This window comes from Rhineura floridana, chromosome 2 (genome assembly GCF_030035675.1).
Source record: "Rhineura floridana isolate rRhiFlo1 chromosome 2, rRhiFlo1.hap2, whole genome shotgun sequence".
Lineage (NCBI taxonomy): Eukaryota > Metazoa > Chordata > Lepidosauria > Squamata > Rhineuridae > Rhineura > Rhineura floridana.
Window position 1 is genome coordinate 193,238,738 of NC_084481.1, and position 144,179 is coordinate 193,382,916.

Genomic DNA, 144,179 nt, shown 5'->3' on the forward strand with positions numbered 1-144,179 from the left:
TGCATTGGTTGCTTTGTCAGTGATCCCCTTGCTTAATTATTGAGTAATATTAGTCATTATTATTTTTAACCTATTCTATTATTCTATATGCATTCAGTATTTTAATTTTATGTTACTTTGCATTCATTTTATGTTGGATCTTGTGGCAAAATAAACCATTTCATTAATTTCAGTTTTGATACTAAGTCTGCAGCTCCAAAGCTTGCCAGTCAAGCTTTGCCTACTGGAGTGTGATATACAGTGGAGGCTGGTGGCTCCGATGTCAGTGGGGCAGTGAATCCACTCTGGGTTTTAGTCCAAACTTTCTTGGACAGCTGCTTGAAAGTTTGGATTAAAACCCAGAGTGGATTCACTGCCCCACTGACATGAGAGCCACCAGCCTCCACTGGTGATATGGAACCCAAACGAACAGGTAGCACACCGCAGTTTGTTGCCACATAATGTATGATACTGTCTGGAGACTTTCAAATTCAAAGGGCTGATTATACCCAGAATCGACAGCTATGTGTTTGTGGATTACTTGATTTTGCTCAGGTTAAACAACCGCTTGGTGTTTGAGCCACTAGGTGTCATTGAAGTTCCAAAATTAGAATGAAGTCTAGTCTCTGTCTCCATGCTGCCTTACTTTTCCAAGGAAAGACTCACCCATGATGCCTGCTAAGCAAATCCATGGAAACAGTTTCCAATTTTTTCATTTTGTAGGCCTTAGTATGTTATTCCGCTATCCTTAAATTATCCTGCAGGTTGATATTGTTGTTCTTGTGATAGCTTTATTTATCTGTTGCCTTATACCCAAAGGTCTAATGTGACTTGTATAGTAAAGAAATAAATATCAAAAGCACACAACAATAAATAAAAGTGATCCGGCCACAAATCTTCCCCAAGTATGCATTTCCCAGTATAAAATTATCACTACTGATAAAACAGAAGGCTGCAAAAACTATCCACAGAATGAAGAAGACAGATATCAACATTCAAATGCTTGAGGGTATTAAAAACATGTTAGTCTGGTGCCAAAAAGCATTTAAGTTCTTAATATTTCAAAAACAACAACAATCTATCATTAAAACAAAACCACAGCCAGACAGTAATGGATCTAGGAGGACCCCATTTGTCCTTCCATTTGTTCTCCACCCTCCATCAACTTTAACTAGATAGCAACAACAAATTAGGTAGCAAATCAAGGGAGAAAAGCAATCGTCTATAATTTACATAATCTGTTTTTGGATTTGTTTTCACACTGGGTTAAGGTGGCCATGATGTGCCTTATTTTAAAGGGGACACAGTCCTCTATTTGAAGAGTTATCGGGACGGTTCTCTGTTTGAAGAATGTCTGGTATAAGACCAGTTTAAAGCTGAAGAACCTTAACAAGGAAGAGCAAGCAGAGGCCTTGAAGTTCCTCATTAACAGTTAGCACCTGGCGCAGGCACACAGGCCACCTGGTCACAACTTCCCCACTATGGTAAGATGTAGCTCTATTTATACTACAGTAATTCTTTCTAAATTTGCATCTGTTTCCATCCGGTTCATTAAACTGCGCTGCGATATTTCATAAAGAAGTACTATACAGATTGCTACTTTCCAAGGAGGGATTGGAAATTTGGATGGAAAGAACAAGAAACAAAAGTTCCCAGTGCTTCAGGCAATTTCTGGTTTGTAGGAATTGTGACTTGCCTGATTTGTGCGTGCATGCACACACGTGTTTGCAGTTGTGTGTGCATGTGGAAAGCAAAAGTCAGTTTATCCCTGCTCTGTTTATTGCTTTATTCCTCCATCCTCTCCAATACTATCAGGTACAGGGCTGGAGGGGTCATCATAAGTCTGTTCTGGTACAGTAACTCTTCGATTCCAATGCCTTATGTTCTTGTGAAATATGGAAAGGCACTCCATGAATGTGTATGCCATATGGAAACTGTCACCATTGAAGTGAGAGCCTTGTAACTTCAATGAGGCCAGCTACATTGGCCAGAGCTTCAAATAATGTGCAATATGGAAGAGGCCTGGGTGTCATATTGCAGAAAGAAGCTTCTAATTACAGGAATAAACAGGGCAGCTATAAATAAAACAGCCTGTTTTTAATATCACAATGCATTGTTATGATTGCATAACAACACATTTCAATGGTCTCTGCTCATTACTGGAGATTAAACTTGCCATTTTGTATACTGGGGAAGTCCCCAGTTTTAAAGCCCCCTAAATGTTTTGTAGGGATTTTTGTAGGAGCATCATTATCAGATTCCTTGCTAACCAAGAGCCCAGTATCCCAGCCACATCTTTTGTTAGGAATCCAAATTAAAGCATACCCGACAGGTGGCTGTCCAGCTGCTTCTTGAAGGCCTCCAGTGTTGGAGAGCCCACCACCTCCCTAGGTAATTGGTTCCATTATCATACCGCTCCAACAGTTAGGAGGTTTTTCCTAATGTTCAGCTGAAATCTGACCTCCTGTAACTTTAACCTATTATTCCATGTTCTGCACTCTGGGATGATTGAGAAGAGATCCTGGCCTTCCCCTGTGTGGCAACCTTTCAAGTACTTGAAGAATGCTATCATATCTCCCCTCAGTCTTCTCTTCTCAAGGATAGGGCTTTGTTTCCAATCCCCTGATCATCCTCGTGGACTCAGTACTCAAGATGGCTAACCAGTGCCAAATGGAGGGGGACCAATACTTCACGCAATTTGGAAACCACTTAAGAAGAACTGAAGCTGTGAGTCTCCATCTGCACTCACCTTGTATATTGTGAATAATCACAAATGTTACAAAACATCGTCTTTGATGATTGTCCCTTACAAAGGGAGCCAAACCCAAGCAAGTGCTGCCGCTGGAAACTCTCAGGAATGCAGTGCTCAAGTGCTGCTAATTTTCGTACAAACATCCCAGCTCCAAAAACCCAACCCTTAATTCCTGGACAAAACCCATTTTTCTGAGAGCTCCCAGTCCTTCTCATAGCATCCACACAAAGGAAACAAAATGTGGATTTCCTTCCTTTCTCCGTTGCCTGTGGACCTCCTTGGCTTGTACTAGGAGAAAAAGATGAAAGGTATGGTGTCATACAATGCTGACAGGGTTGCCAAGCCTTCAAGTAACTGTGTAACAGTGGTTTTACTGAATGACATTCTTTTGCTTTTTCATTCATTTTCATAACCAATTTGGAACTAGTTCATTTATTTCATGATTCCCATTTTTGTTTTCCAATTGATTTCAATGGAAGGCCCAGCTGCTCTTCTCTTGTTTGTAAAGTTGGTGTTTTCCATCAAAATGGCATGACATTTTCAGGCATTTTACTACTGTCCAGAGCATCAGACCTACCAAATTTCATACATATTGGACAAAGGCTTCCCATTTTATAGAACCAGTAGTGTAGTGGCAAATTCAGAAGTGCAAGGTCACTCCATGATAGTCACAGCCACACCCTCCCTCCCCCCCCTTTTGCTGCTGGATTGAGAATGAGATCCTACTGGGAGGAAGGACAGGATATAAATCTAATAAATGAATAAATAAAATCCTTGTTAAGGCTTTCTCCCACCGCAACAAATGTCCCTGGAGAGTGGAGCATGTTAGTTACTGGAAAGAGCCTTCTCAGTGGCTGACTTACCTCCTTTCATTCTGATTGGCTCCAATCAGCAGCAAAGGACAAGGAAGTGTGTTAGAATACTCTTCTCAGGGCTGATTGTGTAGGATGCTGGAGACATAGGGATCCTGCTCCCAGAAAAGTAAGGGGTTTAAGACCCCCTGAGTCCTTGAACAACTGCACCCCTGTATAGAACCAATTTTGTACAATATCCATTAATTTCACTGTTCTGTCTTCCCCCTCTCCCTGTAACCTCTCCAGGTTGTACAGGTTGTTCCAGAGTGTTTCATTTTCTAATCCCAATATAAAGTGATGAAAAAGAAATCCAGCAAATCAGACTAACAATTAATTAATGGAAGGCACATGAGATTTTATTAATAGCCCTTTAAAAAAATCAGATTACATTGGCACCAGCCTTGTTCCAGGAGTCTATATTCCACTGCAGGTTAACTGATGTCAACATTCAATGGAGGTTGCTGTGGCCTCCAATACGTCAGTTGGCACTAGGATACAGCAAACTCTTTTGAAGACTCATTTTCAATGCCAGTCAGCTGATTGGCACTGGGAATGCAGCTTCAAAGAGGTTCCCCTGTAACCATCAATTAGCTGATTGTCAGTTACAAGAAGTCCCTCTGAAATCTCTGCAGAGCTTTTTCTCTCTGGGCTATTTCTCTCTCTGCAGATAAAGTGGTTTGAATTCAAAGTGCTTCCCCTAGTGCTTCGAATACAAACTGCTTTCTCCGGAAAGAAAAAAAGGGCTCCATTATTAAACTGAGCATTTTTTTCCTTCCTGAAAAAGTAGCTTGGATTTAAAGCACTGGAGGAAGTGCTTTGAATTCCAGCCAGTTCCTCCAGCTGATCCCAGCCGATTGTCAGGGTTTAGGCTTCAAGTACCAACAATCAGCTGATCAATGGTGCTTGCAAATCATTTGATAGTTGGGACTTCAAAGTGCCTTGCAAACCCCTTTTTGGCTCAGCCATGACTTTTGCTGCCCCCTCACCTGATGTCATATATGACATCAGGTGTAGACAGAAGTTGGAAGTAATTAGTCACAATAAAAGAATTACTTGTAATTTATTACATTTTTGAGGAATGAGTAGGTAATTCCTTTACATTTTGATTGTAATAGAACAAGGAATAATTTTATTACTTTTGAATAGTAATTGTAATGTTTCCAGCATTACCTTTGGGCGTTACTGGGGGGAGGGGAAGCAGGGGAAGTCTCCTGCTCCTCTGATTTGTGAATGAAAATTGTGTGCCTGAAACTGGGCTTCTGCGCAGCATCACTCTTCCTCATGCTCTGTGGGTGTTTGGGAGGTGACGAGGGAGGAGGTGGGATGGGGGTGGAGTAGAGAAAACAATTGTTTAAAAAATGGATGGGAGTGGAGGGAGAAAGGAGCCGGAGGGCAAAGACATGGAAGGAGGAAGAGAAGGAGGCAGCAATGGAATGGAGATAAAGAACTGTGGAGGTGAGAGACGATGTGTGTGTGAATACTGTGTTTGCATTTCCGCCATCCTCCCTGGCTACTTTGCTGAATTTGCAGTGTTTTAACTTATTTGCACCCTAGGAGAAAATGTTTGCTTGGGTCGGTGTGCCTTAGTTGGTGGCAGGGCAGAGTCTGGGAGGCGATTCAGTGAGAGAGAGTGGCTGAGTGTATGTGTGTGTGCGGGGTTGCACTTGGTTTGACACTCAAAGATTTGAGTAGTGGCCTCTGCCTCCCTCTCCATCTTCCTTACCAGTGAAGAGGCCACCACTGCTATCTTATGGATAAAAATAATTATTGTACTATGTGTCTTTATTTTTAATGTTGTTTTAGGTTACTTAGGTGTGCAGCAGCCAGGGCTGGTTCCAAGGGGCGGCCAGGTGGGGCACTGGCCCGAGGGCCCCTAAGGCTACAGGAGCCACTGAGGGGTGTGACAGCTCTTCCCTGGCTCTCCCTGTCAGGTTCCTACCTGCTCATGGTTACTGTCTGTCTCTAGGCACCACCAGGGACTCCACCAGTACGGACCGCTCTCTCTTATGGTTTCTCTCCTCGCTCTAGCACAGATCTCAACAGATCCCCCTGCTAGGCAACCACCAGTAACGTTCCAATACTAGTATTCCCAGAGACTCTGAATACTGGTATTGTTATCCTCTTCACCGCTGCCACCATTTGTTACAGTTCCCCTTCAGCCTTGGTCATTACCTTACCCTCCCTTCTGGTCTGTGAAACCCCAGCCAAGGATCAGGCCTTTGGTAAACCAAATTAAGTATTTATTACAGATAACAAAGCTAACAAGATTAACAAGATTTCTTCTTAAGGCACATAAGCATATGGTTTTACTCAATACTAATCCGAACTCCACCTCCCTCCTTCTTCACGCTCTCCTGGCAAACAACTCTCTCAAATTCACACCACATCCACCTATCAACATCCACCTATCAACATCCACCTCTTTCTCTTCTTCCCCCCCAGATTCCACTCTCACTCTTCCTTTTATACATTCAGCCATTTTAAACACTCAGCCAATCATCTCGCATTCTACTGCCCATTCACTCCCCCTCTTTCACTCCACTTACCATGTATCTTCTAAAACAACAACACTTACCATATATACATTAATATAGGAACATCACATTCCCCCCCCTTAAACAACAGCAGAGTATTATTCCTGTTCCAGGATTTATACGTCGCGTTAACAAATAAAAGTCTCTATGGGGAAAATGTCTTTCTTTGTTCCTCTGTCTGGTCACGTCACTGCAGTCCCAGCCACTTGCCTGGAAAGTCCATCGGCCAGTACATTGTCCTTGCCTTTTATGAACTGGAAGTCCACTTGATAGTCCTGTAGGGCCCAGGACCACCTCTGCAGCATAGTGTTATGGTTTTTCATAGCCTGCAACCATAACAAGGCCCGATGATCCGTAGTCACTGTGAATCTTCGTCCCCACACCAATGGGCGCAACTTGTTCAGTCCCCACACGACCGCTAGGCACTCCTTCTGGACTGACGAATAGTTTTTCTCCCTCAGCGTCAGCTTGCGACTCAGGTACGCCACTGGATGTCTAGTGCCTTCTCTCTCCTGTAGCAAGACGACTCCCAGCGCCAGGTCCGATGCATCTGTAGCCACGATGAATGGTTTCTCATAGTCTGGTGCTATTAATATGGGTCCTTGGCACAAGGCTTGCTTCAGTAGATCAAAAGCCTTCTGACATTCATCCGTCCATACCACACGCTCAGAACACTTCTTCTTTGTTAATTCATGCAAGGGGGTTGCTATTTCCCCAAAATTTCTCACAAACTTCCTATAAAATCCAGCCACACCCAGAAATGCCCTTACTTGTTTTTTGGTTAAGGGGATCGGCCACGCTTGTATTGCCTCCACCTTGCTCCATAAGGGGGTGATTTTCCCACTCCCCACCTTATGTCCTAAATAGATTACTTCCTTTAGTCCAAACTGGCATTTCTTAGCTTTTATTGTGAGGCCTGCTTTTCTTAAGGCCCCCAATACTGTTGTCAGGTGTTGGACATGCTCAGGCACCGACTTGCTAAAAATGGCCACGTCATCGATATAGGCCACTGCAAAATCTGACATGCCTCGCAACACAGTATTGATTAGCCTCTGAAATGAACTTGGTGAGTTCCTTAGTCCCATGGGTAAGGTCACAAACTCATATAACCCATCTGGTGTACTGAAGGCAGTTTTGGCTCTGGATTGCTCGTCTAGTTCCATTTGCCAAAATCCTTTACAGAGATCTAGTGTAGAGATAATGGTTGCTGCCCCCAATAACTCTAACATTGCGTCTACCCTAGGCATAGGATACGCATCTGGGACAGTAATTTTATTGATTAGCCGATAATCAATGCAAAACCTTGTCGTTCCATCTTTTTTCGGAACCAGGACAACACTTGAGGCCCAGGGACTGATGGATTCCCTGATCACTCCTAATTCCAGCATATCTTCCACCTCCTTTTTGATCTCATTCAAAACTTTCCCATTCACACGGTACGGAACAGATCTGATTGGGGCATGATCTCCAGTATCAATGGAATGTATAACTATACTGGTTCGGCCAGGTTTGTTGCTAAAGAGATTCCTATAGGTTTTCAAAACTCTCAGAATCTCTTCTTTTACTTCCTCCTTCACCTCCTCTGACCATTCCACTTGATCTACCCCTCCTTTGTCTTTGCTTTCCTGTACCAAATCTGGAAGTTCAGGCCCACTTCCCTCAGGGAATAAGGTAACTTGCAACACCTGTGCATCCCTGGTATGGTAAGGCTTCAACATATTTACATGAACCACTTTGCTTTTGTTTAATTGGTCTGTGGTAATTACATACGTCACTGTGTCAAGCCTTTCTCTGATGGTATATGGTCCTTCCCAGTTAGCCTGTAATTTGTCATGTTTCCTGGGTATGAACGCCATAACCATATCTCCCACATCATACACACGTTCTCTGGCTGTTCTGTCATACCAGTAACTTTGCTTCTCCTGTGCATGACTCAAATTCTCTTTCACTACTTCCATCATTGATGTTAATTTATTGCGGAATTCCAATACAAAATCTACTACAGAAGTTTTGTACTCTCCCAGAGTTCCTTCCCATGAATTTTTTAGCAGTTCCAAAGGTCCCCTCACTTTTCTAGTAAACAGTTCAAAGGGTGAGAAGCCTGTTGACTCCTGAGGGACTTCTCTGTATGCAAATAAGAAGCATCCCAAATGTTCATCCCAGTCTTGCGGGTGATCTTGAACATAGCTTCTTATCATGCCCTTCAAAACTCCATTGAATCTCTCAGTTAGCCCATTAGTGGCGGGATGGTAAGTAGTGGTCTTTAGATGTTTTAGACCACAACATTTCCACATACATTGCATCACTTCTCCCATGAATACACTACCTTGATCTGTCAGCACTTCATGAGGGAAACCCAGCCTCATAAAGATTTTTAATAAAGCCTCTGCCACTACAGGGGCTTCTACAGATCTCAGTGCTTCTGCGTCTGGGTACCTGGTGGCAAAATCCACCACCACCACTAGATATTTCTTGCCATGCCTTGTGGGTTTGGAAAAAGGGCCCACCAAATCTATACCCACTCTATAAAAGGGTTGTCCAATTATAGGAAGGGGCTTTAAGGGTGCCTTGGTCTTTACTCCACTCTTTCCCGTCTTTTGGCATATTCCACAAGATAGACAATGTTGTTTTACATCCTTGGAGATATTTGGCCAATAATAATGTGCAGCCAATCTCCTCTTGGTCTTTTTTATTCCCAGATGTCCTGCACATGGGACATCGTGGGCTACCTCTAGCAATCTGGTTCTGTATTTGCTAGGTACTATCAATTGCTTCACTGGTTCACATTCATCCTTTCTCTCAGCAGGCAACCACAGTCTATATAAAATCCCATTCTCACACACAACTTGATTCCTCAGTTTGTCAGTGAAAGGAATCTGTTGGGTCAGGGCTTGTTCCTTTATCTGCTTCAAACTTATATCTTTATGCAACTCTTCCCTGAATTGATCTGCTTCTTCCCCAGAGACCACTTGATACAGTTTGTCTTCTTCAGCAGGCCTGCTAGTGGTTGCTATGGTGACCTGAGGCTGGTTAACAGATTCTACCCTGTTTGTTTCAGCCCCCCTTAATATGGCTTCTTTTTCTCTGCCAATTTGCTGTCTGGTCACTACATAGATCTTTCCTTGGGCGCCCATTACATCCCTTCCCAGTATTACTGGTTCTTGTTGCTGGGCATTAATGCCTACTTTATATCGGCCCTCTCGGCCTCTCCAAGTCATATCCACCAGGGCCACAGGCAAACTTTCTGGTTGACCTCTCACTCCTTGGATAGTCACAGTTTCCTGAGGTTATATTTCTTCAGATTTTATTAAATCTGGCCTCAGTAACGTCTGAGCGGCACCAGTGTCAAGCAATGCCCAATAATTTGCCCCTTGTACACTCACTTCCTCTCTCAGACTTGAATCAAGGTCTGTTACTTCTGTCCAGTTTATCTGGCAAAACTGAACCTTTTTAGCTGTTTCTAAAGCCTTGGGCTCTGTTTTCACTGCCCTTGTCTGAGCAGGATTACTACTGGGGTTGGCAACCTCACATTGAAAACGTAGGTGCCCCGGTCTACCACATTTGTAGCATAATTTCTCCTCACTTTTAGGGTACACAGATCCACTCTGGGGTGTCCTGTGCCCTTCAGATTTTAATGGAGGACTCACTCGCTGTGGTACCACATCCCTTCTGCCAGCACTATATGGTCTGGGTTTAAACTCTCTTGATGTTTTCCCCACCCAGCCAGTTCTATTGGAGGCGAAGTGATCCGCCATCTCTGCGGCCTCCTGCACAGATGTAGGGGAACGGTCTTTGACCAGGAGCCTTATTTCTGGTGGTAACTGATGGTATAATTGATCCAGTATCATGAGGCTTTTCACCTCTTCCACTGACTGAGCTTTGGCACTACTCATCCACTTTCCAAATATATCCATCAACTTTGCTCCCAGTTCCACAAAAGACCTCCCTGTCTGTATCTGGCAGTTTCTGAAAAGCTTTCTAAAATAATCAGGCCCCAGTCTGAATCTTTTAAACACTGCTTCTTTGAATTCAGCATAGGTGACGGGCCTGTCTGAGGGGAAATATTGGTATACCTCAGCCAATTCCCCTTTAATCAGGTTTGATAAATACTGCATGTATTTATCTTCAGGTAGCCCACACAACTGAGCTGCTTTTTCAAAGGTGCTGAGGTAAATTTGAGGATCTTGACCAGGCTCATAGACAGCAAAGTCCTTTGGAGTAATTTTTATTTTTGCTCCATCTCTGTCTTTCCTTGTCTTCTCAGAGTGAAATTTCTCTCTATCAAATTTTAACTTTTCTACTTGTAATTCAGCATCCACTGCTCGTTGCTTCTCCCTCTCCTCAAACCCCAATCTCATTCTCTCAGTTTCCATCTTCAACTTCTCAGCTTCCATCCTCAATCTCTCAGCTTCCAACTCTCGCTGTTTATCTTTTTCCTCAGCCTCAAAGACCCGCTGCTTATCTTTCTCATCAGCCTCCCTCCTCAACTTCTCTCTCAGGTACTCTATATAAGCGGGATTGCTTAAGTATCCTTCTGGGGTCTCTTCTCTGACAGGTTGTTTTTGCTGGGCAGTAGCAAATCCTATAAGTGCTACCCTCAATTCATCTACCCCTTTACCCTCGTGAGGTAAATTGAATGTTATGCACTTCTCCACCAGCTCCTCTCTTTTCATTTTTATGTATTCAGCCATGGTGTTTGAGTTCACTCACTCTTTGCCACACACTCTTTGCCAGTCACTCTCACAAGTAATCTTGTTTTGTTATTTCTGTTTGCCACAAAACTATTAGGGATTGTCTAGTATTCGTATCTCACTGCTACAGTCAACACCTGTGACGTAGTCTCCTTTGTCACCACGTGTCTTTGGGACTCTCTTTGGTTCGTATCTGGATTCTCTGTTGTTCATATCCCACCGCTACCACCACATGTGACAGCCCTTCCCTGGCTCTCCCTGTCAGGTTCCTACCTGCTCGTGGTTACTGCCTGTCTCTAGGCACCACCAGGGACTCCACCAGTCCAGACCGCTCTCTCTTATGGTTTCTCTCCCCGCTCTAGCACAGATCTCAACAGATCCCCCTGCTAGGCAACCACCAGTAACATCCCAATACTAGTATTCCCAGAGACTCTGAATACTGGTATTGTTATTCTCTTCACCGCTGCCACCATTTGTTACAGTTCCCCTTCAGCCTTGGTCATTACCTTACCCTCCCTTCTGGTCTGTGAAACCCCAGCCAAGGATCAGGCCTTTGGTAAACCAAATTAAGTATTTATTACAGATAACAAAGCTAACAAGATTAACAAGATTTCTTCTTAAGGCACATAAGCATATGGTTTTACTCAATACTAATCCGAACTCCACCTCCCTCCTTCTTCACGCTCTCCTGGCAAACAACTCTCTCAAATTCACACCACATCCACCTATCAACATCCACCTCTTTCTCTTCTTCCCCCCTAGATTCCACTCTCACTCTTCCTTTTATACATTCAGCCATTTTAAACACTCAGCCAACCATCTCGCATTCTACTGCCCATTCACTCCCCCTCTTTCACTCCACTTACCATGTATCTTCTAAAACAACAACACTTACCATATATACATTAATATAGGAACATCACAAGGGGCCCCTCTGCTCCCCTTCCACGATTCGCAGCAGGATCGCTGCCATGGATCGCACGACGAGAGCTTCGGGGCTCTGCCATTCCCTTGTTTAACTTACCTTGTTCTGCGGTTGCGCACGCAGCAGTGCCCTTAAGAAAGATGGTGGCTGAGGTTTCCCTAAGGGGCTGAAGCCTCTGCCACCATCTTGGCTGATGGTACGCATGCGTGCTGTGCGCTCGCATCCCTGCCATGAACTAAGATGGCGGCAGAGGCTTCAGCCCCTTAGGGAAACCTTAGCCGCCATCTTTCTTAAGGGCACCGCCGCATGCGCAACTGCAGAACAAGGTAAGTTAAGCAAGGGAATGGCGGAGTTCCGAAGCTCTCGCCACACAAATCGCGGAAGGGGAGCACTGGGGCCTGGGGCAGGCTTTTGCCCAAGGGTTCCAGCATATCTGGGGCTGGCCCTGGTCACACGCATGCATGTATGTGTGCATGCGCACATGTGTGCCAGGGCCCAGGGCAAGCTGGTGTCCAAGGGCCCCGGCATGTCTGGCGCTGGCCCTGGCAGCAGCCAAGGCCAGCACTGTGTAGGCACTCTAGTTTTCTTTTCTTTTAAGTAACTTAACTGTAACTGTAGTGATTACTTTTGAGTAATGGTAATCAATTTCTTTCAGAATAATTGTAATGGTAATTTATTCCTTTTTGAGGCCATGTAACAGTACTTGTAATTTATTCATTTTTAAATGTAATCTTCCAAGCTCTTGGTGTAGGGCAGGTAGATGCGCCTTGGCCAAAATGTCCTGGTGGGTCAATTTCTTTCTTTGATTTCTATTCAGCCCTTCCTCTTGAAGGAGCAATGAGGATTAGGCCCCAGGTCAGAAGTTCCCCACCCCACCTCACAAAGTCTGAAGAACTAAGAGAAAGAAAGTTTGCAAGGACAAATGTGAATGTTCCCAGCACTGCAGATTATTTAGGTTGTGATATTAACGCCAATGTTCTTCACAAGGCAGCAGAAAGGTCAAAACCATAAAGAATATCTCTGATAGTGTATAAATCAGATGTGTTTGTCTATTAAAGATGACTCATTCCTTTTCTGGCTATAGTCCTAAAGCTTCTCCACAGTTTTGTAAATCAAGGAAAATCCTGAACAAGGAAAAGCTTTCTGAAAGATATGTACCTGGTACGAATGTCCTGGAAAATTCTCAGCTGGTAGTTTTTCATTGCATATTTGCTCTTCAAGTTGTGGGGAGTATGAAATAGAAAACAGCCACTGTGTACTCATTTCTGATAGCAGGCGTTGGCAGATGTTAGCTTTGTTCCATTTGTCCTGCAATGCTGCCCCTCTTCCAAAAGCTTACAGTTCCAGTATATTGCAACCCCTGCTGCTGAGAGCTGATAAGACATGCCATTGGACTGTGGTTTCTGTTACGGCTACCTTTATTTGTATCTTGGCCTATGCACCCCACTACGATGTCTCAGGAACTATGGAATTTAACGTTTAATGCATCATTTTTAATAGTAAAACACAAATATTGGAATATATTGTGCAGACTACATACATTTGCAAAAAAAAAAAGGCTAGTTATTTCATAGGCTGCTTATGCATTTTTCTCTGACCTGCATACTTTATTCTACCTCTTTTCAGAGGCAGGAGAGGGAGTACTTCAGTTCAGAACGTTGATGGGCACAGCTATATAGAGACCAAAAGGAAGGGACTGAGAAAGATGGAGCAGAAAGAGGCACTTACTGTTCTACTTTCCAGCAGCACCTAGAGTCTTCCCTGCCCACAAACAGGTTTTCTTCACAACCATGAGGGCTAGAAACATTCTCTTTTAATATAAAAACTAAAACTGAGGAGTTTGCTACAGCTACTAAAGACTGCAAAAAAGGCCATATTCCAGGATATATAACTGGTGCAATACATGTTTCTAGATCCCTGAATTGATTCCAGATGTATGTCTGCATGTTGCATGGGTCAGTTTGTTATGTGGCTTGTCTCCTCTCTGTGCTTTTCTTTATCTTCCAGGGTATGCAAAGGGTATAATTTTCATTCTCCAGATGCCTCTTTTCTATTACAGAGCGGAGCTGACAAAACAACTCAAAGCTGCAGCTAGCCAATGGAAACATATTAGAGACGACAGGGTTTTTTCCCCACTAACTTGCATGCAAATTCAGCAAATACAAGAGTGGTGGATGGAGGAACACTTTCAGAAAAGGGCAGACACTGATGTTTTATCAGGTACATCTAGATCTCCTAGGAGATTTTTTTTTTAATGTGCAAGAAATGTCAGGGAGGCCTTTAGCCGTGGCCCCCTGACTCTGCGACTCCATCTGCACAGTTCCTCCTGGACAACAGTTAAAGCCAGATGGAACACTCCTTATTCAGCTGCAACTTTATTAAAGAGACATCTGATGAAATCAACTGCTCTAAATGCACTTATAGGATTTTTGTGTGGTGGGAATAGCAAAAACAATCTGAGATTTTCCTGAACATAACAAAGAACTTTTTATTTATTACAAAACTCTCTGGATGATCTACAGCAAAAATTCAAAATTCTCTTAATGGTATGCTGTTTAAGTGCCACAGGACAATCTAAAGAGAATTCCACGATGTGCAGAGAGATTTACAGTTTGGGTGGTTGACTTTTGACACACAGTGCCAGCTCCACGTCGTCATCATTCCTGCCATCTGCTTGCTTGCCAGGCAGAGAGCCAATGAGCAAACAGGCAACAGCATCTACTGCTCCTCCTCCTCACCAACACCAAAGTGTGAGGCAGGTGAAGAGGCAGGTTGTAATGGTGCAGGGAAGGATCAGGTCCAGGGGGCTCTTGTCAGTGGACCCCATGCCAGGGTGTGGGCCCTCAGCAGATGCCCAACCATGCCAGCCTTTGACTCTTGATAATGGAGAGTCATATAGCTATATGCTATCAGGGAATAATCAGGGATGAATTGCTCATTGGTGAGTGGTCTGGTACATATCTGATACCGGCTGGTCAAGTGGACTGTGGTGCTGGTGGGAGGGACAGAGGAGCCTCAAAACCCATACTATCATGCAGTAATTTTTTAAAATCTCAAGACAGTGTAAGCCTAGACCACAGGTAGCCAATGTGGTTATTCCCAGATGTTGTTGAGCTAGTGGTGGCTGGTGGTCCATTTTAGTGAAGCACTTTAGATAGCTCCTTGAAAGTTCTGACTAAAACCTGGAGTAGATTCCACGGCCCCACTGACATGGAGCCACCAGGTGCTAATGCGTTGAACTATAGCTTCCATGACTATTGGCCATGCTGGCTGGGGCTGATGGGAATTGAAACCCAATAACATCTAGAGGGCACCACATTGGCTACCCCTGGCCTAGGTCACTAAAAGCCATCCAAATGGCTCTAATCCAACCTGCAATACCAGAAAGTGCCAAGTTTCCCTATCTGCCTGCCCACCCCTCTCTCACACACCCCTATGGTGGCAGAGACACAGAATCTGAGACAAGTTCTGTTGGTTGACTAAAATCTTAGTTGAGTTAATAATTCCAGCATTTACTAAGTGGACTCTTGGCCTTTCTCTGAAGGACTAGAAAGCCTAAGTGCCTAGTTAGATGGAAATGGTAAAATGTTTATGGTAAGAGTTGTCTCCCAGTTAGAGAAATCTCAATTTATTCATCAAATGTAGTGATACACAAATATTCTGACATTTGACCTGAAAATTGACTTAAACATTCACAAAGCTAGAGCCTTTCATGAGCACGTGGTTTGAGGGCTTGCAAAAGAATGAAGAGGACTTGAAGCATCTGCCACTGCCTGTGCTGTCACCCCCTTCCCTTGCCCCAGAACAATTTGCTGTGGAGTGCTGGAAAGCAGTGGTGAAGTAGAGCAGGAACAAAGTGCCACTACTTATTTCACGGACGGCAACATCTCCCAGGGCAGGCGCTATTTTCCAACCTTCTGCATGCCAAATAAATATGCTTTTCTCAGTGTGAAACCCATCAGATAAGCAAAGCAGAGAAAGAGGCAGGTTCGGATGCATGGCTGAGGATTACACTGCCACTTTTCTTCTGAAAATGCCAGGCATCTGGTCGGCCGCCATGAAAACAGGAAGCTGGACTAGATGGGCTGTTAGCCTGATCCAGCAGGCTCTTATGTTTTTATATTCTTATCTGGCTGGGTATTACGCAAAGAGGAAGGTAAAGGGGGGGGCTTAATATTGAAGCCGTAATGTCTGCACTGGGTTTTTAAAAAACATTTTTTGTTGTATCGTCTAAGGGTAGAGATACACGTGCAGTGTTGCTGGCTTCAGTGCATCTCCACCTCCCTTTTCTGAACACGGGGACACACAATGCTAAAACTCCACCCCTTTTTACGCCAACACCTTGGACGTTGCAGCTCGAGCGCGTTTTACCTTGAAGTCAGCTTCACACAGACTTCAAAACTGATTGGCAATCAACCCAGTTGCCACTCCAAGTGTGTCCAATGAAAACACTTTTCTGTAGGCTCAGGCAGACACAGTGATTGGCCCAATTCCTTTGCTGTGGAATGTCCTAATCAGCAGTGGGGAAGTGAGATGTGTCCAGCCGTGGGCAGAGTCATTTCAAAATGCAACCAGAGAAAGCAGTCTGGCTGCTTTTGAAGCAACTAGTGTGTCTGCAAGCTAAGAAGGGTCGTGGCTTTTGGAGTTGTCCTGAAAGGTGGTCTATACTTCACATGGAAATCCAGCTCACCCTTGGACAAATGGCAAGCAACGCTCTGTAATTCCATAGCCAGTGTTTGTTCAGCGCCATGTCTCTTTGCAGCCACCAGAGAGCAGTCTGTTCTCACACACATTGCAGCATGAAGCCAGGAGCAGAGCTGGGTGGCCAAAAAAACAAGACACGGGAAGTGTGCGTCTGTGTGCCTCTCTCTCCAAGGACATACACGCACCTCAGTCGAACTTTGCTCTCAGAAACAGTTTTTTCAAGCCTCTGGAAGTCTAGGCAGACCGACAGCTTGTGAGCTAAAGGAGGAGCCTGACCTCTTCTCCCCACATCTCTAGCCTGCCAGCAATGTGGAAAGCTAAGTTGGAACTCAATGCATCTTTTCCTTTTATACTCACTCTCACCACCCCACCCCACCACCCCCTAGGGGATCACAGGGTACAATGGGCAGATCCACACCATTCATTTAAAGCACATTCAACACCCATTTGAAGCACATGAATCCCACCACAGAATCTTAGGAACTGCAGTTTGCTAAGAGTGGTGAGAACTATAACTGTGAGGGGGAAATGACACTTCCCAGAATTCTTTAGGGGAAGTCGTGTGCTTTAAATGCGAGTTGGATGTGCTTTAAACGTATTATGTGAATCCACTTAATGTCCCGAATGCATAAGTTGCATTGTTTTCCACTGTGCTCGACAGAAGCAAACGTCTGCCCCGGGAGGGCTGGAGACAAGACATAAACAGAGCCACGGCGCAGACCCTTGAACCTTCCATGTCCTTTTCCACTGAGAGGAACATACGTGTGTCTCTTCCAGCCTGTCTTTTCATCCTTTCCTGTAGGCTGCTGCCGCCTGCAGGGAACTGTTTCTCTCTTCTCAAAAAGCCTGCTGCTTGTCGCAGGCTCCAAGAAGAGGAGTCTGCCCCTTAGCTGCCCCTTAGCACAACTGCTTGAGGGATCAGTTATTCAGACTGGCTAGCCGTGGCTGTGGCAGTCATGGCTTTGCAACACAGGGTGGTAATCAACTAACCTATTCGTGTTGTTGTTATTGTTATTATTCATTTATATCCAGCCTTTTCCCCAGAAATGGGACTCAAGGCAGCTTACAAAAATTAAAACAAATACAGTTAAAACATATAAATAAAACATAGAGGTTAATTAAAATGTAATTAAACTAACTATAAGATTAAAATCATTAAAAACAATTAAATAACACAAAATATAGTTAAGTAAAAACAGCACCCTATGTAATAGCCCTTGCAATCAGTTCCCAAAAGCCTGACAGAACAGAAGTCTTCACCTGCCGACAAAAGGACAGCAGGGAGGGAGCCAGTCTAATCTCCCTGGGAAGGAGTTGCAGAGCCTGGGAGCAGCCACCAAGAAGGCTCTTTCCCATGTTCCCACCAGACTTGCCTGTGAGGGTAGCAGGAGTGAGAGAGGGGCCTCTCCCGATGATCTCGGGGCTCAGACAGGCTCTTATGGGAAGACAATGCAAGGATTAGCACAAGCATAATGGGATTCCCCCCCCTCTCCTCCCCCTGCCTGTGCCCTGCACTGTCCCCAGTTCTGCTCCTGAGGGGTGGGAAAAACCCCAAAACAGATTGAAGGGGTGTGGGGGGGGAGAGAGATTGTTCCATTGCACAAGGAGAATTCCTTGCACTAATGGAACATTTACCTTTATGCTACGATGCTGGGGAGTGAACTTGGGATCTTCTGCACGCAAGGCAGGTGCTCTGTCACTGAGCTACACAGTCCTTTGTGGCTCATTGACCATCCAAAACCCTGCAACTGACCATCCCTGCTGTGTTACTCATGAGGAGACCAGACGCCTGCTCGTAAGAACCTGGTTCAGGATAAGATAGACTTGATCGAGACAGTTCCTTTCATTGTCCATGTTCTGCTTTCTTCCCTTGTTCTCTTCCTTGCTGTCTTTACTCCTAAGAAACATTCTGTAAGGCAGCTCTTGAGTGCATTGTTGTCAGCCTCACAGGGTTACTGTCACCACCACCCCAATAGCTTCAGTCATTTGGTTCAGGTTACAGAGGTACAGGATTGGGGTTGAAGAGAAAAGCAGCCTGCTCTGATCTCTGGGAAAGACAAGGAGATGGGCGCTGACTGTGTGCCCCTTGTAAGCTGAGTGGGACGTTAGCAGAGAAAAGCAAGATTCTTTTGCCCCACAGAGGGACAAGTAAACTAGATGCAATCTCAAAGCCTCTCCTGAAGTGTTAACCTAAGAGGCCCAGAATCCCCTCCTATCTGGGAGCTGTAGGTACTAAAAGGGGAGGGTGGTGGCAACAATTTCCAGATAGTGTAGGACACAACTGGCCTTCCTTATAAGGCAGTTGTACAAGGAAGGGCATAAGCAGCATCTCCTAGCCTCCTTCTTCTGTTACAGTTGCATCAATGACATGTTGCAGAATACACCCCCCAAAAGACACCAGTCTGAGGAGACCCTTAGACCAAATCGGGCCATTGGTCCATCTAGCTCAGTATCATAGTGATAGCAATGACCACCAGCTTGAATAAATTTAAAAGGGGATTAGATAGCTTCATGGAAGATAAGCCCATTAATAGCTACTAGTCATGATGCCTATTAGGGCTGTGCAAAGACCCTTCTATCCACCCCATGGCTCCAATCCAGAGGGGGGCATCAGGCCAATCCACCCTGGCTTGAAGCCACTCCAGAATAGGTTCAGGGGGCAGGGCTCATGTTTAACATATGTAAAAACCCCTAATTAAACATTGTGGGGAGGGGGTGGGGGATCAAGAGCATCCTTTGCAATGCTGTTTTGCAAAGAGAAACAGGAAACAGCATCATGTAGGAGGGAGCAACCCTGGGCGATGCTGTTTTGCAAAGATCCTTCCTGCAAGAAAGCCCTTTACAAAACAGCACCCACCCCCCAGAAGGTCACTGCCTCTGCTTATCAGGAAGGAATGAGAGCCGCAGCTGCCCTTCTTCTTGCCTGATGCCCAACCCGACACCCCCAGATTGCTCTGGATCATTGAATCCAACCCATGGTGAACTGTGGTTGTCAGAACCCAACTCAGCCAAGGCCCAAAAACATCCAAATGGGCCCAATTTGACTTGGATCCTCTTGAAATTGCATAAGACACACACAACCATCAAACCACAGATCGCAGGGCTGGTATTCAGTGAAGTAATTCTGCTAGCACAAGGGCTTCTAGCTGCACAATGAAACTTCTCCCTCTCCTTTCTCTGCATGCCTCCCATGTGCCCCTCACTCTGTTCTGGGGGTTCTCCTCACCCTCTGGAACAGATTTGGGTGTGGGGAGAGAAGAGAGGGAGGGAAGTTCCATTGCATAGAAATTGCACAGAGTAATGGAATTACTCCATTACTAATGGATACCGTCCTCTCTGGGCTGGTTCACATGGAGATTTAATGTGAGATGGGTGCCACCTGGACCCCTGTTTAATTTGCACAGTTTACATGACATTGCAGACAAAGGGGAGGTGTGTCGCTGCTTTTCCCTTTAAATCCAAATCAAAGCAACCAGCTGAAAATGCGATAAGTGAAGGAAAAACCGCTCTGCTTCGCTGCGCTCCTCCCATGTAGACTCTTTCCTCCGATGTTTTTTGCTGGGGGGTGGATCATCACTTTCAGACACTCCCCTTTCTCTGCCCACTAAACTCTCCATGAATTCCTATTTTACTTCTGGTGGCTCAAGAAGCAACTTCCGACTGACTGCTCCCAAACTGCTGCAGCCCTCCATTCTTTCGCCCCTTACTCGCTCAACAAACTGCCTTCCTTCACTCCTTTTGAACTCTTTCCACCTAAACTCCCTAAGGTTTTCCAAAAACGAAGCTAGACTACCCCTGTGACTTTCCCACACAGTGGGGGTGTCGTCATCATCTAGTTTTCATTGCAGCATCATTTTAGTCTCTCTCACACACAAAACCTGTCTCCAACTACTAATTTAAAAAAAGAAAAAGGAAGAAAGGGTCTTACTAGGAATAGGAGGGGGGTCTAGTCAGTGTCATGTCAATTTCACAGTGAGGTACTCTCTTGGCTTCAGCCTTTAAGCTGGAACAGTCATGGGAATTGAACCCCCCTCTCCATTCTGAGTTCCATAAGCCAAATGTAAATTTGGGGGTGGGGCCACAAGGAAATAGCAATATTAAATGTGAATGGAAAACAGCAGATTGGAAGGTAGTGGGAAACAGCGGAACAGTGTGTGAACATTGAAAATCTATCGTTTAGCTCCCATGTGAATCAGCCCTCTGCCTCCATTGATTGAACCATACAAATCATGAATCTGAGCATTTCCAGTACTACTAGGCGCAAATATATTAATCGATTGCATGGATCCTTATAATATTTTCAAAAGATCCCCTTAAACCACTATCAAATTTTAGGTAATCTCATCCACAAATATTTCTGTGATTTGTTGGTGGTTTTGTTGTTGTTCTATATAAAAAAAAGTAAGATTCATGAAGATTTGTGCCTTGGATCAATGTTTTTGTGCTGACAAGATTCCCGCCTCTGAAAATAATTACATGGATCTGATGCAGTCCACATAACTAGAGATAGTTAGAACATAAAATCTGACCAGCAGTCCTTTGGCATCCTATTTACCAGCATGGTCAGTCAGATGCGTCAGGAAGGGCACAAGCAAGGACGGAAGAATATGTTAATTTTGGTTCTCTCAGGTTCTCATTTTTCCACATTTTTCTAATTTTTAAAAAATTCAGTTCTCCAAATTTCTGCAATTTTTTAAAAATTCTCATAAAATTTCTTCAGCATTGTCATGTGCATTTCTCTTAATAAACACATTTTATATGCAGTTTCAACAATTTTTCAAGCACTTTCTCCTAGTATAATGCATTTTTATGTTATTTTCACTAATATATTCGTTTTTATAAACACTTTCCCTTAACATATGCATTTTTGTATACATTGGTTGATTGGAGAACTGCTTTGCAAAATGTGGATGTGAATTTTGATGCATGGCTGTGTTTCGGTTCCATGTTATTTTGGAAAGTGCAAATGTAATAGATTTGGCTTCAAATTCAGACTGAATCAAATTTCTCCCTCCTCCATACAAGTGAGGCATGAGGACAGCAGCCTTCTCACTCTCCTGCTTCACAGCAACCGGTATTGTGTCTTGCAGCCTCTGAACCTGGAGGTTCCATAAGGCCATTGTGGCTAGTAACCACTAAAAGACTTCACCATCTTTGAATTTGTCCCAGTCCCTTTTAAAGCCATCTAAACTAGTGGTCCTGTGTAACAATGAGAGCAATAAATCAATGATACATTGTGTGAAAGACGTACTTCCTTTTGTCGATTCTGATTTTTCTAGACTTCATGGATGGCTCCAGAATGGTTGCACCATTTTATGTACCTTGTCTCCCTCACCTTTTTCACTTTTTTCTAAATTGAATCACCCCAAATGTTGTAAGGAAAGATGATATAGCCCCCTAGTCATTTTGGTAAACAGAAAGAAACATCCTTACACATAGGACATGGGTAGTGTCATATTACATCATCAGATAAGTGGACTGGCACATCAGAGGCCAGTCCATCGGGCCATAAATCTCATGAGTTCGGAAAGCAAGGGGCATCAGCCTTTACACGAGCATGTCATCGCATAATTACCTACATATATTATATTACAGTGTCAGCTGCACTGTTCCAAACACAGACAAACATTTCAGATTTACATCTAAATGAATCTCCAAAATGGTGTTCTATTCTTAGCAATGTCAAACATGAATGTGAACATTTGTTGGCTATGTTTAGCTCAGCTCTATTTAAAAGGCATTTCCTGGAAACATGAATTTTTTGCTTAGAATCTGTCCTGCTAAACATGGACTAAAGAGAAAATATTTACATTCCTCATTAACTTCCACATTTGAAGGACTTGTGTTTTGCATTATTTGTCTTTTGGCGCAGCACATGTACAGCAGAAATCTTACTCTCCAGAGCCAAGCAGCTCTGCTGGAGAGCAGAAAATGGAACCCTCGCAAGAGACTTGTGTACCATGATTAAGTTTAGAAAGGTGAGTTTTCAAAGTTTTCTTCCTTTATGGAACCCTTTCTGCATGAGCATCTGCCTCACAGCATCTGCTGTCACAGTTTGTGGCAGCAAAATGCTATGTATGGATGTATAAGGCAGACATTCATCAGGTACATCTGTAGCAAGTAACTGGGAAATTTACTCTACCTGTATAACATCTGCCTGGACAGTCACAATACTTGTAGTAAGGAATAGGGATATTGGAGAATTCTGTTGGAAACTGAAATTGCCGCTGTTCGAGTTTTTGCCCTAGATCCAGAATGGAAATCCATCCAACCAACCATCCATCTCTTTATTTATTTATTATTTATTAAATTTATATCCCACCCTTCCTCCCAGTAGGAGCTCACAACATTCTTGGGTTGTTTTTTAAAGCCTACAAGCAATGCATAACTTTTTTTTACATTGTTTTGGCATTTCCTTTGAATTGAAATGAATGGTGGAAACAATTATGTCATTAATTGAATACAATTCATAACTTACATAAATAATTGTGTAAATTACATTAAATAGCGGACAGAAAGATGAATAATGGAGTATTTGGTGGAAACTGAATGCTCAGTAAGACAGCTGATCCGAAAGAGTCTTTGGCTGGTCTAATTTACTATGTACCTTGAGGGAGAGGTGTCATTTGATGTCCTGCCCCAGGCCGGAAGATGTTTTGGGGCTGGCCCTGCACAGGTTGAAAACTACTCCTTGAGTAAAGAGATGGAGAAACAGGGAGACGTATTACAGACTAAGGAAGGATCCAGATCAGACAAGTCCTTAAAAGGAAGGCTGCACTGCTGTACTTTTTAAGAACTCTTTTGCCTGTGCAAGTGGAAGTGGCTCGGTGACGAGGAATCAGACCAGCTCAAATGGCCTTACTCTACCCAAAGTGTCAGGCATGGAGCCAGAAAGAAAAGAAGTCAAGTCCATCATTCACTTTGCTCTGGTGGGTCTCTGAGCCTCGCATGAATTACCAGAACACCTCCTGAGTCAGCAGCTCACGCCTACTCTTGGAATAGTCGAGATTCCTGGATGGATGCAGTAACTTGACTCCACTCCTGGCTCAGGGCAGCTGCCAGCTGAAAGGCAAAATAAAATCCCTGCCTGGCCTATTAATAAGGACTATTCTGGGTTCAGAGGAAACCAACCTGACTGATGGATTCCCGTGGCTCAGAGGCTCCAAACAAGGGTTGCTGGGTTGTTCTTTCTTTATTCAGCAGAAGCTAGAATGATGCTAATGGAGTATATATGAGAGAGCAGTGGCTGCTGGTGGCTCCATGTCATTGGGGCGGTGGAATCTGCTCTGGATTTTAGTTTGAACTTTCAAGGAGCTGCCCAAGGTGCTGAAGGCCAAACAATGGCTGCTGTGTTATTCTTTCTTTATTCAGCAGAAGCTAGAATGATGCTAATAGGGTACATATGAGAGATGAAAGCACTGTGGACAGCTCATTGAAAGCTTGGACTAAAACCCAGAGCAGATTCCACTGCCCCACTGACATGGAGCCACCAGCCGCCACTGTGAGAGAATGAGAGAGAGAGTGTGTGTGTGCAGGGTCTGCTGTGGAGATGGTTGGAGTGCAGCAGAGCTAAGACACAGCCCCACAAAAATCTACTCTACCCTCTTCCATCCAGGCAAGCTGGCTCACTGAAGACATTTTGCTGGCCCAAATTATTGCACTAGACAATGTTCCCTAGCACCAGCTTGGGAAACTCAGCTCCTTTCAGCCTTGTTTATTTCAGTCCTGTTGTGCTAAGATTTTGTTGCATTTATAACAGTAAGGTTTTGTAGAAAGAGAATAACAGCAACAGGCATTACCAAGGACATGAAGCAGATTTCCTTATATGCGATGGCATTGCTACAGAACAACTCTACACTGGACTATGGTCCTTAAAATGATTAATGAAATGTTTAAACCTATGAGGATAAGGATATCATCAGTGAGCATGGCACTTTGCAGAGAACATTAAGGCAGGTATCTGCCCGGAGGACCTCACCATGTTGCCACATACTGCTGCTGGTATAAACACTTAAATGGGCATATCACTATCAAAGGAAGACTATTTGACCTGTGCTGATAACAAAACTAAATAACCATAATAACTGCTCTTAGGGTGCACTTCTTGCTTTTTAATAATTTCATCTTAAATTTATCCAAGCATGGGCATCTGAACCTTGGTTGCTGTAAATGTAAATCCCCCCCACCATCTGAAATATAGCACTTGAACTTATATTGAATATTGCTATTTCAATTTATGAAAACTCTCCAATAACACAACTGACAATTCATAAAGGCTCTTGTGCCTTTAACATCTTTTGGGCAGGCAGAAATTCAACAGGCTAAGCCTTTTCTAGTATGTAAATACAATTACAGGGGAAGCTTCATTCATTGACATTCTTTCTGCCAGACAATGTATTACTTGTTTTGTGGCCCCTGATTTATTTGGGAGCTCTTCCCTCCACCCTCAATAGAGGACACAGATTTGCATATATTTGCATGTATATGCATAGTTTGTGCAAATTTGTGCCCTCAGTTGTGAGGGAGGCAAAGGGCCCAATCTACATACAGTATACTCAGTAGTATAGTGGCAAATTTAGAAGTGCAGGCTCCTTTCATGATACTCATAGCCATGCCCCTCCCTCCTTTTTTGTTGCTGGGTTGAGAATGAGATCCTTGTTAATGCCTTCTTTCACAACTACAGACGTCCCTAGGAGCCAATAAGCGCAAAACAGGAGTGTTAGCTACTGAAAAGAGTCTTCTCAGTAGCTGACTCTCCTCCTTTTGCTCTGATTGGCTCCAGGAGGAAAGGACAAGGAAGCATGTTAGAAGACTCTTCTCAATGGCTAACACACTCTCCTTTCATATTAATTTGCTCATAGGATGCTGGAGACATAGGGACCCTGTTGGGACCCTGCTCCCAAAAAAGTAAGGGGTCTAAGAACCCTTGAGATCCTGAACAACTACACCACTGAGTATACTTGGCCCAGAAAATCCTGTTGCCACCCATCACCACTAATATGTGGAGTAGCACAAAAACCCATAGCTCAGTAATTCTAGGACATAATAATCAAATAGCCATACAAGCAACAACAAAAGGTTCAATATGAATTAATGTCCATATTATATTGTCTTCTTATAGCATTCCTAAATGAATTCCAAAGCTGTTCAAATGTTTCTTTCTTTTGTCTCCCTTTGTGCCACCAAATTTTTTTAGTAGGCTTAGCTATTATTTTGAGGATCTCTCTCTTTTCTTGTTCTTATTTGAGTGGGGGCAGACTCTGTTGTGCCTGAGATATTGCTTGTTACACAAGTGCTTTAATTTAGAAAGAAGTGGAAGCCAGCATGCTGGTAGGCACCAGTTACAAACATTAGGTGTGACCTCTGGACTCCTGCCAATTTTCCATTGCAGCCTTGTGTGAGGCCTCATTTGAAGGGCCCTTGAAGTAAGCATGACTGGAAGAACAAATGGCCTTTTCTTCCCCCTTCTTTTCAACAAGTGGGAGTTTATTATAGCCCCTCAGCTTTGGATGTAAAGAATGTGTACTATAAAACAAGAATTTCCAACAGTTTCTGATGGGTGGAGGTGTCTTGATTTGTTCTTTCATAAGAAAAACCCTTCGTTTCATCCACATCCACAATAAATAACAAAGAGATACAGGGCTGTTTGTCACAAGGCTCAAACTACATGTTATACTTAAAGCATTTTAAAGGGTTTAATAAGAAAAAAGAATGTTAAGGTTACAGTGAACAAGATGTTAACTCCTCCTTGAGGGTCCCTCCTTGCAATATTGTTCCTGCCTATTACATATTCCTTCCTGTTAGACAATCAAGGATAAAGGACTAACTAAATTATTAGAAACTAATTGTGAAAAGCAATTTTACTGATTGCTAGGTTGATTTTTCTGCCCAGAAACCCTGAAAAGGCCTCATGCTGAGCTGAACTCAATGGGAAAATTGGAAATTAGGCCTGAGTTGCCACGTAGGTGGCCAGCCAGCTAACTGTGGTGTGTACAGCAGTCATCTAGGGCTGTTTTCATCTTTTGCCATCAAGTACTCAAGAAAAATAAGAAAAAATAACCACTATGATTGTAAGTATAGTGTGTGCTTTAAAAGAGTAAAAGATAACTTAGGCCATATATTTTTTAGATCACTTTTAAGTTATCTCTTTATTTCACTCTTTAGCAATAAACACCCAATTCTGCTCTATGCGTCAAACAAACTCTTACTTCTTACTGGAGACAAACAAACATGCTTTTTTATCGCTGGCTGGATAGAGAACACAATTGAAACTGAAAAGCAGATCAAAGGAATGTCCAAGGGAGAGAGTCTAACTCTAGCCCATAATACAAAGTTCCAATATTTAACTCTTCGAAGGTCATGTTATTATACAGGCTGTGTTTTTTTCAAGATCACTTAAGTAATCATAGGGTAATTGCGATCATGAAAAATCCACCCTCAGTCAGGGAAAATTTTGAGTGAGCAGACTTTGGTGGGGGGGATTCTTCCAGATGAAGCTTTTGTTGTGCACCCATCTGACCTTATTCACCAAATTTTTCAGGGGGTCCTATTCTCAAACTGCTTCCATTCTTAAAACAAGCTGACATTCTTTAAAGACAAGCTGTCATTGTCTGATATGTCACAAATTAAAAAGACAATTTTCCAAAAAAATCCAGGGGGGGGGGAAGCATAGCTCGGGAGGGCAGTGCACCCATTTGCCTCACTCTGGCTATAGGGTTGGCTTTAAAAGGGAAGACATTGACACCAATCAGAAATTTATTCATAAGCATTATAGTCACATGAAGGGGGCAATTTTGGCTCTGATTGTGTTGGGGAGGGAAAATACTCCCTTCCCCATACACTGCCTCCCCTAAGGATCACACACGCACACACACATACACAGACATGTGTCTGCTGTTGTTCGTATAAGAGAAGAGATGGAGATGCAGGGCACTTCCAAACAACCTGTTTATTTAGCATTCATCCTGATTTCTGGGGAGATTAGACCATGTTTGCAGGGAGATTAGACAATGCAGCCTCAAAGCAAGTATTGCCCCACACATTTTCCAATGCATTTCCCTGCCCCTTTCCATATCGCAAAAAGTCTGGAGGTTTTGAGCAGGGCCTCCCAATCAACGGTCTGAATTTGCCAATATATCATTGAATCCCACCAGAAAATAGTGATAGTCTGGAAGTGCCCTAGTCCAAAAACCATGAATGGATTATGCTCGAAAGCTCTGGCAATCTCTGAGGTACCTTAATTATTTGGGTCCCTGGATAACCCTACCATATAGAAAAGTGAAGCAAACTGCTTCAGGTGACAGAATTTAGGGGGACAGATGATGACTCTTGGAACCACTGTCTATTATCTTTGTGAAATTGTGGAGGATGGGTGAAGTGCCGGATGACTGGAGAAGGGCTAATGTCCCAATTTTCAAAAAGGGCAAAAAGGAGGAACCTGGGAACTACAGACCAGTCAGCCTCACATTGATACCTGGGAAAATTCTGGAGCAGATTATAAAGCTGTCAATCTGTAAGCACCTTGAAAACAATGCAGTGGTTACTAGAAGCCAACATGGATTTATCAAGAACACATCCTGCCAAACTAATCTTATCTCATGTTTTGATTGGGTAACCTCCCTGGAAGAGAATTCCCTGTGGGAATGCTGCGGATATAATATATCTCGACTTCAGCAAAGGTTTTGACAAAGTGACCCATGATATTCTGATTAGCAAGATAGCTAAATGTGGGCTGGATGGAGCAACTATCAGGTGGATCCATAGTTTGCTACAGAATTGTACTCAAAGAGTACTTATCAATGGTTCCTTCTCAAACTGAGGGGAGGTAATATGTGGGGTACTGCAGGGCTCAGTCCTGGGTCCAGTGCTCTTCAACTTTTTTATTAATGACTTGGATGAGGAGGTGCAAGGAATGTTATCAAATTTGCAGATGATACAAAATTGGGAGGGGTAGCTAATACTTTGGAAGACAGAAACAAAATTCAAAGGGATCTTGATAGGCTGGCATTGGGCTGAAAACAGAATGAAATTTAACAGAGATAAGTGCAAAGTTCTACACCTAGGAAAAAGAAACCAAATGCACAGTTATAAGATGGGGAATACTTCTTAGCAATACTACCTGCGAGAAGGATCTTGGGATTGTTGTTGATCACAAGCTGAATATGAGCCAACAATGTGATGTGGCTGAAAAAAAGGCAAATGCTATTTAGGCTGCATTAACAGAAGTATAGTTTCCAAATCGCGTGAAGTATTGGTTCTAGGGTTGCCAGGCTCAGAGTCTGAGAATGATTCTGTATCTTTAAGAGAAGAGAAAATTCAGCCAAGTGCAGGTTTTCGTGCAACACTGTAATGGGAAAAACCACAAGGTGGAATTCTCCCTTCCCTCTGCACAACTTTTAAAGATACAGAAGACCTCTTGGTTGCCAGGCCCAGCCTCCAAGAGGTCTTCTGTATCTTTAAAAGTTGTGCAGGGGGAAGGGAAAATTCCACCTTGTTGCAAGAAAACCTGCACTTGGCTGAATTTTCTCTTCTCTTAAAGATACAGAATCATTCTCAGGCCCTGAGCCTAGCAACCCTAATTGGTTCCCCTCTATTTGGCATTGGTTAGGCCTTATCTTGAGAACTGCGTCCAGTTCTGGTCTCCGTACTTCAAGAAGGATGCAGACAAACTGGAACGGGTTCAGAGGAAGGCAATGAGGATGATCAGGGGCTGGAAACAAAGCCCTATGAAGAGAGACTGAAAGCATGTTTAGCCTGGAGAAGAGAAGACTGAGGGGAGATATGATAGCACTCTTCGAGTAGTTGAAAGGTTGCCACACGGGAAGGCCAGGATCTCATCTCAATCATCCCAGAGTGCAGTTCACAAAATAATGGGCTCAAGTTACAGGAAGCCGGATTTCACCTGAACATTAGGAAAAACTTCCTAACTGTTGGAGTGGCATGACAATGAAACCAATTACCTAGGGAGGTGGTGGGCTCTCAAACAATGGAGACATTCAAGAGGCAGCTAGAGAGCCACCTGTCCAGTATGCTTTAAGTTGGATTCCTGCACCAAGAGGGGACCTTTTAAGCGTTAATAGCCTTATAGGCCCCTTCTAACTTTTGATTTTAAAAAAAATGGAAATAGATATTTCCATCCATAAAAAAGCACAACCCTCCATTTTGCCCATTCACAATGTCATGTTATGTTTCACAGGCAGAACAATCCTAATCTGCTGCTGCAGTGGCTCTGCAGAGCAGCGGAGTTACCTCCGCATCCACAGCCCAGCCACTCACAGTGGCAGCAGGAGGAGGTAAGCCAATCCCTGCACCAGCTCCCTCTGCAACTTGGGCTAGAGGATCAGGCTGTCCATCAGCCAGCACTAGCTGAGACCAGCTCAGGACTCAGCAGATTCCTGGACAGCTCAGCCATGCCTCACCCTCAGAGCACTTCATTTTGGGGCCTTCCACTGGTTGGAATACAGCTGGTGAGCCTCCTGCCCACCCAAACATGTGGCGGATAGAAGGGGAGATCTGCACCGGTGGAGTGACACAAGTGCCACTCCAGTGGTGGTGGACAGCAGGAGGCCAACTGAGCCACCAGAAAAGAGCAGAGGGATGCCTCCTCTCAATCCAAACCCCTCACAGCTAGGGATGGGATCCCTTAACTGGTGCCACTTCAAAAGCATTCTGTTGATCTAACAGGCAATATCAATTTGAGTTCGTTCTTTCTCCATTTTGTGCTGCTTTCCCGGTCTGATTTTTCCCCTCTTCAAAAATATAGATGTTAATATTATGTATTCTGGCTAAGGAGGAAATCAGCTTTCAGTGTCCTCCCACTCCTAGAGTCAATGTGGTTGAGATTTGGCTCTTTCCCTCCCATTTGGAGTTGGGATTACTAGAGTGGTGTGGGATGGCAGACAGAGAGTGCGCTCTATAATGCTGTGCTGTGCGTAAAAATTGTACAGTACAAGAACAATATATCTGAGGGAATATTCAAGGGGGGAAATCCCACTGAAGTTTGGAGCAAACAGGATCACTCCACAAAAAAATCTGGTGCTAAATCCGAATTCAGCAGAATTCTCACCCAGCCCTACTCACAGCCCAGTGTAAGGGGGGACTTGGACATTTACTCTAGCGCTTTTGCACAGTTCTTGAGATTAACTTTTAAGGCTGTGTGCAGTGCACACAGGTACAAAAATATTTGCACACATGCCTAGATTGGAAAAAGGTAGTGGAGGGCAAGGGAGGAGTGACTGAAAGAGAGGGACAGAAAAACACAGCCCAGAAATATTCCATCAAGCCCTGCCCACTGGTGTGGCTGGCAAGCAGCAGCAAATCTCCATGACTTTAAAAAGGGAAACCTGCCAAACTTGCCCACAGATAAAATCGGTCTTTATGACCCATCTGTGATACGACCCCCATCAAGAAGCATTCTTGATCCTCCTTTTAAGTGTGTAGCAGCAGTTTACTAACTTTATATTAATTCCAACATCTTTACCATAAGGTTTCAATCATACATTTTAAAATCAACTAATAGGAGTGGCGAAAGTATCTGTTGACAAGTTGGGAAACTCATGCAATGAGCACAAGAATCACAATTTTCTCTAAAAATAGAGAAATCGAGCAATGATGAGGGAAATAAAAATATACAAATGAAGAACTGTAATTGAAAACCAGTTGTTACAGTAATTTTCAGCAGAATCTGGCTGGCTCTGGCCAGTGTTTAATCCAAAAGCTCCTCAGGAATGAAAGTCTTTTGCAGGCCAATTTAACTTGGCTGGGAAAGGCTGGAATGTTCATTTCCCTGCATCCCTCTTGCTTAAGCAAGTGGTCTGCGGCATGGAGCCTGATCCCTTTGTCTCTTTCTATCGTTGCCATGGGCTGTCAGCTTCTCTGTTAGTGTGTTTGCTATATGCTTGCTTGAAATGGAAGTGGAAGGTAAGGAGTGAAATAGCAAAAGCTTCTCTCTTTTGGAAATACATTTTCCTTAAGAAGGAATCTATGCAAGAATTGGGCTGGAGGAGCTGAGCAGATTAGGGATGGGGAGAAATTCGATTCAGTTCACATTTCAAGCCAAATCTATCAAATTTGCATGTTGACAACCGAAATACAGCCATCCTTTGAAATTTGCATGTATCCGAATTTTGCAATGCAGTTCCCCAACCAAAGATTGTTTACAAAAATGCATGTATTAGGGGATAGTGTGCATAAAAATGAATATATTAGTGAAAAAATACAAAAATGAATTATATTGGGAGACGTTGCCTGCAAAAATGTGTATGTTAGTCAAAACTACATACAAAAGTATTATGCTTATTAGGTGAAATTCATACTAAAATGCTGAAGAAGATTTTCATGAAGATTTTTTTTAAAAAAAATCTCCAGTTCTTACAGGAAAGTGAAGAGCTGAATTTAATATCGGAAAAATTAGAAATGGAGAGAACCAAAATTGACAGATCCTTCCATCTCTAGTGCACATCACAGCAATGTCCTGTGTTCAGGTCAAATGTCAAAACTGGACATCCTGAGATTCTTGGCTTTTGTTTTTGAATGTCTCTGTTTTTATGGATACAGAGAAAAGCTTGCCAATTATGGGTGAATGTATCTTTTAATGTTTAAGAAACCAAGGCTGCTTTTTTGCAGTCCAGATAAGGAGCTTCAGGCCCTCCCCACCTTCTTGTCCTTGGAATCATGCACGCCATGCACCAAGGAGGAGGAAGGGCTAACGTCACAAGGGAGAAATGGAGAACTGCTTCAAATGTCACATTTCTTTCTTTGCTCCTGCACTGCAGCCATTTTATTCATCATTACTTGGTGCTTATAAGGACATTCTCCTTGTTTTCGCTGGACTCTTCCTCTGTTCGTATGACTTCCCATGTGTGAAAGGCAGAAATGTAGCTTTAAATGTATCTAATATTTAAACCTTATCAATGACCATACAGGTAAATGGGTTTGCAAACAAAAATTTCACCTGTGAGCAGAAGTGTTCTTTCCGAAACATATTTTGGAAGCTGCCGTGGGTTCTGTGTGACAAAGTGGCTAAGAATAAGTTGAAACCAAACAGTCATATTTAGAGTACACCCAGTGAAATAAATGGGAAATTAGTCCCATTGATTTCAGTGAGTCTTCTCTTCCACTATATGACAAAGTCTGATTCCCATCCTTTTTTCTCTTCTTCTTTTTTTAGTTCTCTGCTCACTCCCCCCCCCGTAGGGTTCTAAACACTGGAAATGGCTTCTTATTTTTTTTACATTCCAACCTCTCCTCCATGAACAGAAAAGTCTCTTAGGTTATTATGCACAGCCAATGACAGAGCACCTGCTTTGCATGCAAAAGATCTCCGGCTCAATATGTGGCATCTCCTGGTGGGGCTCAGAAAGATCCCTGTCTGAAACCCTGGAAATCCAGTGCCAGTCACCAATAGTCACCTATTTTGGGTATCTGGCAGCTTCCTATTGTCCTAAAAGTAGAAACTGGCACCACCGAGTTTTTGCAGCCCTAAAATGCAACACTTCAGATTTGCAGAGCTCTGGGAGTGCTGGGCTTCTTTGCCTCAAAATCAATGCATCTATCAAAAGCACACCACACGCAGTCAAGAGATAAGAGAGGCAGAAAATGCAAAAACAACGGCCCTGTTGGCAACTTCTCAAGAGCTCTCAACAAATGAGAGAGAGAGAGAGAGAAGGAAGAAGTGGAGAAGGAAAAGACATGGCAATGACTGAGAAGGAGCCCTGATTTTAAAACAGACTCTCTTCTGCCTCAGGTGAAAGTGAGAGTAAGAGGAAGGGAAGGTGGAAAGAGGCGAGAGAAGGCTGCAAGTTCAGCAAAGTAAAAGAGAACGCAGCAGCAGCTGTTACCGGGCTCCCCTAGTACTGGCTTTGTCTTTCCAAACATCCCACAGACACATACCTTCTAACGTAAATCTATATATACAAGAAAGACAAATGGTTGCCTCATTTTCTTTCTATGCCTGCAATCATGTAGGTGAAAATCTACTTGTTAGGTTGTGAGTGTATGTGTATGCACATCAGTACGCTGATGATACCCTGCTCTGTTTCTCAGTAATGTCTGAATTGGGAGATGCTGTGTAAGCTCTGGACCGCTGCCTGGACTCAGTGGTGGGCTGGATGAGGGCCAATAAACTGAGTCTGAATCCTAGCAAGATGGAGGTGCTGTGGGTAGGTGGTTCTCAAGTCCAGAAAATTGGTCAATTGCCTGCTTTGGATGGGGTCGTAGTCCCTCTGAAAGAGCAGGTTTATAGTCTGGGGGTGCTCCTGGATCCATCTTTGTTGCTAGAAGCCTAGATGTCCTCAGCGGCTAGGAGTGCCTTTTACCAACTTTGGCTGATAACAACGCTGTGGCCATTTCTGGACTGGGATAGCTTGGGCACTGTTGTCCATGGGCTGGTAGCTTCCAGGCTCAATTACTGTAATGTGCTCTATGTGGGGCTGCCCTTGAGGTTGGTCTGGAAGCTGGGGCAGGATATTGCCAACATGTTACCCCACTGCTGACATAATTGCACTGATTGCCCATTTGCTGTCAGGCCAAGCAAGGTGCTGGTTTTGGTGTATAAAGCCCTATACAGCATGGGACCAAGTTACCTGAAAGATTGTCTTACTCCTTATATACCCAGTTGATCATTGCATTCTGGAGATGAGGGCCTCCTGCAAATACCATCTCATCAGGAGGTCTATTCCACACAACATAGGAAATGGGCCTTTAGTACTGTGGCACCAACCCTTTGGAATTCCCTCTCCTTTAGTATTAGACAGGCACCATCTCTGTTATGTTTTCAGCACGTACTGAAGACTTTCCTCTTTCAACAAGACTTTTAAGTAGAGACCTTATCCCAGTCTGTGTTGGAACTGTTTGAAAAAAAACAAACAAAAAAATGTTTTAAGAATTTATTTTTCAAGATGTTTTCAAGATGTTTTTAAAGGTGTTTTGTTTTTAGTGTTTTTGTTTGCCATCCTGGGCTCTTTCTGGGAGGAAGGGTGGGATATAAATGTAATTAATTAATTAATAATATTCTCTTCCCTCTGGTGTGGGCAGGTGGAGGGGACATCACACATGGATAAGATATGGCATTGCATCCAAGCCTAGTTACAGGGCAACATGGACCCACCTCCAGGGCAGGCAAGTGGGAGAAGGTTTTCTCTGGCACTCACAGGAGGAGTGAATGGTTCTGGCAACACTTTAACCTAGGAAAGTATAATGTGTAAACTGTAGAAAGGCTCATAAACTGAAGCAAGAGAAGATTCACAAGTGATAATTAACACATTTTAAAATGCATGTGTGATTTCTGCCTTCGTCTTCTGCTTTGGTAGGATTTAAGTGACACAGTTGTGCTCAGGAGTGCAAACTAGGAAACCCAGGATCTGATATTTATCTGACTGTAGTGAAGATTTCCAGTTTTCCAAAAATGCCATAAATCAAAGGTTGGCTGAAAGGGATCTGCAACTCTGTTCTAAAATCCTGATTACGGAAAGGGATTTTGAGGCACAATGGGGAGGGAGTGGTGGGTGTTTAAAATAAAACATTATTTTCCTCTAATGCCTGCACAAAAAATGAATTTATGGGATTTGTTTAATACGCCTTGGCAATTGGAGATTACCCAAAGTTCCTCCATCCATATACAATATTTTAAAATTGTGATTTATGAAGGATACACACTAACTGAACAGAAGAAGGTCAGTTTCCACTAGCAATTCACTCTGTGACAGAGCTGTGAGGGTGATCCAAAACAGTACAAATAAAAAAAATCTGTATTGCATGGTGCTTTTTGCTCTCCACCTTTTGGTACATTTCATTCAAAGCTCGCAAGAGCAATGATAATTGCATCTGGTTCGCTTTTTCAGTCTGAGGAAGGAGTTAGGGGAATAGTACTGCAACTCCAGATGTGGTATTGCTTTTATTCTAACCATTCAGCAGAGAGAGCGAGGACCTGAAAAAGCCTTCTGTTGTTATGGCAACAGCATCTCTGGAACTGATCTGTGTAGTAGGCGGTGGCAACTTCCTAGCTGAGAAGATGAACTGAGGCCTAGTTGGCATTGTTAGCTGCTGGTATCAAAAATCCATAGGCAAAGAAGATCAGTGCCTGGAATGAATTAGTTTGGTTTAACTAAGTTCACTGAATTAATTCAAAAATCTCTGAATTAGATGGGAAAGTAGTTCCCATAACTGCCAAGTGAATTGAAAGTGAATTAAATTCATTTTGGGGTAGATTTTGAATGATTTCTGGGTCATCTTCAAGTTCATTCCCTTACTTCTTTTTTCTTTTACTCTTTAGACTCTTTCGGCTTTTAAACTTAAAGCCCATAATTGCTGGTGGAAACAAATTCACATTCCACTATGTGTAAGTCTTAGTCTTCTTAATTATATTTTTCTGCTTCAGCACAGTAGCTTCTAACATTCTGAATGCTGAAAAAAGACTGAGGATCATTTAGATGAACTTTGAATTGAACTGTGAACATGAACCGAACTAGTTCAGTTTGCAAATCATGAACATGAACTGGAATAAGTTCCTTTTTGGATATGCTGAACCTGAACAAGAACAAGTTTCTTTTTAAAATAAACTTTCCAAGCTCTGAAGAACATGAAAAACATTTGTTCTGTCAAGGGAAGCAGAAGATGCTGGATGGAAGAATTAGTTGACTAGATCTTGGTGGGGGAAAGAATATATCAAGATGAGATTACTGTGTTGAGCGGCACGGGATGGGGGATGGGGTACGCATAAGATACCACTCCTAAACCAAGATAATTCTCTGAATGTGTATGCAGGGCAAGTCTCTATACTTGCTTATTCATTTCCTAAAGTGTAGGTAAAACAAGGAAGGATACAGAGTAATTAGAAAAAGATGCGCCTGAAGCTCAACAAATCAACAATCAATTTTATTAAGGCTATTTGGAGAAGTGCATTGGGAAGAAGTTTGGAAAACAGAACACTGACTCTACTAATCAAACTCTAGAAAAGGAACTAGAAGGAAGTTAAATAAACCATAGAGCAGAGGCCTCAGCAACAGCCTCCCCAAACAGGGCCAGACAGTGGAGGAGGAACAGGAAGAGGTGTCATACTGCAGGGCAAGAAACAGACTGCAGACTAGGACAGGCAAAAAAATATGCTTAATTCTGACCATGGTGTGCTAGTGGCACCTCCTCTTCCTTCTTCACGATCTGGCCCTTCTGGGAGGCTGTTGCAGAGGCCTCCCTCTGTTGTTTGGCCTGGCGTGGCCTTCCTGTCCTGCACCCTTCTTCTCCATGGCGGTGGGGGGATGGTGGATCCACAATGGATCTGCGGCAGCTGTGGATCCCATCACTAGAATTCCCTTGCATGCTGATTGGCTCCCACCATCTGTTTTTGTGGGGAGAAGAAAGCCATGACAAAGAGAGTAATGAGGAGTTGAGAGAGAGTGACGTTTACAGAGAGCTAAGGAGGGTAGACAGCCAAGCCCAGGTATTTACTTACTTCAATTCTTTAGGCAGAGGTTCCCAAACGGTGGTCCATGCCCCTTGGCCCATGGCTTGGGCTTACTTTTTTAAAAAACAAACTGTGCTGGGGTCTGGGCCTAGCTGGGAGGGCGGGGAGAGATATCACTGCAAGCTCAGGCTGCCAGCCCAGGCTGCCAGCCGGCAGCAATCATTTGGAGAGATTGGGGCTTGCTTGCTTAAAAAAAAAAGGATGGATGCAGTGGTGGGTCCCTGCATGCTCAGGTGGTTCCTTGCCCCAGGGAGGATCTTTTTCTGAAGGAAGGTGTTGCTCATGTAGTGTGTGGGGGGAGAGAAAGGCTGTGAGAGGGTGTGGCTGTGAGGGGGTGTGGCATGACTCATGAAGGGACCCTGTACGTTGAAATTTGCCACTACACTACTGCCTAATGCACACATTTTTGTATGCAATTTTGTATCATACAAATATTTTTGCAAGCAATTTTCCCTAATATAATGCATTTGTTTATGTTCTTTTCACTAAGATAGCATTTACGCACACTTTCCCCTAATAATATATGCATTGTTGAACACATTATTTGGCTGGAGAACTGCTTTGCAAAATTTGGAGAAGTATGAATTTTGAAGGATGCCTGTGTTTCAGTTCGCATATTGTTTGAGGTAGTGTGAATTAGATAGATTTGCCTTTAAATGCAAACTTTTTTTCTCCCCCATCCTATGGTACGTTTTTCCCCATAATTAACAATCGTTCTTCAAGCATAAGGTTATTTGTCACCTATGCCATCACAATGCGGTGCACAGTGCCACCCCACCACTGGAACATGATGTTCTCATTAATATTGTGCTACCTGAGCGCCTAGAGAGGACTGTAATTTGTTGCCCTTCCCCGGCAAATGATAAGAGCAGCAACCTTCTACACCTTTTACATCTGGTCCAACACTTGGCCCAGATATATTCTCAGTGAAACATGGTACAGTGTTGTTGTCGTTTTGAAATCCCTGGAACTGATGGCATTACACTTAGCCACTTTTTGATGCAAACAGGTATAAATAGGTGTCCGCAAGAAAAGTAGAAAACGATACTAAAACAGACTTAATGTTGGGGTCTCTGTGTTTCATGCTTATTATGAGATTCTCTTGGCTTCGTGCAGTTGAGATGTCTTTTGTCACCAAGAGATTATTTTGCAGGATAGGCCCTTTGCTTAGTGCTGACCATTCTTTTCTATGTTTTCTTTCCCACCCCAAAGCAATTTTGCTTCTTGTCTTTTTGAGAAACTGAGAAGGACTGTTGACAAGAAGGAGCCCTATTAGCCAAGACACTCTCCTAGAGCTGTTTGGGAAGAGACGTTAGGCTGCTGTCGAAACCAAGCACTGATCCTGCCAGCCAGGGCTTATTCTGCCTGACATCTGCTTTTTGGGGTAATGCCATGCATATTAGAAGCCATCAAAAGCCATTTGCCACCAAGTCGCGCTGTTCCCAGGGACACACGTCGCTGGAGGGTGTCTCTAGGGTCTGTCCAGTGGAGATGGCACCAATCATGACCTCAGAGGTTCTGGGGAGAGCAAACAGTCATAGCACAGAGCACAAGAGAATCTCCTTTTTCTCTGTCGATATTTTATTTATTTTATTTATTTATTATTTGATTTATATCCCGCCCTTCCTCCCAGCAGGAGCCCAGAGTGACAAACAAAAGCACTAAAAACACTTTAAAACATAATAAAAACAGACATTAAAATACATTAAAACAAAATTTTAAAAACTTTTTTAAAAGCTTTGAAGTCTTTTTTTTTTTAAAAAAACCCTTTTTAAAAAAAACTTTAAAAGCATATTAAAAAGCAATTTCAACACAGAAGCAGACTGGGATAAGGTCTCAACTTAAAAGGCTTGTTGAAAGAGGAAGGTCTTCAATAGGTGCCGAAAAGGTAACAGAGATGGCGCCTGTCTAATATTTAAGGGGAGGGAATTCCACAGGGTAGGTGCTGCCACACTAAAGGTCTGTTTCCTATGTTGTGCAGAATGGACCTCCTGATAAGATAGTATCTGCAGGAGGCTCTCACCTGCAGAGCGCAGTGATCGACTGGGTATGTAAGGGATAAGACAGTATTTCCAAGCTATATAGGGCTTTGTACACCAAAACTAGAACCTTGAACTTGGCTCAGTAGCAAATGGGCAGCCTCTGCAATTCTTTCAGCAGCGGGTTGACATGTTGGCGTTACCCTGCCCCAGTGAGCAGTCTTGCTGCCACATTTTGCACCAGCGGCAGCTTCCAGACCAACCTCAACTCTGCCTTCTTCTCTTTCCCCCCCTCTTTGTAACCCATCATTCCTTTCATTGTTCGTTCTTTGGAACTGACTGTCCAACAACTAGGGATATAAGAAAGCCCCATTTTCCATTCTGCCCTATATTTGTTGCATGCAGCACTATTTCCGTTCTGCTGCAGGTCATTTTCTGCCAAAACCTACATTATTTGTCTCACTGTCCACTGTGGTGAGATTTTGTAACTTTTGTAATTTATGTAATTAATTACGTAAATCACGCAAATTACATTGTCATTGTATTTTCAGTGCAAAGGAAAAACAATGCAAATGGGGAGGCATAATCAATTATGTACAGTATTGTTTGCAGACTTAAAGCAACAGCAACAGTGATTACCAATCACATTCGCTGGATTGATTTTCTTTCTGGACACGGGATGAACAAGGAAACATACGCAATTTCTATTCTAATTTTGTTTTCATCAGAATTCTCCATCACCCACCCACCTCACAATTGAAACTATGGTAAAGATAAGTGGTGAGAAAGAAATAGTCGCAGTTAATTAGCCCCTAATATCACAATGGCTTAAGTAAAATGTTGACAAAATTCAAATATTAGATTCAGAATATAGGCTACAATCTAAACTACTGAGCGATTCATTCCATACACCTGTAGGTGCCTTTGACCTATCTTTTCTTTTAAATAGCAGCGTACTCATTCTGTTTTCACGCTGCTTTTGAAATAATGTATGGGCAAAGTTCAAAAGTGGCTTATGGTGTGGCATGAATTTTGGTGTAGCCATTCAAAGCGGGAAAACCTTGGAAGATCCAATGGGCACATTCAAGCTTTTAGATGTGCCTAAATCAGCCCTCTGGATTGTGGCCATGGTGTTCTAACTAGGGATGTGCTAGAATTCTGCCCTATTTGAATTTGGTACCAACTTTTCCATGTATTAGCTAATTATTGTTGCAGCAATTTTCCACTGCTATTTTCAAAAATAGATTTTTTAAAAAAAATCCACCTCTAAAATATTGATATTAATAATGATAGTTTTATCAATATATCTTTTATTGATTGATACAGTAATACCACAGTTAAATCCTCCATGAACAAAGCTCCTTTTTAAAGGTGAACCTGACCAGTTTTGCTTTGCTATGGATAAACTTTGGGCCTGTGCCTTTGCTTTAAGGTGAAACTGACCAGCCTGTGCCTTTGCTTTGCTATCAATAAACTGACAAGCCTGTGCCTTAGCTTTGCTAGGGTGAAACTGGCATGCCTGTGTGTTGCTTTGCATTAAAGAGCTCTCTTGTTTTCTCCCAGGGCTGGAGAGGGAAAGATCCAATAAGATTCAGAGGTGGAGAAGGAAGGGATGGGGAAGGCAGGGGAGTGGGTGGGTGTGGGTGCTGGGTAGGCACCCTTTAAAGCCCCTGTTTCAGCTGCCCCCATCATCTATGAGTGGGTGTAGGAACCTATCACTATTCTTTCCATGTTATTCCTACCTCTCGTGCCAAAGTTTCTGTTATGTCCAAGAACGCATCTACTTTGTTAACTGAGCTATTACTGTATTTCCTTTCAAAATATCATTATTTCCTTTCAAAATATTGATATCAATATTTGGTGGGAGGAAAAAATGGACTGGTAAAAGCAGCGGATAGCAGATACTGTAGGTTGATGAAATGTTTTCGAAGTGGCATCAGCTGATGGATCCCATCCCAATTCCAACATACACTGAGCTTTCAGGATACTAACTTCAAACTTTGAGGTACTTCAACAGTTCTGTAGAGGGAATTCAGATCTGTTTTTTGGGCAGGGGTGAAGCACACCCTATGAAAGTCATGGGTGCAAGCAGGCATGAATATGTAGGCCAGAGCTGCTGGATAAGATTTCAAAAGTAAAGGATATTTTGAAAATGGAAATTTCTATGGATTTTATATGGATGTGTGAAGTAGGAAAAAAGTGGCAGCCATTGTGTTCTGTGTTACTGTGATGGTCAATCATCGTGATGGGAGCTGTAAGCCAACAGCATCTGGAGGGCGACAGTTTCCCCATCCCTGTCCTAGTCACATAGAACATAATAGTTGCCACTTTTGGCTGTGCTGGCTGGGGCTGATGGGGTTCCTGAAGAGACCCTCCCTGGACCCAGAAAATCTTAATAACTATAGGCCGGTAGCAAATGTTCCATTCCTGGGCAAGGTCCTTGAACGAGTGGTGGCAGGCCAGCTCCAGACGCTCTTGGATGAGACCGAATATCTGGATCCATTTCAGTCGGGCTTTAGGCCTGGTTTTGGCATGGAAACAGCCTTGGTCACCCTGTATGATGACCTCTGTCGGGAGAGAGACAGGGGGAGTGTGACTCTGTTGATTCTCCTTGATCTCTCAGCGGCTTTCGATATCCTCGACCATGGTATCCTTCTGGGAAGACTGGCTGAGTTGGGAGTGGGAGGGACTGCATGGTGGTGGTTCCGCTCCTACTTGGCAGGTCAGCTCCAGAAGGTGGTGCTTGGGGAACATTGCTCGGCACCCTGGACTCTCCAGTATGGGGTTCCGCAGGGGTCAGTTCTGTCCCCCATGCTGTTCAACATCTACATGAAACCGTTGGGTGCGGTCATCCAGAGCTTTGGAGTGCGTTGCCATCAGTATGCTGATGACACGCAGCTCTATTTCTCCTTTTCATCTTCTTCAGGTGAGGCTGTCAATGTGCTGAACCAGTGCCTGGCTGCGACAATGGACTGGATGAGGGCTAATAAACTGAGGCTCAATCCAGACAAGACTGAGATACTGCTAGTGGGGGATTCTTCTGACCAGATGGTGGATGTCCAACCTGTTCTGGATGGGGTTGCACACCCCCTGAAAGAGTAGGTTCATAGCTTGGGGTTTTTCCTAGAACCATCTCTGTCACTTGAGGCTCAGGTAGCCTCGGTGGCATGGAGTGCCTTCTACCAACTCCGGTTGGTGGCCCAGCTATGCCCCTATCTGGACAGGGATAACCTGGCTTCATTTGTTCATGCTCTGGTAACCTCCAAGCTAGATTACTGCAATGCGCTCTACGTGGGGCTGCCTTTGAAGATGATTCAGAAGCTGCAGCTTGTGCAAAATGCAGCGGCCAGACTGGTAACAGGGACCAGATGGTTCAAACACATAAAACCGATTCTGGCCCACTTGCATTGGCTGCCTGTATGTTTCCAAGCTCAATTCAAGGTGCTGGTTTTAACCTATAAAGCCTTACATGGCTTGGGACCCCAAAAGCTGATGGAACGCCTCTCCCGACATGAGCCCACCTGTACACTACGCTCAACATCTAAGGCCCTCTTCCGGGTGCCTACTCCGAGGGAAGCTCGGAGGATGGCAACAAGGGAGAGGGCCTTCTCAGCGGCGGCCCCCAAATTATGGAATGATTGTGTTGATGAGGTGCGCCTGGCACCAACACTGTTATCTTTCCGGCGCCAGGTCAAGACTTTCCTCTTCTCCCAGGCATTTTAGCATGTGTTTTTAAATTGTTTTTATTTATTTTTTAAATTGTGTTTTTAAATTGTTTTTTGTGTTTTAAAATGTGTATACTTGTTTTTATTGTTTTTAATTGCTGTGAACCGCCCAGAGAGCTTCGGCTATGGGGCAGTATATAAATGTAATAAATAAATAAATAAGATGGAGTCCAACTATACCTGGAGGACGTCTTTTCAAATAAGCGGTGCCCTTTTAGCGATCCAACAATATTGTACAGCTAACCAATGTGTACAATTAAACAAATGGTATTTAGTTTCTAGTGTTATTGCCTCTAGATAGCACTAACAGCTATCAGGGAATTCAGAAAATCGACTAACACCATGTCTGCATGATTTCATAGATGGACGACATAAGAAACCAATGGGAGGAAATTGGGGATTTACAACTCTTCGCAATCCTTTTTTGTTTTAACAACCCTGACCGATTTAGTATCATTAGCAAACTTGGCCACCTCACTGCTCACCCCTAACGCTGTGTTGTTTATGAAGAAGTTAAAAAGCACAGGTCCCAATACCAATCCTTGGGGGACTCCACTTTCTCTGTCCCTCCATTGGGAGAACTGTCCATTTACTCCTATTGTCCTGCTTCCTGCAACTTAACCAATTCGTGATCCACACAAGGACTTTTCCTCTTATTCCATGACTACTAAGCTTACTCAAGAGTCTTTGGTGAGGTACCTTGTCGAAAGCATTTTGAAAGTCTAAGTATGTCCACTGGATCATCTTCTTAGTTCTAATAGGTTAGTGAGACAGGACTTTCCTTTAAACTGTTGAGCCTTGTACAATAAATACGATGATGTTTTCAATTCAATTTGTATTCCATGTTTCCACCTGATGTTCAGATGTAGGCTGTGACAATGGAGCAGAAGTTTGAGAAGTGGTTCATGTTATTTGGGGGCGGGGGGTTGCTTGTCCAGGGATGCTTTGCTGAGTTCTGGTCCCCAACTTGGGAGTGGCTGGAGACCCGGTGTGCTTTGCAAATGCAAGAGTCCTAAAAATTCATGCGTCATTGAACGTATTTTACCTCCCAAGCCAATTCTACACCGCTTAGAGATTTCTGAAATATTAAGCAGTATATAAATGTTTTAATAATAATCATAATAATCATAATGAAAATAAAAATAAACATGGTCAGAATGGCTCACAGCAAAACAGCAGCAAAAATCCATATCAATACATCATTTCAATTAACAGTCTAGTACCAACTGATTTCAAAACATATGAGAATCCAAATAAATTATTATTGTTGTTGTTGTTGTTGTTACTGATTGGCCACATATAGCAGTCCATTGATGTACGGCTCAGAAATAAAACAAAAACAAACACCAATAAAAATATTATAGAGAAAGTTTAAAAAAAGTGACTAGGGAGGAAGAGGAAGATTATCTTGTCCAATTCTGCATACAAGGTTCAGGGCAATAATAACTTGTTTACTCTGCTCCAGATCACATCACTGACATTTCAGGCTAATCAGTCCCATCTGCAAGAAGCATACACACCACCCATGTGATGGTATTTTACCCTGTGGATTACTGCATTCCTCAGAATCTTTCCCACTGCTGTTAAAAATATGCATCTGTGATCATCCTCAAAGCAAGCATGCAATGGCTTTTTGCTTTGATCCTCTTCTGAATCTACAAGGTCTTGCTTGCCTCCTTACTGTGTGCTGTCCTGCCTAAGAGAGTCTCCAAACTATTTATACTAAGTAAAATATTGCATGTGCATGTGGAGAGATTGTGGCCTTATATAAGCCAAGCCGACTGAGCACACCGGCTTAATTTAGTCTCAGTTCTAGGTATAGGTTCTGATTTATGGGGGACAGGATTTGGCAAGGATTCTGTTGACTAGGATGAAAGGGCACTAACAAAAAAAAATTGCTCCTGGGGATGCAGGACTGGAACATCTCAGGGAAGGGATACAGAAATGGGTGGAGTATTGTTGTTGCCAATTTGGCATAGTGAACTAAGGAGTCTTGAGCTGGAATTCAATGGGTTTAAAAAAAAAGAAACAGGGAAAATCTAATACTGATTTTAGATTATTCTCCAAACACAAAACTAGACTTCAGCTCTAGTATGGATGACAATTAGAATCCCTATCTGTCTTCACCTTAGCTGGGGATTGGAGGTGGTTTTGATATACATTTGATCCATTCCTAGGTATTTTTTTCCTGGATAATGAGTATTTAAACTATTTACTACACTCTGTCTGTCTTCACCATTTGATCACCAACAACTTATTGGAGTTGGTGGTGTTCAGTAAACAGGGCCAGACATAGAGAAGACTTTGGATTGTGGCTTGGAAAGCCACAGATTTATGAAGCAATTTGGAAAAGCGACTACACTCTCAGTTCTCCATTTGCCAAATGGGAATAATAATGATCCACATCACCATGATTATTCATAACACTTATATCCTGTTTTTTGTTTTGCTTTTATTTTATTTAGGTCATGTCTACCTGGCATTGCTCGGGAAACCAAAACATCAATGCAGTTGTGAAATCAGTGATTAAAATCAGTGCAGTTTTGAAAGCTTTGGTCCACCATATTGATTCAAAATGGCACCCACTTACATCCAAACGGAGACAGAAACCTCCTCCTTGATCTCAGGAACCATCATGCAGAATTGGGCATGATATCTTAAGAGAGATCCAAATGCATAACACACAAACAACTTTCCAAAATACATAGTAGACACCACTATTATGAATAGTTCAGTGTGGCTTACATGGCGCTCCAGGCAAACAACCAGGCTACTTAGCTTTCACATGCTCCCAGATTAGATAATAACCACACACCTCTTCTTACAGGGATTAATTATTCACAGCGCTTGGAGAGCTAATGATACAAAACGCTGAATGAAAATTCAGCATTAAATGTGTTTGTTTATATCCTGCACTTTCAACCAGTAGGTTCCCAGGCCAGCAAGCAATACAAAACAGAATATAACAATAAATCTAAACACACACACAATAAAAAATACAACTATGAGGCACAATAGAAAGAAAAAAATAGTAATAAATGAAGGCACCCAGGGCACTCTTTGTGGTGGCTGGGACTGTGACTTGCCTTTTCAGGCATGTGCCAACATGTTTGCTCCCTCATAGAAGCATTGGAAGCTGCCTTATATTGAGTCAGACCATTGCTCCATCTCCTCGACATTGGTTACTCTGACTGGCAGCAGCTTTCCAGGGTTTCAGGCATGGAATCTCCCACACCCTACCTGGAGATTGATCCTGGGACCTTCAGAAATGCAAGGAAGCAGAAGTTCTCTACCATCGACTTGCAGCCCTTCCCTTGTATCACTGAGCACAGCCCTCACAGCTTGCCAGATGCACTTCCTTTCCCTTTTTAAAGAAAAGGCAGGATGCAGGTCCATGTTTGTCCCATTTTGGATCACAGAACCATCCCCAGGAACACCCATTGCTTCTTATTGGGGGTCCATAAGCAGCCGAACCTACCTCACAGGGTTGTTGTGAGAATAAATTAGGAGAGAGAGAACCACGTCTATACACCACCTTGGAAATTATTATTATTATTATTCTGCAGATTCCTTCAAAACAACAGCATAATGCTGAAGAACAGAGTCCCTTCTCTCCGAACCTTGCAACTCCAAAAAAAGCCCAGCAGACTAAAACAGACTCAACATGATCTCTCTCTACTTTATTACTTTTTTTTTCTTTTGATCCAGCAGTCATAGCCTGGACAAGCTCTGGATGGGGAAGCTGAAAGTAGTAGCCAGAGGAATGAGGCCTCCATATCAACTAATGTCACATTTTTGGAAACCAACAGACCTACCGGGAAGAAGAGAGAGTCTGAGAATTCAAACCACATCAAGCTTGTGGGCATGCAGAGCCCTCAAAGCGCCAGCCTGAAACCCAAAGCTTCTGATAAGTTAAAGCTAATTTACAATGTGAAAAAGTGTCCAAGTGGATCCAAAGCAGGTGCTAAGGGGCTCTACTATAAGCCCCTCATCTGTCTCCACACCCCGCCACACAGACTGGGCCAGCCCCTCCTGGTTTCTCCATCTCATTCCTTCTCTGCATTACGAAATAAATTGTCTGCATCTGTCAAGACTGATCCTCTCAGCACTTTAATAAGAGGCAGCAGAGGGTTGAGACGGGGATTGAAATGGATCTCCAAGTCATGATGAGGCGCTGATATTCCTCGCTGCACCCTGCACAGGTTGCCCTGTCATAAATCATTGTTTGTCAAATCCAATAAGCATCTTTGCATGCGTGCGCACACACACATGGGCTCTGGAACGTCTGGAATGCTACACAGATGAGGGGCTTCCAAAGCGATGGAGGAGATGGGAAGAAATATTGTGCAGGGGAAAACCAGGAGAGAAAGGAGCTTTTCATTAATGCTTCCATCACTTCTGCACCTTCCAAATCTATCACATTCTAATGTGCACCCTTCTGTGGTGCAGGAGAGACAAGGGGGCAGAACAACTGCCTCTGTGGGCTTGAGTGAATGCAGGCAAAAGAGGAAGCACAGCATAAGGAGCAGAGAAGTGGAATGCCAGTGATGGTGGATTCTTCCTCCCTTTGGAAAAGAGGAGTCGCTCTATGAAGAGCTATAGGCACTTGCCCGGCAGTGCAGCCACATCTGAAGCCTAACAAGTCCTGCTCAGTTGAACAGAGCCACACAGAAAAAGGGGTGATCCTGTTGCATCACTATAGTGGGCATGGCCTGCTTTATAAGCCCCCTCAGCTGGAAACAAGGCTGTTGGAGAGATCAAGGGGAAAGAGTTGATAGCCAGAAGAAGGCCACAAACAGTGGCTCCCAGTGTTCCTTATATATTTATGTGAAGTTTGGGAAAGCTGAGTTGACCCAACCCAAAGCAAGGCCTGAGCAAGTTGGGGAGTAAAAAGTGACCCACGTTCCTTCCTGACTTGGAATGGGGTGACCATCTCCCGGGTAGGCAAGCATCCCAGTCCCTAAGTTCCAGTTGGGGGTGTCTTAAAGAGTATGGCTGCCATGTTGCCACCTTCCTAGGGAACAGCCCTAAAAGCAAGCCCTTCCCCATTTACTTGCCATCTGCCTGCCAGGGGGGCAAAAATATCCCAGATGAAGAACATATCCCAAATGGGACCCAGAATGTAGATTAGATTTAAGCAGCCTTCCCCAAACGCCACCCAGTTCAAAAAGCGATTGGTGTGCATGCAGACTGCCTATAATTCACATAGACCAATGCACTGTGCCAGTTTAAAAATTCAAGACTGAAGGAAGGGTGTGGCAGAACCCTTGTTTGAATGTTCTACACAGCCTTGCACTTCTTACATTACGGGTATTCTTTTAAAAAGAATGAAAGCAAAACAAACAAACAAAACCCTGACATTTATAATGCCACAGTCCTCCTTTATTTGCCTTGTATTTGAGAGATAGCATGTGGGAAATGACATTTTGTCAGCTTTCAAAATGCTCTTGTGTGTTTATCACCTCATTCATAAACACTGAGGGGAAAGAGTTGTAAAGCCACTCAGATTAATGTAGCAACATCTTCACTTTCGTTTCTCGAGGAAGAGAGAGATGGGTGTATATGATGTGCACAAATATTCACAATACAAAACTCTATGGGATTATATTCACTCATAGGCAGAAAAACTTTGCGGTTTAAGAACGTACCTATAGCCCACAAATATTTCTATCAAACTTTAAAAAGCAGGGAAATTGAGCAGCTATAGTGAATGCACCAGGGGAGCAGGAGACCTGACCTCCTCTCTGAGATATTGGACTGCCCTACAAATTGGTCAAAATGCAAACACAATTTAGGTTGGTCTTTCACAGTCCAATCCACTTCCTGTGTAGCTTGGAAGAATTTGGTAACATGCCTCTGAGCATATGGTGAGTGGTGGCAATACCTGCCATCTCCAAAGATCGAGAATTACATTTTTGTATGTTGGTTGGTGTTCTTACTTTGCTTCTTTCCGGTGTTACTAATCCCTCATTATTCATACTAAAAATCTGTGTCAATTTTATTTTTATTAATTTCAAAGTCTTCTTATTGGTCAATGTCTTATGATGGTGAAGACAGCCTTTTGTTTCAAACTGGAGGTTATGTTCTATTTCTATTTTGGGTGCATTAACAGTTATGAATCTGAAATTGCAGTCTGATGTAAAATCAGACTGATTACAATATGTTGCTACTTCAGCAATGACTCCAGCTGTTGGAAAAAAGAAGATGCATGTTTTCAGCCTGCTATGTTTAAACCACTTCATTTAAGGCAAGGTGGGCATGGTCAATTAAAAACATAGAGCACACCTAGAATTTTGCTAGAATATATTTCACCTCCCACTGTTTTATCTTGTGCAAACTGAGACACCCCAATGTCCACTGGAGACTATTCTGCTGAATAGTCAGTACCATTATCCCACAATTATTTTTGGAGGTTTTTTTAGTGTAAATTTTGCAAAGTGTTGCTGTACTTCACATATTCACAGAAATAAAAACAAAATTTGAATCCTCACACAGCCATGAAGCTCACTGGATGACCTTCGGCCAGTCACTGCCTTTCAGCCTCAGAGAAAGGCAATGGTAAAATTGCAAAGTAAATCAGACATATTTAAAGTGACCATCCGAACTATATCAATTATCTTAATAATGTTGCTTCCTCCCTGCTAAAACAAGATCAGCACAGCACATATCTTCTTTCAATTATTTGGGCTGATTGCAGGTGTTGCCACCACTCACCATATGCTCAGAGGCACGTTACCAAATTCTTCCAAACTACACAGCAAGTGGATTGGACTGTGAAAGACCAACCTAAATTGTGTTTGCATTTTGACCAATTTGTAGGGCAGTCCAATATCTCAGAGACGAGGGCAGGTCTTCTGCTCCCCTGGTGCATTCACTATAGCTGCCCAATTTCCCTGCTTTTTAAAGTTTGATAGAAATATCTGTGGGCTATAGGTACGTTCTTAAACCACAAGGTCTTTTTGCCTATGAGTGAATTTCTCTGCTTTTTAATCCGGAAGGTAAGAAATGGGATCCTGTGCAAGTTTGCTGAGAATGGATTGATCATTTGCATGCTTAGTGAGTTCAGTGGGATTTACTCCCCTGCAATCATGGTTAGGATAGGTGAAACTGACCACAGGGGATGGAGAGAGGAGGAGGAGGAGGAGGAGGAGGAGGAGGAGGAGGAGGAGGAGGAGGGAGGGGAGGAAAGGCAGAGGGGAGGAGAGGGATGGGACAGGCAAGAAGGGAAGCGGAGGAGAAGGACAGGTTTAATCATTTGCATGTTTATTGAGTTCAGTGGGATTTACTCCCGTGCAATCATGCGTAGGTTAGGTAAAACTGACTGGGGGGAGGGAGGGAGAGTTGGAGTGGACAGGGGAAGGAGGAAGGGAAAAGAGAGGGAAAGGAGGGGAAAGGTAGGTCTGATCATTTGCATGTTTATTGAGTTCAATGGGATTTACTCCTATGCAATCATGGTTAGGATAGGTAAAACTGACCATGGGAGGGGAGGGGGGAGGGAAAGGAGCGGATTGGAGAGGGGCAAATGAAGGGGAGGGGAGGGCAGGTTTGATCATTTGCATGATTATAGTATGGAATTTACTCCTGTGCAATCATGCTTAAGCTAGGTAAAACTGACCATGCGGAGGAGGAAGGGGAGGGGGAGGAGAGGGAAGGGGAAGGAGGGGATTGGAAGGGGATGGGGATGGGGAGGGAGGGGCAAAGGAAGGGGGAGGGAAGCAGCAAGAGGGAGAGGATAGGAAGGAGGAAAGGGAGGGTGGGTTTGATCATTTGCATACTTTTTTAGTTCAATGAGATTTATTTCTGTGCAATCATGTTTGAAAATGGAAATGGACTGCCTTCAAGTTGATCCCGACTTATGGTGAGCCTATGAATAGGGTTTTCCTGGTAAATGGTATTCAGAGGGGTTTTACCATTGCCTTTCTCTGAGGCTGAAAGGCAGTGACTGGCCGAAGGTCATCCAGTGAGCTTCATGGCTGTGTGAGGATTCAAACCCTGGTCTCCCAGGTCCTAGTCCAACACTGACCCGAGGGAGGGGCAGGGAGGGTAGGAGGAGGGGGAGGGGAGGAGATTGGGTGGGTGAGTGGGCAATGGGCAAAGGGGAAGCTCCTTTCCTTTCCAAAAAGAAGACATTGTGAACAGTATCATTGCTTTTCAGGGTTTCCCCCACCTTTTTATTCTACAGCAGGCACATGTAACCTCCTACCCAAATTTAAACCAAAGCTGTCCCTGGCCACATCCACACCAGGCCTTTATTTCACTTTGGACAGTCATGGCTTCTCTCAAAGACTCCTGGGAAGTGTAGTTAGTGAAGGGTGCTGAGAGTTGCTAGGAGACACCCTTTCCCCCCTCACAGACCTTCAAGCAGAGTGGATGACTGTTAAACCTGTCTGGCCACTGGAGTTCTGTCAGTGGAATAGGAGTCTCCTCCCAGCACCCTTCACAAACTACACTTCCCAGGATTCTCTGGGGGAAGCCTGACTGTCTCAAGTGAAATAAAGGTCTGGCGTGGGTGTGGCCCCCTGATTAGCCAAGCCAAACAGCTGTGAGTCTGGCTTTTAGAACACTGACAGTTGGTTCTTACTGAGCATGCCCGACACCATCATTCAGTTCAAGACAAAATTTCTTACATTAATTAAAAATCAGCCAGGCGCTTTTTGAACTTTTAAACTGCAGACGATGAAGGTCAGAGTATGGGGCAAGGTCAGTAATAGGATTACAGGTACTCTATGAACATGGCTGATTTTTAATGAATTTCAACAGATTATGAGAACTCTGACAGAAAAAAGTCCAAAAGAGCTCTGGGTTTTTTCCCTCTTTTTAGACTTTGAACTCTCTATTCTCTCTGACTGTTTTGTGTGTTGCCATGAAAATTTGGAGGGTTGTTAAGCAAGCATTTCTGACTTCAGGACTATAAGTTTTGTAAGGTTTTGTTTTGAAATGCGCTTATGGGAAGCATCAGAATGGCATGGGGGTATTTTAAATTTAACATTGCGGAATATGAAAAATCCACATTGGCTATTGGGAAGGAAACTATGTAAATGGTTAGAAAAGGATGGTAAGTTTTTTGTTGATTTGTGTAAGTAAATTTTAATGTTTTGTGGAAAAAAGGTTTTTATAAGCATTGAATAGTTGTAAAGCGGTAGAGGCAACAGCAACGGGCGATGGCTTTTATAGGGTAATAATCTTCCCTTGGTTGATGCTTACAAAGCATGGGAATGCACAGAAAACACAGGGGAACCCCCCTCCCTTTTATTATGCTGCCTCCCTTGTTATTTGACTGGGACTTGGATGCCAGTTATCGATGTGACCCAGGGACCTACATACATCAGGCCGCCGCCGCCACCGCCTCTTGTGGTGGAAAGCGCCGGGCCAGCTGGAGCCGGGGAGGAACTGCGGCCTCTCGGCAGGCCCATTGTTGTGGCCTATCCTGGAGGACGTCAGTTCCTGTGATGATCTTTTGGCATTTTCGGAGGCGGTTTGGAGGCCCAGGAAGCGCCCCTGCAGCGGCCGCCACCCTTCCATACAACCTTCATCCACTTGCCTGATATCGGTGGCGTTTACACTCTGGCCCCTTCGCCAAAGGCTTCTCTAAGAAGAACTGCTGTTAGTTTCATTTTTGAGAGGCTGGTTGTTCCGCCCCTCTCCTCGCTGGAACTGCTGGATGCTGGGGTTGGGGGAGATGCCTGGTTTTGATCTTGTAAATGGACTATCTCCCACACTGGTTTTATGCCAGGGTGGGAAGACTTACACTAGGAACTCCTATCTCTAGTTACACCTCGGACCATACAGGCGAGAAGCCTATTAGTGAAACTGAGAGTTGCCTCTACCTTGTTGTTTAGTTATCATGTATTGTTACAGTTCTTATTGTTTGCTTTCTTATATTCTGTTGTTTTATATGTTTTGTTATGTACATCGCTCAGAGTGGATGGTAAATCCAGGCAGATGGGCGATTAATAAATCGAATAAAATAAATAAAATAAATAAATTGAATGTGTTATGACATTATGAGTGCCATTGTGAGGTATGTGTCTATGTCACTTGCCAGCCTTTATATCCTCATAATATTCACAGTCACCTCAGTGGTTAGAAGCAAGGCAAGCCTTTATTTCTCCAGAGTGCTAGGGGATTTTTTTATTTTTTATTTTTTTGCTTTATGCAGTATTAATGAATACTGGTGAAGTAATTATCAGAACCCTCCAGGGACCTGACTGTGAAAACAAGGTTTCACATGCCAGTTTTGGATGAATCTCTGCAGACTTTTCCAGGAAAGGAACTGGTTATGAGTGCAAAGAAAGCACCGAAAAGGCAGAGATGTCTGACTTTTTAGCCTGCAGAAACAGACATTCCAGGTTGTGGAAAGCACAAGAGCAGACAGAAGACACCAGAGACCCAGATCCAGAATGTTAGCAGAAAGGGCCCTTTCTTCATCAGGCTTTTTACTCCCTCAGCTGTCTTCAGGATGGGCTACACCAGTTCTCAAAATGTGGTCTGGGGACCATTGGTCATCTGTGAACTCCATTCAGATGGTCCACAGAAAAATCCCAAAATAGTCAAAAACTGTGCTTGGCCCTGAACTCGACACCCTCCCCCTGGACAATGGAGACCAAGGCCATTTCTACTAAATCCAGATTTATCAAACAGGCTAGCACAGCCCTGACCCAGGACTCATGATTTCCTAATAAAGCACTAGGTTTGACTATGATGCGGGCACAGAAGGGAGAAAAAGTATACTAAGTAGTTCACTGAGACCTCTAGTAATTTTCATCTTCCAAAAAAAGATGACAAAGAAGAAGTCTGAGAACCACTGGGCTACACAACTGGAGGAGGGCCAAAGTATTCTCCATCACCAAATGCACCAGGGCTGGTGTACACATCATGTCCACAGTCTAGGTATGGGAAAACTGTGATCCTCCAGATGTTCTCCAGATCCTCTCATCATCCCTGATCATTATCTATAGTGGCTGGAGCTGATAGGAGTTGGAGTCTGAGGAGCTACAAGTCTTTCATCTCTGGTCATCTCTGGTCTAGCCACTGCAGCCAACAGCAAGGAGGTGGAGACAAGCTCCAATAGCTAGCACCTGACTGTCCTCCTGACTCCAACCCCTCACACCATGGTTGGTGTGATTAACTATGTAACTGCAGGGTATGAAGAAGAAGGTAAAGATGGAAAACAAGATCTGGTGGGAAAATAACCAGCAGATATTCATCACATTCAACCAAAGGAATGGTGGAGAGGCATGACTGCACTGGGATGAGGAGTCAAATGAAAGGCCAGGGGTGTAGTCGTCCAGGGTCTCAGTAGTCCCCTTACTATTTTGGGAGCCAGGTTGCAGCAGGGTCCCTATGTCTCCAGTGTCCTATGAGCCAATCATCATGAAAGGGGAGTGTGTGTGCCACTGAGAAGACTCTTCTAACTTGCTTCCTTGTTGTTTTGATTGGAGCCAATAAGAGTGAAAGGAGTTCCTATTAGTTCCTACTTTAAAAAGCCAAGTTGTGGAGAGGGACAATTCTGTAATTGCAGAAGAAGAGACAGTGAATCCTGATGATAGCATCCCATCTACATCATCAAGTTGTTTAGTAGCAGCAGGAGATTAACATGCAGACACTGAATTCAGTAATTCAAGCAATCTCTCACAGTGAAAAAGGACAGTCAAATGGTGACAGTGATAGCAAAGCAGAAAGCAGTATTCAAGCCTGGGCAGATTATTCTATAAGAAGGTTGTATAATCTTAGAAGGGGGCATGGCTATGCTATGACTATTATGAAGCGACCCTGTTCTTCTGAATTCACTACACTACTGTGAAAAGCATCCTGAGACCAAGGGGCCTTTCAGCTCTCACTCTGCTTGGCTATATCAGCAGGCTGGCTCAGGTATATGTGTGACTCTTCCCAGCGCTTTCTCCCAGGAAAGCTGGGGATCAAACCAGGGTCCCCTTGTTGGATGTACCTGTGCTTTCCTATTGCACTACAGACAAACTCTCTGTTACGCCGCTGTACAGCTTGGAGCTGACCAAGTGGTAAGGGGACAAAGAACAGATCAGTGCCCAAGTGGCTTCGTGCCATCTCTTATTTCCCTCGCACAGACACCAACGCATGTGTCATTTGTGTGCAGTGGTGCCAGCATTGCCCTGTATGGCATCACTGATCCTGCAGGAAGTCCTGAATTCTCCAGGGGAGGGCTGTCACATATGGCTTCTACCTGCAGGATTCTTCTTACCTCTAGGTTATGAAAATGCCTTGTGGTTAGGATTGGAGTAGCAGTCCTTGCTTCTTTGTGTGGCCCGGGCATTTGCTCTGGAAAAAGGATGGTTTACTTGCAGGCTGCCAGGAGATACACCCTCTCTTGCAGAAATGTGCTGGTTCTTGTGGCTACAGACATCAGTAGCTGCTCTCCTAACCACAGGACTATGGCTTCATCAGAGTGCAGAGGGTTCTTTCTGGTAGGATGCATGTGCCTTGTATATAGGAGAAGGTATAGAAGAAATTGTGATGTCACATGAGCCCTGATCAGCCATTACTCGTGCAAAGGAGCATCAGGGCCATCCCTTTAGCCCCTCCTTCATTGTTGTGCAGTGCAGTTCCTCCCAGCTTCCATCTGTTCAGGGCAAACAGCTGCAGCAGGGACCATGCTGTACTCATGCAGGTTTTCCACATGATTTAGGCCCCAATCATGCAGGGAGCCTGCAGGAGTACAGTATCTCCACAGTACAGACATTTGTCTCAGGAACTGCTGACAAATGTGCCATGTGGTGAGCTGCATTACTGCAGACTCTCAGGAAAGGGCCTTCCAGATCTGACTACCTGGCTCCACCTGCCCATTGGTAGGCCATTGGCAGGAAGGGAGTAGAAAGGACTTCCTTTTCCAACTGAGCCTTGTTTGAGCAACAAGGTCTGCCTCAGCTTTGGTGTGTCCAGTTTTTCTGTTCATGTGCTTTGATCAAGGCTTGTTTTATGGTTTGGCTTCTGATCCTGATTTTTTTTTTGGACCTGACTCCTGGCTTGTTCTCTGCCTCTTGGTTTTCCTTGGATCCTCATTGCCCTTTGGTCACAGCTTCCTGTTCCAGCTCATGTCCATCCCCATGGCCCAGCCCTGAACATTTACCCTGGAGAGCTGTGTGATAATGGCCCCAGCCACCTGGTACTTGTGTTGCCCCTTCATGTGAGTAACAACTGAACAGGGTGCAGCGTTCCTACCATCTTGATTGATATTTCCATGTTAAGTATGCATGCCTCCTATGAATGCATTGAGTGATGCTGTGAATATTGGGTGGTAATGGAGTTTCTAGGACTCCGTGGGACTGATTAAGTCATTATTGCTATGTTCCCTCCTGCTTCTCTACTGATATTCATTGTGTTTTTAATACTGCAGCTGGGAGGGTATTTGATTGGGACTAGTTACATTTGTGTGAGTTTTGGCATTGTGGTAGCTATTTTAACTGGATCTTAGGAGCCTTGTAAATCATTCTCACATAGCCTATGAAGTGAACATTATTTTGAAATATTGCTTTTTATTGTTTTTAGCAGATATAGTTTGGTCACAACTTGATCATAGATACCAAAGGATCTGCCAGAGACCAGTTAGCATCATGTGTAATCTTTGTGGCTATAGTTCTGCAATGCCAAGTGCTGCAGCCTTATGAACAAATACAATAGAACTGGTCTGCCAAGGAATCTTCAAAGTGACTAATGCTTTGGATTCCATTCAGGGTGAATAAATTCCATAGCAGACTTCCATAGTGGCAGTATTTGGCCCACGGCTATGTGAAATTTGGAGCGTCATGTTGTACACTGCATGCCATAGAGCATGAGTGGGTAATCTTGGGCTCTCCAGATGTTGCTGAATTACATTGCCCATCTTCCCTAACAAGAGGGGAATTGTATTTCAGCAACCTCTGGAGGGCCAAAGGTTCCCCATATCTGCAATAGAGGCTCTTCATAGAATCTGGAGAATAAGAGCATTTAGTTGAAAAGAAACCTTTCCAACATTTCTGACTGCAGATATACATACTGTTGCACACACCCCAATATCCAAGTAGGTTCCACTTACCCAGGGTTCAGCTTCCTTGGAATGAAGGTCACTGGAGGCTTAGGTGGCTTTAGAATATATGGTGTTACAGATGTACAACCTGATGGAAGGGCTCTCAGCATTAATACTCCACAGACCTTGCTTTCCCATTAGATTTCTAAGGGAATCCCCAATGCCAATGCTTGGGATTCAGCACAGAGAGCAAGTCAAGCCCAACACCGGATAATCCATAGTGCAACTGGAGCAACTGTACTGAGGTCCTGCTGCAAGAGGGCCCAGACTATCAGAGCTTGGAAAAGTTACTTTTTTAAACTACAACTCCAATCAGCCCCAGCCAGCATGGCCACTGGAGTGGGCTGATGGGAGTTGTAGTCCAAAAAAGTAACTTTTCTAGAATTTTTAAACAAGTAAGTAAATCAGCTTTATATTAAGGAAGCCAAATGTGCAGACAGATGAGCCAGCCTTGCCTTTCCTGCCTTTTCAGTGTTTTTAGCCAATGAGTGAAGTCAGAGCTGTGATTGACAATTGTTTCAACTGCGGGATACAGAAATCCCTGGATCCTAAAGAGCAGCAACTTCTCTTTAGTTTCTGCTCAGGCCCAGCTGCAGTCAGGTCAGTGAACACAGTTTTCATTGGTAATTAATATAGTACAGCCTCATATATATCTGAAATGTTTTGGTTATCTCCACCCCCACCACCAAAATAAGAGAGTAGTCTAGCAAATGAGAAAGTGTGGAGGTTTGGGGATAGGATGAGATTTACACTATTCTGTTCTGTGTGAATAAAGTAGGGCTGTGTGCCCGTAGTCAGCCAAGGTCCGAGCCGAATCAGAGTCTTCGGAGGCATTTGGGCCTCAGCTGAGTCAGGTTCAGATAGCTCCAGGTCCTAGAGGTTTGGTACGGAGGTCCAGAGTGATCCGGGGCTATTGGAGGGTGGGAAGAAGAGGCAGGTGTGGACAGGAAGGAGACAGTTGAGCAGGAAAGGCACCTCTTCGCAGGAGAAGGTCAGTACCTAACTTTTCCATCCAATCTCTCCTCCTCCCTGCCAGGCCTCCCCAAGTCCTGTGCACCAAATCCCCTTTACAAGCAGCTTCCCTGAACACAGGGAAACCACTTGCAAGGAAGCAGCACCCTGCTGATAAGCAGGCAGATTGATTCTGTGTGGTTGCACCCACCTGCTTTCAAGGGGGGAGGAGATGTAGCACCTTCTTCCCCCCGATCATATTTTTAATTTTAAAAAACCTTTAGCCCCACACTCAAATAACTTTGGGGATGGATCGGGGCAGAGTGGGTGGTCCCATCTTTGGGACAGGGCAGATTGGCCCTCCTTGGAGCCCACAGATCAAGGCCGCAGGATGGATAGGGAGGGCTGTGCACATCCCTAGAATAAAGGTAAGAGTTTGGCTAAATTTAATTTGAACAGGGTTAGACTTTGCATGTTGACATTTCTGTTTGTCGTCTGTGCAGAGTGACAATGGTGAGAAGCATCTGGAAGAGAGAGGGCTGATTTTAAAACATTTAAGGTTTTATTATTGATTATTATTTGTCTTGTTTGTAAGGCTCTGTGGAAGCCTTTTGGTAAAAAAACACTGTTTTTTAATGTCAGTAATATAGTATGCAAAATAAAAAATATTGCTGCTTCAGAACTTCAGTGGAGCTTGCTTGTGTTCTTGAAGCAATGAGGTGTGTTCACGTTTGTAAAAAAAGGGGGGGCAGCTCAACAAACCAGAAACAATATTTTTTAAAAAAAAAAAACTGGTGGGTGGGGAAGTCCCTCTAATTATAAGAGCAATCAGACTAGTTGAAACCAAAAGTACACCTAGTCTTGCATCCTGCTTCCCACAATGTCAGCCAGCTTTTGAGGCCAATAAGCTTTTTCTGATGTCTGTCTGTTCTCCCTGAGCATAATAAGGGACAGACTGCCCCTGAACCTGGAAAAGGAAAAGTGTCCATCGATGGATATTTAGACCGGATTGCTCTGTGGAACCTCCAGGTTCAGAGCCAGTCTACCTGTGAATACGCTAAAGTTGTGGAAGCTAATAGGAAAGGGCTCTTGGTCTCACATGCTGCTTTGTCTAATCACCTTTAGGTAAGCCAGTGACCCACAATACATCGTGTGCTGGGTGAAGATGCTGAGGATGTAATCAATGACTTTGCAGCAGCAAAGGCAAGAAAAGGTCAGTTGTAAGGAAAGGCTCCTGCTTTGTAGAACTCATTGTCATTTCATCTGATATTAGACATCTACCCACAGTTTTAATTTGTAGGCACCTACTTACAACATTTCTTTTTGTTCTGGCCACTGTTCTGTTATTGCTGTTTTATTAGTGGTTTTTCAGGATTGTACACCATTCAGATATAAGTAGGCACGTGTTGCAGTATACAAATACATCTAATAAATAAATTAATTAATAAGGGTGTTTTTTAAAAAAACAACAACAGATATTCCTTTCAGGAGGGGGGTACTTTTGCGGAACTGCACCAGGGGCCCCAGCCACCCTAATCCAGCCTTGGTCAAGCCTCTATTTCTTCCCAGCTCCAGAGCAGACTAGCCAAGGCTAGCTCCTGGGCTATTGTTCTCCCTCCTACAAGAAGGAGGGGGAGGCCTACCTGAAAGAGCCTCACCAGCCAGTTGTTCTTGCAGCAACATGGCCAACTCTTCAGTCATGCAGGCAGGATGCTTGGTCAGAGCCAATACCTTAACAAAGAGACTGGACAGTTCAGCAGGTTCTTTCTGCTACAGATTCCAACCTTCCATATACAGAATCACAGGCTTGGAGGGATCCAAAGACATCATCCAAACCAACCCCCCAATCCTATATCAAAACATACAGGATCCCTTATTTATTTGGGTTTTTTTATATCCTGTGATTTCCAAGTCCAGTTTATGACTTTTCAGGACCTTAAAGAAAGGCCTTGTTAACAGCTGCATGGATGCTATTGGCCCAATACTGGAAAGTAACCGTACTTCCTCATTGGAAAGAATGGCTTAATAAAGTATGGGATTTTGCTATAATGGCAAAAATAATATCTTGCATCCTCCTGGTGCACAACATAAAAATAGCATGATTTTGGAGATAGTCTCACTTTTGTTGCATCAAAGCAACTTTGTTTTGTCCTCTTGGATCCTTGACATGCTTTAAGATCTGCTATGTGAGTTGTTATATGGATGTTAGGTTTCTGCTAAGTGCTAGGTAGCCAGTGTTAATGTTTTGTTTTTTATAATTGCAGTTTTCCATATCTCTTTTGTCTCAGCTTGTCTTGACTCCTTAATACATCTACTTGAATTGGACCCTTGGAATTAAGTCTCTGCCTAATCACAGGATTTTGGCCTCATCTACATTCCCTGAGCCACAAGGACGCTGTTGAGAGAGTGCTTAAAGCAGAGATGGGGAACCTGTCCAGATGTTGCTAGATTTCAACTGGTTGATTTCAACTATCAGCAAAGGAAGCCTTTAAAAATGTCTGTCCTTCTCCATAAATCCATATTATGGGTCTGACTTGCTCACATGTTCAGGCTAAAGGTACTGCAGCATGGATAGTGGCAGCTACCCAGGAACAAGGATGTCAGAGGAATCTGTCAGAAATGGAAATGGGGGCAGAAATTGCTGCAATTTGCATGTTCGTCCAAGGTGAGGAACGGAAATCATGCAAGTGAATATGTGCACTTTTGCTATTTTTTTTTAGCCCGCAAACATCATGTAAATAATTATGTCATTTTCTGTGTTGTTGTTTTTGACATTTCCTTTCCATTGAAATGCATTGAAATTGATTACAGAAATGGATTGCAGTTAGTTTTGGCCATAGCAAATAGCAAGACAAACAAGATAGGTTTCATTGGAAGCCAAACTGTAGTGGAATGAAAACAGTGCTGACTGCGACAAACACAGGATGGGACAGAAATCACTGCCTCCATGCATCCCTATGACCAGGAAGTAGTAACTTGTAAGCACCTCTCAGTTCTGTGCAAGGAATAGGTGACAGTGTGCACTTGATCTGTCACAGCTATACTGAACAATTGTGTCTTGCCTGCTCATTTTTATGGATTTTGGCTGACATAATTGCCGCCCTGGGCTCCTGCTGGGAGGAAGAGTGGGATATAAATTAATTAATTAATTAATTAATAAAATAATATTGTCTGATTTGCTTGGAAAGTGGACCCATAGTGTCTGGAGAGCAGAAGGTGCTGTGAAAAGTAAAAGTATACAGCTTTCTTAATATCTAGATGACAAAAGTGCCCTGTGGAATGCAGGAGAATGCTGAGAGCAGGCACCACTTCTTTTTCACACAGGATGGAATCCTTCTATAAGGGTCTCCCTCATGTGACATCCATCTACCATCTAAAAACAAACCCTGTTATTTTTCTTCACAACTATTGTTTACGTCATTAATTTACGAATTAATGCAGACTGAATTAATTGCAACTAATTTGGTTCATTGGCAGAGTTTTCAGTGATTGGGTGATAGCCCTAAACACAACACATCCTATACTCACTTATGTGGGAGTAAGTCCTATGGAACTCAATGGTGCTTCCTTCTGAATAAGCATGCATAGGAATGTGCTGCACAAAAATCACAGGTATACGTAGTGGATGTTCTTGCTCTTTCAGACTCCTTGCTTAGGCTCGGTGGTACCAGCCCTACCATTCAGTAGAATGAGGCAGTCACCTTAAGCAACAGAGGTAGATGAGAGTAGATGGGAAGGAGCAGCCACAGCCAGATGCTGGAAGGCAGAGTTGTGTGTGCTATGCAAGCTGCTGCCCTTAGGTGTGCAGTCCCACTGCCAGTGTTTAAGTAAGGTTCAACTGCAGACAGTCCCATCAGCTTCTGTATATGGAAAGGGTGGAGAACCTTTTTCAGCTTGAGGGCCACATTCTCTTCTGGACAATCGTCTGAGGGCCACATGTCAGTGGTGGGCAGGGTCACAGGCAAAAGTGGGCAGAGCAACAAAAGTATATTTCACCTTTGTACCACAGGCTCATCTCCATGAACACTAACACATCTCTCTCTGTATGCAGCAGTCATGATCAGAGTTCAAGGCCACATTCCAGTCAGACAAAAACACTCAGGAATGTGATGCGGTGCCAGTGAAGGGTGTGGCCTGGAGTTCTGAGGGCCAGAGGGGCACATTCGGTTCCCAGGCCTGAGATTCCCCATCCCTGGTAAGTGGACCAGGAAGGTGTGCCGTATTATCCTTTGCCTCAGACGGAAAAATGTCTTGGGCTAGCTTTGTACTCAGAGCAGGATTTGGAGGGCACAAGTTCAGCAGGATGAGCAGGAGGGCCCCCATATGCAACAGGCATGGCTTACCACATTTTGAAATAGGTGAAAGGCACATTACCACCCGAAAAGGTTGGCCCTGCAAGATCACAAAGTACATTATCTAAAATTACCTAAGTGCCCCCATTGCTTGGACATCCCACATATTTTTGCCTCAACTGTTCTACGATCTCCATTATGCTCATGGTAGTTGCATCAGACCACAAAGAGTGGGAAATGGGAGAAATACCCAACTTTGAATCAATCACTGAGGAGCTGCTGCTTCATCTTGAAATGATTCTATCACCCAAACCTTACAGGTAATTTCACAATACTTCGGGATGCTTACCAGGCTTGCCATCCTGTTCTCGCACCTACTGTCCATTGGGTGGCACTGTGGCTCCAACTGGGTAGTTCTATGAGTCTGCAGGCCAGTTTTAGTACCAGATGCAGGGAAATTTCGCTTGATGCACAAAAATAACAGTTATAGTAGGGAAAATGTAATAAACATATAGTGAAGGGAAATTTTGAATATTTCTGTACTTGGAAAGTAAATTTATTCTATATTGGTCCTGACTTTCAAATACCAGAACAATCTCCTGTGAAAAATTAGTTGTGCATCAGATATTACAAGAGATATTACATCATTTCTGAAGTCTGTAATCCAGGAGAGCTATGATATGGGTGGTGCTTTTGAGAAGGAGTGACTCCATTTACAAGTGAGCACAGCTAGATTGTGGAAGCACCTCGAAGTGACTTGCGGGTCGTCCTAATACCAAAGTCATATGTGAAGAACTCTCACCTGATGAGAGAAAATGTGGGTTCGTATGAAAACATTTGGAGAAAAATGGCACAAAGATGTCTGCCTTAGGCTTGGTCTCCAACCTTTCAAACATCTTTGCAACCTTTCAAAGACGTTTGCTCTAAATTAAGTTGTATGCATACTGGAACACATTTTTAAAATGCTACCTCAACAATGCTTCAAGAGCAGTCTTATTATTTACTATTATTATTACCACCCCGCCCTTCGCCAGTAGGTGCCAGGGCGGATCACAACACTATAAAATTCATTACTAAAAACAGTTTATAACAAATTTACAGTTTACGTAACAATAAAACAGAATGGAGATCCTGCACATGTAGGCTTCTTTCATTTCACAGGAAGTGGGAAGCGGCATACATGCATCCTTTGTACATGTGGAGCTGTCTTCATAGAAGTGAATGGGAGAGCTCCATATGCACCATAGAATTTCCATGCCTACAAGTGTTTACTGAATGTTAAATGTCCAAAGGTATAAGAACTAGCAGGATGCCGCTTCGATGGAAACTTCTGGTCTACGTTTAATTAGACGGCCCAATTTTTTAGCCAAGTGCAGTTCTAAGTGCTGGTTTTGAAAGCCCTGCAAGGTTTGGGATCTCGGTATCTAAACAATTGCTTTTTTCCATATGAACCTATCAATGCCCTTACAAGATCCTCAATAGTGACCTTTCAATCTGAAGTTTTCACGATGGCTGCAAGAGAGAAGGCTTTTTCAGCTGTCCCACCCCCACTTATCTGGTTATGAAATGTTCCTTCTAAAGTCGCTCACCTGGTGCCTATGTTGATACCTTTTTGGCACTAGACAGATTTTTTTTTTAATTCTATCCAAAAATTGTAGCGTCTTTTCATTTATTATAACATCATTTCATCTATTGAATCTTTGGCCTCCACTTTTATGTTGCTGGAGATCTGTGTGTGTTAGCTGTGAGATTGCTTTTTTGTGCTCTGGCAGAAGGAGTATAGTTCTGGGATCCTCAGTGTGACGTACATGGGCACCATGGTGGGCTCAGGCAGCCCCTTGGTGCCCTCCATTTTGCCCTGTCCCTGTTTTTTTGTAATTGAGTTTTTTGGCTTTTCTGTTGGGGGGGCTACCTGAGTTTGGGATGCCTGTTTGTTTTTTGGTCTTTTATTTGTTTTGGTGTGTATAGGTGCTTTGCCTGTTTAGGGATGGGTAGGGGGTTGCCAGATTTTTTTCCTGCAAAGTGAGTATTTTGTGATGTCCACGTCAATTACTTAAATTTCTAAATGTACCCCTATGCCCAAAAAAGTTTCAACTATTGTGTTTAGATCAATTTGATTCAGTCCACATTTAATGGCAAGCTAAATCCACACTTTCTGAAATAATGCACAAACCAAAGCACAGCCATCTATCAAAATTTGCATTTCTCTGAATCTTGCAATGCAATTCTCCAGCCAAGTAATGTGTACAAACTATACTAGGGTAAAGTGTGCATGAAAATCATACTTTAGTGAAAATAATATACAGAGATGCATATTAGGGAAAACATAATTTGCAAAAATGTGCATATTAAGCAAAATTGCATATAATAAATGTGTATATTAGAAGAAATATGCACTAAGATTCTGATGAATTTTCATGAGGATTTTTTTTTAAGCAAACTGATGTGGAGATGTAGAGAACTAAACTTAAGAATGGAAAAAGGAGAAAATAAGAGACCGAAATTGACAGAATCACCCATCCCTAGTTGGATCTTGTTTGCTGACTTTTAATGTTTTATTATTTTTGTTTTACTTAATCTGATTTTCATTTGATCATCACCCAGAGAGAATATATGTAAGAGAGCGACTCATAAATATAATAATAAAACCTACCTGTCATGTTTTTGTTTTTAAAGAGCTCTTGCTCATGATTGAAAATGGAGCTAGGCTGTGGATCTCCCTCCAATTGCTCATCACAACCTCTTGGGATTTTATTAAACAGAAACAGAAACCATTGCCGCCTAGCTTGTAACTAGAGTGGCAAAAGTGAGTTAGACAAGCTTGCGCAAGCCAGGGAAGCCTGCTAGGTATGAAATAACTGAAAAATCCTGCCTTGCTATCAATATTTGGGGAGGGAAGAGAGGAAAGCTGTGATTAAGGAACTGAAGCAGAGATGAAAGGGCTACAGCCTGTGCTCCTCATAAGGCTGCATCTTGGTCAGATAAAGCACAGGAATGCTAAATCTGCATTAGCCTGACTAAAATGAACTGGAATTTGTCAGCATATACTACATATTTTAATTACCATGAAATATTTACGTTTAACAAACACTGCATCATTTTTGTCATGCATCTCCAGAAAGGAAAAAAAAATCTGTTCAAAGATGGAGAGATTCTTGTATTCTGGCAGGGAATTATTTAGAATGCCAGTTTTATAAGCCATCATCATCATCACTATTAATAGGCCACTTTTCTCACCAGGTGACCCAAAGTGACTTACGTAACCAATTAACAGAATCTATAAAGTCTAATAACACCTCTGACAACTGGATTTTTTTTAAGGAAGCCTGAGTAGAATTGGATTTCTTTTTAAGGAAGGCAGAGTAGAATTTTTAAAAAAAATAAAATATGATAGCACTGCTGTGAGCTAATCTTGTGATCTTTTTGGGCTGGTGGGGTGTGTGAATAGCTGGCCTGGAAAACACGTAATCTTGCAAATCTTCAGTGGTAAAGCACAAAGAAAGTCAAGCAGCTTTATGGCAGAATCTGATAAAACACTGTTTCTTTGTGAAGGAATACTCACACCAGAAAGCACAAACACACACGTATATACAAAATAGTATTATGATACTGCCTTGGAAATAAAACCAACATGTATTTTGTAAATGCAAGAGCTTGAATAGGCAAGAATGTGGACCGCTGCTGCCAATATCTAGTATTTAGCATCCACTTGAAATTCTGCATTCTAGTATAAAGGCCTCCACAGGGATCCTCTCCCGGCAGAGGTATTGCTAGCTGGAATGGACAAATCTATCAGTTTGAGTTCTCTCTCATTTTTCCAATCTTAAATTCACTTCTCCACATTTCTGCAGTAGTTTGCCATTAAAATAAAAATCCTCATGAAAATCTGACCATACTTTGATGCAAATTTCTCCCAATAAACACACTTCTATTTGCACTTTTGACCAATAAATACATTTTTGCAATCAATCTTCCCTGACAAGAATACATTTTTGTATGTTATTTTCACTTAATACACGTTTTGTCCACATTTCCCCCTTATATATGCATTTTTGTACATATTGTTTGATTGGAGAACTGCATCATAAAATTCAGAGAAGTGCAAATTTCAAGTGTTTTGGTTCCCAATTGGTTTGAGAGGTGTGAATTGGGCAGTTTCTCATTAAAATGCAAACAAAATCAAATTTCTCCTCCATCCCTATTGCTAGCCACTTTAAACACAAATCTGCAAAAGAGAATGATTACATATGCCAATTAATATGTATAGATTCCTCTGGGAAATTAAGATGGTGGGTGGCTAGGGTCTGTCCAGTGTTGCACTTTGCAGAATCCTCAGCCACACTATAAGTATTTTTTTTTAAAAAAAAATCTTTAAAAGTGGGAGGGCCATGAAATCAGGGGCCTGCTGCAGGAGCCCCAGGGCTCAAGGCCTATGGCCCACCCCTAACAACCCCTCTGCTCCCAGGCTCTCTGTAATCTTCCATGGCGGAAACATGTTTCATTGGCCCATAAACACAATGAAACATGATTCTTTTCTTGTGACATTTAAGCTTTTGAGATTAGAAACGTTGGGGCAGTCGAGTAGCAAGCTTTAATGATAACTTGTTCCCCCTTTCCCTCTAGAAGTGCTTTGCATGCAGCAAAATCCAGTGTGACTCTCTTCACAGCTTTGTTGTAGCCTCTTGCATCCACCTAGAAATGGTTGTTCTCTTGTTGGTGGTTGCACTACAAAATTAATGCAACTGCCTGGGAAGAAGAAATGGGGGAGAGGGATTGACGCACAACATAGAAATATGGGGTTATATCCAACTGTGTTCCACTCAGAGTAGACCCATTGAAACTAATCAACCAAAGTTAGTCATATTCATTAATTTCAATGGGTCTACAAGTAGGATGAGCACTGGATATGACCCATGTTGTCTGTTGTGTTTTGAGGGAGCCATCCATTATTAACAGTACCCAAGTTCCCACTGTATGTCTTACTATATAATATTTATCTAAGTGTCAAACTACCCGTGAACACTTCTGCACAGGCACACGCCTGCACAGAAGTGTTCACAGTAGTGTGATGCTGTGAGGCAGAATGCCCAGTAGTGGTGGTGGTGCGCAGGTGAGCGAGTGAGCAAGAGTGATGGAAGTGGCTGGCCATGGCCCTTGGTACATGTGTGGGAGAGAGGGTAACCTGGGGCAGAAGGGGGGAGGGAGCAGTTGTGCTGGTGATCTGTGGGGGGAGGGAAGGAGGGAGACCGCTGATGACCCATGGGGGGAAGGAGGGGGAATGCTGGTGACCCTTGGCAGGGAGGTAGGAAGGGGGAGTCCTGGTGATCTATGGGGGGGAGGGGGAGTGCTGGCAGCCCATGGAGGGAGGAAAGGGAGTGCAGGTGATCCATGGGGGGAGGGAGGGGGAGCGCTGGCAAACTGTGGGGGATGGAGAGAGGGGGAACGCTGAATACCTGGGGGAGCGCTGGCAACCCATGGGAGCACTGGTGACCCATTCGAGGGGAAATGCTGGTGAGAGTAGGCAGGTTGGCAAGCAAAGCAAGCAGAAGCAGATCCCCTAGTACACAGATATATTTGGAGTCACTATGTCAGTAGGATTATATAGATATAGATATAGATATAGATATAGATATAGATATGGGAAATATATTTTAATTCTTTTTTTCCCTTGTTATAAGCCTTGACCACAGAGGTTCATCAGGCCAAGTTGCCTTTGACCTTTTGAAAGATCATAAAGACTTCCCAGTTCAAGAAGGCATTTGCCACTCTTGAGCTTGACAAAAGTGTTGCAGAGTTCACTGTTAGCTATTTTAATTGATCCAATGTTTTTATTGTGCTTGTATTTTAATTGCTATATGACTTTATATTTAATTGTTAAGCCCCTATGAGGGTCCCATGTACTAAAAAATGGACTTGATTTTTTGTGCAGTAAATGAACTGATCCAGCCAAAAAGAAGCATTATAAATGTAACTGATTTCAATAGGAGAGTTATACACATGCCTCAATCTCTCCAAGGGACTCTAAAGTGCTTAACGTTGTCTGGGTCATGATTGTGCAATTTAAGCAGCTTGCAACAGTGCAATCCCATATGTGTCTACTTGGAAGTAACTCCCATTGAATTTAATGGGCTTGCTCCCAAGTAAGTGGGTATATGATTGCAGCCTCATGAAACCATATTGTGCAGTTTCTTCCCATTTATTTTATTTTGATTTTTTGCATGCTGTGGCACCTTGGTTTGAGTTCTAGCACTACAATGGAAAATTCTAATCTAATCTCAGTCAAGGAAGTATTTTTCAGGGAACAATTCAAGGGCCTGGAGTTGATTTACAAAGTCCTAAATGTCATGAACTCCTCATGCCTTAATGAAACATCCCCTCTCTGCCTCTGCTGTGATATTTTTAGGGTCAGCCAAAAGCAGCAAATAGTGACACTTTCTTCTCTATAGCTGCTTCCCCACCTCTTTAATTCATTGCCTTTATGTGTGTGCTAATACACCAATCTGAGCATCTTTATGAAGCAATGTTGCACCTTCTTTGACTAAACTTTTAAAATATTCACTAAACCAGGATACCTTTCTAAAATGCTTCTGTTCTATTCTTTCCGTTTTTCAAACTTTTTTCCTTCCCCCCTTCCAACAAAATTAATTCTGTGCTTGTATTGTCTGTTAGTAGTTTTGCTATATTGCAAAATGGTTATTTTGCCAAAGTTGCATGCAATGCATGGATGCACAGTGAATGCTGAGTAAGGGCCAGCTGTCCTGATCTGAGTAGCCAGTTATGCTGTGATAGTTTTGGTGTCTCCTTCACATAAAAAGGGTTGCAACAGAAGAATGACTGTACATTTTAGCCCAGACAGTAAGAGATGCCTGTGTGTGAGTTTGTTTTATGTGAGGATATCGGCGCATGACGATCAACACACAATCTTGACAGAAAAAGGCTTTGATCCAATGGCATGGGATACCACGATGATTGGAAGTCTTTTATCTGCTGCAGCCTTCATCCGCCTTCACAGCCGTTGTAACGTACACATTGTTATCCTCCGCCTGTTCTGCCGTTGAGGACTTTCTTGGATTGTTCTTTGTCTGGTTCCTCTCCCTTGACCTTACTGCCATGGGTGACCCTGCTGGGAGTGCATGACTCCCAACGGCATTGCTCACAGGGTTCATTGGAACACGCAAGCCCACTCACCACTAGAAGGTGACGATCCAGTGAGGGGAGACAGTAAGATGCCTGCTGCTGAATGGACAAATAGAAGAACTGAAAAAGGTTGGAGTGCGATCAGGATGAAAACAAAGAGGCAAGAATTTAATACAAATTAATACAATGGGCTGCACCAAAAAAATGTGAATGAGATGGAGCCCAGTTCAGCTCTGATATTCATAGCTCTACCGCTATCTTAGCCTAGGATTGCAGGATTAGGGGCAGTTTGTGTCAGCAGATCCGGCTCCTGGAATTCTTGGGAAACAGACATGGAGTAGTTTGCCTTTGTTAAGACAGAAGCAACATTGTCACAGACTTGTTGAGAGCCAGTGTGGTGTAGTGGTTAAGGTGTTGGACTATGACCTGGGAGACCAGGGTTCGAATCCGCACACAGCCATGAAGCTCACTGGGTGACCTTGGGCCAGTCACTGCCTCTCAGCCTCACAGGGAGGCAATGGTAAACCCCCTCTGAATACCACTTACCACGAAAACCCTATTTGTAGGGTTGCCATAAGTCGGGATCGACTTGAAGGCAGTCGATTATCATCATCAATACAAAATGAGAACCAAACCACAGCCATCCTTTGAAATTCACGCTTATCCAAATTTTGTGATGCAGTTTTTCAACCAACCAATATTTGCAAAACTGCATATTTTATTTATTTATTTATTTATGTATTATTTGAATTATATCCCGCCCTTCCTCCCAGCAGGAGGCCAGAACAGCAATATATTATATATAGTATATATATATATATATATGGTATATATATATTAGTGGAAAGTGTGCATAGAAATGAATATATTAGTGTTAATAACATTCAGAAAGCATTACATTAGGAGAAATGACTTGGGAAATGTGTACATTAGTCAAAACTGCATACAAAACTGTGTTTATTAGGATAAATTCACACTTAAATATTGAAGAATTTTCATGAGGATTTTTTTAAAAGAAAAAACCCACAAATTGCTTCAGAAATGTGGACAACTGAATTTTAAGATTGGAAAAATGACAAACTGAGAGAACCAAAATTGGCAGATCTTTCAATCCCTCAGAACACTTGAGTGGAATAAAATAGCCCTCTGTGTGCTTTTGTTTTTACTTACCAGTTTCAACCTGGGCTAAACTGGCCAAAGTGGCAACATAATATGAAAATTGCCAAGGAAGTCAATCGCACACAGTTTCCTAAGCATGCTCAACAGCCATTACTGATAAACTGCTATTTCTGCCTGTGGAAATCCAACCTTCTTAGAGGACCCTTCACACAGTACAGGTGCACATCTGAAAATGTGAATACAACAAATACATGTTTGTGGGAGTATTGTGCAAGTACTAAAATATAGCCTCTTTTTTACTTTTAAGGTTGAAAGGTTTTGTAGGGCAGTACAATATCTCAGAGAGGAGGTCAGGTCTCCTGCTGCCCTGGTGCATTCACTATAGCTGCCCAATTTCCCTGGTTTTTAAAGTTTGATAGAAATATCTGTTGGCTGTAGGTATGTTCTTAAATCGCATTAGTGAATAATAATGCAAGCAAGGAAGCACATGTAAACTTGGCTTTTGTGGTAAGTGGCACAATGATCGTGATTCTCCACATCCACGCTATTTCAGAACACAAGGACCCCATGACAGCTTAATGAAAGTTAAAGCAATAAAAACTAGTAACAGCTGTAAAAACAGACACTTCCCTAGCTCTCGCCCACATTCTAACCACGACACCCTTTTCAAAAATCAATAAGAACAATGTTGTATGTAACCCTCTTCAAAAACCCTCCTATAAAGAGAAGTTTGCACTCCATGTTGGAAGGAGACTGGAGATGTGGCCAGGTGGGCCTCTCACAGAAGGGCATTCCAAAGTTTTGGCTCCACAGCCAAGTATGTCTTGTGTTATGTCCCATGTCCACCTGCATCACTTCTGAAGTCAGGGAGACACAGAGCAAGGCTCCGTTTTTTACCTGAGTTAGAGGTAGGGAGGCATCTATTGGATGACATGGTCCTTCAGGTATGCAGGCCCCAGACAGATTATTTCAGATGTTAAAGGGAAACACCAGCATCTTGAACTGAGCCGAAGAACAATACTATTGCAGTTATGTACACCATGCTGCAAGCCACAGTAAGGAGTCAAGCTGCAGTGTTTTGCCACAACGGTAGTTTCTGAGCCATCCTCGAAGGCAGCCCCACATAGTATGTATTACACATGAAACATTTTCCCATCTGCCAACTTTCTGCTCCCTGCCGATACCAATAACAAAGAGATGGAATCTGTGGGGAGAATGAATAAGGTACTTTTATAGCATCCAAGGTCAGGAAGTAACAGAACACTAAGTATTACACCATGTGCAGGACATGGGCCAAAAGCCTACCACAGTGCTCCAACTTCAACATAAATTCACAGTTATTTAAAATGTAGAGCCTTTGTCAAATGATATTAGAGGATAGCACATAGGGTTGCCATATTGCCCGGTTAGCCGGGTTTTACCTGGATTCTTTGCATGCCACCCAGTGCCCGTTTAGCCCATTAGGTGGCCCAGATTCTCAGCTTTAATTTTTAAAAAAAATTAAGTTTCTAGGTGGTCCGGTTCTCGAGTTATACATAAAAATGTCAGCCATCCCCCTGACTGTTAAATCTTTCTTTAAACAGTACTGTATAGCACTTTGTAGCTTTAACCCCGCCCATTCAGGATTGCAGCCAATCAGTGAAGCCAGGGTTGTATTTGGTTGACCTGAGGCAGTGTCTAGAAAACCTCATTGCAATGCCAGAAAATGGTGGTTCCCCCCCCCTGTTTATCTGAAAATCTCATAAATTGGGTAAGTATATACATTTCAGTTTTTTTTCCTCTTGTGTGCAGGAGTCAGATCCTGGGCAGTGTTTTGAAAACCTTCCCAATACTTGCTTTTGTAAAAGCAATGCTAATCCCATATGCCCAGAGTAAATCCCATTGAATTCAATAGGACTTACTTTTGAGTAGACATGGTTATGAATGTGCTGAAAATCAATGGGACTTTGGAGTGAATGTAAAAAAGAATCGTGTTTGTGTTCTAACTCTTTCTGTCCCTCCCTCCAGTCCTATTTTAAAGCAAGTAGGCAGGGCTTACTTAGGTATTACAGTTTTTCTTCTGTAGGAAACTAATACTGATTTTTTAAAAACTAATACTGATTTTTCTGCAAGGACCAACTGGTTTGACAATAAACTATTGTATGGGCTATATGTATTTATACATCTGCAGTGTGTGTGTGTGCGCGTGTATGGAGTGTTTCCAACAACCCTGTGATGTAGGGTTGGAAACCAAGGCAGCTCACAAGAAATAAAGCCATTTAAAATCCAATAACCATAAAAACAAGTATAAACAGTTGCAAAACAGCGGAAAGTGGCATGATTCAGAATTTTGGGTTGTGTGAATGAAGTTGCTTATCACTTGAGGTTGCATTTCTGTCCCTGTTTGAGTAAGCCCCACTGAATACACTGGGACTTGCTTCTGAATAAATAAACCTAGGATTGCACTATAAATATCTTTACAGTTTGTGTAAATAATAAATATATTTGATAGTCATGCTTATATAAATATTTCTTCATTTATCATATTTTTGGTTAGGAATCCTGACTGGTTGTGAGATGCTTAGTTTTCTGCCTTACTCATAGGAATCTTGTTGTGGTTTGTATGGTGTTGCATTTAAGAAATCATGGTACGAAATGGCCTGAATCAGTATAAGGCAGATTCCTTGGTTCCTAAAAGTGGGAAGAGAGTCAAGGGCCACAATGACTCCAACATTTATTTATGTATTTTTATTTACAACATTTATATACCGCTTTACTGTAAAAAATCTCAAAGTGGTTTACAGAAAGAATTAAAACAATAAAATTATTGGCAAAAGCGTTAAGAACAGATACTTAAAAACATTCAAAATAATAAAACCAACAATGAGTTAAAAACAGATTTAAAAACACAATAGCTTCCACATGCCTGGAGAGGCTTGCCTCAAGAAAACTGATTTTAGCAGGTGCTGAAAAGAGGCATCTGCCTAATGTCAATAGGCAAGGAGTTCCAAAGCAATAGGTGCTGCCACTTTACAGGACTGATTTCTTACAACAGCAGAACAAGTACTGTACTATGTGGCGCCCATAACATGGAAAGCACAGCTTGAACTTGGCCTGGTAGCAAATCAGCAACCAATGCAGATTTCAGAGCAGAGGTATTATATGCTGATAGGATCTCATTCATGTCAGCAATTGTGCTGCAGCATTCTGCATTAACTGCAGTCCCCAGGTCAGGTTGTGCTGCATGTAGATTTCTGTGACCTTGGCTGACTGGCTGCTAGGAGTTTTTTAGTTTGGGTTTTTGGTTATGAATCCTGACTGGTTGTGGGATGCTGAGTTTTCTGCCTTACTCATAGGAATCTTGTTGTGGTTGGTATGGTATTACATTTAGGAAAGTGTTACTGCCTTTTGTGTTGTTGTTTTCCTATTTGCATTTCACTTATCTTTAACCCATTACAGCCATAGAAGCAACAGCAGCATATGCAAGATAATTAACTCCCATTAGTGATAAGAGCAAGAATTCATAATTATTATTTTAATTAAAACAAGAGGCTTATGAGTACTTTGAAGAGGACCAGATATTTATTTTCTTTCTGAGCCCAGGACTGAGTCTTTCATGATGCTGGGGGGGGGGGGGAGTAGGAGAGTAGTCGATAAGACAGACATCCTGGCATTGGTAATCTAATTAGCAAGGTATGTGTGCGGTTGTTGCATACTTCCAGGCCCAGTTTCATTTTGAGTATGGAGGTGGAACCTGTGTAGATGTGGTTGATCAAAGGGAGAAATTTTGAGTTAAGCAAAGCTCTGCTTTTATAAAACCTAAGAAACATACAGATACTTTGAATGTCTGAGTGCCTGTACCAGTGGAATACTGGAGGAACTTGTAAAACTTGCTGCAACAGTATTTACAACTGAGCATGTGGTGTGAAAGACTCCTTTTCCTAACAGTTTGGCTTCTTGTTTTTCTCCACCCACCACATCTCTGAAATATATCGTATATGTAATGGTTAACCGTACTGCTGCCCTGACTTACTTTGTTTGTTGCTATTTTGTGTTTTTATTATGTTTTATATTGATTGTGTATTTTTATTGTTTTTATTATATTTGTAAGCTGTCCTGAGCTCTGTTTTTAACAGCAGAAGGGCAGGATATAAATCCTCTTAATCAATCAATAAATATTCCATAGTGTTGGAAACTAGAGTCTACGCATTTAAGGCTGAAAATGTTGCTTTTTAAAAAAAAGATTTCTCACATCTTTCCCCGGTTTTTGGTGGTAATTCCTAGGCACAAAAACAAAACAACTGGACAATCCAAATATTAATATGCAAATAATTTGCATAAAATGCAAATGACATGCAAATAATTTGCATAATATGCAAATTAGCCTGCCCAGATTTGTGGAACTGGAATATGGCAACCCTAATAGCACAGGCAAAGAACTTGATAGACTGAGATGCATACATGCTGAAGGCCCTATAACAACAGGGAAAGTAATTTCGTAAGATATGCCCAGTTGACTTGAGCAAGACAAACAGCTCCAGTCTGCTGAGGAAGCAAACCTATCAGAAGCCAACCAAAGCAAATAAAGCTAGCTAATCTGATCCAAGTTTCCCAGACCAAATTTGGGTGACTGGAGCATACGACCAAACCCCACTAGCCATCTGAAATAAAAGGGTGTGTATCGCTTCAGCATCATTTCATGCTGCCTATTATTAACATTCCATTACCCTTCTGTGATCTCCACCAGCAATTTCCTGAAGCATCAGATCAGCATATCCAGTTTCAAGCAGAACACTGTCCAAATAACTGTTGGCATGCCAAAGGCATACCAAACGAAAGGGAGTGAAAACTGAAGCTGACTAAGTCCCCAATAGAAACAAACACATGATTGTTCAATTGCCACAGGAACACCTCACTCAAGAGAGTTTATGCATTTTTCTGTTTTCACATTTAAAAAAGCCAGGATTCAGTGGTTTACCCTAAAGAGCCTTTGAAATGATCTCAGTCAATTCAAGTGTACTCTTTCTGGTGGGACCCAGGCCTCCCCCACCTCAGAATGTGGTCAGGATCACTTGTCTGATCCAGCAAAGCAAGCTTTCAGTACTGATTGTATCCTGTTACTGCTACCCTCGTGCCTTTTCAGATCTTCAGGAAACCCAATTGCCTCCCATTATGCTCATGACTTACCCAAGGCTGCCCAGTGAGTGGCCTTGGGACAGTTATTACCCCTTAAATCTCTTTACTGCAATGGATTTGAACTCAGTGTCCCAAGTTTAAGGCAAACCTTCCATCTTTAGGACCCATGTACTAGATTCAGTAGTCCCAAGGTGGGGAGGGGGGCAGAACCAACAGAGATTGGCTAACCACAGCCAGCAAGCTGTTTTCTTGAAGCAAGCCAAACCCAGCTGGTATTTTCTTACTCCTCTGACTTGCATGTGTGTTTTACATGACTATAGAAGGAGCCATCAGTCAGCTCCCAGGAATCTTAGCAACAGCAGCAGGAACAGTGTCCCCTGGAAAGACTTGCAGCAGCTGAAACAGAGATGACTCAGCAGCCCCCTTCCCTCTGGTGGCTTGCTGATCCCTGGCAAGAACGCCAGTCCAAGTTCTCCTGACTCCCTTGTTTGGGTCAGTGATTTCTTGCTGGCACGAAGAGATAAATTCCTGGATCTCACTGGCCTTGGCACTAGAGAGCAGCCAAAAGGAACTGACAGCTGCAGCCAAAATGTGTATGCGTGCACTTTTCCATTCTTGTTTGTGTAAAAGCAACCCCAAAGAATTTAAAAGCAAAACTGAAAAAAAAGTAGTAAATGATTACAAAGCAATAACATAGCATCAGCAGGTGTGGGGTGGAGATGGTATGTCTCTTCTGGCCTTTTGGAAGAAAAACAGCCCCTAGGTTTCAGGGTGGGCTGGGGACACAGTATTACATCACCAGAGGGTTTGTTTATTTAGCTTAAAATAAAGTCTGGAACTTCAGCCTTTGGTTTCATGCATTCATCTTTCGCCTGGTTTAAATTATGACCAGTGCAACGAATTGGGCAGGTCTTGTGAGGCTCATTTACTCTGACCACATTGCACCTGATAGTTTACTTTCAATTTTTGATATAGCCTGGTAGAGACGGAATGGGCTGTTTTTAAACATATATAATTATTGTTTTACATGTAGTCACTTTCACAACTGTTACACAACTCTTTGATCTGTGGAGAATATTTATGTAGGGCACTGACCTCTCAAATCAGCTTTCATAGGTATAAACATATGATATACAAAATAAATCTAATAGATCTAAGCATAAAATACCACCAAAAAATTACAGAATAGCCAACCTTTAAAACAGCAGTATTGGATGTTTCACAGTAAGCAGCTTAGAATAAAACCTGTTTAAAGGCTTGTATTGATGAGTAAAGCTGCACTTCATTTGGGGGAAATGTCATAACTGTGAAGCCACCACCAATAAGGCCCTGTCTCTACTTTTCTATTTCATGGCTCACTCAATCCCAGCCCCGTTTACAAACTTTTCCTCTGCGCTCACATACAGAGTATAACTGACCGAGCATAACACTTCGCATTCCTGATGAGGTGAGTTCTAATCCACAAACGCCCATGCCATGATGCATTTGTTATTATTTTTTAGGGCTACAAGACACTGTTGTGTCTGGTATGTATACAGTTCTAATGCAGGGGTGGGGAACTTTTTTTCTGTCAAGCACCACATTCCTTCTGGAGTGAAATGTTTCTGAGGGCCATATGCTGGTGGTGCAGAAGGTGGGAGCCAACAGCAGCAAGGGCTCTTCTCTCAGCATGCAGACAGAAACACACAGACATACACATTCAGACAAACGGAAAGCCTTTTCCCCCATGCACGTGCACATTCAGACTCGCACTACTGTCAATCAGCATAGGAACAGGGATACTTCTTCCCCTTCACAGTACAGTAGGGCCCCGCTTTGCGGCGCTCCGCTTTGCAGCGTTCCACCGATATGGCGGTTGTCAATTGCAGAACGGCCCCACTCCTAAGGCGCTTGTTCCACTTTTATGGTGTTTTTCGGGCATCAGGCGCCATTTTAGACAATGTTAGTCAATGCGTTCCGCTTTACGGTGGATTTCTCTTGGCGGCGACGGTCTGGAATGGAACCTGCTGTATGAGCTGGGCCCTGCTGTACAGTAATGAGATGAAAAGGAGTAAAGCTCTCTTGTTACCTTTAAAAGTGGCTTTTTCCTTTCCCTCTCCCTTTCCCTCTCTCTGGAGGGCCACCATTGCAAAGAGGTCTTAGAAACTAGGGGAAATGCCTGATTCCTGAGCTGTTAGACCTTCTTGCAATGGTGGCAGCCCAGAGGCTGAAAAGGCCTTTTTTAAAGGTAGTAAGAGGCATCTGATTTGGGGACTGAAAGCGGCTAGCAAGGGCTCTGTGTTTGAGGAGCAAGCAAAAAAATAGTTTTTTAAAAAAGAAAAAGCTACATGTGTGGGCGTCTTGGGAAGGCCCACACAGAAACATTTGTGGGAGGGATGAAAACAGCCCACTAGTTAATGATCTTCAGTGTACAACTGACACCTCAATCCTAAATAGGTTTCAATCCCAGTCAGTTTAATGCAGAGGTGGAAAACCGTATCTGACCAGCAGACTGGGTCCATATCCCTCCCACCCCTGCAGGCCAAATCACAATGATGTCAGGTTACCCATTTTTGCCCATGCTGATGATCAGCTGATCATCCCAACTTGCAGAGTAGTATCACACATGGAGCTATGCTAGCTCCGACAATCAGCTGGTCATTGGGCCTTGCATAGCTCTGCCTACAGCAGATTGTTGGGGCATACATAATGCCATGCACAGAGCTTGGCAAGCCCCAATGCTTAGCTGATTATCTGGACTTCCAAAATACCACCCTCAGAGCTATACAAGCCCTGCCAATTGGGCCTTTAATGAGACTTACTCCCAAGTAAATGTGTCTAGGGCTGTTGCCTGACAGCACACATTTGCTCAGAAGTAAGTCCCACTGTGTTCAATGGGGCTTTCTCCTAGGTAAGTGTGCTTGGGAGCTCAGCTTCAAGGTGTTTAGAACCAGAGTGTGCCTTATGCTATGACGTTCCTTTGAAGGATCCATCTCTAATCTATGAGCTTGGAAAAGTTACTTTTTTGAACTACAACTCCCATCAGCCCCAGCCAGCATAGCCAGTGGATTGGGCTGATGGGAGTTGTAGTTCAAAAAAGTAACTTTTCCAAGCTCTCATAGTGCTGGAATTGAAGAGAGTCAAGAAAGGGGGAGGGGAAAAGCTAGCACCTAGGCTGTAAACACAGTGTTTCCATTAGCCACACCTGGAGGGGGAATGGGTTGATCTGCCAATCATTTGCAAAATCTCTTTAAAGCTGCTCCCAGCAGGTTTTACAGTAAAAAGGGGTGAGGGTTCACTAGTGTTGTGTGCCCCTTTTTTCAGAAAAGAGTGGTGGAGACACACTGGAACCGGCAGAACAGTGAGTGTGTTTCTACACCTATTCCCATTATTCCAAATCTGGCAAATCTATTTGAATCCAAAACTGGAGCAGGGATTTCTTTCCTTGTGGGCCAGCAGGAACAGGAGAATCTACTCATGAAGCTTTTAGTGTTGTGTCTACTTCTGTGATAGGTAGGCCTCCTTCCCCTGCAAAAACAAAAGCAAACCAAAAAAATCCATCCCTCTAAAACAAAAACATGTCATGTGCATAATCTGCCTTCTTAGCAGCAGTGGCGGCCCCACCTTACAATCTCAAGCCTCCCTCCTCAGAGCAGGAAATAAGTGAAACATAAATGGCTTGGAAACAGCCTCCAAACGACAGGCCTTCCTGCTCTCCACCCCCCCCCCCGTCCTCCTTGGCAATGGTCGTGTATAGTTACAGTTTAATCTTGGAAATGTCAGACAGCTGTTCCTGGTTGCTAGGAGACCGGTGCACATTATGCAGATGTCGGGGACCTCAAATGTCTGCCGGAAATTGCAGCCTGCGTTCTGTGAGGAGGAGAGACGCACATTTCCCTGCCTGGGGAGCCCAGCAGGAACCCCCACCATCTCTCACACACATGCAAATACCCGTCCTCGCAACTCTGAAGGGGTGGAGGCCAGCTAGCTTCCCAGCCAGTTGACTCACTTCATTCGGGAAAATAAGAAGTGCACACAAAAGAATCCAGAATAAAAGGTGTGTCCCAGCTTAGTGGAGGAGAGAAGAGCAAAGTGGGGTGGAGTAGGGTTTGTACAGCAATACCCTACTGTAGAGTCAGCTACTAGAAGAGGCTGGAGGCCGTTTTTGTAAGTGAAGATTGAATGGGGTTGCTTGTATTTCCCTTATCTGACCCGTGAAAGTAAAACCTATGTTTATTTATTTTTATTATTTTATTTATACCTCACCCTTCCTTCCATCAGGAGCCCAGGGCGGCAAACAGAAACAACACTCTAAAACATCATAAAAAGACCTTAAAATACATTAAAACAAAACAACGTTAAAAACATTAAAAAAAACTTTAAAAACATATTTTGGCTACGTTGGCTTGTATAGTATGAGCATTCAATTTAAAAACAACTCATTTTCTACTTTCTATCTAGAATGATCAACTGTTGTTTTATTTAATGAAACTATTCACAGGGCCAGCACCACAGGGAGGCCAGGTCGAGCCCTGGCCAAGGGCCCATGAAGGGCCCCTCCACAATCTGCAGCAGCACAGGCTCCCAACCCTGCCATGGATCACAGAGAGGGGCTCCCAGGCACACACCCCTACAACCCGCAACACCCACCTGCATGCCTCACCTACCTCTCCCACTGCGGTGAATGCTGGCTGTGCTGCACGCACATGCCTACCATCAACCAATATGGCGGCGGGGTATCAGCCCCACAGGGAAGCCCCCATCGCCATCTTGGTTGATGGCATGCATGCAGATGCAGCATGGTCAGCATTCACCACAGAGAGGTAGGTGGTACATGCGGATGGCTGCCACGGGCCTGGGACAGACTGGTGCCCAAGGGCCCAGTCATGCCTGGCACCAGCCCTGCCTGTGCAATAGGATGTTTTAAAAATGAATCAATTGGCTAGGCCAATCAAAAACCCTGGTGGAAACCCTACTTCTGTCCTGCATTGGCAACACTGGCAAGAGGCACCATCCAAACTCAAGGGCATTCTTGAAATGAAAACCACCCTGTGTGCTAGCCTTGGATGGGGTTTTGCTACCCATATGGGGCAGGCGGCATGCCCCGGTGTCTATAGAGGAGGAGGCTTCCAATTGCCAACTGCTTTACTTGTGACAATCTAAAAATGTACCCTCTGAGGAGAGGAGTCTACAGACACATCTAAAGACCTAACAGAGCAATCCTATGCATCAGTTATGCTGGGGGTAAGGGAGGGTATCTATCATCACACCAGCAGAACAGCTGCCACATCCTATATGACAAGATGGGATGGGGAACTGCCACACTGTGGACCATGCTCAACAACTGGGGGCCTTCCCCCTCTTGGCAGCACAGGCCACAGAATCCTGCTCTTCAGCTGATTGGCAGGAATGGCTGAGCAGCTGGGGAAATAGGCAGGGCTGCTCAGCTGCTCGCCCCTGATCAGCTGAGCAAGGCAGGGAGGCATCGCAGGGGAGGGGAGGTTTAACCCTTCACTCTCCTCTGCAATCCCAATGACAGTGGTCCCACGCAGTGCTATTAAGGTTTATTAAAAAGCATGGGAATACGAGGTCTTCATCAGGATCAGGGATTAGGGAAGAGTTAAATCTGCCCTCCCGGTGTGATCCCCTTGCATTGCTCAGCTGATTGATAAGAAACAGCTGAGAAGCAGAAAAGAGATGCCATAGCTGCCAAGTCCTATGCTGAGGTCTGCATGGATAGATGGATGGGTGTGTGAGGAGTGCATAGAGAAGGGGGAAGGGTTATTTCCATTCATTTTTAGCTATACCACCCCTGCTATACACAACACGGAAAACCCAAACTCATTGTAAAATGGCAAACACTCTGCACCTCAGTATCCCTGGTGCCAAAGCCCACCAATCAAGGACTGTGCCAGTGATGACACCCACATAGCGCCTACACATGGAAGGAATTAATGTAGTCATGACAGCAACACAACCCAGCATCAACATGCAAAATGATACCACAGTACCCCAGTCCATCAGCCCCAGTGACACAGCCAGCAATGAATCCAATGCTGCCAGTCCCCAGGTATGTCTCTAGAGTCCAGACAGGGGTTTGAATCCCCTTATGCTGCTCAGAAGCACTGCTTTGCAGTACAACATACTGTTGAGTAGACGCCAATCTCCAAGCAGTGCGAGACTTCCAGGGGTTCCTGCACTTACCCAGGATTTGGTTTCCTTGGAATGAATGTCAATAGAGACTGTGGTGTCTTTATGATATATGGTTTATTTACACATATATACAACCTGGGCATAAGATGGAGGGGTTCTCAGTATGAACAGTCCAACAGAGCTTGCTTCCCCATTGAGTTTCTAGGAGAATCCCCAAAGCCCATAGCTTTGGATTCAGGGCAGAGCACAAGGTGAACCTCTCTATGTCTTTCCAGCTTCCAGCTTCACCTCAGACTAACTCACAGACCACCTCCTAGTTCCAGGATTGGGGGAAGGGAAGGAATCACTCTCCTGCCAGAGTTCCATAGCAACAGGATGCTCTGGACCACATCTTTTGGCATGTAGATTAGCCAGTCACAGACATTAACTCACAGACAGACTTGGCCATAACTATTATCTTATGAAAGGAACTAGTTTGACTAGTTCAGCAGGTTTTTCTACTAAAAACTGCACGTTTAATCTCTGCAGGCACAGAATTATAAGAGGGAGGGGACCAGACCAACCCCAAAATCCTAGACAATACAAAGGGGAGGAAGAAGAGCTCACACAACCCAGTACTTACGCAGATCCCTGGGCAGGAGGCCTTCAGAAAGCAAACACAATCCTCCAAAGATAAGCATTCAAGACTCACCCAGGGAGGGAAATACCCTTTTGCTAAGCAGGCATATGTATAGACCAGGACATGTAACAAGGGCAGCCAGAGACTTACACCGAAAGCAGCATCTTCCAGTGGCTCACTGCAGAGGTCATGGGGCTGGGAAGCAGGAGATGGGAGTTCGAGTCTCACCAGGAGGAAAGGAACAACGCAATTTCAGCAGTAAAAGAGAGAGAGTTCCTGGGTCTAGTTTGCTAACCACTCAGCTATAGGCATGCCATGAGGCATTTGTTTCTACCTTGCCCGCCCCTTTCCAGAACCAGGCAACATTTGCATGATGCATTTAAAGCAGGATCATACTACTTTAAACAGACATGGTTTGCCACAAAGAACCCTGGGAACTGTCATTTGTTAAGGGTGCTAAGGAGGCCCTTATTCCCCCCACAGATGACGTAGAACTACACCTTCCAGAGTGGTTTAACAATCAATCCCACTTTCTAGGGAACTCTGTGAAGTGTAGCTCTGTGAGGGGAAGAGGGCTCTCCTAACAACTCTCAGCACCCTTAACAAACAACAGTTCCAAGGATTTTTTTTGTGGGGGGGGGGAGGAAGCTATGAGTCTCTATGACTGTTTAAAGTGGTATGGTGCTGTTTTAAATGTATAGTGCAGATGGGTCCCCAGTCATATACACCAGAAATGCAGGGGCTGCAGGAAGTGAAGTAAAACAGCTCATATTTTAAATGGTGAAGGTCCCAGATATGAATCCAGAGTACAGCCAACCCTACAGCATGCAAATGTGGGGAGGGGGTCCTCTCACATGCATGCATGAGCTTGTCTGATAGGAAAAACACACAAAAGTTACCTTAACTGCCTTGGTGGCTCAGAAGAACATGATACCAGACCATGTGATACGATTCTGGTATTATTCACACCAAAGAACCCAAGATGCTTTCTGGCTAATTATAGGCCAATTTGGGAGGAGGGTTTGCTGGCCCATCCCTGTCTGGTAGTTACAGCGTAACAAGACCCAAGCAAAGCAATGACTAAAGCAGACAGCAGGGTAGCATTATGTGCTCACAGAGGAATACAGGTATGCTTCATGTAATTGGTAGGATTTGTCATACTTTGTTACTACTTTCTCCAGTCTTGTATCACTTATATCTCCCAGGGTATGGTCTGAAGGCACATGAGGCCACCACCTTGCTGAGGATAAGCAGGTCTGGGCCTGGTCAGTCTCTGGATGGGAGACTGCTTGGGAACCACATGTGTGCCACTTAGGTTCTATGATGAAATAAAAGTAGGGTATAAATGTAATAAATAATATCTGTAGTCTGATCTTGTTTCCAAATTTTTAACAGAACTGGGTTTTCTGATCTCAAATCTCCCTTCCAGATCTCCTCCTCTTGCGTTTGCTGCTCCGTGTCCCTGATAGGGCTTTGGAGAGCAAATCACAACCTCTTCCTTGCTTCTGGCTTCATCCAGTTTATGGATAGATCAGGTTTCCTCATAGTGGCTTAATTTCTAAGATCTGGGTCTTCTCTCCCTGCCTCTTATTTATTTGATTTTTAAAAAGGAGGGGGAGCCTTATTGCTTTAGATCAATGGCCCACTTTGCCCAACATCCTGTCCTTGACTTTGGCCTGTTCTGGATAAAATATGGGAAACTTAGTAAAGGGTAGTGCAAAATGTTTGTTTGTTCTGTAGTTGTAGATAACTTTCCCATCCAAAGTGGCTTCGATGATTTAAAAAAAACCAAGCCAGACAATTACAATATTAAAACATCAATTAAACACCAATGCCCTTACACAGAATAAAGCAGACTTACAGCACAATCCTTTGCAGATCTGCTCAGAGGTAAGTCCCACTGAGTGATATCCAATGTTAGCCACACTTAGAGTAGATCCACTGAAATCAATAGATTTAAGTCCACTGATTATTTCAATGGGTCTATGAGTATGAATTACTTGGGACCTGAGTTCAATGGGGCTTGCTCCCAAGAGCCACAGTAATACTATCTTGTAATGATGCTGAGATGGGGGAGATCCACCCTTGCAGAAGAACTCCCAGCTCGATAGCCCAGCCATTCTACTCTAGCAAGGGCATGAGTGGGGTCCACTTTTCCCCCTTCCAATTCCATGTGTGTTTTGGGGGAACAAGGAACTTTGGATCTGATGGATCTGAACTCACTCCAAACTCTTCTCCCCCCACCCAAATGCTCAGCTTTCCAAAAAGTTCGGGGCAGCTAATTAACAGGGCTATGCACAGCACTCCTGATCTGCCCCACAGCCCCGATCTGTGAGCCCCAAGGAGGGCTAATCTGACTTGTCCCAACCGGGGGACCACCTGCCCCCCTGATCCATCCCTGAAGCCATTCAGGGGGTGGAGATATGGGTTTTTTAAACCCTATATTAACTTAAAATAGGATTTTAAGAACATAAGAAGAGCCTGCTGGATCAGGCCAGTGGCCCATCTAGTCCAGCATCCTGTTCTCACAGTGGCCAACCAGGTGCCTGGGGGAAGCCCACAAGCAGGACCCAAGTGCAAGAACACTCTCCCCTCCTGAGGCTCCCGGCAACTGGTTTTCAGAACCATGCTGCCTCTGACTAGGGTGGCACAGCACAGCCATCACGGCTAGTAGCCATTGATAGCCCTGTCCTCCATGAATTTGTCTAATCTTCTTTTAAAGCCGTCCAAGCTGGTGGCCATTACTGCATCTTGTGGGAGCAAATTCCATAGTTTAACTATGCGCTGAGTAAAGAAGTACTTCCTTTTGTCTGTCCTGAATCTTCCAACATTCAGCTTCTTTGAATGTCCACGAGTTCTAGTATTATGAGAGAGGGAGAAGAACTTTTCTCTATCCACTTTCTCAATGCCATGCATAATTTTATACACTTCTATCATGTCTCCTCTGACCCGCCTTTTCTCTAAACTAAAAAGCCCCAAATGCTGCAACCTTTCCTCGTAAGGGAGTCGCTCCATCCCCTTGATCATTCTGGTTGCCCTCTTCTGAACCTTTTCCAACTCTATAATATCCTTTTTGAGATGAGGCGACCAGAACTGTACACAGTATTCCAAATGCGGCCGCACCATAGATTTATACAACGGCATTATGATATCGGCTGTTTTATTTTCAATACCTTTCCTAATTATCGCTAGCATGGAATTTGCCTTTTTCACAGCTGCCGCACACTGGGTCGACTTTTTCATCGTGCTGTCCACTACAACCCCGAGGTCTCTCTCCTGGTCGGTCACCGCCAGTTCACACCCCATGAGCATATATGTGAAATTAATATTTTTTGCTCCAATATGCATAATTTTACACTTGTTTATATTGAATTGCATTTGCCATTTTTCCGCCCATTCACTCAGTTTGGAGAGATCTTTTTGGAGCTCTTTGCAATCCCTTTTTGTTTTAACAACCCTGAACAATTTAGTGTCGTCAGCAAACTTGGCCACTTCACTGCTCACTCCTAATTCTAGGTCATTAATGAACAAGTTGAAAAGTACAGGTCCCAATACCGATCCTTGAGGGACTCCACTTTCTACAGCCCTCCATTGGGAGAACTGTCCGTTTATTCCTACTCTCTGCTTTCTGCTTCTTAACCAATTCCTTATCCACAAGAGGACCTCTCCTCTTATTCCATGACTGCTAAGCTTCCTCAGAAGCCTTTGGTGAGGTACCTTGTCAAACGCTTTTTGAAAGTCTAAGTACACTATGTCCACTGGATCACCTCTATCTATATGCTTGTTGACACTCTCAAAGAATTCTAATAGGTTACTGAGACAGGACTTTCCCTTGCAGAAGCCATGCTGGCTCTGCTTCAGCAAGGCTTGTTCTTCTATGTGCTTAGTTAATCTAGCTTTAATAATACTTTCTACCAGTTTTCCAGGGACAGAAGTTAAGCTAACTGGACTGTAATTTCCGGGATCCCCTCTGGATCCCTTTTTGAATATTGGCATTACATTTGCCACTTTCCAGTCCTCAGGCACGGAGGAGGACCCGAGGGACAAGTTACATATTTTAGTTAGCAGATCAGCAATTTCACATTTGAGTTCTTTGAGAACTCTCAGGTGGATGCCATCCAGGCCCGGTGATTTGTCAGTTTTTATATTGTCCATTAAGCTTAGAACTTCCTCTCTCGTTACCACTATTTGTCTCAGTTCCTCAGAATCCCTTCCTGCAAATGTTAGTTCAGGTTCAGGGATCTGCCCTATATCTTCCACTGTGAAGACAGATGCAAAGAATTCATTTAGCTTCTCTGCAATCTCCTTATCGTTCTTTAGCACACCTTTGACTCCCTTATCATCCAAGGGTCCAATCGCATCCCTAGATGGTCTCCTGCTTTGAATGTATTTATAGAATTTTTTGTTGTTGGTTTTTATGTTCTTAGCAATGTGCTCCTCAAATTCTTTTTTAGCATCCCTTATTTTCTTCTTGCATTTCTTTTGCCAGAGTTTGTGTTCTTTTTTATTTTCTTCATTCGGACAAGACTTCCATTTTCTGAAGGAAGACTTTTTGCCTCTAAGAGCTTCCTTGACTTTGCTCGTTAACCATGCTGGCATCTTCTTGGCCCTGGCGGTACCTTTTCTGATCTGCGGTATGCACTCCAGTTGAGCTTCTAATATAGTGTTTTTAAACAAGATATGGTCAGGAGTGGGCAAGAGAAGATGCTACACCTCCTTCTCCCCTCCCCATTGAGAGTAGACAGGTGACACGGTGCAGCTCGCTGCAAGGAAGCTGCCCTTCAAGGAGCAGTGACCAGCACTGCCAGGATGAATCCTCCTGCTTACCTGCTGATCAGCAGGAGGATTCCCTCCTGCTCCTTTGTGAGCAGCTTCTGTGTATGCAAGGAAGCCACTTGCGAAGGGGACTTGGATACTGTGTGGGGCTTGGGGAGGCCTGGTGGGAAGAAGAAGAGGTCAGGCAGGAAAGGGATCTCCCTTGTCCTGCAAAGAGGTGCCTTTCCCACTCAACATCCTCCTCCCTGCACATGCCTGCCTCTCCTTTCTGATTGACACCCCACTCCTGATAGCCCTGGAGCACTCTGGGCCGCCCAACTTAACCCATAGAGATCTAGGGCCATCCCAATTCTGCTCGGCCAAGGCCCAAATGCCTCAAAATAGGCCTGATTTGGCTTGGGCCTTGGCCAAATCTGGTGCACAGCCCTACTAATCAATACAATTTTTGGTAAGTCTTAAGGCAGGGGTAGCAAAATTCAGGCTCAGGGGCCAAATATGGTCCTCCAGGCCTCTCATTTTGGTCCTTAGAACTTTTTCCAGGCCACACCTCTCACTGGCTCTGCTTCACACTCCAAGTGCCTGGTTGTAATATGTCCTTGAACAGGCCCGGTGCCAGCGGGCAGCCAGATTGGGCACTGGCCAAGGGCCCCTGGTACTGAGGGGGGCCTTCCTGCTGGGGCTGGGTGGTTGTAGCTCCTGCTCTGTAGTCCGTGCTAGCCTCAGGTTGCAGAGCATGCGCCCTGCAAACTGATGTTGCTGCAGATCATGGAGCAGCAGCCACCCTCCCAGGCAATACTGCCAATGCTGCGGGCTGGCCATGCAAATTCCTGTGGCGCCACAGCAATGTGCTTCATGTGCATGCTTGTCATCACCCAGGATGGTGGAGGGGTGTCAACACACACACACACGCCAGCTTGGGTGATGGCAGGCATGCATGCACAGCACACTAATCCACTGGGCCTATTTAAGCCCCTGGTGGCAGTGGCAGTAGTGTCGCCGCCACTGCAGCCCTGCTGCCTTTGAGGGCCTCTGCAGTCTGGTGCCAGGCCTGATAATGCCTCTTGCTTGTCCAGATGAAGGATAGAGCAGGGTGTGTGTATGTAAAAACTAGCCTACTATACAAAGGTAAAATTTACATTTGTTGCCCTGCCCACTTTTGCCCACTGCTGGCATGTGGCCCTCAGAAGGTTGCCCAGAAGGGATTGTGGTCCCCAGGCTGAAAAAGTTTCCCCACCACCGCTTTAAGGTGCTACAAAAACTTTGTTCTTTTTGCTGCAACAGACTGAAACGGCGACCCCTCTGCGAATGCATACTTAAAATACAATAAAGATGCAATACAAGACTAAAACATCATTACTTAAAAACGAAGGGACAGAGAGACAAAAACCTGGAAGATGACACTGTAAGAACAGCCATAAACACCGGTTACCAAAGGTCACCACGCACATTAAGACGCAAAGGCCTTCCTTGCAAAGAGGAAAGTCTTCATGTTGTGCTAGATTCAGCAGTTCTGTTCCTTTAAAAAGTCCTCTCCCAAGTCACTGCCAGCTGAATCTCTGATGGGTAGCAGGCCAGGAAGCAAGGCCTCATTGGATGACTTCACCTAGCTGGCGACTTGTATCAGAGAAGGCAGTTCTTGAAATACCTTGGGCCCAAATCATATCAGACTTTAAAGGCAAAAAGCAACAATGAACTGTAGACTATTGTAGACTGTCTAAGCTGGTTATCCGTCCCCAAGTATAGGCATTATCTCTGGCTTGATTTAATGTCTTACCTTCTAAACTTCTGGAGGGTAGATACGATAAAACTCCACGTAACAATAGATGCTGTCCTTGTGATAACGGTGGAGTCTGTTTTACATGTTTTGTTCAATTGTAGGTATTATGAAGGGGCCAGAAAAGATCTAATATATCCTATTATGCAGTCTTTCCCAGGCCACCCTTCTGAGTTTCTTCTGACTGTTTTACTTGAGGGTTCTGATAGGGCAACCACTGTGCAAGTGGCCAAATTTTTGAACTTGGCCATTTTGACCAGACCCTGTAAGATTGTGAATGACAATTAATTCCACTGAACTGCTTTGCTGTCTGCCATACCAAGTAGTCTTATTTTTAATACTTAATACTATGTTTGTATTTGTGGTCGGTTGACTGAAAAAAAAGATTGAATTGAATTGACTATTGAACATAAGAAGCTGTCTTATATGGAGTCAGGCCGTTCATCCGTCAGTATCATGCGTAAGGACTTGCAGCAGCTCAACAGGATTTCAGATAGGCAGCATTCCCAGTTCTACCAGAAGATGCCTGAGCCAGGGACCTCCTGCGTGCCAAGCAGACACTACTACTCAGCTATAGCTCCTTCCTCTAAATAATAGCATTCTGCACTGATGAGATACACCAGTGGGGTAAGAAAGAATTTTTTATACAGACACTGCACTACGTCCTTTTAAAAACCTGGCTGTCCTGGCATAGGACCCCAGATCCAAGCTTAGCATCTCAGACACAGGGTCCACCCACACAATAAAAAAGCAAAAATAGCACACACAGCTCCTCTCCATCCTCTCTAAAAGCTCATCTTTTCACATCTGCTGAGCACTTTGCCAATATCATGCCAGGGTAATAGTAACTGAGGGAGTGGAAAGAGACTGTTGAGGAGAATAAATTGGGCCAGGTAAACAGCACTGCAGCAGCAGCAGTGAGTGGTTGCCATGGTGATGGGAATGAGGGAACAGATTGATCGATATGCCTGCGGTCGCCTCATCTGGCTGCCATCCACGTGCTGCTACAGAGGGCGGGGGGTGTAAAAAAGCCACAAGCAGGATGGACGTGGCCTGAGATTTGATATGCTGCTGCAGCAGCGGCTCAATCAATATCATGTTGGATAGCAAGTAATTGGCTCTCTTCCATTCTGCCCAGGCAAAGAAGGGAAAGAGACATGTCCCGAAGCCTTAGCCAGAGATTCCCTGCTCTAGTTTATCAGTGGGTTTGCTTTTCTAGTTGATTTGTATGTTTACTTGAAAATCTCTCTCCCCATCACCCCCCAGGCCTTTGCAGCCAGACTGGCTATCCGTGCCTGGCCTGGTACCATTGTTGCTGTTGTTGTTAATGCATCCTGTCCTCTTTTTATGCAGGCTGTCACTACTACTGAACACTGACACCACCGCTAACAACGAAACAAAAACCTTACTTGCAAGATGGGAAAGGGGAGCTCTGCTTGTGGTACCTTGTGGTACAGAATGGGGACCAGGGATGGATAACTCTATCCCTTCCAGTTCTCCAAGCTTCTCATGTTTCCAATCTTAAATTCAGTTCTCCAAATTTCCACAACAATTCACGGGTGTTGTTTTTTCTAAATGCTCATGAAAATTCATCAGCATTTTTAGAGCAAATTTATCCTAATTGAACGAACCTATTTTGTATGCAGCTTTGAATTATACACATTTTTGCAAGCAATAAAATGCATTTTGTATGTATTTTCATTAATATATGCATCATTTTAATTAACATATGCACAATGTACACTAGTATATGTATTTTTCTACACATTTTTTGGCTGGAGAACGGCATCGGAAAATTCAGGGAAGTGTGAATTTCAAAGGACGGCTGTGTTTTGGTTCACGTCTTGGTAGGAGAAGTGCGGATTTGGTAGATTCACCTTTAAATGCAAACAGAAGCTAATTTCTCCCCCATCCCTAAGTGGGGCAAAGAGATGTCACCATAAGAACATAAGAACATAAGAAGAGCCTGCTGGATCAGGCCAGTGGCCCATCTAGTCCAGCATCCTGTTCTCACAGGGGCCAACCAGGTGCCTGGGGGAAGCCCGCAAGCAGGACCCGAGTGCAAGAACACTCTCCCCTCCTGAGGCTTCCGGCAACTGGTTTTCAGAAGCATGCTGCCTCTGACTAGGGTGGCACAGCACAGCCATCATGGCTAGTAGCCATTGATAGCCCTGTCCTCCATGAATTTGTCTAATCTTCTTTTAAAGCCGTCCAAGCTGGTGGCCATGACTGCATCTTGTGGGAGCAAATTCCATAGTTTAACTATGCGCTGAGTAAAGCAGTACTTCCTTTTGTCTGTCCTGAATCTTCCAACATTCAGCTTCTTTGAATGTCCACGAGTTCTAGTATTATGAGAGAGGGAGAAGAACTTTTCTCTATCCACTTTCTCAATGCCATGCATAATTTTATACACTTCTATCATGTCTCCTCTGACCCGCCTTTTCTCTAAACTAAAAAGCCCCAAATGCTGCAACCTTTCCTCGTAAGGGAGTCGCTCCATCCCCTTGATCATTCTGGTTGCCCTCTTCTGAACCTTTTCCAACTCTATAATATCCTTTTTGAGATGAGGCGACCAGAACTGTACACAGTATTCCAAATGCGGCCGCACCATAGATTTATACAACGGCATTATGATATCGGCTGTTTTATTTTCAATACCTTTCCTAATTATCGCTAGCATGGAATTTGCCTTTTTCACAGCTGCCACACACTGGGTTGACATTTTCATCGTGCTGTCCACTACAACCCCGAGGTCTCTCTCCTGGTCGGTCACCGCCAGTTCAGACCCTATGAGCGTATATGTGAAATTAAGATTTTTTGCTCCAATATGCATAATTTTACACTTGTTTATATTGAATTGCATTTGCCATTTTTCTGCCCATTCACTCAGTTTGGAGAGGTCTTTTTGGAGCTCTTCGCAATCCCTTTTTGTTTTAACAACCCTGAACAATTTAGTGTCATCAGCAAACTTGGCCACTTCACTGCTCACTCCTAATTCTAGGTCATTAATGAAGTTGAAAAGTACAGGTCCCAATACCGATCCTTGAGGGACTCCACTTTCTACAGCCCTCCATTGGGAGAACTGTCCGTTTATTCCTACTTAAGCGTCCTGAGAAGCCTTTGGTGAGGTACCTTGTCAAACGCTTTTTGAAAGTCTAAGTACACTATGTCCACTGGATCACCTCTATCTATATGCTTGTTGACACTCTCAAAGAATTCTAATAGGTTACTGAGACAGGACTTTCCCTTGCAGAAGCAAAATAGAACACATACTCAGGGAGGGGTCTTTTTTGTGTTTCATCATAAGGCATAGAATGAGTGACTTCTGATGGATAGGTGCTGAGGGTTTGGCAGTGTCTCTTACCAAACTCCTGCCAAGCTGCCAGTGATGAATGATTGGATGCTGAAATGAAAGAGAGAAAACCAGAGGGGAAAGGGGTAGGTTGAGAGATTAGGTCACAGGCTGAGGAATAAGATCCAGGGATGAAGCCAGGCACTGCGAGAGAGCATTTTGTAAATGGCAGCTGCCAGATATTGTTGGATTCTTCTGCCTTAGTGCCAACGAGCTACTCTCTTTCCTCTCCTCCCTGCTACTATATGACAAAGTGGGCTCCTTTTGCATTTGAAGCAGGCAGCTCTGCACTTTATACATCCTCACTGAAGCAAAAACAACACATGTAGTCACTTTGGAAAAGAAGAGAGGATTTTATAGCGTTTCCTTCAAGGCTATACTGTAGTTCTATGTCTAGTTACCAAGGACTAAACTGAATGGGTCTTGCTTCCAGGTAAAGATGCCGAGATAGTAACACTTTAGGTAATAACACTTTATTACTGCCGTACACCTATAATATACATGCAATTTCAAAATTGTTCTCTTGACTCACTTCTGCCAAACATCCATACATGCACCTGGCTGGTGTGAGACCAAGGAATGATTTACACATATATGTTTATCACTGGGTGATTGCAAGCAAGATATGGCACACGGATAAAACCTGTATGCATTTGCTGTGGAGTTCATTCACTCAGCTGCCAGGCATTGTATAGAAAAATCAACAGGTGGCCAGGTATATGTGAACCAGTTCCAAGAGTTGCTATAAGGCTCCTGTTATGACATGAATTAAATTGCCATCAAGGATTCCAGCCTGAGGGACATCTTTTTTCCCCAAACGGATGCATCATTCTCCAAATGGAATATGGATCTGTGTTCCATTTACTGGTGAATATGAGACAGCTCTGTACAGAGACCTCATGTTTCTGACCATGCCACGCCTGTGATTATACAGCCACAAGAGTGGCTGTATACTATAGCCAGCATGGATTTTTCACATTCCGCAGTGTTAAATTGAAAATACCCCTATGCCATTCCCAATAAGGTCAATTCAAAACAAAACCTTACAAAACTTATATATGATATTGTTAACAGTGTTTTCCTTTTGGAAAGGAAAGGGGCTTCCCCTCTGCCCAGTGCCCACCCACCCAATCTCCTCCCCTCCCCCTTCCTGCCCTTCTCCTCCCCTGCCTGCCCCTCCCCCATGTCAGTTTCAGGAGTAACTCTCATTGAACTCAAAAAGCATGCAAATAATCGAACCTGTCCTCCCCTCCTCCTCCCTCCTATCCCCTCCGCCCTCCTTCCTCCTCACCAATCCCCTTCCAATCCCCTCTTCCCCCTCCTTCTCCTTCCCCTCTCCTCTCCCCTCCCACATGATCAGTTTTACCTATCTTAAACATGATTGCACAGGAGTAAATCCCACTGAACTTAATAAGCATGCGAATAATTGGACCTGCCTTTCCCCTCCTTCCTCTCTTCTCTCTCTTCCTCCTCCCTTCTTCCTCCCATCCTCTCTTCCTCCTTCCCCCCCTCGCCCACTCCAGCCCTCTCTCCCACCCCATGGTCAGTTTTACCTATCCTAAGTATGATTGCATGGGAGTAAATCCCACTGAATAAGCATCCAAATGATCAATCCATTCTCAGCAAACTTGCACAGCATCCCATTTCTTACCTCCCAGATTGAAAAGCAGAGAAACTCTATCAACTATCTTAATATTGTTGCTTCCTCCCTGCTAAAACAAGATCAGCACAGCACATGTCTTGTTTCTGTTATTTGGGCTGGTTGCAGGTGTTGCCACCACTCATCATATGTTCAGGGGCACATGTTACCAAATTCTTCCAAGCTACACAGGAAGTGGATTGGACTGTGAAAGGCCAACCCAAATTGTGCTTGCATGTTTACAGATTTGTAGGGCATTAAATATCTCAGAGAAGAGGTCAGGTCTTCTGCTCCCCTGGTGCATTCACTATAGCTGCCCAATTTCCCTGCTTTTTAAAGTTTGATAGAAATATCTGTTGGCGATAGGTACGTTTTTAAACTGCAAGGTTTTTTGCCTATTAGCGAATATGCAATTTAAGCTAGCAGGAAGCAGTACATGGATGACAATAGCCCCTCTGGTTTGTGTCTCTCAGGTGTGCTGAACTAGCATACCTGGTACCCTAAACAGAAGCAGAGCTTTCCTGCAGGGGTTAGGTCAATCCCACAACCAGAGTGAAATCTGGAACTCAAAAGCTGACTTCATAGTTATACAACAAAAACAAGTTTATACTTTTTAGTAAACAATTTAAATTGGTCAAGTAGAAGAAACTAGTTTATCTATTTCATACATCTAATGTGTTGTGGCCAATAAGAGAATGCGGGGGGGGGGAATCTATGCTAAGTCAGTAACAGGGCATGTAGTCATCTTTATACTACAAGAAACCCTCCATTGTTTGTAGAGTGTACATAGGATTTTGGGCAAACCATTTGACCTAGGACTGCCCTCCACTTGCAGGATAGTACTGTAGCCAGGGGGTAATTTGAATTGTAGGCTGTGAATGATGCAGCAAAGAAGCATTACAGTATGATTAATGGATGCTATTAATTCAGGAGAGACACAGTCTTCAGCAAGCAGTAAAAACTCAGGAGAAATATCAGACAGCAGTCACTGTCTAGTGAATGGATGAGCTTTGATACAGGTGAATTTTTATACTGTACCCAAATGACTTTCCCAGGATGAAGGAAGGGTACTTGGGACACAGATGGGCACCTCCAAAGTAGGTGATCAGGGTTTGTAACATCTTTTATAGAATAAATGATAGCACTTGTAGGCAGTCTAGCAATTAATAGCACACCAGCTTACAAACCCAAGCATTTAAAAGGATGGAAGTGTCAGAGCAGCCAAAGTGTAACATTAAACACCATGTGCATATATAGAATTAGTACACAGTTGCAGCTGTCCAGGATCTCGGGGGGGGAAGTGTCTTAGACCCCTTACTTTTTTGGGAGCCAGGTCCCAGGAGGGTCCCTATGTTTCCAGCGTCCTATGAGCCGATCAGCATGAAAGGGATGTATTAGAAGAGTCTAGAAGAATTTGACACCACACCACTAGGAATTGGAGACCTCCAGGACTGGAATGGATCTGAATACACCTTCTTTTATTTATTACTTATTTGTTAAATTTATATCCCACTCTTCCTCCCAGAAAGAGCCCAGGGCGGCATCTTGCTAAAGCCTGTGTACCAAGCCAAAACCCATACCATAACCAAAGCTCCAGAGGGAGGGCAGAAATGGCAGGGAGGATTCTGGGAAATGGCTCAGCCTCTTCTCCTTACATACCCACATTTAATTGGATGCCAGGATTGACCACCCATCCTCTCTTCTGTTCTGAACAAAGGATAGGTGCAAAGAATTTGTCTCTGTGAGAAAGTGAGGAGGTGCCTGATGTAGGTGCTTTCTTTCCTATAGATGGGGGTTGAAGGGGGAGCATGTCTGCACCATGTTATGGTTGTGTCTCTTTTTCTGCTCTTTTAGATGTAGCAGCCATTTTATGATATGCTATGCCCCCACAGCACTCTCCAAAATTCCAAATGTGTCCACTGGCCCAAAAAGGTTGGCGACCCCTGATACAGTGGTATGCTCTGTATGTAGTTCTATGAGTGCAAAGATCAGAGGGGAAACAGCAGGCTTAAATCCACTCTAACCACCCCACATATTAAGGGCCCATCCATACCTCCTTTTAATCTGCGATCTAACCCCCTTGTGTGTTCATTAATTCACCGGTGTCCATATGATGTTCCCTGCCATTATGGACTTTCTCTAGAGAAATCCACACTTCTCATAATCTGCTATAAACCAATTATTATTTCTGTCCTGATTATTAACCACTCTAACCTCTGTAGTGAGGACATCTTGCCCCTTTTTTGCATTATGGGCGGATCACAGGGGTAGGTCCCACCCTCTGTCCATGCCTCCTCCTCCTTTCTTACACTTAATTCCTGCTTCTGGTACTGAACCAAGGTACTGGCTTCTGTAGCTGTATCACATTGCTTTTTTTTTAACCTACTATTTTGCAATCAAATGTAAAATCATTGATCACAAGCTGAATATGAGTCAATAGTGTGATGTGGCTGCAAAAAAGGCAAATGCTATTTTAGGCTGCATTAACAGAAGTATAGTTTCCCAATAATGAGAAGTATTGGTACCCCTCTATTCTGCACTGGTTAGGCCTCGTCTTGAGTACTGCGTCTAGTTCTGGACAGTCCTATGAGGAAAGACTGAAAGAACTAGGCATGTTTAGCCTTGAGAAGAGAAGACTGAGGGGAAATATGATAGCACTGTTCAAGTACTTGAAAGGTTGCCACACAGAGGAGGGCCAGGATCTCTTCTCGATTGCCCCAGAGTGCAGGACATGGAATAATGGGCTCAAAATACAGGAAGTCAAATTTTGACTGAACATCAGGAAAAACTTCCTAACTGAGTGATACGACAATGGAACCAATTATCTAGGGAGGTGGTGGGCTCTCCAACACTGGAGGCATTCAAGAGGCAGCTGGACCATGACCTGTCATGTATGCTTTAATTTGGATTCCTGCATTGAGCAGGGGGTTGGACTCGATGGCCTTATAGGCCCCTTCAAACTCTATGATTCTATGATTCTATTAAATGTTTAATGAATAATATTTCCATATAAAAGCTATTTTGCTATATTACGCAAACAGTTCATTGAAAACTGCTGGAAGGAAGGGCTGGATATAAATCAAATAATAAATAAATAACAAAATGCACCTCTGTAGTACTAAATTTTAAGTAGTATGTATTATGTTATATGCAACAGCCCAGACAAGGGTATTTTATTTTTTTAAAATGTTTCAGTACAGTTTTTTAATAATAATAATAAACAATAATTTGTGCCTTCTGCAGTTGAAGGAATTTCTATTTAAACACAAACCTGTGTATGTGCATTAATTTAATATATATGTTTTACGCTCTTCCAGAAAAGCACACAAAAAGCAAACTACCATTATGGGCCAATCACTGTAAAGGGATGGACTTAAGGGTATGACAAAATGCATAAGTGAATTAGACAACAACAACAAAAAGCCCACATGCATAGATGCTTGAAAATCAGGTTTTAACAAATAAATCCAACCACAAACAGGACATGGTATGGCCCTCCACCAACAGAAGATGGAAAACGATTTTGAGCTTAAGTATGGATGTGCCCTAATGTGGATAAGTCATCTGAAAAGGGATATAGGGTTACAAAACTGTGATTCTGTTTTGCAAATTCTCTCTTTCTCCATGTTTGTGTATTCAGCCTGACACTTCGTACTAAAAAATACCTTCCAAATGGGAAGATTGCTGAGAGATTTCTGGCTGATAGAAGCAGCTTTTTAGAATAATCTTGGGGTGATTGCCTGATTATGCTTTGGGGCAAGCAGCAGCTGCCTATCTTCCATTTTGCTCACTGCTTCCTCAACCTATATGGCTGTAAGTAAACGGATACTACAAAACACCATTTAAGCCTCCAGTACTCTTTTGTTTCTCCAAAATAAACTATTCCTATAAAAATGACTTGGAATTTCCCAACATTTAGGGGAATGGATAGCATGAAATAATATTATACTTTAGTTCAGTTAAGTAAATTTGTTCATCGCTTCTCACAGCTAATGGAAGTCCTGAAGCAACTTAGGAAAAGATAAACATACTAGCAAGGTGCTATCAAAGGCTGCAATTACAGGGTTCCCGCTGTCTTCTGTGGGCAAAAGCAAGGGGCTACAGTCTCTGCCATCATGAGGAGAAAGCCAAAAACATTTTGTGCATTATCCTGAAGGATGATGCTACCCCCTGTTGTTATGGGTGTTGTGTGGGGGTAGAATGATTGTGATTGTGAGTGCTCCCTGCTGATAGGAGGGAACTCCAGGGTTGGGGAGTGTGTAGTGTTGCCCCACCTTTTGGTGACAGCGTAAGTTGGGGTGGTAGCAGGAGACATGGGAGTGATGCTGCTACCTGTACACACACACGTTTGCTGGGTGGGGCTGTTTTGTCTTCCTGGTATGTTTGAGTTAGTACAGTAGGGCCCTGCTCATATGGCAGGTTCCGTTCTGGACTGCCGCCGCAAAGCGAAATCCGCCGTAAAGCGGAACGCATTGACTAATGTTGTCTAAAATGGTGCCCGACGCCCGAAAAAAGCCATAAAAGTGGGACAAGTGCCATAGGAGTGGGGTCTTTCTGCAGTTGACAACCGCCTTATCGGTGGAATGCTGCAAAGCAGAGTGCCACAAAGTGGGGCCCTACTGTAGTGATTATGATTTATTATATTAATTATTTTTGGTTATATTAATGTTTTTAAGATTTTTTTAAAAAACATTTTGTATTGTCTTAAATGTGTAATTGAGTGGCTTAGGGGTTACATGCCCTGCCACCTGTGCAGCCATGGACAAGCTCCATAGTCCCAAGGAGCCCAGTTGCCCCCCAGCTGGCAGTTGCGGACAAGGAAGGGGCTGGCTTGTGCATCTGTGGCAAGCTGAGCAGGCCCTAGCCAGCTGGGGAGGACTAGCCTCAGAGGGAGGCAATGGTAAACCCCCTCTGAATACCGCCTACAATGAAAACCCTATTGATAGGGTAACCATAAGTTGGGATCAACCTGAAGGCAGTCCAAATGTGTAATTCGGTTCTTACGATGTTTATTAATGTTAAGATGGTAATGTTTAAGATGGTTTCTTTTAAATATTTTGTATTGTTTTAAATGTGTAATTTGGTTTGATTTTTTTTTTCAACAGTGGAAACCGCTTAGAGGCTTTTTTCAAGTATGAAGCAGTATACAAATTAAATAAATAAATAATAATAAACAAATAAAAACATTGGGATGATAAGGGCCAAATTGTGCTGTCACCTAGGCAATATCACCAGTTGCAAGCTGTATACTTTCTCTTAAAGTGATGACTATTTCCCATTGATCCTACCGAGTGGGAGGGCAAAACTTGTCCCATCCCTTCCACTCCAGGCACTGATGGCTTCTGTGCCAGAAAAGGGGCTTCCTTTCTGACTGCAACCCTTAAACCTCTCTCATAGAAATTGAGAATGGGATGCCCTGGAGGGAACCCAATCTAGATTTGTGGACCATGGGATGGAGAGTTTAAGCCTTTCCCCCGTGCCATTTTTGTTATTTTTAAATAAAGATAGGCTTGCCCACCCTTCATAAGCATGCTGTTAAACAAACTACTAATGTATCATGCAGCTTGGTCCTAAAATCCCAGCGTGATCCAGAGAACACAGGCTGAGACAGTGCTTATAGGCAAATGAAAGGATATGGAATGTGCACCTTTTTCTTGAGATTCCCCATCCACCTCTGCATATTTTTACACAAACCAAACTCCCACCAAAAAGAAAGAAAAAGATTGACCTTCTGTTACTCTGCTGAGAATAGCAACTCTTTAACCTAAGTAGATATGAAGAAGGTAGAAAGAGCACCGTGTCTGGAAGATCTGTGGGTTAGGCCACCCTTTCCAGCCTGATGCCCTTCATGCTGGCAGCAACTGATGGGAGTTGTAGTCCAAAATATCTGGAGGGCACCAGGTTAGTGAAAGGTGGAGGAGGTCCTAAAGAGACAGTAAAACTGGAAGCACATCAGTGTAGGGAGCAGGCTTGTATAAAATGCTATATTATTTTTTTATCTGTCTTAATAAAACTTAATATATAATAAATCTTAATAAAGATTGCTCAGAAAGGTGATCACTTTCTGACTTTGTTATCTGTGTAATTTTGAAGTTTAGAAACCAGAAGTAAAGCAGCCTCTTAAGGTCTGTTTCTTGGCTATTTATTTTATTCATATTTATAAGGCAACAGGCACTTTGTTGTTACTGCTACTCTGTTACTTGCTGGATGTTTGTCCTTTTCAGCCATCATGAAAGATGGTTGCCTACTTAGTACCAGCACAGAACTGCAGACTCTCTAAGCCTGTTTCAAAAAGTGGTTGGTGCTCAAGTGAGTGGGAGAAATCATCAGGGTTTAATGGTGCAATGCCCCAACAAAAGGCTGCCCTGTGGGACAAAAGCAAGCATGTGGTACACATCTTCTTCATTGCACAGCAGAAGCAGCCTCAGGGGTAAAACAACCAGCTGCTGATGTCACTATTAAAAACACAGACAGTACTGATTTCAATATAGCAGATGTACTCCCCACCTGGCACCTGACTAGATATTGTTGCGCACCTCCCCCAATCTCCAAGCGGTGAGATTTCAGGGGGTCCCTGCGCCCATCCAGGGTTTGGTTTCCTTTGGGAAGAAGGCCAGCGGAGACTGCGGTGTCTTTATGAAATATGGTTTATTTATGTACACACATTCCAACCTGAGCTTAGGATGGAGGGGTTCAAGGCATCAGCAGTCTAATATCCAGCTTTTCCATCTAGGTGCAGGGGCATCCTATCGCCACCATGCAGGGAGCCAGCCTCTGCGCATGCCTGCCACCCTAGTTCTCCAGTACACCCACTTCCAGTTCCAAACACACTTCTCCCCGCCCAGGAGTGGGGGGGGGGGAGACTCTCGTCCAGTAGAGTTTAAAATGACAAAAGGATCTTCCCAGCCCCTTTCACCAGTTGCCGGGGCAATTAACAGGCCCATTAACTACCTGGCCACTCTATTTGATTAACAAAGGAGATTCATCTGGCTAGCAGAGCCAGCCTCCCAGGCATAGGATTCCAAATCAGAGGCTGGAAAGGTGACCCACAGAAATCATCCATTCCAGCCCCCCCCCATGCTCATAACACTATTATACAACTTACATTGTACTGCTCACTGCTGCTGCCTTATCTACTATTGTGACCCCTTAGGAAAGGCTAGTGGTATCCCAAGAGGGATCTTTGCATCCCTCTCTTATTAGAACTATCTAAAGTATTCTGTCAAAAGGGCTTTACATGTCTTGATTGCCTTTTCGTACATCCTCCTTTAGGAATGTTAGAGCCAGGGCTGGTGCAAGGGGGCACCCGGGTTGGGCCCTGGCCGAGGGCCCCTGCAGCCCACATGGGCCACTGAGGGCCCCCCTTAGGGTGGGAGGGTAGCGCTTCCATTCTGTGATCCATGGCAGCCTCAGTTCCCGGCCCTACTGCAGATCACGGAGAGGGAGCTCCCAGGCACCTCCTCCCAATACAGTCAGTGGGGACTTCAATAAGCCCGCACACACACCTGACCTACCTCTCCCATCCCTGTGAATGACATGCGCACTGCATGTGCATGCCTGCTATCAACCAAGATGGCGGCAGAGACTTCCCTAAAGGGCTGATGCCCCTGCAGCTATCTTGATTGATGGCAGGCAGGCACGTACAGTGCACATATCATTTCCAGGGATGATAGAGGTAGGTGGGACACATGGGTAGGTTTATTAGCCCCACACCGCTTGTATGGAAGGGTTGGGCTATGGTGCCATAGGCCTGGGGCAGACTGGTGCCCAAGGGGTCAGGCATGCCTGGCACCAGCCCTGGTAAGAGCAGCTCTGATGGATTTAACCTGGTGAATCTAGATTATGAGCCCCTCAGGAAAAGAACTTAATTCTTCAGAAAGCTCCATGTATATATGGATGGTGGTATATACATAATAATGCAATAATGAACTAGTGGTCATCACCACATAGGAGCACTGAATGCCATAAGTTAATTGTGCTATTTCCACAGCTAGCCATTATTTGGCATAGAGAGCATCACAATCTTACGCAGATACAGCTCACATACACACCGTACATTTAAGCACTCTTCCATCACTTTTAACAGTCATGGCATCCTCCAAAGAATCCTGGGAACAGCAGTTTGTTAAGGGTGATGGGAATTGTAGCTCTATGATGGGTCTCCTAATGCATCTCGACACCCTTATCAAACTACTGTTCCCAGGATTCTTTGGGGGGAAAGTGGTATAAGGGTGCTTTAACTGTATGGTGTAAATATGACCTCACTCAGAAGTAAGTTGTACAGAGTTTGATGAGCCTTTCTTCCATCTTTAACGTGCTAAGTGCTGTAAAGAACATAGAGCTGTTTCTGGTAGAGCAGTTGGAGCACAGATAGACTATTTGAAGCAATAATGAGTACCTCCACAGGAAATTGTCATGAGGGGACTGCAACATTCCCTGCATCTTTGATTTCTTTCAGGCCCTGTTCAAGGATACAGCTCCAAAGAAGCTGCATGGATAGCTATCCCACACACGTCACATTTCCACATGGAGATAATCACAATTGCTTGTAAACATCAGTACTTAGTACTAACATAGTTTCCACTCAGAGCAAAAGGGTTACAAAGTCTATGCTGAGGACTGCTTCTTGCAAAAAATGAGAAGGAAACTCTCTCCGCAGGAAGACCTGTGAGCTCCAGATCCATATGAAGCTTTCATGTCTTCCCATGGGAGAGGCATGCAAGTTCCCCTTGTACAGAAAACAATAGGAAGTGGAAGGGTAAGCATTCTTGTGACATTAGTTCTTCATCACTTCTCCAAGCATGTGAAGGAGGGCCAGAAAGGGCTGCAAGGTCAGTGATGGAAAAAAAGAGGATGGACAGTGAAGTCAAGGAGAGTGAGGGCACCACCAGAGAGGAGCTTCCCCCCAGCTACTGTAGCACTATGCAGGAAGTGTAGCGGGGGAAGGGCACCTCTAGGAAGGAGTACAAAAAAGTGCAAAGATGTAGCTGGGGATGGAGGAGAAATTCAATTTAGTTCACACATCAAGGCAAACTTTCCAAATTTGCACTTTCCAAAAAAATACATGAACTAAAACACAGCCATCCATTGACATTTGCAGTGCAGCTCTCCAGCCAAGTAATGTGTACAAAAATACATATACTAAGAGTAAAGTATGTATAAATATGCATATATTAGTGAAAATAACATCAAAATGCATTATATTAAGGGAACTGTTTTGCAAAAATATGTATATTAGGCAAAATTGCATACAAAAATGTGTCAGAAGAAATTTGCACTAAAATCTTATTGAATTTTTACGCGGACTTTTTATTTAAAAAAAAAAGCACGCACAAACTGATGAGGAGATGTATAGAACTGAAGACCGGAAAAATGAGAAATTGAAAGAAATCAAAATTGTCAGATGTTCCCTAGTTGTCGATTTGGACTGTGCCATCTCCCTGATCCTGCTACACCCTGACCTGTTGCTTGAACTAGCAGCAGCCCTCAAAGGGAACGGCACACTCCTGCCTCCATGGGAATGCTTCAGGCTCCCTGTTTTATTTTTGCTTGTGCCATTTAATCTTGACTATATCCAAGCCTTTGAACCTTCCTAGAATATGTCTCTCCAGCCCCTCTCCCCTTCTGCTGAGTATGCCCCTGCTTGATTCCATATTATCTTCCCCAAGTTATTGATCCATAATGTTACTGAACTTCAGTCTTCAGGATAGACAAATGGGTTGGAAAAAGAAAGATCTCTAGGAGATAAGTAATTGATAGAAAGAGAATGTGGAGTACAGCCACCCGGTTGAGCAGGGACTAAGAAAGGCAAACGAGAGCAGACCAGGATCTGTGTAAAAGAGTCACGTCTAACAACACTGCAGTATGGCTGAGTTTAAAGCCGTTCTGCCGTTTCCATAGAGACAGCATGTGTGAGAGCTGACTTTGAGAGACTTCAGAAGGTGAAGAGCAGGGACAGGCATACTCGCCTCGTGGGGGCCTTTTCATTATAGATATAAGGCCCAGGATAGACATTTTTTCCTGAACTGAAGCCACGAGGCCCCTGCCAAGTGTCAGGACATCATCCACTTCCCACAATATGATAGAAGGCCCCAGGAGGAAGATATTGCCTTCTTTCTACCTCATATTGTGTGTTTTGGGTTTCCCAACTCATTAAAAACACTGAAGAAGACTGCCTTCCATGAATGAGGGTGGGAAGAATCTTTTATGGGGCTGCTGAAAACCAGTTTCAGACATTTGACAGTAGAAATCATTCCCTCATACCTTCCACCTTTTTCTCATGCCTTCCAGTAGTTGATCTTTCCTTCTTTCCAGGCTCTGTCTCTTTCTGTTTTTGGTAAATAATTTCCGTCACCTGTAATCAGAAGTTCAATCGATCTGCTGTGGAACATTTTTTGTAAATTTCCAAACCATCATGCCTGAGCAAAAAGTACCACACCCCCTAATCAGAGTCAGTGTGTGAAGAGGTTAGTGTGCCAGATGAAGGCTAGGGAAACCTAGGTTCAAATGACTGGCTGAACTTGGGCCTTTCGTGATCTCTCAGCCTAAGCTTCCTCACATGTAGTGGCAGCTAGTGGCTCCATGTCAGTGGGGTAATGGAATCCACTCCGGGTTTTAGTCCAAATGTTCAAGGAGCTGTCTCAACTGCTGCAACAATAAATAATCTCAGCTGGAATAATAAATAATTTCAGGTGCCATGGACTCACTAGCTATGGTGACTGAAGCTACTTCCCACTTTATGTAACGCTGAACCCAACTTTCATCTTGAGTATGCACTCACCTGTAGTTGGGACAGAGTGACACAACCATTCATAGTTCCTTGATGAGTATACCTATATTGTTGCATATGTTTGTTGCAGTGACACATCATATGTTTAGGTAGATAGGTGGGCACAGGAACATCTAATACTTATACTTTTAAAAAATATGTGGAGCATCCATGAATAGTGAGGAAAGAGCATTCTGCTTATACTCAGAGGCAGTTTTCTTTCACAAATGCAGAAACAAGAGAAAAAAGATAATGCATGACAGCAGAGGTTCCAGAGCCTAGTCTTTTGAAAGAGATCACTGAAGTGATAGTTTATAATTTAAACTCTCAAATCTGGGACACTAGTCAACCTTTTCTTAGAAATTGGTAATTTGTGGACATGCTCTAGGTCAATGGGACCATTGGAGCAGAGGAAGGTTTGAGACTGCTGACTGATTCTGCAGATGAAAGCTATGTTTTATGCCTGTCCTCAATCTGTGATTTATATTTACAGATCCAAATCATTCCAGTCCCAAGGCCTTTGATGAGCCCTGGCCCAGATTAAGCACCGAAGCTGCTTCTTCGGTTTTTTTCTAACTATAAATATGGCTTGGTGGAAGATAAGTTATTTTCTCCGGGTGAGAGTCTAAAAAGAAGTCCCATAAACATGAATATGAGCATAAAATAGAGCTACCTATTTCTATAAAAGTTGCTAGCAGGGGAGTGGAATAGGACAGAGTGGCATCTCCTGGAATAACAGTCACCAGACACATCAAAAGAGAAGACTATTCCCAAAAAACTCTCCTCTCAACCTAAAAGTTTCTCCCCTTTAAGCTTGTGCTCATAATACTGACTGTAGCCTCTTTGGCTAAAAAAGCTGCATACACATCATGCATTTAAAGCATGTGCGCGCACACATGCGCGTGCACGCACACACACACACCAAAAGAAGAATCCTGGGAACTGTAGTATGTTAAGAGTGCTGGGAATTGTTGATCTGTGGGTTGCCAGGATTTTGGGGGTGGAATATGCTTTAAATGTATGGTGTGTATGCAAAGCCAGCCAGCTACCCCTAACCCTTACCTGATTCTCAGCCCACATTTATATTGCACCAAAACACTTCAAAATGATGCTTTTCACTTTGCATTGAAAAGAATACTTGCAAGGTAAAAAGTCAGGAGAATTAGTAAGATAAAGCCCAAGAAATAAACATGCAAGCCTGAGGAACATGGAAATTCATCAGACATCAGAGTTCAGCAAATCAAGGAGGCCCCCATTCATATTTCATCCTTCTATCTCAATCTGAAGCTGCAGCAAGCAAAGAAAATTGAAAGATCGACAATTAATTGGAAATGTTATGTCTGCTGTATATGCAGAAGGCATAAATATTTATACCCTGAAGGTTGACTTTGGGGTTTGCAGTCCTAAGTATTAAAGAGAGAATTATATGTTGAAGAAACAGTTCTCTCTCTCCCTCCCCCATTAGTAAACATGAGCAGATTTTTTTTATTCCCTTAAAAGGAAGCACTCTTGTCTGTGTGTTCCTTTTATTTATTCGGTCCCCACCGACTTCAGTAAGAATTGCATACACTGTGTAGGTACTGCAAAGACCAAATGTGTTGGCTTGTCATTATAGAGTGAGAATGAGGAAACCAAGCCTGAAAGGAACAAGTCAGAATTATTTGTAAATACAAAGCTGGTAGCAAAGGAGGACAGCTCAGAAATGCCTACTGACGTGTTGAACTTTTTAAAAGTTTATTTCCATTTAGAATACAGGCTGATAAGTGAGGATGTGTAATATCAGTGGACAATCTCAATTTTAAATGCAGCTTGGGGAAAACGCTGGTAAACAAACAAGCAAAAATCCTCCAACATCTATGATTGCTTCCAGACCACCTGTTTACTGAGCATTCCTCCTGATTTCTTTGCATAGGGATTAGACTGACATTGCATCAAGCAAATGTTATCCCACACTTTCCAGTGCATTTCCCCTCCACTTTTGTTTGGGGATGGAAGGATCCAGCCGTTTCAGTTCTCTCAGTTTCTCATTTTTCGAATCTTAAATTCAGTTCTCCACATTTCTGCAGCAATTTGTGAATTATTCTTTTTTTAAATCCTCATTAAGATTCATCAGCATTTTAGTGAGAATTTATCCTAATAAACATATTTTGGTAAGCAACTTTGAGTTATGCACACATTTTTGCAAGCAATTTTACCTAATATAATGCATTTTGAAAGTTTTTTCTCTAATATATTCATTTTCATGCACACTTTCCCCAAATATATGCATTTTTGTAAACACCGGTTCGTTGGAGAACTGCTTAACAAGATTCGGATAAGTGCAAATTTCAAAGGATGGCTGTGTTTTGGAAAGTGGGGATTTGATAGATTTGCCTTTAAAAATGAACTGAATCAAATTTCTCCCCCATCCCTACTTTCCTTATCACAAAAGTCCAATCTTCTGGGGAAGTGGGTTTTTTTGCAAGAACTTCAAATCAGCTTTAATTGTGCAGTCTGAATTTAATAAATAAATAAATAATTTGCTGGTATATGACTGAATCCCACCCAAATATAATGACGCTGCCGTTTGGTTGTGCAAAGATGCAAAGGAAATTGGCCAATGTGGGATATTTGGCCACAGACAAATATTTTGGAGAAAATATTAACGTGTGATGAAATAGACGAGGGTGTTGTAAGATGAAAATTAAACCTGTCCTTAAGTATATTTTGTTTGGCTTTTAGATGTGTGGAGGTCACTCCAGCATTGCAGAACTAGGATTCACCAGTAGTGTAGTGGCAAATTTAGAAGTCCAGGGTCCCTTCATGAGTCACTAGGATCACCTCATAGGCCAAATTTGACAGGTAACTGTGGGCACCCACCTGTCAATCACATGACATCATTATCCAACTCACTTATCAAAACCCATTGCAGGGGCTTCCCAAGCCACAACATCCTGCTGGCAGTCAGGTGCTTGGGAATCACTACACATGGGCATTGGTAGCCCTGTGCTTAGTGCTTCCCAAATCACCAAACACAGAGCTAGCAAAGTGGTTGATTCTCTCCTCCCCTTGGGGGGAGGTGGGGACAAAGAAGCTGGTATTTTACAGGCATTGCTGCCTGCAAGAAAAGTCCCTCTCACAGCTGATCTGCAAAAAGCAGTTGTATTTTGCATATCAGCTGAGAGAAGGACTTTTCTCTGGCACATGACACCTGTAAAATACAAGAGGCATTGCATACATGGGACATTGCTTGACAAGCGTTTTTCCTTGCACAGACTCACTGCAGTCAAGACGGAGGATGCATGGGGGGGAGAGAGAAGGAGGGCTAAGAAGAGTGGGTGGAGAATGAGGTGAGGTGGCATTTCCTCACAAAGAAGGGAGCAAAGGAAGGTTGAAAAGAGGGAGAAGGAAGGCTGCCTGTAAAATACAAAGAGAATTGCTTGTAAGGCAGTTCTTTTTCCCTCGATTGTGCTTTTTGCAGATTGAAAGTGGAGGGAGTGGGGAAAGAGCAAAAGGGTAAGAAGAATGAGGCAGCCTGCATTTTACAAGGGGAAGAAACCTGCTTTTTGTAGATGAGCTGTGTGAGAAGGAGTTCTGTCTCATGCAGAGATGTCTGTAAAATATCCCCACTCTTCTTAGCCCTTTGTCTTTCTCCCCCACCCTCCACTTCCTCCCTGACAATCTGCAAAAAGCACCACTGAGGGAGAAAAAAATGTTTTACAAGCAACACACCTTATATTTTATAAGCAGCCTTCCTTCTTTCATCTCCCTTCTCTGTGAGAAAACTCTGCTTTGCCACACTCTTAGCCCCATCCTCCCTCCCCTCTACAATGTGGTTGTCTTCACTTACCCTCTGCATTGGCTGCTATGGGTCTGCGTGGGACTGTTTGAAAACCCTTCATTTTAGTAAGATTCTGATGCAAACCCCCTCTTAAATCGGGCTTGACTGTCCCTCCTCAGTAAACTTCCCTCTCTTAACTCCTGTTGATTCTCTCCCTCCTCGTGTTTCTCTCCTCCCCACAAGAATAGATGGTGGGAGTGAATTAGCATGCAAGGAGATTCATACAGACTACTGATTAGATGTAGTGACTCCTCACCTTGCTGGACTCTCTGGCTGTGTAGCTTTTAAACGCAAGCATACACTTGGCGTTCGGGAATTGCTGTGATTGATTGGCAGTAGAGACAGACAGAGGGACTCCAGGAGGGGGCCAGCTGCAAAAAAAGTAACGGGGCTGCATTCTCAAGCATCCGCCCAGGAAAACATACCTGGGATTCACACTTCTTTGAAAAGCCAGGAGAGGGGTGCACAGATGCAGATCTTCGAGGAGAACTTCCATCTCAGGGCTACCACTATAAAAGACCCTGCTCCTTTGCTGTACTTGCTTTCTGCCAAGAGGGAACATGAAGCAGGGACTTATAAGATCTCAATGTGGGAAAGGGCTTGTAATAGAGAAAAAAAATGCTCTCAGAGACATTCCCTGAATAAATGGAGCTCTTTCCTCTTTCACTTCTGTGCTTGTCCAGCACACAACAGGTTTCAGCAAGTTAACATGTAATCCTTGCCAACACATGGAGTGCTTTCCTTTTGGTGTGTCCTGTGACAGCTTGTATTTTTTAAAAGAGAAATTTCCTAGGAGGGAACAGCCTGTAATTTATCATTTTTGTTGTTGTTGTTGGTTTTGTTATGCCTCGCTTGCTTTTCTGTTTAAAACACAATACACACAAAGTGGCTTTTAAAAGTTAAAAATACAGAATAAAAATAGGAAAATGGCAAACAATAGAAAATAATTATAAAATGTTGTTATAAACAGACACCTTAAAACAACAGCCAAATTATGAAGATGACACAAGATTAGTGTGCATAAAAGCAAGCTGAAATGAGATTATCTTTAACAGATGTCTAAAAAAGTAAAAGAGAAGAGGCCTGGCGGATCTCCACAGAGAGGACATTCCACCTGGTAGAGATGAATACAACTGAATGTGCAGACAATTCAACAGAGAAAACACAGAATTGAAGGATCACTCAACTTGGACCTGATGGACAATGATCCAAATGTCTGCCCCTTTTACATATAAAACCAGGGGATTATTGTTTCCATGAAAATAGATGGATGAGGGAGGGAGAGAAAATAACACTCTCCCCAGCTTTTCCTCCCTCTGCTCCATCATTTTAAGCCGTTTTCTTCCAGTCTAGTCCCAGTCCTGTAAGTGAACCAGGGCTTAAAGCAATGGACTGCAGTGAGACTACAGTGAGACTGTGTGCAGTGTGTGTGCAGTGAGACTGTGCTCCTGTTCATGGAAAGGTTAGGACCCAACAGCCCCGTGCTTTATATGTGAAGGAGACGTGTGGTTGCCCTGATTCATCTTGTCTGGCCTCATTGCTGGTATGTACCAGGCTCCGCATCAGCACTCAACATACTGGGGCATTTGCCAGGGCCCACATATCCTGGCAGGGCCCACTGGGTATGGTGCCTTGTTTGGGCTTCCCACCACCTGCTGCCACTTGGGCCATCAAGTGGTGGTGCTGCAGCCACCATCATTCCCCTTGTGCTTGCTTGCCATCTCCCCCAGTGGCAGCACTGTGACTGCTTTGTTCCAAGCCCACTACAGTGCCTCGCGCTGGGTAATCCCACAAGTGAGCAAGTGCAAGGGGGAGATCAGTTGTTGCAACAGCATCACTGCCAAGAGACCCAAGTCGTGTCAGGTGCTGGCAGAGGCCCCATCAGTGCTCAGGGCCACTGTGAACAACTTGCCAAGACTCCAAAAAGATCTGGGTCTGACTGGCACCCTTCTGAGGATGTAGACTTGGCTTTTCATTCAATGGGGTGAGCAGTGGGAAAGTACCCTCCTTTCATGGTAAATTATGAAGGAAATGTTATTATGCTTTGTAAGTGGTGTTGTGTGTGGGCTCTTGTCACCCTCCTTCTGTTTTGTCCCCTTTTTTCTAATGCACCAGAAATTGTGAACATGATTTTATTTTTATTTTTGTCATAACAGATTTTCCTATGGGATTATTTCTTTGGCTCTCACTTTTCTTTCTGTTTCTATGGCAACTGCAGCTGGTTCATATGTGTAGTTGCTATGGCAACTCTGTAGTGTCGGAGAGTTGGGAGGGTATAGTTAAAAAAAGAGGATACAATGAAGTAAAAATTAGATTAGTATTCCTTATGCTCTATGCAGAGCAAAACCTGCCCCGAAAACAATCAGATCCTTCCCCAATTCCTCTCTTGCTTTTATCTCACCTTCTAAAATCAGACAGTGCCTTTGTACAAAGAGATGAGCAGAAGCAGAGGAACGGATGTTGCAATTGACCAATGTTATCAATTGTAAAGCACTTTCCAAAGAGTACTATGGGAAAGGGCCCTCCCTTTAGAAATGGCAGGCATATGTTACTCTATCTGTAACAGTTCTGGTTTCCTGAAGTTCATGGCACCCTCTCTCTCCCCAGTGAATAGGTAGACATTAAGTTCTTCAGATATTTTAATAGCAGCTGAAGTGGAGAAAAATGTGTATTCTGCATTCTTTAACCCCATTTTGTAGTTTTGCTGTGGTGGTGAACAGACCATAGGTCCAGGTATCTAATCTTAAAACATACGAGCAATTACTTCTTAGTACATATGGATTTTTAAAATTCCACATATATTAAAATTTTTAATGCACACACTTTCAAAAAGTGTCACCTAAAGAACTGTCCAGCCATCGCTTTCCATGGGGAACCTGGCCACACAGCCAGCAGGCTTTAATTCACCACCCATCAGCTGATGGGCAATGACTTCAGCCCTGCTTTCTTTAGGGATCGCCTGCACAATCAAGTTTCCCCATTGGGACCTTAGTTAACACAGCTGATCCAGCCACTATGACATCAGGTGTAGGGCAGGTGGGCATGGCTTGAGGAAAATGGCGACATTGGGATCCATGCTGGGGCAAATTTTGCCCATGGCCTGGAGGTCCCACAACCCTGCTTTAAAAGAATGATTTGCTGCTGGACTAACTACATACCCCAGTCTGTAATGGGCTGAAACTGGGATATCTCCTCAGCTTCAGCCACATATAACTGCTGCTCAGCAATGCCTACCAGTTCATCCACCAGCAGTTGCCTAGGATGCTCTTGTGGCTTTCTTTATACCCATCTCCTGCTCTCCCGTCTCACCTGTAACCAGGACTAGAGTCCCCCATCAACTAAGATGGGGAGAGCATTCCCTGCCTGCCCTAAGCTATGCTTCAGCGCAAGGGCTGAATGCTGTGGGTTGTGGATGCTTTTTGTATAAATCTGGTAGGATAAGCAACTGGTGCTCGACTGGAAAGAGCAGTGCTGAGGAGGACCAGCTGCCCATCTCATCTCATATGGGCCTCCTATCAGCCAGTTTTGGCAGGGACAGCCATTGAACGAAATAATGGCGATGGGAGCTAAATTAAGCCATGCCAAGTGTAATATGTAAAGCATTTCTGATAGCAGCAACTGGCAGGGAGATGTGAGACAGCAGAGAAATCAAGTGATTGGCACAGAGAACATAGCAAACTCACTTTATTCTGAGGTGATATTGCTTTGAATGCTCATTGACTATAACCCTTTTCTTTCCAGAGAGGGACCTGCATGAGATACTAGAAAAGAACAGTGTACAGTATTTATTTTTCTCTCTCCTGCTTTGCAAATTCTAAAAGCATGTTAATTCTCAGGTAGTCCCCTTTGATTTGCTATCTGTGATGTGCTTCCATTCTCTGTTCCTTGCATTTCAGATGCCGACAAATTATTACTTTCTCCCATCATGCGCATCTTGCCTCATGCATCCTCTGATTCCCTATATAGATTCCCATTTATCAATATCCTATTAAGAGCTCTTTTCATACAAGGTGTAGCAGGACTGAGGAACCTTTTCAGCCCAAGAGCCACATTTCCTTCTGGGCAACCTTCCGAGGGCCACATGCCAGTGGTGGGTAGGGCTACAGGCAAAAGCGTGCAGAGCAACAAATGCCAACGTTTCTACGTACGTTCACATGCCCCTCTCTAGTCTCCATCCAGACAGGGAAAAGGCATTATTAAAGTTCACGGGCACATACTAGACAGGCAACAACACTTTGGTTATGGGGGCAGTGAGGGCTGTGGCCAGAGGAGAGGGGACGCAGCCTAGGGAGAATGCAGTGTCATTGGGTTTTTTCCCCACACTGCCTATATTTAAACGTGCATTTGTGTAAATTGGTCTCTACAATAAACTCCACATTTTACACCAGATAGAGAGGCTCAGAGGGCTGGGTTTGAGCCCCAGGTCTTGTGTAGGGTTGCCACACTTCTATTGCTCATGCTCCTGTGCTTTTAACAGTAACGTGACGTGCAATCATTTAGCAGGTAAAGCCTTTCTTGTTGCATTATCTCCATGGCAGAGAACTAATGTTACATTAGATATTTGTTTAATCTTTGTGCACCGGGCTGCTATCAAAAGCTCAGGATCAGTACTAGTTAAAAAAAAAGTTGGCAACCCTGACAATATGAATCTCCTAAAACAAGAAGCTTGTGTCCCTGCTTGCCTGCATGGTACTCACACTCCTATGCTCAGATGTGGCCACTTTTGATTCCTGCTCAGACAGAGTCTATGAAGGAACGGCACTGAATGTCTGGATCTACAGTCAGGAACAGTCTTTGCAGGTAAGCAAAGGGTAAGCAGAGACCTGCAGCCATTTCAGTTATACAGCACCATCCTGCTGTGAGCAATACTGCCTCACCAAAGCATTGATGTTATTCTGGTGTCCTTCCCCGATGTGTAGAAGGATTAATCTTCTATTGCTGCTGGGCATGGCAAGTAAAGAGTTAATGGGTGCAGGATGTTACTCCATAAGAAAGCTTACCTGAAGTTTTATCCCACTGATCATCTACAGTTCCCATTTTCATTGAATTCATAACGTCCAAATTATGTTGTTTTTTTTAAAAAGACTCCTAAGGTTTTCCATTCCCCTTTTTCTTCTCCATTCCTGTTTATGGATTATGGGCAGTAAGAGGAGGTGAAAAGGAACAAGAGAGTTGTTTTCTGCCAATGTTTGAAACCTTTATTAGCTGGGTTTCTCATAGACGGGAGATTTACAAGATGGAATGCAGCCATTGTGTCTTCCCCATCCACGCGGCAACATACAAGTTTATTTCTGTCTCCGCTTCTGCTGCAGTGTCATTGGTTTTTCCCCACACACTGCCTGTATTTAAAAGTGCATTTGTGTATATTGGTCTCTATAATAAACGTCACATTTTACAGTCTGACCTTTCCTGTAGGATTGGGTTCGACAGATGAACCAAATGGACAGAATGATGTAGATGTAGTCAGGCAGCTTTATTGTGAATTGAAGGTGGGGGAGGGTGGTGCAGCAGTGAGCTCTTTAGAGGTTCTCTTGTGGCTCTGAGTATCATTTATTTCAGCAGAGGCAGGAGCAGACAGAGTATTCTTTATAAAAGAAAGAAAGAACCAACAGCTGCTTTTTGTCTTCTTCTTGGACTTTATCCTTCAAACTTTACTCCCACTGTCAATCAGCCTCTCTTTCCCACATTTCCTTTATTCCCATTCCCTTCTTTGAAAATATTGTAAAACAATGTTGGGCAACCATAGAAGCTTTCCTCCTCCGATTAAAAATAGTTTATATCCTCACATCTTTGCTGTTGGTTCAGCCAGCCCCATCATCTTATAAAATAATGATTTAGATCTCCAACTGTTGTAATATCTATACTGAGCAAGTGAGCGGGATGGTGGCAGGCCGGTGGCGACACCCACAGAATTTGGCCAGGACAGCAGTGGCATAACAGGCAAGGCAAGAAGGTTGGGGGAGGGGAATGTGGGATTCTGGGATGGTGGCAGTGGTGGGGGGACAGGGGGGTTGAAGGAGCTGGGGCAGAGGAACAGGCAAGGCAAGTGGGTTGGCAAGTGGGGGTGCCTGCGCGGGTGGCGGGTGGTGCTGGTGGTGAGGGGAGTTAACAGGGGAATTCGCAAGCAGAATGAGTGGGGGTTGGTGAGCAAAGTGAACAGGGTACAGTCCCTAGTATAATATATAATAAATGAGAGATTACACACACACACACCATGCAACATCTCCTAAATTTATCTGGAAAATTCTTATGTAGTTCTGCTTGAACAGAAGTGTTTAATCTCTATAGCTAGTAAACTACTGCTTTGGGAAAATCTGACAGACCCAACACCCATCAATGCTCTGAAGAAGATGAGAAAAAAGGATAAGTTAAAACAAGAGGGACGGAGAGACCATTCCAACACAAGCAATGGGAGCAATTCAACTACTCAGTACACAATTGCAATAAAATAAGAAAAGCAAGGATAACCTTAAAAACAGAACAGAATAAGAATTATTCTATGTAGAGGATTCAAATTAAAATAGAGACACGTTCTCTCAAGTTAGGAGTGGTCTCCATCCCTAATCTATGGTTTCTTTTGTACCAACCATGCTGGTGCAAACGGACTTCTTGGAAGAATGTCCCGATGGCACAGAGACATCAACAAAGCCCTGTCATAAATAGTGCACATGGCAAAGTCATGTGTCACATAACATGTTATCCTCACATCAACCTTGTGAGATAAGCTGACAAATAGTGTGTACCTCAAGGTCATACTATGATCTTCATGGCTGAGTAGAATTCGAACTCAAGTCTGCCTGTTCAAATATCCTCTCCCCCATGCTGCACAGTCTCACTGCGTGCACATTTATTGACTCACCAAAGCTTCTATTTGCCCCATGAGGGAAAAATTATGAGTACCCATACATTTTCCGCAAATACAACATCTATGGGGAGGTATGATCTGTGCCACAACAATGGTATGGGGGATAAGATTAAACCCACTCTCCCTTCAGCCATGTACACCACATTCAAATTCCTCATATAACTGCTTTTTAAGTCATTTGGGACTGAGGTTCTCAAACTTGTGGTCTGCAAGTTCCATTCAGGTGATCCACAAAAAGGTTCAGGAACAGTCAACAATATCTCTACATGGCCCTACTAAGAATAACAAACTTTACACTTGACTTCACAGAACTTTGCTTACAAAAACAGGCATATCCATTACATTAGAAAGGCAAGACTATGGTTATTAAACTATGAGTTATGTATAACAATAAAAAGTTGTCCACCAAGACCCCTACCAATTTTCAAATGATCTGGGAGGAAAGGTTTGAGAACCTCTAACAAAATGAAGATCCAATAATGGTTTCCCAATATCTCAGGTAGCTTGGCCTTCAGCGATATTTCCCTTTTGCAACTATATATAAATTGATCTCATGTAAATGGAGCACACTTTGGGATAGGTGTCATAGCTCCCTCTATCCTGCATCAGTGGATGCTTCTAGGATGGTTCATCTATGCACCTGCATCCGTTCATTTCTCATTATACATGTACACAACACTTGATGCACAGTTGAATGTGTGAAGAGACTCCAGTGAAATGTGTTTGAAGCAGTATGGAAATTGTATCCATGACGGTGCATTCACATATGCAAGCCACCACTTTATGTGACAGCCATCAAGCAATGAGGTTGTGTGAATCCATCATAACTCACTACTCTGACACAAATTATTTCTCTGCATCAGGACCAGAGTAATGTTCTGGGCTACAGGCAGGATTGTTAATCAAGTCTCATCCTCCAAAGGTGACAGAACAGACTTTTTCACCCTCCTTCCATCTCTCCTTGATTTCACATTGAGAAGCTGCAAGCAGAAGAGACGACAATGTGACAATCTACTTGATCCAAATCCTGCTCTGCATTATTCATGCATTTCTGTCCTATTGCTCACATTTTTGTTAGCCTTCATTCAGCCAAAGACATGTTGAATGCTTCAGTCTCTCTTGTTTTATGTGTTCCTGTCTCTTCCATTTTTCCTCTCTTGTGTGTGTGTATATGAAGGACCACTCTCTAAAGGCTAACTTTCCCCTCTCTTACTCACACCCATTCCTTAACAATATATATGTATAATCTCTTTACATAAGAAAAAGAAAGGAAGGGGTAGAAGGGGGAGGGGCCCAATAATGTCTTCTTTTGCTACCCTGCACAATTTAAGCCAAAACCCACACAGACTGAGTTAGTTTACCATTTAACATTCTTCCTCCATGGGACAGCCTGCAGGGAAATAATGCCCACAGATACACGCACATTAAAACATTTCATGGGAAGGGATTGCCTTCGTTATAATTTGCTCAGGCACATGATTTTTTTTTTAAATCTACCGTTTGATACTGTCTGCCAAGTAGGGATGGGGGAGAAATTCAATTCAGTTTGCGTTTAAAAGTAAGTGAATGTATCAAATTTGCACTTTTTGAAACAATATGAGAACTGAAACACAGCCATCTTTCGAGAATTTGCACTTATCCAAATTTTGTGATGCAGTTCTCCAACCACGCAATGTCTACAAAAATGCATATGTTAGGGGAAAGCATGCATAATAACATACAAAAATGTGCCCATTAGTCAAAACTGCATACAAAAATGTGTTTATTAGGAGAAATTCACATTAAAATGCTGAAGAATGTTCATGAGGATTTAAAAAAAACGCAGACTGATGCAGAAATGTGGAGAACTGAGTTTAAGATTGGAAATATGAGAAAGGGAGAGAATTGAAATTGACAGATCTTTCCATCCCTATTGCCAAGTGTGCTTTGCCTTATTGATTCCATTTTTTTCTTTTTTCTTTTGGTGATCTCTACTATTAATAGTTATTTTGTAGGAAACAGAGAGCATTGCCAATCTGCAGTCTCTCTCTCTTATTAAATTGTGAACTCCCATGGGCACTCAAACGTGCTTGGCTTCTGTCTTCATCACTCAAGCAGTGATACTGCACTATAGGGATGGGGGAGGTGGCAGCATGAATCCCTGGGGGGACTCAACTGCTCATCAGAAGGATTGGTATCCAGGCAACCAGCCTCCCCTGCCTGAGACAAGCAGAAACAGCTGGGAGCTTTGAAAACCAGGAGAAGCTACTGTAAAAATGAGTGAGAAGGAAGGGGGGGGAGAGAATTATTCGGGGCTGGTAATGTTTGCCCTGTTGTATGTATAACATTTGTCCCAGCTATGGATGGTCGCCATGGCTAAACTATTAGAGCTCCTTACTATAACTGAAGAAGACCAGGCCACTTTTCCTGTTTGAACTATACAGTGAAAGCGGGGGAAGCACCATTTAAAACAGCTTTTCCCAACCTGGTGCCCTTCCTGCTCCCTAGATGGAGCTGATAGGACTTATAGTCCCACAACACCTGGAGGGCAGCCAGTTGGGGAAGCCTGATTTAAACATCAGAAAAGGAACCCCATCTGCATACCAGGGATAATGCTTCCAAGAACAGAATAAATGCATGATGTTTAAATTCCATATGTCAGAGAAATAAAGATCAACTCAAACGTATAAAGTAAAGCTAGGGGGAAAGGCTCTAATTTCTCTCCCCACTGAGTAGCTGCAGCCAGTCCTCCTCCTCATATATCAGGGAAAGGGGATCAGATCAGATCAGATCAGAGTGTGATATTTTCAGATAGACTTGAGCCCCCAGCATCTATTTTTCTATAAATTAGTAGTTTTTCCCCTTTTACACAAGGGCTCTAGCAAGGGGATGAATCAAACCATACATTCCATTTTCCCATCAAAAGATCACTCCCATGTATACAAATTGTTTATTTCCCTGCCACCCCCATGAGAATCTGAAGATGCAGCTTGGTAAGGAAACAAATTGCATGCATGACAAGCACATATAGTCATTACTAGGGATGGGAGAGAAATTCAGTTCACACTGAAAAGCAAATCTGCTTTTGCCCTGTTTTCAGAAATTTTGCACTTTCTGAAACAACACACAAACATAAAACAAAGCTATCCTTTGGGATTCACACTTATCCGAATTTTGCGATGCAGTTCTCCAACCAAACAGTGTTTGTAATAATGCATATGTTATGGAGAACTGTACATAAAAATAAATATGTTAAGTGAAAATAACATACAAAAATGCATTATGTCAGGGCAAATTGCTTGCAAAAATGTGTACATTTGCCAGATTTGCATTAAAATGTGTTTATTAGGAAAAATTCACGATAAAAAACTGACGAATTTTCATCAGGGTTTTTTAAAAATCACAAATTGCTGTAGAAATGTGGAGAGAACTGAAACTGACAGATCCTTCCATTATATCTAAAGAGGTACACAAGCAGAAGCATTGCTTGTAAGAGTAATTCCATGTCTGGGGAAGGGGGGAGGGAAACAGATTCCTGAACTGAGTTCTCTATACTATGTTATCCCATGTGATTTTTGCAGCAAACACCCAAGCTGAAATCTGATTCAGTAATTATAATTTTTTTATTTTTCAAATAAGGTTTTGTTTTAACAAAGAACTAAAACATAAACAATGAAACAACCAGTATTTCCCATTTCAGTTACAAATGATTTAAATCAGTTAGTCATATGAGTTTTAGAAGATTCGTCTATCAATTAAATGAGCACACAGGGGGAAAACAATAATTCTGAAGAAAGAAACTTATTTTCTTTGTAGATGGTGCACATATGTGTTGTACAGCTGGCATAATCTATCTGACGGCGTGTAAGAGAGAAGGAAGAATGCCTCTTAAGATGGTGCAGCAGTTTTTATATGCATTTGTATTAAATCAACAAGAACAACAACATTTGCATAGCATTCTCAAAAGTACAGAGCACTTCACATGCATTATTAAGTAGTAAACCTCATCACAACCCTGTAAGGCAAATCAGTGTAACTGACTGCTTCCAGACAACCTGTTTATTAAACATTCCTCCTCATTTGTTTGCACAAACTCAGGGGAGGTAAGATGACATCAGCTGTTTACTGAGTATTTATCCTGATTCGTTTGCACAAAGATGATGTCAGCTATTTCTTGAGCATTCGTTCTGGTTTGTTTATGGGGTCATGGAAAAGAAGGAGGGCTCAGATGAGGAAGCTGCGCAGCAGCGGTCAGGGGGTGGCACAGGCAGGGCGGCGTTGCACACCTCACTACCAGATGGCAAGCATCACTGCCACCTAACTGAGAGGGGGAGGCATGAGGTGCAGGAAGCACAGTGCAGGGTAGGCAGGAACTTCAGACCGGCTCTGCTGCTGCGCCCGCACCACACTGTGCTCCCCACATCTTGCCCCCCTCCTCTGTAAGCAGCAGCAATGTTTGCCATCCAGAAGCCAGATGTGCAACATGGCCCCATCTTTGGTGCCCCATCAACCGCTACTGAGGCTGTGTCTGTTAATATTGACAGAAGAGACAATTCTATACTGGGAGGAGGTGTTAAAATGGGAGGGGGGTAGGGATGGAAAGAGCTGTAAATTTTGATTCTCTCTTCCTCATTTTTCCAGTCTTAAACTCAGTTCTCCACATTTGTGCAGCAATTTGCAAACAAAAAAAAATCCTCATGAAAGTTCTCCAGCATTTTAGTGCAAATTTATCCTAATAAACACATTTTTGTAGGCTGTTTTGACTAATGTACACATTTTTGCAAGAAATTTCTGGTCATATAATGCATTTTTGTATTATTTTATGCACACTTTTTCCTAACATATACATTTTTGTAAACATTGTTTGGTTGGTGAACTGGAACACAAAATGCAAATAGGTGCGAATTTTCAAAGGATGGTTCTGTTTTGGTTCTCATATTGTTTCAGAAACTGCAGGTTTGATGCATTCACCTTTAAATACAAACTGAATCAAATTTCTCACCCATCCCTAGTGGGGGACCAAATAAGTACAAGTCTAGAAGGGGAAATGGTTGGCAGAAAACTAAAATCTGATAATACACATTTGTCCACAGGCGACACAACAAAAATGGGAAGATCGAAACATTATTATTAATGCACTTTCCTGCATGGCCATCAACTGATTTTAAACATCCAACAGAAGTGCACTTAAGATTGCATTTCTGTCTTTCATATGTGCACACCAAATGCAGGAGATAGGATTCATCAACAGGAGATTAGACAAATTCATTAAGAAGAGGTCTATCAGTGACTAGTAACCATGACAGCTAAATGAAATCTCCAAGATGAGAGGCTATGTCCTACTAATACCTATTGATGGGGTGCCAATTCTTCTCTAACCTGTACCCTACGAGCACAGCTTGGAAAAGTTACTTTTTTGAACTATAACTCCCATCAGTCCAATCCAGTGGACATGATGGCTGGGGCTGATGGGACTTGTAGTTTAAAAAAGTAACTTTTCCAAGCTCTGCCTACGAGTGGACTTTCTTAAAGCACCTGATTGGCCACCCTGGGAAGTAGGATGGTGGACTAGATGGGCCTTTGGCCTGATCCAGCAGGACTCACCTTGTACAAAGAGACTCAACAGCACACACTGGTTGCTACCCCCCCTCCCAAGCACCAGCAATATAAGGTTGTCTTCAGAAGTGACATTGTGATTAATGGGTGGGAATAGTATTGCAAAAGGCAGTGTGGCTGTGGCCATCATTGCTGCTACTTTGCTGCTTCTTGTCTTCCTACTGCTTCATTATGCTTTTGACAATGGGTGCTTCCACACCAGGTGTTTGGTTAGTTTGGAAGTGCTTCATTCACTCATTTTTACAAGACTTCTTCCATCTAGTTGTTTTGTTCTTCCATCTTTTCTCAGACATCAGAAACTGACTTTTTTCAGAAGAAAGAATGTGCAATCTCTGCTAGTGCAGATGCCCTCAGTGATCCTCGGCTGTCTTTTTTAAAAGATGGGGTTCTGATATGAGTAGTGACAGGCAGGTAAACCTATCACAGCTGCATGCTTGAAAGGATTGCACTTTTCTCTTTTAATGCTTTTGTGTGTGTGTGTGTGTGTGTGTGTGTGTGTGAGTGAGTGAGAGAGAGAGAGAGAGAGAGAGAGAGAGAGAGAGAGAGAGAGAGAGAGAGAGAGATCAATAACAGTTTGTTAAACCATAGGCTTATTTGTCTAAATGCAACAAATTGAATGAGTGAGCAAAACAGCCCCATGGTCAGACCAGGTGACAAGGATATTTAGTAAGGAATTCTTCTAGATCAAACTTCTGGTACCTAATTAAAAATCCTTCTAAAATTAAATTCTTAAAAGGAACATAGGATACCAACTGTCAATGTTCCAGCAGAACAAACAGGGCCATCAAAACTAAAACACAGAGCCTGGCTCTTAAAGTACGTGGGGGGGGTCGATTTGATTTTGAATGCATTCAAGGGCAAACCTTTTGAGCTTGCTGAATCTTACATCTCCCCACCACTGAAAGCTCTCTTGCCACCCCTGAAATGTTACCCCATCCTTTTCTGGCTGTGTTCTAGGATACTTCCAGAGTGTCACTATTTTCAGGTGAGATTCAATCACACACTGGCAAATTCAGATTACACAATTATATTTGGTAGAAAGGCCTTGTACAACAAACCCGCTTCCCCAAAAGGTCAGACTTTTTTGTGATAAGGAAAAGGAAAATACATTGGAATATGTGGGGATAACACTTGCTTTGATGCAACATCATCTAACCTTTCCATAAAGAAATCAGAATGAATGTATTATTAAATAGCCAACATCCTCTGATCTCCTTGCAAACAAATCAGGACAAATGCTCAATGAACAGTTTGTCTGGAAGTGCCCCGTGCCTCTTATGCTTGAGAATGCATGAGAAAAGCGACTCTAGCCTCCATCTCTTGCTTGTACTAACTCTCCCTCAAAATATCTCTCCCTCAAAAGGGCATCCACAAGTGGTTCTCCTGGTCTTTTCTGGTGCTCTTCTGCTGACAAACTCACACACTGCCAGTTGCCAAGGGACAAGAAATAGACCCAGAGGGCCTTGGCAGGAGCATTCCAGAGCTAAAAATAACTATGGGTCAGCTGTGAAGGAGCCTGAGGCCCTTCACACACACCCCTCCCATTCTCCCTATGCTTTACCCTCCCCCTTCCCATACACAGCTGGTGCTGCAGTCACCAAGAGGACAAACAGCCCCATGATAAATCCTGGCTCTGGCTCTCCATCAACAACTCCCCTCCCTTCCCCCCAGGCATCTTTGCTGCTAGGAGCTAGGGTTGCTGCTAAAGAGAGGGGGAAAGAAAGAAAACATAAACCTGTCCTGGAAGTAGGGATGAATCTGTCAGTTTCAATTTCTCATTTTTCCTCTTTCTCAGGTTCAATTCTTCACACATCCACATTAGTTTTCATTTTAAAAAAAAAAAGTCCATGTGAAAATTAATTAGCGAATGGCTCCTAATATACTCATTTCTTTGCAACTTTCCTGAATGTACAGTTTTGCAAAGCAATTTTCCCTAATATAATGCATTTGAAATGTTATGTTCACTTGAATGCATTTTATGCCCACTTTAAGTGGGTTAGGTATATATATTTTTGTACACATTACTTGGCTGGAGAACTGTATTACAAAATTCGGAGAAGCATGAATTGCATAGAATGGCTGTGTGTTGGTTTGTGTATTGTTTCAGGAAGGGCAAATTATGTAGGTTTGCATGTAAATACAATTTGAAGCTAATTTCTCCCCCATCCCTCTCTGGAAGCAACCCTTTCATTTAATTATTGCTGACAGAAGAACCTTTTTCTCTAAGAAGAAAATGGGTAGAGAAACATTTTTCTCCCTCTCTCATAACACTAGAACTCATAGGCATCCAATGAAGCTGAACGGTGGAAGATTCAGGACAGACAAAAAAAATAATAGAATTTACTCCCACAGGAGGCAGTGATGGCTACCAACTTGGATGGCTTTAAAACAGGATTAGACAAATTCATGGAGAATATGGCTACCATAGCCACAATGGCTATGGTTTCTCTCCGAGGCCTGAGGCAGATTGCTTCTGAATATCAGTGGGGTGTCATGAGTCCCATGGTACGTACGGTCCTGGAGTGATGAGGACGAAGAGGAGGAGATGGACTGGGACTTGGGGAAAGGCCCTAATGACTTGCATTCAGAGGAGGTTGGAGCGGCGAAGGCTCCAGTGTCATTGACAGTGATAGCTCCACCCCTGTAGCACCAATTAAAACTGATGAGGCAGTCTGATCAGGAGGTGGCCTCTTCACCTTCCCTTCACTCCCCATCCTTGCTCACCCCACTGTCACTGCTGCACACCCCTGCTCCTGAGGACCTTGCTGAAGTGTCTCTGCTGCCCTCACCTCGGACATGTCAGCAGGCTCACAGGGTTCCTGCTGTCTCGCTGAGGAGCGTTCTTGTCGTCCCAAATGACACCTTTCTCACACAAGTAAAAGGAACTTGCCCACACTTACTTAAGGGTTGTAAAGGGGCGTGTCTAATTGCTACGACAATGTTTTAGCACTGTGTAGCCGTGCTAGTTAAGCCCTGCAGAGATGCTGAACTCTGTGCAACCTGTAAGCTGATTCATGAAGCACTCTAAACTGAAATTTTCCATTAAACCTATTAAAGAAAAGAACACCTTCGTGTCTTGTGCCTGACTTCAGCAGGTTCGGGCAGGACATGGGTTGAGTGCTCTTGGAAAGTCCTGGTTGGCCACTGTGAGAACAGAATGCTGGATGGGCCACTGGCCTGATCTAGCAAGCTCTTCTTATGTTCTTACATGAGTACTGAGTCTTGTCCCGTTTTTATCAAATATATTTGAATTAGATAGTTCTTCTCAGGCCCTTTTAAATAATATTAAAGTATCTTCCTAGCAGCTAAACTTATGTGGCCACATGATGGAGTTTAGCTATGTGCGCCGCCATTCCTTTCAGTTAAGGTACCATTTGATTAGCATTTGCTATAGTTATTTTAACAAACATTTTAAAAAGTTAAATCCCATCGATTCCCCTGGAGATTTATTTATTTATTTATTAGATTTATATCCTGTCCTTCCTACCAGTAGGTGTCCAGGGCGGCAAACAAAAGCTTTTACTTATTTACTTTACACTGTAATTGAAATCAGTACAGCTTAAGACTGCAGTCCTATTCAACAAAAATGCTATTGTGGATATATTGGACTCCCCAGAATCTTTATCAGAAGGAATTGGCTAGCTCAGATAGATGCTGGCAATGTAATGCTGATAATGCCTCTTTAAGGCATATGATGTAGATGTGTCCTGTGATGTCCTCTTCTTGGACAGAAGTTGTTGTTTGTATTAACTTTGTTTTTGAAGAATTCTTGGTATTTGTGTATGCTCGTACACTTTTAAATTATATTCCTATGATGTGGGGACAAACAGATGGCCAACAAAACTGGACCTTGCAAGCCCTTATGGTTGCAAAGAGACTCAGTGGTTCAGACTCTTCAGGGCCGGCACCAGCCCACTGCGGACCCTCGGGCACTAGTCTGCAGTGGGGCCCTACCACCCCAGTGGGCACTTGTGTGCCTGCACACACACAAATGGAAATGGACTGCCTTCAAGTTAATCCCAACTTATGGTGACCCTATGAATAAGGTTTTCATGGTAAGCATGGTATTCAGAGGTGGCTTACCATTGACTTCCTCTGAGGCTGAGAGGCAGTGACTGGCCCAAGGTCACCCAGTGAGCTTCACAGCTTTGTGGGGACACTCACTTAAATACACCCGGTTGCTTTACCTCGTGCATCAGCATGCATGTCTGCCATCACCCCTTCTAAATTTGAGCTTATATCTTCTAATTGTCAATTGTCTGGATATCTGTTTGGACATATGGACTGCTTTGTTTAATATGCATGTTTAAATTAGGATTTGATAGATTGTTCTTATTGTTAATGGGAGCTGACATTGTTTCTTTTTTTCTTTCTGTTTTATTTACAATAATATAGAGAGAGTGCAATCCTGTGCCCACTTCCTGGGGGCAAGCCCCACTGACTTCAATGAGCCTTATTTCCATGTAAACAATCTTCTGAATCTGAAATCCTCTGCATGCTTACCTGAAAGTAATCCCCATGGAACACAGTGGAACGTACTTCTGAGTATATCTGCACAGGGTTACACTAAGTGCTTAACTGTGGTTACAAAAAAAGTCTGAAGGGCACAAAAATATTTTTCTTTCTAAGCATGCACATTATTCTCCAAGCTCGGCAAAAACATTGTGATGTACTTTGGACTTGTTTTATGGCTGTGATTTTATTGTTTGTTTTATGGTGTTCACCACTGTGGTATTTTTTCTTAATGTTGCTGGTGTAGAATTTTTTGTAAATAAATAAAAATAAATTTTCCAAAACTCCGTTTAATATTTCAAAAGAGGAGAGACTTAAAAATCTAGACTTCAAGGAGTCTTTCTTCTCTATCCTTCTAAAGGGAAGAAGTATATCCTATTCTGCCTACCTGCAAATTAGTAGTCCCACCAAGGATTCACAATAGGGGGGATACATGATAGAGTTCTCCATGGCATCACCCCAACTTCAGAATACTCTCTCCTTGAGATACATTTGTCCTCTTCACTTCAGACATCAGTTGAAGACATTTTTATTTATTATTCAGGTTTTTGTAAATTGGGGTTGGGTTGTTAATTCCTAATGGCTGCAGAAGGATTTTTGGGTGTTTTAATGGTTTTGGGTTTTCTTGGGGGTGAAGAGTGATCTAGAAATGTAACAATAAATAAATAAATTTGCAAACCTAGACACGGAGCTTCTCTATCACTGCCACATTCCAAACCTTAGCATACCACAAAGAAAGAGACAAATTAGTAAGGTGTTGGACTACGACCTGGGAGACCAGGGTTTGGATCCCCACACAACCATGAAGTGCACTGGGTGAACTTGAGCCAGTCACTGCCTCTCAGCCTCATGAAAACCCTATTCATAGGGTCGCCATAAGTCAGAATCGACTTGAAGTCAGTACATTTACATTTAGAGGGAGGCATCTCTAACATCTGGGGAATGACGGCATGATGCTTGTTTGCTCAACACACAATAACATTTTATTGAAATACTATAATTTTTTGAAAAGAGTAATATACTATTTGGAATCCTCTTTGGGTCTTCATCATCCCTAATGGCCCCATTGAATACCTGGGGAAACACCTTTCACCACAGACAATGTAAGGGATCTCCTTGGCAACAAATTCCTGCTTTGCTAGTTTCGAGCTTTGTGTTAAATCTAAAAAAACAACTGCATGCTCGTGTGCACACAGCTGAGTGAGGTTTTATACACTGGAATTCTGATTCAACCAACATTTAGAAGCTCTCTGAATGTAGATCACTGCAGAAAGCAATGTCAGTTCCCATCATGGCTCCTACTACAGGGAGCTCCTTTCTCTGCATATCCCCTCAGCCGCATTCACAACCCATACCTAAAGCAGTATGAAAAGCTATGAGCTAATTAAATGTGCTTGCTCTTTTGTGCCCACATTTGAACTATCAGTCTCTACGCTGCTCACTTAAGCTAAGCAGGATTCAAGCCTGGCCAGTACTTGCAAAGGAGATTCCCAAAGAACCTTTTGCTGCAACCAAAAACTGCAATAGTGATGATTTTGTAGCAGGAAAATTGGGGCAAGAGTCCCCATCAAGAGATTGGCTGTAGCTGCAGTAAATTGGCAAAAACTCTGCATCTTGATGTTTTATTTATAAGAAAAAAACAACATCAATGGAATAAGATGGGGGGAACCCTCTCTTTCTCCTGTTCAGGAAACAGAAAGATTGTTGTTGTTGTTATGTGCCTTCAAGTCAATTACGACTTATGGAGACCCTATGAATCAGTGACCTCCAATAGCATCTGTTATAAACCACCCTGTTCAGATCTTGTTAAGTTCAGGTCTCTGGCTTCATTTATGGAATCAATCCATCTCTGAAACTGAAACTATCATTATTTAACAAGTGTCACTGGTATGCTGGGCACACAGCACTGGCAGAGAGGAAAAAAACAGTCCCTGTAGCTTTGGCCACAGGAGGCCATCCACACCTGACAGCACTTCCTAGCACCAAAGGTGGTGACAATTTTACTATTTCCTCCAGGAATTATATAGGGCACATGAGATATGGAATGCCAAGTATAGCACACCTGTTAAACAAAATGCATTTGATGCTCACTGATCCAGCAAATCCTCAGAATAACTACCTGTTTGGGAGCAACCTCCTGCACAGCTTGAGATTAGACATACCAGCAAAGCTCGTCTAGGTCAGGCCTGGAAACAAGCTTTGGGAGCTGGGTAATGTTCACCTTTAAAAAGAGCAAGCATTAGAAGTCAATTAATTCTTCTTCAGCTCAGATTAAAATCCAAACCAGAGAAAATTCCCTAGCTTAACCCTCCTTTGAAAGGCTAACTCCAGGAAAACAAGGATGGGGTTGCAAAAGCCTGCACCCTGCAGTGGACCTTTTCATGTCAAGGATCTCCCACAGGAGTTTTGCACCCAGTCCCTGTGTTCTGGGGTCAGCTCCCCAAAGCAGAGTCATTCTGCAAAGTAACAGAGATGTTTTTCCATTCCTTTGCCCAAGAGGCTGCTTTGAAGAGCTACCTCTGAGCAAACTGTTTATATTGGCTCAAATTTGTTCAGAAAACATTTCTCGATATCCAAGTGACAATGATGGCCAGATCAGAGCTTGGAAGTAACTCGTTATTTTTAACGAGTTACTTGTAATTAGTTACAATTTTAAATAATGAGTGGGTAATTCCATTACATTTGGCAAGTAAAGGCACGACTACTAATTTCCCTACTTTTCAGCTGCAACTTTAACGTTTCCACATTAGGTTGGACGTTACTTGGGGGCGGGAACAAGGGGAAGTCAGCTCCTGGCTGTGATTGGTTAACACAAGACATGTGCCTCACACTGATTGGACCTCTGCGCAGACTCTCTCTTCCCTCGTGATCTGTGTTAGGAGGCACGAGGGAAGAGGTGAATAGGCAGGCCTGCTACCGTCTGACTCTGAGAGGAAAAAATGGACGGCAGAGGAAAAAGCCAGGGCAAGGAAGGCAGCAGCAGAATGGCAAAGAGCTGTGGAGGTGAGTGACGATGATTTGTGTGTGTGTGTGTGCCCTGGTGTGTGTGTTTTTGGCTGGAGTCTCTGGTTTTGGGGGGGGCCTCCGGTTCTCTGGCTACCACCTCTTACTCTCCGGACTCTCCACTTCAATTTAAAAAAAAGAGTAAGTTTCTAGGTGGTCCAATTCCCAAGATATACACCAAAATGTCAAACCCCCCTGCACAACTTTTTTTAAAACAGATCCATGCTTCAGCTACAACTCCCATCAGCCCAATCCAGTGGCCATGCTGGCTGGGGCTGATGGGAGTTGTAGTTTTAAAAAGTAACTTTTCAAAGCTCTGGCTGTAACCCCGCCCATTCATGATTGTAGCCAATGACGCCAGAGTTGTGACTTGTTGATCCAGGCATGCCTAGGCTGAACGTCAGAATATGGTGGCTTTGAGTTTTTTGCAGTTTGCATAAGTAATATGGCTTAATGTTTTTTTTCCTCTTCTGTCCAAGAGTCAGACCCTGGGCTATGAAATATGAAAGTATTTAATCCAATATCTGCTTTTCTGGGAGTAAAGCCATTTCTGGGAGTAAAGCATGTACCTGGAGTAAACCCCATTGAACTCCATTAGGACTTGCTTTTGAGTAGACATGGTTAGGATTGTGCTGTAAATTAATGGGACTTGTGAGTAAACATAGTGCAGACTTGTGTTTGTGTTGTAAATCTCTCTCCCTCCAACCCTATTTTTAAAGAAATTAGGCAGGGCTTATCACAGTTTTTATTATGTAGGAAACTAATACTCATTTTTTAAAAAAATGAATGAAGTTTATTTATTTATTTATTTTTATTATTTGATTTATATCCCACCCTTCCTCCCAGTAGGAGCCCAGGGCAGCAAACAAAAGCACTAAAAACACTTTAAAAATCATAAAAACAGACTTTAAAATATATTAAAACAAAACATCTTTAAAAACATTTTTAAAAGCTTTAAAAACATTTTTTTAAGAAAAAGTTTAAAAACATATTAAAAAGCAATTTCAACACAGACGCAGACTGGGATAAGGTCTCAACTTAAAGGACTTGTTAAAAGAACAAGTTCCTTATCACTTGAGGCTGCAGTTTTCCCTGGTTGAGTAAGCCCCATTGAATACATTGGGACTTGCTTCTGAGTAAACAAACATAGGATTGCACTATAAATATCTTTACAAGTTATATAAATAAACATAGTCATGCTTATATAAATATTTTCATAGAATCATAGAATAGTAGAGTTGGAAGGGGCCTATAAGGCCATCAAGTCCAACCCCCTGCTCAATGCAGGAATCCAAATCAAAGCATTCCCGACAGATGGCTGTCCAGCTGCCTCTTGAATGCCTCCAGTGTCGGAGATCCCACTACCTCTCTAGTAATTAGTTCCATTGTTGTATGGCTCTAACAGTTAGGAAGCTTTTCCTGATGTCCAGTCGAAATCTGGGATCATCGAGAAGAGATCCCGGCCCTCCTCTGTGTGGCAACCTTTCAAGTACTTGAAGAGTGCTATCATATCTCCCCTCAGTCTTCTCTTCTCCAGGTTAAATATGCTCAGTTCCTTCAGTCTCTCCTCATAGGGTGTTGTTTCCAGTCCCCTGATCATCCTTGTTGCCCTCTTTTGAACCTGTTCCAGTTTGTCTGCATCCTTCTTGAAGTGCAGAGACCAGAACTGGACACAGCACTCAAGATGAGGCCTAACCAGTGCTGAATAGAGGGGAACTAATACTTCACATGATTTGGAAACTATACTTCTGTTAATGCAGCCTGATATAGCATTTGCCCTTTTTGCAGCCACATCACACTGTTGGCTCATATTCAGCTTGTGATCAACAACAATTCCAAGATCCTTCTTGCATGTCGTACTGCTGAGCCAAGTATCCCCCATCTTGTAACTGTGCATTTGGTTTCTTTTTCCTAAGTGTAGAACTTTGCATTTATCTCTGTTGAATTTTATTCTGTTGTTTTCAGCCCAATGCTCCAGCCTATCAAGGTCCCTTTGAATTTTCTTTCTGTCTTCCACGGTATTAGCTATGCCCCCCAATTTTGTATCATCTGCAAATTTGATAAGCATGCTCTGTACCTCCTCATCCAAGTAGTTAATAAAAATGTTGAAGAGCACTGGGCCCAGGACCGAGCCCTGTGGTACCCCACTCATTACTTCCACCCAGTTTTGTCATGCTGTGTCCCTATAAGTATCCAATTGCATACTATGGTTGTACAATACTTCCTTTACATTTTAAGTATGCCTTGGGGTAGTCATGGTTCTCCATTGTTTTCATCCTGAGGGGCAGATAGGCTGAGAAATGGTGAGTAGCCCATGGTCACCCACTACACTTTATAGCTTATTTCCATTTTGAAAAATTAATTAAAACAATTTACATGCAGGCAAAATTTATTAAGCGGATTCACACAATATGTGTAAAGCACATCCGACTCGCATTTAAAGCGCATGACTTCCCCTAAAGAATTCTGGGAAGTGTCATTTCCCCCTCACAGATAGTTCTCACCACTCTTAACAAACTGCAGTTCCCATGATTCTGTGGTGGGATTCATGTGCTTCAAATGGGTGTTGAATGTGCTTTAAAGGAATGGTGTGGATCTGCCCTAGGTATGATGTTCATTCAAGAGTGAATTGAAAAGAACAATTTTAAAAGATACTTCTTACTCTTACTCATTTTTCAGACCTCTTTCTGAAGTAAAGGGTCAAATCTGTAAAAACATTTGGAGCAGCCACATTAAAAGATAATGGCAGGGTATTCCAGGCAGGGGGTTGCCAACCCTGCTTGGATATGGATGTCTTTGCAGAAGAACCCTAGTCAAGGTTTACCAACAGCACAGTCCAAACTATATCTACTTAGAAGTCAGTCCTGTTGAGTTCTATGGGGCTTAATCCCTTAGTAAGTGTGTTTAGAATTGCAGCCTTCAGGAGCCTCCATCTTTACTCCCCAAAGCTCCCATCTAACATCTCCACAACACTAGGCTCCTTTGTCTCTGCTGTGGCCTTCTGATGACTGCCCTAGCCTGAAGGCACTTAACCCTTCTTGCTGAAAGCAAGTAGGCTAGATTAAATGTTCCCTACCCAGGCTCATATATATAAAATATAAAAGATAAACGGCATTTTGTCAAAAGTATTTTTGTCTACATTTTATACCTCATCCTTGGTTTTCCAAGCTTGGCATGGAATGCTTCTCATACAGAATTAATTTGAAATGCTGCATATTTATTATCATAATCATCATATTCAAAATAAAAAATATATGTACCGCCTTCAAGTTGATTCCAACTTATGGTGACCCTATGAATAGGGTTTTCATGAGGCTGAGAGGCAGTGACTGGCCCAAGGTCACTCAGTGAGCTTCATGGCTATGTGGGGATTTGAACCCTAGTCTCATTTTGTTCTCACAACAACCCTGTGAGATAGTAGGTTAGACTGGCCCAGGCAGGGTTATTTAGTGAGCAAAAATGATGCAAATAGGATCTCTTTTCATTGTGCTATCGACCTGCTTACTTCCACTCTGACTGGGGGATCTTGCAGCATGGGGAAGAGATGGGGGCACATCACAGCTGAAGTTCACCCATATAGGAGCATTATCTCTTGTTTATTACAGAGACGCTTGTTTCAGGTTTTGCTGCTGAGAGCAGCAGTCAGTTAGTGCGGCCACTTGAGTCACAGCTTGTTGATCCTGAGGAGGCAAAACTAGAAAGTGAGGTTCAGAAAGGAGGCCCTGTGCAAGAGGAGGAGGAGGGCATGAAGCAGTGCCAGTTGCCCACAGCCACATCTGCAGAACAGCAAGTACCATGGTTTGGCTTTGAGAAAGCTTGTACATTTGTGAGCCAGAGTGGGAAAAATGTTGTTGTACGATGCAATTACTGCCTTCCAAGGATCAAAAATCTGAGATCAGCTGTTTCTTCCTCATCCAATGTGAAGAAACATTTTGAGGTAAGCCTTTGTCATGCTGGTCCTCAAAGAGTGTCCATTGTCTATTTATGTTTAAATTGTGAAGTTCCTCTTCCATTTTTTCTTGGATTCATGCTTTGTTCTTCTTCCTCAGAGGGCACACCCTGAGAAGCTGAGAGCAATTGAAGAAGCAATAAAGGCAAGGAGACGTGGCCTTCCTGAACCAATGCATGACACCCCTCCTCCCAAAATGCTGAAGCAGCAGCAGACAACCCTTGAGAGGTGAGGATCTGGCAGGGAGCCTGTCACCAGAGCAATCTCGACAGGAGAATCATTGATTTCATTGTAGAGGAGACATTACCACTTCAGACTGTGGACAAACCATCATTCATTAATCTGGTTCGCATTGGACTCCCCAAAGATCTCACCATCATATGTGCCAAGACTCTGAGAGACAGAATTGAGAAGAGAGCATGCCACATGAGAGAAACTCTTGCAAACCGAATGGGTGCTGTGGCATATATAGCAACCACTGCAGATTGTTGGACCAATGGCAAGAAGAGTTACTTTGGGGTAACAGCCCACTGGATCAACCCAACTACCCTGAAACGTGAGGTCGGGGCCTTGGCTTGTAAGCGTCTGAAGGGGCGCCATACATACGATGTCCTTTCAAAAGCACTGCATGATGTACATGTGCACTACAGGATCCACAACAAAGTTATGTGCACTACTACAGACAATGGCTCCAACTTTGTGAAAGCGTTCAGTTTTCATGGCCAAAGAACCAGTGGAAGCTGCAGGCACCAGTGACGATGATGGTGATAACCAGGAGGAGGAGGAGGCTGAGGTGGAGTTTGTGCCTATCTGTGAGATCCTGGACACAGGACCTGAGGCAGAGGAAGAAGCTGCAGACTCAGGAGAGGATTTTGTTTTACCACCACACCAGAGATGTGCTAGCCACACCCTCAACCTTGTGGCAACACAAGACATAGAGGCCATGCTTTCTGACTCCTCCAAAAGTAGTCTTCTTGGTCCTTTCAAGAAACAGTTTCGTTCCTTGATGGGAAAGTGCAGCAAGTTGTGGTCCAAGCAGAACCACTCAGCCCAGATTGCTGAGTATATCCATCCGCAATGTGGTGTGTATCTGAAGGTACCGAATAAGACCAGGTGGAATTCCACCTTTGATGCGTTGAAGCAACTACATGAGCTCCTGTCAACTGTGCCACTAAAAATGCATGCCATAATGGACCGCTGCTCCTTGTCCAGGATCACAGCTGCCGAGATTGAAGTGGTACAGGAATACACAGAGATTATGGAGCCACTAGCCCAGTCCCTAGATATCCTGCAACGGGAGAACGGCATGTTCATGGGGTATTTGCTACCAACGCTCTGCAATCTGGACCGCAAGTTAGAAGGACTGGAAAACAAACCTGAGAGGTACACATACTGTTTTTAGCTGCTGAGAGGTGTGCGCGAAGCCCTAAGAAAGCGGTTTGCAGCTATCTGGGAGGACAAGAGGCTTCTTCTGGCAGCCTGCCTACACCCTCGCTTCAAACTAGATTGGCTGGAATCGTGTCAGGCCGCCACCCATACCAACAAGTAAGAACATTAGGGAAGCCCTTTGGGTGGATTACTCCAAGGGAAATGTTGTCTCAAGGGAGGCATCAGAGGGCTTAAGGTGGTAGGCAGGGGCTGGGCCTTTTCTTCCTGGGGCTCCTCATCACAACCTTGGGTTGCTGCAGGTAATCCTTAAGGGTCTGCTGTGCTGCCCCATGAGTGTGGTGACTTGGTCACCTTCCTACCTTCCATGTCATCATCCACAGGCTCAGGCTGGACCCTGAACCAGGGCACATGACAAGCATCAGGAAATGAAGAGCAGATGATGGTTTCCTAACATATATGTGTTAACATATCCTCTCTCTTTCTTAGATACACAATGGAAGCCTTGCTGAAAGCTGAAATAAAGATGGGTGTACTTAATGAGGACAGTGATCAGTCTTCAGATAAAGACCAGGAAGGAGATGACTTAGAAGATGACTTCTTTAACTTTCTGCCCCAGGCCAAGAAGTCAGCAGTGGACACTGCTGAGGAGGAACTGGTGAGGTACCTGAGGTCTCCCAGCAGGGAAGTGTCATCACTCCATGGCTTTCCATGTGTGCTGCGGTGTCTTTTGCAGCACAACACAGGCATGCCTTCAAGTGCTGCAGTAGAACGCCTGTTCAGTACTGGTGGCAACGTAATGACTGTAAAAAGACATTCCTTGTCTGACATGCTCTTTGAGCATCTTGTTCTTTTGAGACATAACAGAAACATATTATAAAAGCATTTCAAGTGTAAAATTTGATTTCAAGAGTTGGGGTATCTTCATTGCTTGGGGGGATGTGAGATTCTGTTATGCCATTATGTTAATCTTATGGATAAAACTTTTTATTCTACTACCCCCTGTGTGAGTGTGTTTATTTTTAATATTGTTTTAGGCTTCTTAGATGTGCAGCAGCCAAGGCCAGCACCTTGTAGGAGTTTTTTTTAAAAAAGTAACTGAAATGTAATTGTAGTGATTACTTTTGAGAAAAAGTAAAGTAATCAGTTACTTTCAGAGCAATTGTAATTGTAACGGTAATTACTACTTTTTGGGCCAAGTAATTGTAACTGTAATTTATTACTTTTTAAAAGTAATCTTCCAAGCTCTGGGCCAGATATGCCTTTTGCCAGCCTTGGGTGGTACCCCAGCTGTGCCCTTAACCTGGTGAAAGCAGACCTGGTCACAGACATTCATGCCATGGTAACTTCTGCTATAAAGTAATGGGCTGCCCTTGAGAAGTGCTCAGAACCAGCAAATGGTCCAAAATGCAGCAGCCAGATCTTATTAGGGTTTGCTGTGTGTATCCTATAACTCCAATACTATCACTGGCTAGTTATTTGTTTCTAGGCTCAATTTAAGGTGCTTAATCTTTAATGCCCTTATGGTTTGAGACCAGGATATCTGAAGGACCACTTCACCTTGCATATACATACTTGTGCTCTTCGTGTTTCCCCACCTGCAGAAGTGAGGTAAGTGGACATGCGAGAAAGGGCCTTTTTACCTGTAGTGCCATGGTTATGAGATTCCTTCCTGAGGAGGCTCCCCTGGCCCAGTCCCTGCTCACGAAAACTTGGGTTTTTAAGAAAGCCTTTAGATGCTGATGCTGCTTTATTGTTATTTAAAGTACTCAGAGATACAGCACCTCTTCTGCATACAGAGGCCCCAGGTTCAATCCCCGGCATCTTCAGGTAGAGCTGGGAGAGACTCTTACCTGAAACCCTGGAGAGCTGCTGCCAATCTGTGTAGACCAAGGGCCCCCAAACTGTGGTCCACGGACCACCAACTTCATTCAGGTGGTCTGCAGCATGTCTGCATTAAATAGTCATATTGTTTTTAATTGTATTTTTATTGCTTCTTTTATTTCTCATATCCATAGAATTCAAATTGTAATAGAATAAAATATAAGAAATAAAAGCAGCAATACAAATAAATTACAAATGATACAGCATCTGGCACATGGCATTACAATTGCTACAACAGGCAGAAAAATCAAGTGGTCCATCAAGGCCCTCAGCAATGTTCAAGTGGTCCGGGGAGAAAAAAAGTTTGGGAACTACTGGTGTGGACAATACTCAGCTAGATGGACCAAACTTGATATACAGCAATTTCCCATGTTCCTGTTGTGCTTCTGTTGTTTTCACGGGGGTTATTGTAATTGATGCTTTTTAAAAATATTATGTAATTTCTTACTGCTGTTTGTTATTTCATTATTTTTTCTTTATTTTAACTCACCTGTAAGCCACTTCTGGGGGTATCCTCAGACTGATAGTAAATTTATTTATTTATTACTTCACTTATAAATCACTTACTATGAAGCCTATCGAAGCAACTGTGCAATATAGTACAATAAAGACATACATAAAACAGCTGCAATATAAAAATAGTTAAAACATTTACATAGATTAAAGAATTGCAAATCCAAAGGCTAATCATAATTATAGATATGACCCATATTGTGTTCTTCAATTCATGCCTTCCTCAACAACTTGACAGCTTTAGTAGATGTTGGCATTCACAGAGTGAATGAGCAAATTTAGGGCCACTTCACACAAAGTGCTCTCTCTCTCTCTGTGTGAACACACGCACAACTAGAATGTTTTAAGTGTACATTTTAAAATGTAATATTTGAATGTGACAAATGTCTATTTGGAAACAAAATAATCACATAGTTCCTGTTGTCATCAGGAAGACACAGTTGGCTGTTTCCAGAGTGACAGCCATGTTAGTCCATTGTAGCAAAAACAATCAAGAGTCCTGTGGCACCTTAAATATTAACAAATGTAAGCTTTTGTAGACTAGAGGCCATTTTGTCAGATGCATGGTTGTAACTCCCTGAGTTGAATGAACAGTTCACTAGCAAACCTGGATTTGGTGCTGCTACATTTTGTGCAAAAGAGATGTTTCCAGACAGGGCTTTGTTGAGGGAAAGGTTTTCCAACTGAAAGCACTTTCACACAACAGGCTTTTGCCACCCATTTAAACTTCCTGTGCTAAAACCAAGCTTTTCAACTTTTTGGCACTTGGAACAATTGAGATTTGGCTTCAAGCACAAGTCTAAAACAGCTGGACAATGGCAGGATCTGGAGTTAGCAAACATAAAGTTATGAAGGAGCAGCTAAAGAAACAACTCCTCCTGACCTTGACCTCTCTGCCTCTGGGGCCTCACTCGTCCGCAGACTGGGGGCAACTTAGCATTCCATGCTGGGAAGAGAAATTCACACAACTTGAACAACAGCAGCAAAAGAATCTGAAGCTTCAAAGCCAACAATCTCATTGTGACTCGCAGAGGTCATGATCCTACTAGAGAGCTTTGAGGAAATAAAACCTCAGAGCCCAACCAGAGACAAATCTCCACTCCGAACATTTAACATCCTGTTCTGCAACCTTGTGGAAGTTGTACATTTCCTGTGCCCAGGCCACTGTTTTACAAAGGCACTGAACTGCAAAGTCTGCTTGAGCTGCAAGCTGCCTCTCCCTGCTCTCTTAACCCTTTGTCATCGTCCTCACCACTTTTCTGATTTCTCTGTTTAACAAAGCTTGAGGAAAATTCCCCACTCAGCTTCCTTGCTCTGCCTCGTATGATTGTTTCTCCTTCCTTAACAGGCAGGGCTTGGCACGTTTGATTTCTAAGGACTGGTGCAGCGGCCAGGCTAAAAGCCAGGCATGGCTGTGTGTCTTGGACTTGGAAATACAGATTCCTAGCCACCATGAGCCACTGCTTTTTCTCACCTCCTGGCAGATTCTTCCATGTAGGGGAAAGGCACAGGCGCAGAAGCACACACAGAGCTTTGTCAATGTTAATTACCAGAAGCTGGGAGCCAGCAGTCATCCTGTTGACTAATTTGTCAGACGCTGCTGACTCAGCATCGGGGAGGCCAGCTTGCAGAGAGGAGCACTCAAGTGCAGTGGGGAGTGAATGCCTTTATTGTTCTGGCCTTCCTTTCCTCCCAGAGTCTGTGTGTTAGCTGTAGGTTGCCACCTCCATTCAGAAGATCCCCATGTTTGCATGGGGCAACTTTTGATCCAAACACTCACACGCCAAGAATAGCTAGGGAAGGGAGCAGAATGGTTAGGCCAGGGTTACCCTGGCTGCAGCTGTTCTCATTTTCCCTCCCCTTCTCCAGCTAGTCCTCCTGCTGTCGTTTGACTCAGCCCCTGTTTGTACTAGCTTAGCTCCCTGCCAGAGTGAGGCTAGGAAGAGAGACAAGTGAGGGACAAGGATCAGATTTAAAGAAGCCCGGGACAAAGTGTCCTCAGGTGGGGCCCCTACTCCACCAGCAGGCCCTTACCTGGCAGTCATCTGTCTCCCTAGCAGTGCCATTTAATTTCTTGCAGGTCTCTGGAGCAATGCTGCATCAGGGGCATTGTGGGAAATTTAAATGGCAGCAAGACTTTAAAGGAGTGGGACTAGGGCCGGGATCAGGAGTGGGCCCTGCGAGGATGTTGAAGTCTCAGCAGCTTCCTCAGGAGGCTGAGGGCTAATGCTAGCCCTGCTGAGATGAAGAAATGAATTCCTTTTTAAGGTAGCAGCTCAGCAATAGAGCACATGCTTTTCATGTAGGAGGTCCTAAGTTCTGTTGCAAGAAAACCTGCACTTGGCTGAATTTTCTCTTCTCTTAAAGATACAGAATCATTCTCAGGCCCTGAACCTGGCAACCCTAGGCTTAGACAGTGGGGCAGCCATATACTTAGGATTTGCACAGGACACTTCTACGTATATCTCAGGCAGGCTTGTAGCCAGCCTAAAAGGTTTTGCGGGGGGGCACAAAAAAAAGCAGGGGAGGCAAAAAGAAATTTCTGTAAAATATTAGGAGGACAGAAAAATGGGGGGGCTAGCCCACCTGGCTACAGGTCTGATCTCAGCTCATGAATTTGTTTCCAGTACCAAAACTCAATCACAGACCTTTCACATTGGCTGTAGAAACCCTATCCAAGTGCCTGGAGTCGGTGAGTGGCTGGATGGGGAGGAATAAGCTGAAGCTGAACCTTGACAAAACCGAGGTACTGTTTGTGGGAGACAAGGGAAGGTTGGGGGATGCTGACCTGGTGGTCAATGGGGTACAATTGCCCCTGAAAGACCAGGTTTGCAGCCTGGGGGTCATTCTTGACTCCCAGCTGTCCATGGAGGCTCAGGTCTCAGCTGTGAGCCGGGCAGCGCTGTATCAACTCCATCTGATACAGAGGCTGCGCCCCTACCTTCCCCACCATCTGCTCCCATCTGTGGTACATGCCCTGGTCTCCTCTCGCCTAGAGTACTGTAATACGCTCTACGTGGGGTTACCCTTGAAAACGGTCCGGAAGCTGCAACTGGTACAGAATGCGGCGGCTCGCCTGATTAAAGGCAGCTGCTGGTGAGATCACATCACTCCAGTGCTGAAGGAGTTGCACTGGTTACCAGTTGTTTACCGGGCCCAATTCAAGGTGCTGGTTCTGACCTTTAAAACCGTATACGGTTTTGGCCCAGTCTATCTGAAGGAGTGCCTCCAACATCATCAGGGATGCCGCTCAACAAGATCAGCCTCAAAAGGCCTCCTCTCTATCCCACCAGTTAAAACAGCTAGACTGGTGAGAACTAGGGAAAGGGCTTTTTCAATCATGGCCCCCACTTTGTGGAATTCCCTCCCAAATGATCTCCGCCATGCCTCCTCTATGATGAGCTTCCCCCGGGCCTTGAAGACCTGGCTCTTCAGGCAGGCTTTTGGGTTGGGTTAGGTTTTATTATTATTGTTGAGATTTTTAATGTTTTAATGTATTTGTATGTTTTTACTTTGTACGTTGCCCAGTGGCTGGACAGCCAGCCAGATGGGCGACTAATAAATTAAATAAATAAATAAGGTTCCATTCCAGGCTTCCCCCTAAGTTTTCTTTGTCTATTTTTCTTGTCTGTTCTTGACTTTTCCCCCCCATTACTGCTATTATTAAACAACTGCGTGTCAGAGATCCTTGGTGATCTACTGAAAATCACCCAGAGGCTTACCAGAAGATCCCGATCTACCTTCTGCCCACTGCTGCTTTAAGCTCCGAAATAGCACCCCCCCCTTGCAGCATAAAGGATCCAGAAGGGGGCAAGAACTGGCCTTCAAGGATGTATGCCTGAAGATGTGCACCCTTTGGGGAGGGGGTATAGCTCAGTGTTAGAGCACATGCTCTGCCTGCAGAAGGTCCTGGGTTAAATTCCCAGTATCTCAGGCCCGGGTAATCAGTGATGCAAAAGGCCCTGGCCTGAGACACAGGAGACTATTCCTCGTAGAGAACACTTGGCTACATGGACCAGTGGTCTGACTCTGATTTTGGCATGGCTGGCTGGGTAGTTTTATCCATACAGTACAGATGAGGGAGAAATTCAATTAAGTTCACTTTTAAAGATGAACCTAATTTGCACTTTCTGAAACAATATGAGAACCGAAATACAACCATCCTTCAAAATTACCACTTCTCCAAATTTTGCAATGCAGTTTTCCAGCCAAATCATGTGTACAAAAAGGCATGTATTAGGGTAACGTGTGCATAAAAATGCATATATTGGTGAAAATAATATACAAAAATGCATTATATGAGGAAAATTGCTTTGCAAAAATATGTATAAGGCAAAATTGCATACAAATACATGTTTTTTAGGATAAATTCACACTAAAATGCTGAAGAATTTTTATGATTTTTTTTTAATCACAAATTGCTGCAGAAATATGGAGAACCGAATTTCAGACTGGAAAAATGAGAAACGTTGCTGTTGTTGTTATGTGCCTCCAAGTCGACTACGACTTATGGCGACCCTATGAATCAGCGACCTCCAACAGCATCTGCCATGAACCACCCTGTTCAGATCTTGTAAGTTCAGGGCTGTGGCTTCCTTTATGGAATCAATCCATCTCTTGTTTGGCCTTCCTCTTTTTCTACTTCCTTCTGTTTTTCCCAGCATTATTGTCTTTTCTGGTGAATCATGTCTTCTCATGATGTGTCCAAAGTATGATAACCTCAGTTTCATCATTTTAGCTTCTAGTGACAGTTCTGGTTTGATTTGTTCTAACACACAATTATATGTCTTTTTTGCAGTCCATGGTATCCGCAAAGCTCTTCTCCAACACCACATTTCAAAGGAGTTATCTGCTTTTTTCACTGTCCAGCTTTCACATCCACACATAGAGATTGGGAATACCATGGTCTGAATGACCCTGACTTTAGTGTTCAGTGATACATCTTTGCATCTGAGGACCTTTTCTAGAGCTCTCATAACTGCCCTCCCCAGTCCTAGCCTTCTTCTGATTTCTTGACTATGGTCTCCATTTTGGTTAATGACTGTGCCAAAGTATTGATAATCCTTGACAAATTCAATGTCCTCATTATCAACTTTGAAGTTACATAAATCTTCTGTTGTCATTACTTTAGACTACTTGACATTCAGCTGTCATTTTGGTTAATGATTGTGCCAAGATATTGATAATCCTTGACAAGTTCAATGTCCTCATTGTCAACTGCAGGCCCACCCTTACTTTGTGCGGGGCCCGGGGCAAAAGCATAGTTGCCCCCCCACACACATTCTTTCTCTCTCTATATATATTTAGAGAGAGAGAGAGAGAGATTTTATTTACGAATATATGTAATTATAATATTTACATATGAGGCTAACAACTTATTAAATACAAATATGACCTTCAAGTCCCAGTCCAACACTCTAAGCACTACACTGCAGTGGCTCATACCCTGTCATCTGACTTCTGTTCTCTCTGTGTACAGTTTATATACTACGTGAGGTGGGCTGTGATTGGGTGCTAAGTTACACCATAGCCTTAGCATCACCATTCCAAGATGGGCATAGTAGGAGGTGGTGGCAGATTTTGGTTCCCACTGGCTTGAAAACCAGCCCATCCAATCTACCATCTTGTTCTCACTGTGGGCAACCAAATGCCTCTGGGAAGCCTGCAAGCAGGACTACTAACACCAACACCAGTAACAATAATGGGTTGTATTCAATTGTAGCTTTGCAGTCGTGAAAAGCACTTCTACTCACAGAAGGCAGGACACCAGATTTCTGCCAATCCCCCCTACTCACTGCATCCCCCCAATGCCTCTCACCCCAAAAAGCACTCCTGAGGGTTGGGTACTCTCTGGAACAGTATGGAATATGAGGAGACAGTTGCAGTAGATAGGGGTGGATTGATGAAAATTAAGTGACCCAACTTTCTTGTAAGTGCTATCAGCTAGTGCAGGGGTGAGGGACCCCTTTTCAGCCCAAGGGTTGCATTTTCTTGTGGGCAACCTGCTGGGGCCCACATACCAATGATGGAGGCATAAGTGGGTGGAGCAACAGATATGATTTGTACCTGTGTACAGGATGCAGGCAAGCAAGAGGCATTATCACAATTCAAGGACACATTCTCGTTCAGTAGTGTAGTGGCAAATTCAGAAGTGCAGGGTCCCTTCATGATAGTCACAGTCACACATCCTCCTATCCTTTTCGTTTGTTTGTTTCTGGGTTGAGAATGAGGTCCTTGTTAATGCCTTCTCGCACAACAATGGACACCCCCTAGGAGCCAATAAGCATGAAAGGGAAGTGTGCTAGCTATTGAGGAGAGTCTTCTCAGTGACTGACCCACCTCCTTTCACTCTGATTGGTTCCAATCAGCAGGATAGGACAAGGAAGCATGTTAGAAAACTTGTCAGTGGCAAACACACTCCCCTTTCATGCTGATTGGCTCATAATTGGAGACATAGCGATCCCGCTGAGACCCTGCTCCTAAAAACAGTAAAGCGTTGAAGACCCCTGTGACCCCAGAAGACTACACCCCTGGATTAGACAAACTCACAAAAATAAGGCTATCAGTGGCTACTAGACATGATAGTTATGTTCTACCTCCACTATCAAAGACAGTATGCCTCTGCATACCCATTGCAAGGAATCACAAGTGGGGAAAGTGCTGTTGCACTCAGTCCTGCTTGTGGGCTTTCCATTGGGGCATCTGGTTGGCCACTGTGAGAACAGGATGCTGGACTAGATGGGCCACTGGCCTGATCCAACAGGGCTCTTCATATGTTCTTATGTTTTGGTCTTTCAAAAAGAAAAATGCAAGATTTTTTTGGTCTGCAAACAGATGGAAGAATCATGGGGAAAACAATGAGGAACAGTGACTGGAGGAGCATGTCATGTGGATATGCCATTCAAAAAGTATGTGAATGAAGCATGGAAATTTCACATTTAGCGTCTTGTGTGCAAGCCCCAGGCATTTGGAAAGAGGAGGGGATATGAAACAGGTAGGAGAACAGATGTGGCAACACTTAAGGAGTGTTTTCCACATCACCCAAACCCAGTTCAATACCACTTTCTACTGTAGCTATAAAACATAAATATTAATTCAACACATACAGACACACACACACACATGTGCCAACAGTGAAGTAGGATTATGAAACCAGGTGGGGGTGGTCTGGCCTGTTCACTCTGCTGGAATCCGGATGTTATAAAAATCCAGCCCCTTAACCTGTATTCCTGCATTGAGCAGGGACTTGGACTAAATGGTCTTATAGGCCCATTCCAGCTCTACTATTTATGATTCTATTATTCTATCCTTTGTTTCCAAGGCTTTCTCTTCAACCATGAGGACTAGTGACTCAGCAGCAAAGGCAATTCCCATCCATGTGGGTATGCTTGAAACCTCCCCAAGTCAACACATTTCAAAACATCCTCCATGAAAAACGACATCTGTTTCACCAGCATGCTTTGCACTGTTACCCTCCCCCCAAATCTCCTGCATCCATAACAAATCCGGGACTGTCAAGATAGCACATTCAGTGTTGTTGTTTTTAAACGGCTCTTTGCCACATTCTGTCTCACATTCACAAGTGACACGCATACACCGGTATTGAGAGGGAAAGAGGCAGACCTTGGAAGAAAATCACTTGCCAGACCCTGCCCATAATCTGTCACCCCGCCCCTTAGAAGCAGGGAACACAACATACCAACTGCTGCATCTGGCCTCAAAAAAGGAAAAGGAAAAAAACCACACATTCAGATTAACCCTGATCCTCCTGTGACCCCAAGACACCCCCCCTTCCTTTGAACCTTTTGGCAGCTGCTCAAAGCAGCTACAGCCCAGGCTTGATCTAGAAAACCTGAAATGGATAAAAGGGAGAGTGGAGGCAGAACCCGAGGGGCTTTAGGACCTGGCGAGACTAGGCGGCTTTGCCCAAACAGATAGGCAGGCAGGCTGCACACACACAAACCAAGGCTGCAATCCAGTACACTCTTACCTAGGAGAAAGTTCCACTGAACCCAATGGCCCTTACTTCTGAGTAGACATGTATTGGATTGCAGCCCAAAGTACCTGGGATATCTGTCCCTCTCCAGGATGGCAAAGAGAAGATCCACCCACACGACAGAGCATCCCTCCGTTGGGGCAGGAAAGGAGCGCTGTTTCTTCTCTGCCTTTATAAGGCAGCTCCTGGGCACTGGGTGAAAACCAGAGCGTGTTTTTGCTGTTTGCAACTATGCCTACCTACTCCACAGGCCGGAGGCGGCAATGGAGCTGCGAAAGGCAGGTCGCTGCTGCTGGCACTGCTGCTATCATGGTCATCTCAGGCGAGTCTCCCTGCTGCTGCA

General features: G+C 43.4%; 3 long non-coding RNA genes across 3 annotated transcripts; 2 read left to right on the forward strand and 1 right to left on the reverse strand.

The window, feature by feature from the left end:
- The first annotated feature begins 22,364 nt into the window (after window positions 1–22,364).
- On the forward strand, window positions 22,365–60,131 carry LOC133378395 (uncharacterized). The gene is made up of 3 exons (XR_009760998.1): window positions 22,365–22,417; window positions 58,716–58,803; window positions 59,855–60,131. It is a non-coding gene; the product is annotated as an uncharacterized LOC133378395 (long non-coding RNA).
- A 2,326-nt stretch (window positions 60,132–62,457) lies between these two features.
- Window positions 62,458–103,873, reverse strand: LOC133378396 (uncharacterized). Its single transcript, XR_009760999.1, has 3 exons — window positions 103,809–103,873; window positions 71,036–71,342; window positions 62,458–62,684 (listed from the first exon to the last, which is right to left on the reverse strand). It is a non-coding gene; the product is annotated as an uncharacterized LOC133378396 (long non-coding RNA).
- LOC133378394 (uncharacterized) lies at window positions 82,999–90,207 on the forward strand. The gene is made up of 3 exons (XR_009760997.1): window positions 82,999–83,131; window positions 88,940–89,181; window positions 89,908–90,207. It is a non-coding gene; the product is annotated as an uncharacterized LOC133378394 (long non-coding RNA).
- Window positions 103,874–144,179: the final 40,306 nt, after the last annotated feature.